Source organism: Anastrepha ludens, chromosome 6 (assembly GCF_028408465.1).
Source record: "Anastrepha ludens isolate Willacy chromosome 6, idAnaLude1.1, whole genome shotgun sequence".
NCBI classification, from domain to species: Eukaryota; Metazoa; Arthropoda; class Insecta; order Diptera; family Tephritidae; genus Anastrepha; species Anastrepha ludens.
Genome location: NC_071502.1, coordinates 120892331 through 121030957, shown reverse-complemented (window position 1 = coordinate 121030957; position 138627 = coordinate 120892331). Strand labels below are relative to the sequence as shown.

The 138627-nt window shown below is 36.1% G+C and overlaps 8 protein-coding genes across 25 annotated transcripts; 4 read left to right on the top strand and 4 right to left on the bottom strand.

The window, feature by feature from the left end:
* Nucleotides 1–10960: 10960 nt before the first annotated feature.
* On the top strand, nucleotides 10961–15997 carry LOC128867618 (senecionine N-oxygenase-like). The gene is made up of 6 exons (XM_054109028.1): nucleotides 10961–11130; nucleotides 11257–11465; nucleotides 11544–11733; nucleotides 14763–14934; nucleotides 15021–15556; nucleotides 15651–15997. The coding sequence occupies exons 1-6, from the start codon at nucleotides 10996–10998 to the stop codon at nucleotides 15828–15830; spliced, it is 1422 nt and encodes a 473-aa protein (XP_053965003.1). The 5' UTR covers nucleotides 10961–10995; the 3' UTR covers nucleotides 15831–15997.
* A 5217-nt stretch (nucleotides 15998–21214) lies between these two features.
* Nucleotides 21215–29948, top strand: LOC128867479 (senecionine N-oxygenase-like). 11 transcript variants are annotated; one of them, XM_054108705.1, is made up of 6 exons: nucleotides 21215–21280; nucleotides 22402–22799; nucleotides 22923–23112; nucleotides 27250–27421; nucleotides 28977–29524; nucleotides 29599–29948. In XM_054108705.1, the coding sequence occupies exons 2-6, from the start codon at nucleotides 22597–22599 to the stop codon at nucleotides 29791–29793; spliced, it is 1308 nt and encodes a 435-aa protein (XP_053964680.1). In that variant the 5' UTR covers nucleotides 21215–21280; nucleotides 22402–22596; the 3' UTR covers nucleotides 29794–29948. The 11 variants fall into 11 exon arrangements, with proteins under 11 accessions (XP_053964680.1, XP_053964679.1, XP_053964677.1 ...); XM_054108704.1 differs by having other exon boundaries at nucleotides 21221–21300; XM_054108702.1 differs by having other exon boundaries at nucleotides 21228–21459.
* A 3348-nt stretch (nucleotides 29949–33296) lies between these two features.
* Nucleotides 33297–48232, top strand: LOC128867272 (uncharacterized). Its single transcript, XM_054108382.1, has 10 exons — nucleotides 33297–33654; nucleotides 33736–33925; nucleotides 34001–34172; nucleotides 36862–37400; nucleotides 37469–37645; nucleotides 45455–45681; nucleotides 45763–45952; nucleotides 46199–46370; nucleotides 46447–46982; nucleotides 47459–48232. Exons 1-10 carry the CDS (start codon nucleotides 33452–33454, stop codon nucleotides 47624–47626), a joined length of 2574 nt encoding a protein of 857 aa, XP_053964357.1. The 5' UTR covers nucleotides 33297–33451; the 3' UTR covers nucleotides 47627–48232.
* Nucleotides 48233–57477: 9245 nt separating this feature from the next.
* LOC128868111 (V-type proton ATPase 16 kDa proteolipid subunit c) lies at nucleotides 57478–69440 on the bottom strand. 4 transcript variants are annotated; one of them, XM_054109864.1, is made up of 4 exons: nucleotides 69313–69440; nucleotides 67958–68084; nucleotides 58946–59135; nucleotides 57478–58846 (listed from the first exon to the last, which is right to left on the bottom strand). In XM_054109864.1, the coding sequence occupies exons 2-4, from the start codon at nucleotides 68037–68039 to the stop codon at nucleotides 58642–58644; spliced, it is 477 nt and encodes a 158-aa protein (XP_053965839.1). In that variant the 5' UTR covers nucleotides 68040–68084; nucleotides 69313–69440; the 3' UTR covers nucleotides 57478–58641. The 4 variants fall into 4 exon arrangements, with proteins under 4 accessions (XP_053965839.1, XP_053965838.1, XP_053965840.1 ...); XM_054109863.1 differs by having other exon boundaries at nucleotides 69304–69439; XM_054109865.1 differs by lacking the exon at nucleotides 69313–69440 and adding an exon at nucleotides 68336–68434.
* Nucleotides 69441–71375: 1935 nt separating this feature from the next.
* Nucleotides 71376–72812, bottom strand: LOC128868110 (equilibrative nucleoside transporter 1-like). The gene has a single exon (XM_054109862.1). It carries the CDS (start codon nucleotides 72686–72688, stop codon nucleotides 71459–71461), a length of 1230 nt encoding a protein of 409 aa, XP_053965837.1. The 5' UTR covers nucleotides 72689–72812; the 3' UTR covers nucleotides 71376–71458.
* A 406-nt stretch (nucleotides 72813–73218) lies between these two features.
* LOC128868109 (heat shock protein 75 kDa, mitochondrial) lies at nucleotides 73219–76108 on the bottom strand. The gene is made up of 8 exons (XM_054109861.1): nucleotides 75832–76108; nucleotides 75423–75769; nucleotides 75010–75361; nucleotides 74765–74946; nucleotides 74534–74702; nucleotides 74398–74467; nucleotides 73636–74328; nucleotides 73219–73558 (listed from the first exon to the last, which is right to left on the bottom strand). The coding sequence occupies exons 1-8, from the start codon at nucleotides 75959–75961 to the stop codon at nucleotides 73384–73386; spliced, it is 2118 nt and encodes a 705-aa protein (XP_053965836.1). The 5' UTR covers nucleotides 75962–76108; the 3' UTR covers nucleotides 73219–73383.
* A 17593-nt stretch (nucleotides 76109–93701) lies between these two features.
* On the bottom strand, nucleotides 93702–117596 carry LOC128868655 (zinc finger protein jing). Of its 5 annotated transcripts, none has more exons than XM_054110978.1 (8): nucleotides 117442–117596; nucleotides 111344–111588; nucleotides 101882–106054; nucleotides 101005–101806; nucleotides 100784–100928; nucleotides 98407–98584; nucleotides 98117–98331; nucleotides 93703–98026 (listed from the first exon to the last, which is right to left on the bottom strand). In XM_054110978.1, exons 3-8 carry the CDS (start codon nucleotides 105889–105891, stop codon nucleotides 97872–97874), a joined length of 5505 nt encoding a protein of 1834 aa, XP_053966953.1. In that variant the 5' UTR covers nucleotides 105892–106054; nucleotides 111344–111588; nucleotides 117442–117596; the 3' UTR covers nucleotides 93703–97871. The 5 variants fall into 5 exon arrangements, with proteins under 5 accessions (XP_053966950.1, XP_053966953.1, XP_053966951.1 ...); XM_054110976.1 differs by having other exon boundaries at nucleotides 117446–117596; XM_054110979.1 differs by having other exon boundaries at nucleotides 117528–117575.
* A 2015-nt stretch (nucleotides 117597–119611) lies between these two features.
* On the top strand, nucleotides 119612–120392 carry LOC128867271 (jerky protein homolog-like). The gene is made up of 2 exons (XM_054108381.1): nucleotides 119612–120018; nucleotides 120087–120392. The coding sequence occupies exons 1-2, from the start codon at nucleotides 119653–119655 to the stop codon at nucleotides 120390–120392; spliced, it is 672 nt and encodes a 223-aa protein (XP_053964356.1). The 5' UTR covers nucleotides 119612–119652.
* The last annotated feature ends 18235 nt before the right edge of the window (nucleotides 120393–138627 follow it).

Here is a 138627-nt window from a genome sequence, read left to right as displayed (position 1 = left end):
CTTACAGGCATAAAAAGCTAGGTTCGCTTTCCTGACTCTTTCTAAAGTGTTTGACTACCAAGTCAGTTTCCTATCTATGTTTAGTTCCAAGTACTTGGTTTCTTCCGAAATCACAAGAGCTTCCCCCTTGAGCATAATTGGACTTAGCTGAGGGATTCTGTGTTTCCTAGTGAACAATATGAGTTGTGTTTTGTCTGGGTTGACTCCTAGACCACAGAAGAAAGAGATTTTGGTCTTAAGTTTTTTGGATGGGTATGTGAGTTTCTACCAGCTTTTGGAATGAAAACAATTTAGACTTGTCTCCACTTAAGAGGTATATGACCGTAAAGAAAGCAACCTTTGAAGATTGCTAGTAGCCAGTGTGCTTGATATCCGGCGTTCTTTTGCAGTTCCACTGGGTAAATACCATCTGGACCCGGTGATTTAAAAATTTTGAAACTTTCAATCGCCCATAAGAGCCAATCCTCAGATATAGCGTCTATTCTGACTACACGACAGTGTACTGTATCTTCCATGTCATGCCCAGTAATGTCTGAGCAGCCTGGAAAATGAGTGTCGAGTAAAAGTTCCAAAGACTCTTTACTGGTTATAGGGAAAGTACCATCACTTTTCTGTAGCAGTTCCCAATACTGAGGACTACCCGCGAAAATCTTAGAAGTCTGGAGGTCTCAGTTGCCCCCTCAACCTCTTCACAAAAGGATTTCCAAGATTGCCTTTGGGCATTTCTGATTTCCTTCTGCGAGACATTTTTCTTTGCCTCATTAAAAGCGCTTCTGCTTGTTTTTTGAAGCTTGCTTAGTTCAACCGTCCACCACTTAGGCTTGGGTTTACCCCTCAGTCTTCTTATGGGACAGGCTTCCGCTAAGGCAGCATTCATGTTGTAGGTAATCTTGTCAACGAGATTTTCTAGTCCTTCTATGCTTCCTAGGGTAACTCCGATACAATCTACATACTTTTCCCAGTCTGTTTTCCTGATATTTCTACCAGTTTTCAAACGAGATATATCTATGATCAGAGAAGGAATGTTCTTCCGAAACTTTCAGTTCCTTATTCTGTTAATAACGGAGTCAAAAGCAAAAGTAGCGTCTAACACTTCCTGTCTATTACTAATGACAAAAGTAGGTTTATTACCTTTATTGCAAATCTGTAGTTTAGTTCCTATCAGATATTCAAAGAGACACTCACCTCTAGCGTTTGTATCAGTACTGCCCCATATCTCGTGATGCGCATTTATATCCGCACCAATAATTAGCTTTGCGCCAAGCTTCTGCGCCTGCGCTACCAGATCTTTGAATATTAATCTCGGTAGCCCCTCATGGTCATGTGCGTGGTAACAGCAAGATAGCATTATTACTAACGATATGAAGAAAATACAAGGAGAAGAAATAGCTAATTTAATTGCGGAGGAAATCCGTATGCGACGTTTACTGAGGTTGCAAAAAATTATGGCAGCAATGCGCAAGGGATATTTAATATTACATTTTATAATAAGTAATAAGAGGACAAAACGTTCATGGACACACGCTTTTTTCTGTAAAATGAATCCCTACTTAACAATTCTTTTTTTTAAATGTTCCTTAAAGTCCAAGGATAGTTTTTACGGCGAGAAAAATTCGAATAATTTCCGGGAAACCAGTAAAACAGCCCTTTTCTTTTCCCCATATTAATATTGCAGGCGCGTGTGTGTGCGTGTTCGCGTTAGAGGATCTAATGCGTTCACACAAAAATGATAACGAAAGATAAACATATTTTACAAGATCTACGGAGCAATCATAACCCATTTGGTGGTGCAATGATTTTATTAGCAGGAGATTTTCGTCAAACGTTGCCAGTGATTTCACGATCAACGCCAGCTGATGAACTCAATGCATTTTTAAAGTCCTCCAATTTGTGGAAACATGTCAAGGTATTACGCTTAAGCAAGAATATGCGTGTCGACTTGCAAAATGACCAATATGGAGACATACATATTCTCTAAACAACTCATTGACATTGGTAAGGGCGAATTTTCTATAGACACCTTGACTGGTTGCATTAACTTTCCTCAAAGTTTTTGTCACTTAACTCGATCAAAAGATGAACTTATTCAAAAGATGTTTCCAGATGTTGCTCAAAATTACAGAAACCATGATGGGTTGAGCGAACGGACTATATATATATAGGTATATAATTGGCGGCGTACACCCTTATTGGGTGTTGGGCCGAGCTCCTCCTCCTATTAGTGGTGTGCGTCTTGATGTTGTTCCACAATGGAGGGACCTGCAGTTTCAAGCCGATTCCGAACGGCAGATATTTTTTATGAGGAGCTTTTTCATGGCAGAAATACACTCGGAGGTTTGTCATTGCCTGCCGAGGGGCGACCGCTATTAGAAAAATGTTTTTCTTAATTTTGATGTTTCACAGAGATTCGAACCTACGTTCTCTCTGCGAATTCCGAATGGTAGTCACGCACCAACCCATTCGGCTACGGCGGCCGCCGGCGAACGAACTATATTGGCTGCAAAAAACATAGATGTAAATGAATTAAGTTTCAAAATTCAGGACCAAATTACAGGCGAATTGAGGATATATAAATCAGTTGATTCGGCTACAAACCAAGATGATGTCGTCAATTATCCGCCTGAATGTTTAAACTCGCTGGATTTACCAGGATTGCCACCTCGCAATCTTCAATTAAAGGTTGGATCGGTAGTTATAATGTTGAGAAATATCAGCCAACTGCACACGGTTAGCGATAAAAAAATTATTGAACAACGTGATAGAAGCAACTATATTGAAAGGAAAGTATAAAGGAGAAGACGCTTAGATAGCACGCATCCCAATGATTCCGACTAATGTGCCATTTGAATTTAAACGACTACAGTTTCCAGTGCGGCTTGCTTTTGCTATGACCATAAATAAGTCCCAGGGGCAATCATTAGGTGTTTGTGATATTAATCTAGAAAACCCATGTTTCTCACATGGTCAATTGTATGTTGCCTGTTCCCGTGTTGGAAAACCATCAGATTTGTTTGTATATTTACCAGATTTTTTTAATAACTATGATTCACTTGATTTACAATAAACCGATTACTGAAAATACTTATGTATATACGTTTTATTTCATTATTCTTTATTATATCGGTTATTAACCCTATGTTAATAATAATAATAATAAATAATTAATTATCTCTATGTTTTGTCATTGAAGCACCCACTTTATAAATATTTGTCACCTTTAGGTTCCCACTATCCTTTTAGATTACTTTTCAATCAGGTTTGAACCTTTAGTTCCGCTCTAAGTTTGAAGCCCTCTGGCAAACATCCCAGTCGGGGTTTTTAGTGGGTCCCAAAAGGCCAAAATTCGTGGAAGCGAAAATACTTAAGTCACCCGAGCTGACCCTTTTCTTTAATTATCCTGAACAGAACCGTCACCATGATGATAGGGCGGTGTGTGAGGGTCAGCAGAGTAAAAGCGTATTAAGGTCGAAATATAAACTGCCACATTCAAAATTTATTTGACAGAACGAAGTCTGTCGGGTCCGCTAGTTAATAATATTTAACAAAAATTTTATTAGAATAAAACAGGTCTGCTGCTTTCTTTGCCGGTATTATTTTGAATAATAATAATTATCGATAGCACAGAAAACACAGGGTTGTATGTCGAAAAGTATCGTTATTATCTAGGATTATTTTATATTCTCAGATTTTGGGAGGGAAATATTGTATGGAAAATCGCGCTTTTTAATTGCGCATTTTGAGTTAAGCACGAAAAAGTAGATCATCTACTTACATATATGTATGTGAACGTATTATAAGCGTTTATTTTTGGCGAACTTTTGCACTTTGAGTGATATGAGGGCAGTAATTGATACTGGCATTGCAACAGCTCATAAAGCATAGATCATTTATAAACATGCATCTATGTATGCAATCAAATACACACACACATATGTACATTCATATATGGTGTATGCATGCACATATGCAGAGATGTACGCGTAGAGGTAAAAATGTAATTGCAGCTGTTGAAATCAAATCCTTATTGGCATAGTTGTGCCAAACGAGTTTTGCTTAATTTTTGTTACAGTTACTTATTTGCACGTGATTTTGAAGTGATTGAGCTGACTGGCAAGTTTATGACCACTTCCACGGTTGAGAGAATGCAGAGGGTAGTGCATATCGCGGCATCTCAGCGATTTTAATGGAATCAGCTGTAATGTACAATTTTGTTTAAATATTTTTGCTTGTTTACAAACAACTCTTTTTCATTTTTTCGTTTCATCATCTTCCTTGTTTACATTAATCTCATCTAAATTTTCATTTTTGTTTACAATGTCGGCACTCTCTTTTTAGTTCTCTCACATGCATACATACATATGTATGTACTTCATCTACAATACGTCCAGGGGGAAAATCACGCTCACTTTTCCACTTCAATCTGGGCCTATTTCCACTAAAACGATGGTGAAAGGAATTGGCAATGCGAAAACGATAAAAGAAGTACTCGTATACATAGTTAGAGTATATGTATGTAGTTAGTGATGGGATTTCGTGTTCAATAGTGATCTGGGCATGATTCTTACAAATTATTTAGTATTATTGGGACGTTGAAGGGGATCTAACGAATACAGCACCAGTTCTGGAAAGCGGCTAAGTGTAAAGAGTTTTTCGAAACTGACGCCTAAATATCAATCGTGTTAATTCCCTGATGCTACCTATTTTTTTGTCATCTTTGGCATTTGTCAAGCAGACAGGTGCACAATTTTAGCCCTGGATACTTACGAGTACACGATAGCATAACGAATTAAAATTATTGAAACGTATTATGAAAATAGTCGACCTTTAAGGTTTGTAAGAAGTGAAGTTTGGTAATAAAAAATTTTGAAAAAATGATCTTGCCAGGTTTTCAAAATATAAAAAAAAAAACAATTTTAAGTTAAATTAATCGCATTAACGATATTTATCACAAAATGTATTACAATACAAAATCAATGCAAAAAATACTACAGAATTGATAGGGCTGCCATCTATCGGCAAAATATGGCAAAAAGCGTCTTTAAATATACCAATGCCTACAACATATAAAACCACTACCTTCAAACGGAATATGTTTGAAAAAAATATATACCATACTTATATGTAGGGTTGCCACCTATCAAGAAACTAATAACAGCCAAATAAATCGCCTTCTGTCATAGAATTTTTAAATTAAAATATTGGATGATTCGCAAATTTTTCATTTTTGAGCAAAGCTTTGACAAAAGAAAACGTCTACATTTTTGTACAAGGAGGCGCAAAATTAATCATCCGCTTTTTTTTAATAATTTTTTTACGAAATAAAAAAAATGATTTCAAGTGATGGAAATCTTTATTTTGAACTTTACGCGCTTCACTGCTTTTATTTTGTTACACTGCAGCGGCCTTTTTTGACAAGTGTCAAATGTGATTTGCAAAAATTATAAATCTTCCGATAGGGTGATTGACTTAGCGCCTATTTGTAACAATTGCATTTTTCCTCTTTCCCTCTCAGCTCTTTCTCGTAGTGACAAAGTTACCAGAAATATTCCATTTTGAATTGCGTATTTTTGCTCTGTTCACTTTTTTCCTGTAAAAATTAGACAGTAACCAAATTTCACAAAAATTGTAGAATACAAGATTGCGCCCTTCGAGAGAGTATTTCTAGCTGTGCGGTAACAATAGAATAACCAAGGTAGAGAACAGCGTTGGAGGGGAAATTCGCTCGTGTACAGCAATAAGAATGAAAAACAATGCAACAACAACATCTGATTCTGTCAAATTCACTCCGAGCGGCGGTTCGCGGGTGTCCAAATCTTCTCTCCCCTGTGAAAATGTCTGAAAAATTTTACAGCCTCTGCACTCAAAGGCAAAAAAAAATTCCCAAAAGGATAAACAAAAACCATACAATCAAGGAAACTTGCAAAACTTGCAATTCAAAATATTAAAAGAAAGTGGAAAAATGCTATTTATGCACATTTTTCATTACAGGTCTCTTAAAATTCAGCTTTTTATTTGTTTATTGTGTGAGCATTTGCTTGTTAACCGCTTATCTAAAGAAAAAATGTATGCAGTTAATGCTTGCCGTTTTCCCCTCAAAATGAAATGTCACTCTGCGCTCTCAATTACCCCCTTTTGTTAAGTTCTTTGGGTCCGAAAATTCCAAAACGTGATAGTTTGTTAGAATTTGTGTATGTATAGCACACAGGTATTCCGAAAATTCCACGCTTCAAAATCTAAACATTTGGCAGTGAACACTGAATGTATGTACTTAAATACTACAACGTATACATATGTATGTGTGTATGTATGTATACGAAACGAGGTCAAATATAAAATGTGGGTTAACCCTGCTATCACCAAGTTTATGTAGGTACATATAAATTTGAAATATTTGAGTCGAAAGCACGATTTTGAGGTAGGGAAAGGTACTGAGCAAAAAAGGTTTTCCAAGGTAATTGGCGAAATCACATTAACTGCGAATTAAAAAATTATTACAAAGTGAATATATTATATGTTTGTATTTATAAGTGCATTTGTAGGTAAAAAAAAATAATCCTGAGTTTTATTATGGAAATGTCTTCAACATAAAAAAACAAAGATGAGATGAAAGTTGAAATCATTCGAATCTTACATAAGTATGTAGTATGTAACTGTAAATTGATTTATTTATCATTACTATTATTATTTATTATTATTTCGGCATACTGAGAACTGTTTTACAGACAGTTTAAACAAAATTAGTTAAATTTTACAAAAAGACTAAGTTTAAGTTCGTTAATATTAACATTAAAATCTATCACATTGGGTAATTATTACACAATCGGGCACACCGCATGACAGGTTCATTCACTGACATTTTTTTCATAATTTTTTGTTAGTTGAATGAACAAGCAAGCGATTATTTCTAAGATTATGGGGCGACAAAGTCATAAGACATTGCAGTTAATGTCGTCATTGATAACATTGTAAACAAAAATTAATGGGAAGTAAATTCTTCCATCAGCTAATGACTGTAGGCCTAATAATTTCCGGAGTTTCCGACGAATCAATATTTTCCAAAGCCAATTTAGTAAACATTTTTGTGCTCTTTCGGTTTTTTTTGGAATGGACTTTGTAGTTTGGATGCAATATTAACACATGTAAGTATTAGTAGGCATATATGTACATACATGTATTTGTATATACATATGTGCATTATTAAATATTTTTAAAACGCTCCCCTTTTGAGTATTAGAACCCACTTTCCTAATGGTACTCAAACATCTCCGCGAAGAAGGACTCACTTCCCTTACGTGCATATATAATTGTATTACATTATCTGGTTTCGTTACCCCTCAATGGAAAGTAGCTCAAGTAAAAATGATCATCAAACCAGGAAGAAGACCTTAACAGGTCGAATCATATCGGCCCATCAGCCTATTGTCTATTTTTTTTGTGGAAGAGGTAGGGTTCAAAATGCCTTCGCATTTGCAGCGACCATCGTCTATTGTGTCGTGTGGTGTGGCCACTAAAACGATCCCTCTTCTCCTTCTGGGGAGACACCCTTCCCGGAACTGCTTTCTATATTACTTCGGGAGGGCCCAGAACGGCATCCATATAGGACCAATTCTATTCACCCACGTCTGAGTCCAGCATATTTGTAGCCAGCCTTCATACTATAGGCTCGTCTTCTTGTGTCTCTATCTGTGCGGCTTCGTTTTGTTGCACTATGTCTAGGTCAATATTTTTGTTCCGTAGTACGTTCTCGATGTTCCAGCTGTCCTCACGTTCGAGCATTTTGCCGATTATATTGCTCGGCACGATGTCGCCAATCGGCTTCCTGAGAGCATTTCTTTCTGTAAGCCATCTGTTATAACGAAAAAACGTATGTTCAGCGTCATCGCTTAGCACTTCGCAGTATATGCACTTGGAATCGGTTACCTTGCCCATGCGGTATAGGTATCTCCGGAAATATCCGTGGCCCGAGAGGAACTGAGTTAAGAAGTAGTTCACTTCCCCGAAGCTCCTTTGGACCCATTTGTGAATTGATGGAATAAGTTTCGCCGTCCATCTGCCACTCGGCTCACTGTCCCATCGGTTTTGCCACCGCAGCATGGTTTGGTATCTCCGTTCTGAAAAGCTGGTGATGACGTGTTTATTCTTGGAGTCCCACGCATCCATTCGTTCCCGGACCATGACGTTGACGGGTATCTGCCCGCTGATCACGAAAATTGCTGCACCTGAGACAGTGTGGTAGGCTGAGGCAACTCTGAGAGCCGCTGTACAGCCTCCAGAGCTTGGCGCTTGGCTTTGCAGTTGCATGCTGACCTCGCCTATTTGTATGCTGACCTCGAATGGCATGTGACCTCGTGTCATAAGGATGACTTTGGTTTTATGTTTGGCGAGTTCCAGGTCGTGCTCCTCAAGCCATATTTGCGTCCTTATCGTGACTTGGTTCAGCTTCCTTGTAGCGTCCTTAGTGTCCCGAGATGGTATGACCGCCACTATATCGTCCGCGTATCCCACGAGAAATGTCCTTCTGGCATTTCTATGCTCAACATCTCGCCGTAGCTCAGATTCCAGAAATCGGGGCCGAGAATAGATCCTGGAGCTGCGCCAGACGTTATCGCTTTTGTTTTCTGCCCATCTGGTGTGTCGTACAACAGTTCACGCTCACTCAGGTAACTCTGGAGAATCCTTAGCAGGTATGCAGGTATTCGAAACCTTTCTCGTAGTGCCTTTATAATTTCTATCCATCGCAGGCTGTTAAAGGCGTTGCCAGGACGGTGATGCGGTTCAGTAGTGGCGTCTGCGTTGAGCGCTGCTTACCACCTTCTCTATTGCGCCAAGTGTCGATTTTCCGTATCGGAAACCGTATTACCTTGCTGACAATCCTCCTGCACTCTCAACAGACTCAGCAAGCTTGCGCTGCATGCGTTTCTCAAACAATTTTCCGGCGCTGTCCAGCATGCAAGCGGACTCCAGGCTGACGGTAGCGCTGGGTCGCCCTTACCCTTACTCATTAGCGTCAGTTTCTGTATTTTCCACAGCTTGGGGAAGATGCTTTGAGCAATGCATGCGTTGTAAACGTCAAGCATCACATCTGGCCGGCTTTCAGCCACAAGTTTGAGAGCTTCAGCTGAGATACCATCTGGGCCCGGAGCTTTGTTGCTTTTGAGGCTTCTTACCGCGGTTTTAAGCTCTTCCTCAGTGAAGAGTGGGAGCATCTAGTGACCTTGGGGGTCTCGGCCCCCACACAGCATAAGAGAAAGGACTCACTTTTTCTAAAAGAAAAGTGCTTATAGTTGAAGACCGAAATATAATCCCAAATCACCAATTCGAATTCAGGAAAAATCACAGTACCATCGAACAAGTACATAGACTCATAAACAGCTACACAAAGCATTTGAACAAAAAAATTTTGCACGCGGCTTCTCTCGATAAATCTCAAGCCTTTATCCGCTTATTCTGCTTATATAAAATGAAAAACATTCTACCAATAAATGAGCACATATTTATCAAGTCCTACCTCGAAAATCGGTATTTCTTTGACAAACAAGGCGAAAAACAGTCTGAACTATGTGAAGGTTGAGGTAGTGTACCCCTAGGCAGTATTATGGGCCACACCCTATACTTGCTACACAAATACCGATGGTCTAGAAATTTCAAAAATTAGATTTTTTGTTTTTTCGGGAGGGTCAACTTCAGCACCATTTTTTAAATTATTAAAATTAAATTTTTTTTTCATTTTTGTATGTAAAAGAAGTTAAATAAAAAGCCTAACAAATTTAAATATCGTTTTTCATTTTTTTTTTTTTTATTGAAAACAAACAATCCTGAAAATACCCTAAATTTTCGAGCTCAAGACCACCGGGACCCCTTAAGCTTAATAACATAATTCCCCAAATTAAAGTCACAAAATATCTCGGCATGATCTTGATAGCAAGCTCATATGGAAAACCAATATTTTCACCAAACGGAAGGCTCTAGGTACAAATTTAGAAGCCTATATTGGTTACTACATTGAAGTTCTCATGTTTCTCTCGAAAGTAAGCTGTCACTCTACTCAGCTCCCTTGAAATGGCATTCCACTGTGGGGGACTGCAGCTAACTCCAACATCGAAGTACTTCAAAGATTCCATTCGCAAACCTTCATTGTGATCTCAAACGCCCTTAATATATCACGAATGATATCAAAGTAGCCACAATAATTAAAGAAATGTGTGAAAGTATGCCGCATCTCGCAACACACAACTCCGAATCGTACCCGAGCCCTCTGTCGCAGAAATAATTGCAAATCCCATAAGCTTCCCCAGGATCAAGAGAAAGTCTACGAAAGACCGCATGTGACAATAAATTAGTCTAAACTATTATTTATCAGTAAATATGAGTAAATGGTTGCACCACTGGGTGCATTCCATGAATGTTTTTACCTTAAATGATTAAATAGCTTTAAGTAAAATTATTGCTTAATGTTTGAAAAAACCGATCGCAAAAAAGGGGCTTAAAAAATGGATTCAAGCCATTACTAACCTGCATCGATATTCTACGCGGTGAAGCACAAGCAGCTGATCAAGCATCAAATTGAGGTAAAGTAATACTGGTTGATCACAAAACACCTGCAGACAAATTGACTAATCATCCAACTACTCGCAACTGCCCGGTATACATACATACACACATACACACACATTCATCCATAGGCACAGCAATCCTCGACAATTCGCCACCGCCAACTATTGACTAACCGCCTGATTGTTTGACACATTTACTATTTTATTTATGATAGCATTCGTTTGCGCGGCCAGATACCCACCCATGCCGTAATTTATTGTTAAATAACCGAAAGCGGCTTGAGCATATAAAACAGACACAATTATGATGCACCCATACATGCGAGTATGCATTGATTTACAACAACACACAATAACCAATTTGATCGTGGGCATCTACGACGGCAGCGAATTACTCGGTTCTCTGCCGTTGGCTAAGACGTAGACAGCGGAAACGTTGGTGATGTTGGCGCTGACGGCATGTAGTCGAACACAGTATTTTCCTGGTGATCCAACAAAACGGACGTATAAATTGGAGAGCACGCTGAATCGTATACATATTTATATAGAGAGTACTTGTGACTACAAAACTTTTACGGTAAATGTTATTTAATGTTAAATGCGAAAAGTGAAACGTGAAAATTGGTGAAGGAAATCAAAATAATAAAATTTATTTAAAACCAGAAGATTCCATAAAAAAAATAATAAAAGAATTTCTATAAAGCCGCAGAAGTCCTTCTTCACAATGACTACCAATGGCAAACGTGTATGTGTAATTGGCGCTGGCACAGCAGGCCTTTGCGCGCTGAAAAATTCGCTGCAACAGGGAATGGACGTGGTCGCTTATGAGCAATGCAGCGAAATTGGTGGCACCTGGGTGTATGAGAAAGCAGGCGAGGATAATGTGCACAGCAGCATGTATGAGGGCTTGCGGTAGGTGCACAAGTAGTAACAGCGGAAAACTGGTACTAATCAATTTTTTTCATATCTTTCAAATAAAACAAAAAACAGCACAAATCTCCCTAAAGAGATTATGGGTTATCCTGACTACCCATACCCCAAGGATATCGAAGAATCTTTTGTGCCCTCCGCCGAAGTGTTGAAATTCTTGCAGTCATATGCCCAACATTTTGACTTATCAGAATATATTAAGCTGCAGCACGAGATAATACGTGTGCGACCATTGAACGACAAATGGGAGGTGAGTCTGAAAAAATATGGACTCCAAGCCATTGGAATAAGAAATAGATTAGCAAGTGAAAATTGCATATGCATGCATTAGGGTCACCCTGGTTACATGCAATGGGGTGGTCCGAAAAAATTGAAGGGGTGTCGTACCTTCATTTTTGTTCTAGTGAGGAAAAACATAACATTTTTTTTAATCCGTTCAATTTTCCCATGTTGTTTTTTTTTTTTGTGTATAAAGAGAAAGGATCTACCTTTGATATCTTGATAAATATTTATTAAAAATATATATTTTTTATTATTTTTTTTTTACATGAGACCGTATCTGTAAGATTTTTTAGTTTCTCATAATCATAATCTGAGTAAAAGTTACAAAATTCAAAATGAATTATTTTTATACATTGCAAACTTAAAACTAACAATTTTAAAATTTTTATAGAAATTTTAAATATTAAAATTAAAATAAACTTAGAGATGAATATAGGAATAGACAGACACATAAATTGAAACAGAAGAAGAGGATTAATAGTAGAAATTAGTGAGACAGAGAAATGGTAATAGTAACACAACAGCGTTCATTATACAGCACTAAAGTAATCGCGGAATACCCCTTTGTACTTAATCCTATCGATCACAGCCTTGACAGAGTCAGGAATTGAATTGCAGAGCCTCACAGCATTAATAAAGAACAGCCTTCATGAAGACAAGTCAATATTTGGCCACAAGCACACCGCATATTAACCATTTTTTACAGATCCCCATAGTAAGGCAGTAGATGATCTTATATATGTATTTATATAATTGGCGCGTACACCCTTTTTGGGTGTTTGGCAGAGTTCCTCCTCCTATTTGTGGTGTGCGTCTTGATGTTGTTCCACAAATGGAGGGACCTACAGTTTCAAGCCGACTCCGAACGGCAGATATTTTATGTGGAGCTTTTTCATGGCAGAAATATGCTCGGAGGTTTGCCATTGCCTGCCGAAGGGCGACCGCTATTAGAAAAAAACTTTTTCTTAATTTCTCCGAGATTCGATTCTACGTCCTCTCTCTGAATTCCGAATGGTAGTCACGCACAAACCCATTCGGCTACGGCGGCCGCCTGGTAGATGGTCTCAGTTTCATTAAATAAGATTAAGATTTCATTGTGTGCCTATTTCCGAAAACAAGTACCCTTTGCCCATTTTATACACTAGATGTCATAATTCTACACTCCTCCTATTTTTAAGTACTGTTTGACAATGCAGTTCTAACGGTAAGCTCAATACAAATTCAAATTCATCAACTTCGTTGTTTACTCTCCGTGGCTAATAAACTTAAAGAAGTATTGAAACGTTTTGGGTACCAAAGAAGCTACTAAAGCTAGGTCAGGTATATATGGCAATTCTGAATAGATCTCGCATAGACCGCAGAGATCCGTAGTGTTACCAATGTTGTTGGAGTCGTGTTGAACATAGTTTTGTCAACAATATCCTTCAGAGCTGAAAAGTATACCGATCGCAGGTAGTTGTAACAAGTTCTGCTTAGAGCAGGACAGTGGCAAAAGAGGTGTTCTAACGTCGCCCTTTCTTCTTAGCATAAGTTACACGCGTCGTTCTGGACCGCTCCCATTTTAGCTGGGCGATATGGAGTGAACCAATATGGAGTACTGACGGGACACACAAATCAATATTTTACATTCCTTCCTTGAGACGGATAAAATAAAGTTGATTGTTTTCGTGTTACAAGCTCGTAGAAGTATTTTGGCAATCCTGTGGGAGGTCGAGGCTTCCCATATGGATTGTGCTTCTAAAGTTAGTTCCTCGTCTAGTTTCGTCTTCAAAACTGATACGTTCGGGGTGCGTGCCTAACTTAGCAAGGTCGCCAACTCTCTCATTTAGCTTTATTTCCTTGTGCCCTGATACCCAGTAAATTGTAACCTGTCTATTCTCACAGAGCTCGGCTATTTTGGATATACAGTGTAACAAGCTACTAAAGCCGTGCATATTTTTTCAGAGTTTTTAAATATTTTAAATATTTTTATAAATGAGAGTAGACTTTTGCAGTTTATTCTTTTAGTGTTTCAAAGAAAATCTATTATGTATTTGTTAAATGGTCGTGATCTATTAGAAAAACTTTTTCTATCATTTGATATTTCATGCCCAAATGCGGGCAGTGCCAAATGGTAATCAACCCATTCGTTTACCCCAGCTGCCGCTTACCCATTGAAAGCCTTTAACTTTTGGAGACTTCATACCGAGTTTGAGAAAAAACACAAATTGTGTGCCATATAAAATACCTGAGAAGCTTCATGGGCCTTGCGGTGCCATTAAATATCAAACAATTTTAAAATAATAGTGGTTTTCCAATATAGAACATTATGACGGTGTCCCAATAAACATTTAGTACTTCGGCTTTTCATCGGCCACCCTAATACGCAAGCAAAACAGCTATTGATCAATAAATAAATTTAAAAAAGTAGACCTGAATACAAAAAGAAATATTTTAATTTTTTTTTAATAGTCAAAACTGGTCAAAAATATTGATGTACTATCGTTTATCGTTTGTTGCGGGCTGTAGGTATGTGCTTATATAAGTTAAATCACTTTCAAAAGCATATCTTCCTATTTCCAATAAATTCGGTACCCATAAAACAGCTTTTGATTGATTCAATACAAAAGTCAGCAGATTTTTCGCTGCTCGCAGTCGCCATCGATAGTGCCAGTTTTATGCCTCAAAGGCCTGATTCGCATATATAATATTTGAAACTGTTAGATAAAAATCTGTTTGACACAATCTGTTTGACACCGCACCGGGCAATCGAAAAATTAGCCAGCCTGTTGAATTTAGATTTGTTTTGCGAAATTAAGCGAGGTTGTGCGAAGTATGCATAATCAGATTTTAAGGCAACCCAATTTCTTGCTTGCAGAATTAGCCTTCAATTTCCTTATCAATTAAATATTTCACGCTTTGTATGAAATATGATATATCGCCTAAGAGTGCGCAGTTAAAAAAAAATTTATTTATTACTTATATATATATTTAAGCACTTCAATGCTTCCATTCCAGATCTATGTGCGCGATATCAAACATGACGAATTCTCCAAGGAAATTTTCGATTTCGTTTTTGTCTGCAATGGGCATTACAGCATGCCGCTGATGCCGGCAATTGTGGGCATAGAGGAGTATAAAGGCAAAAAATTACACAGTCATTGGTACCGGAAACCGGATACTTTTGAAGGTAAGTAGATTCGCAACGGCAATATGAATATTAAAAATGTCAAACAGTAACCACAAATCTCTGCCATCGCACCCGATCTATCTTAGGCGCCACTGTGCTCGTGATCGGCGCCGGCCCCAGTGGCATGGATATCACCAATCACATCAGCAAATTTACCAAACGCGTATTCCTTAGCCACAATTTGGATCCAGCCCCATGTACCGATTTCATGCAGAACGTCACTCAGAAGACCGTCGTACAACGTTTCACCGCAGATGGTGCCATATTCAAGGATGGCACCATCGAAACCTTCGATCACATTATCTTCTGCACCGGCTACAAATACACCTTCCCCTTCCTCAGTATGGACGTTTCGTTGCGTGTCGACGATAATTTCGTGCATCCTCTCTACAAGCATTGCATTAATATTCATTACCCAACAATGGCGCTGATTGGCTTGCCTTTCTACGTTTGCCCCTCGCAATCGTTCGATTTACAAGTACGATTTGCACTCACATACTTCACTAAGAAACGAGAATTCCCGAGCCGCGAGGAAATGTTCGCCGATCTGGAGAAGGAAATAGAGCAACGCCGCAAAAAGGGGTTAACCAATCGTCAGGCGCACGCAATGGGTGATAAACAGGTGAGCTACCAACAATGAATAATAAAGAATGTAGGAATATAGGAATTCTAGAATATATTTAACTATAAATTGTTGTGTATTATTTTCTTTTCAGTATGACTACTATCAAGACCTCGCTGAAACGGCTGGCATTGAAAATATAAAGCCTGTAATTAATAAGATCATGGACGATTGTAGGCTCAAATACATCTATGAGCTGGCCACATACCGCAACCAATGCTTCAAGGTGCTCGACGATGAGACTTTTGTGAAATTTCCCATGACTACTACATAAAACTTTGAAGCTTTTGTTCTGCCTATTCATGCTGCTTGGGTGCTTTTGAGTGGTAATGGGTGCTACGTGCTTACTTTATAAATTATTATCATTAATATCTTTAACTTTAGTTGCTGTAAATAAATCACAATAAACTTTTTTATCCAAGCTTCATATACACAATAAAATTCGTTTGTAAAAATGCAACAAAGAACGTAAAATATTCACTGATTAACGGAGAGAATTCGAATGAACAAGCAACTTACAGAGGTAAAGTTTTTAAAGCATACGCTTTTTTATAAGCATGTGTGCGTTAGTGCGGACTTACCGATTCGATCCCTATTGTGGATATTAAGCATTCGTATTTTTCAAACAACAGTCGCACGCGCCAGCAAATGAGACGCCTCTTTGCGTATTTCTGCCATGAAACAGGTTCTCATACATGTCAGTTTACATACCATTAGAGGTCGGTATGAAACTTAAAGAATATCCGGTAATATGCGAAACACCATATTAAATATGTGAAATATGTGTATGTCGGTTTGGGCACCTTCCAATACATGAAAATATTCTTATCTCATGTCGAAGTGATGTGAATTGGCGTCCAAGATCATGCAATTCGGCGTGCTTGCATTTTATCTTCGGGATTTTTCGAAAGGCATGATGATCACCCCACACAAAAAAAATTCTTAGAAAGAAAGACGAGAGTCGAGTCAACATATGACAACTTTGCATAAAAAATGTTTATTTATTTATTCGATTTATCGGATATTGCATTCTATATACACCCCCCTAAACTATTATAAACGCACCATACATTGACAAGCTTAGACTATTTAATTATTTACTTTTTAATTGCAATTATCTTTTTATAAAAAATATAGTTTATTCTATAACAAAGACCAAATAAAGTTGTAAACTTTGTATTTCCACATCTTTAACCAGAAAAAGATCTCGTGCGACGTTATAGTATGAACCACAACCACAATTTATACGATCCGTATGAAAATAAGATTTGCAATGAACTAGAAGAGAGGAACACTCTTGAACACCTTGCCTGTTCTTGCCCTGCATTAGCTAGAGCCGGAATGAAATATTTAGGAGCTTACCTTATGAGAGGTTAGAATGTCTCTCGGGGTTAGAGCTTCAGAGCTTACTTAGATTCGCGAAAGACGCAGCCTTATTACAAGAAACCTACTACAAGGAAACGTAAGGGGCAAGCTCCATCTCGTACCACTGAGGACCAATAGGTCTATGTGATGGCTTTCAGCCAGCCAGGTCAACATAAGCTAACCTTATCCTATTAAAATAAGAAGGTAAAAAATTCAAATTTACGATTTTTTTCTTCAAGTTTAAAAATAAGCGGCGTGAATGGAACACCCTTTATTATATATTATTACTTATATGTTATTTTTGTTTATAAAAAAACTGCTTTTCTTTTTTTTCTACTTGCATTTTGCTATAAAAAACTCGGAAAAGAATTTCTCTTTGCAACGGAGATAGTACTTCGATATTGCAAGGACGGAAGAAATAATAAATTATCTCAAAATAACAAAATTATAAAAAAAAATATAGATTATAAATCAGAGCAAAATTGAGGGAGTTACAGCGATTTTTCCGAGGAGATTTCACAGTTTTGTTATTTGTCGCCGATTTTCATGATTTTTGCAATTACATGTCGAAATTTCAGGCCGATCAGATATGTTAAAGAAATTGAAAACATTGTAATCTACTCAGCTTAAGCAGCCATAGCACTTACCTAGGCTATAATTTAAAAATTATTAAGCTTAGGTTTAAAATTTAAACTAAATTAAATAGTTAGTACTTCGGTAACCATATACCAGTAAAAGTGAGGTCGATCTTTCCGATCACCACACCTTATACGAACGCTAAATTCCACAATATCTTACTGAACGATCAGCGAGTGAAGGCGCCAGAACTTAAAAAACCTGCAGGCTCATTACTTAGCTCAATGGTTTCAGTTTGATAATATTAGAGCACGAATAAGTTATCCCTAAGAGGCTCAATTGGCAAAACACCCAAATAACCTTCAGTAAATGGATCGTTAATAAGATATTTGCGCGTATGATCAATAAAACAAGCGCCTATTTGAGTGCTTCGAGAAATCGTATCATTTAAAGAGATGTTTGCAAAAGTAGACTAACTAGACGACTTCTGTTTTCTTTCTAATTTTCTCTAATTTGCTTGAAATTTTGACACAGCATTCAGGATGTATTAAGATTTCGAAGATAGTAGAAAACAGAAACCATTTAAAAAAAAACATTAATTTAAAATTTCCTATGTTACAAGTTCCCCTAATCAGACTACTTCGCTTAAAGCCACATATCTCCATAAATTTGTATCAGATTTCATTGAAATTTTAATGCAATATTCAAGAAGCGTTAAGCTTTCGAAGAAAGTAGAAAACCGAATTCCATATTAAAACAAATCATAAAATTCATTTAAAATTTCCCAAGTTTCAAGTTCACCTAACCAGACAACTTCGCTCAAAGTCACATATCCCCGTAAGTTTTTCTAATAGCAAATGTTTGATGGAGTGTATGGTTAAAAAAGAAAAGAGTCATTTTACCGAAATGTTTTTTTTTTTGTAATCTTCAATGACTTATTAGCACACTCTCGTACAATTTAAATCCATTTTAGACAGAGTTCGTGGAATTTTACTTTGCAGTTATTAAGACGTTTAAAGAAACAGAACATTTCGAAAGTCAAAACATTAATACCGGCGCGATTTTCAGTGTTGCATTCCAACGAAACGGATAATCATTAAATTTGAATTAAAAATACTCGATGCCTAAAATATGGATATCGAATTCCCATTTGTCTCAATCTCTAATAAAGAATTGAACATTTGCACGCCAAAATAAGCAAATGTCTGCACATACATTCTGTCAAAAAAATATCGGGAATTGTTCATTTAAAAAGTGTCTACATTTTTTTTTGCTTATGTTGGTACAACTGTCCTCTATAGTTTCGCAGATTTTGAGCGTGATCTGTCCATTAGCTTGTTTTTGGCATTTAATTATATCAGTCAACCGCAGGTGTACTCTGCGATTTTCACTATGGATAAAAATATCGAACAAAGAATTTGTCTTAAATTTTGTGTTTGGAACGGCATTTCGTATGCCGAATCATTGAAAATGTTGCAGAAAGCCTATGGCGAGTGTGCTTTATCAAAAACACGGGTCTACGAGTGGTATAGATTTGCAGTGGGCCAAAAATTCGTAAAATATTTGCCCGTATCTGGCCGCCCATCAACGTCTTCAACGGATGAAAATGTCGACAACAAGGAAATGTTGCTGGAAAACCATCATTTAAGTTTGAGGGAGGTAGCCCGTGACTTTAACGTGTCTCACGAATCAATTTGCAACATTTTACACCATCAATTGAGCATGAGATGCGTGGCTGCTCGACTCGTTCCAAGAGAGTTGATTTTCTTTTAAAAAATTCATCGGAGGAAGGCGGCTGAAAACATGCTTGAGTAAGTGAATTCGGACCCAACGTTTGTCCAGCGCAATAAAAAAACCACGTGGAAGTCATGCCATACTTTCTCTTTGATTATCATGGTGTTGTGCACTCGGAATTCATTCCAAATGGTTATATGGTAAATAAAGAATATTTTTTGGACGCAACGTTTGAGAGAGAATGTGCGTAGGAAATGGTCCAATTTGAGGAAAAAAAACGTATGGCTCTTGCACCATGATAACGCACCATCTCACATGGCTCATATTGGGAACACTTTTTTGACCAAAAACTCGACAAATCGAATCATCGAACAACCACCGTATTCACCGGATTTAGCTTCCTGAGACTTTTTCCCTTTCCCAAAACATAAATTACCACTTTGACTCGATAGAGGTCATTAAGGAGAATTCGCTGAAGGAGCTGAAGAAGATCTCTTCAAATGCGTTTAAAAGGTGCTTTGATGACTGAACTAATCATTGACGGATGTGTATTGCTTCGAATGGAGCCTATTTTGAAGTGTTGATGGTTAAACAATTATTTTGCTTTTTATTGAACAATTCCCGGTACTTTTTGACAGAATGTATAAAGGTTAGTGACCTGGCTTACTACACCGAAGTCGGGGATTCAAATCTCCACAATGTAACCTAACACCTAACAGTCCAACACAAACTATTTTCGAATGTTAGATTTTCTATGTTTCCAACGGGTTTTTAATGATTATAAGAAACATTTTGTTCTATCGCTAGCTATTCCGACACTCCCTTTTTGGTTCCCCACTTGCCTTATCAACGAATACGTCACTTCAATCTGCGCTATCTTGTATTCTATCAATCTTAGCATAGAGATAGTGATTACAATTAAGAAAAATTAGAACATAGGTACAGGGTGTTGCGTATTATGTTCCAGGTCAACCAGCTTTTAAATGGAATAGAGTTCCGTGATTTATATTTTAACAGCAAAATTAAAAACCAAAAAACATACATTTGCTAAATTTTTTTTTCTGTATTTCAAATTCTTGTATATAACGTCGAAGATATTTATATTCAGCCAACTCTCCATTGGGGAATACATTTTTTTCTATTGGGGGCTAGACTTTACTTTATATATCTTTACTTGGTATGTTTGACTTGCTCATCACGTAATTAACATTTGAGTGTGTGTTAATTCACATAATGAATAATTTGCAGCAACCAAAAAAGACAGGAAAGCAGCATAGCAAATTGGATCACCTATCATTTTGCCCCCCTAAACGACATAGTGCATTGACGTTTTCCTAATTTGGTCTCAAATTGAACTAAATTATTTGAAAGAAGTAAAACTACATTTACCATTAATAATGTCTCTAAGAGGTTGTAATAAAATTTAATGGCGCATATTTTTGTGGAACAGTTTATTCTGATATTTCTTACCCGAGTGGGTCATTTGATCTTCATTTGAAAATAAATGGGAAATTTTAAGTATGTAGCGTCGATGGAGCGTTAAAATGTTCTACAAGTATATTCCCCAGATAATTTCAGTTGGGGTCTTCACAGACGAAAATCATGTCGGATAACGGGCAAAAGTACAGGATTAATTTGTTTCTAACACTATTTCAGTAGGGGTCTTCACAGACGAAAATCATGTCGGATAACGGGCAAAAGTACAGGATTAATTTGTTTCTAACACTATTCAATTATAATATGCGCATACATCTGTAAAAAACAGCCTCCTATTTTGTAGCGCAGTGTTATCAATCACTCTCTATCACTGCCAGATACCAACTAACAAATGTTACCCAAACCAAAATGGCCGGCAATAAAATGGACCTCGAAAATAAAAGCACCCTGTGGCAGCAAATTTGTATGCAAGTCCAGATAGCGTCATTGATTGTAAAGGGCGCGCTTACCAGCTATAAATGCAATGCTATATAGATTTTCTAGTAGTTAATGGCGGTGCGCGAATAGAGCAACTTGCATTAGTATCCGAGATGCATCACTAAAATATTTTCGGTTTAGTAATTAAAGGAGCAGTAATATTGCAATTTTTACAGAGTGCTTCACTACTTGCAAACATACAGAGCTGCAATATATTATATTAAAAAAAATTAAACCCTGTAACGAGTGTATTAGCGAAATAGAGTGTGCAAGGAATAAAACACACGACCGTCTCGTTTTAAGCAAATTTAATTGTGTGAAAAATATAATATTTTCCAATGGCAATATGCAATGGGAATGCTTAGAGAGAATGTTTGAAAAGTAGCTAAGTAATTTTGTAGTTGAGTTGTAGTACAGAAAACTAAGTGATTATGTTCTAACAGAGTGACCTGTTTTAGTTTTAAGAGGGCAGATACCTGTAAACGGCCATATTTTCCCTGATTTTCATTAAAATTATTTAAAATTAGGAAGTCAATATATTTTTTTCAAAATTGGCATACAGTTTATTTATACATTAAAATAATATACAATTTTTTTTTTAATTTAATCATTTAAAACGGCGGATGTACACTAAATTCTTCCAGGAAGGTCGCAACGGGGCTTCTCAATCGGCGGGCGCTGTAGCATCGGCGTCAGTGACCTGAATACAAAAAACATTTGTTTTGTTTATTAATGTCATAATTTCGATATGAATTAAACAAAAATGGAAAAAAATTCGCGGAATTAAATGCTTAAAAAAAAATTTAATTTTGGGGCGAATTTTCTTACTATTTTTGCTTCGAAAAAATTATTTTTTCGCAAAATTTTCGAATTGTAAATTCATATAGAAATTGTAAATTCAAAATCAACACCGGCCCTTGAAATTTAACCACTCTTTATTACTGTAATGAGCGCCTTGCTCTAGATTTAAGAGCGACACCAAGTTTTAATACTTTATATGAATTCATTTTGGCACAACTCTCAAACTATTAATGTTCATTTTTAAAGCCTATAAAAGGAAATGTACAATAGAGTAGATCATCATTTGGCGGTCGTAAAACGTAACGGTAAAAAGTACAGGGTGAGAATAGCTTAACACTGCATTGCTTTTTGGACGACGCTAAGTCGGACGCATGCATTGTAACGGTAGTTTCTATAGGACTTTGTTGTACATACCTTTCAATCGCTAATATTGATACATATCTTCCATTTTTTAGATTTAAACACTAAAACTGTGCCTGTAACGGTGCTGTAACTGTGTTGTGCGAACGGTGCTTAATCATTGTACGGTATCACATTATACGTAGCATTTACTGGCTATAATTTTATTTATACAAATAAAATAAGCGAATCCACTACAACTCTAATTAAATTTGATTATTAGATTTGAATTTGAATTTAATTTGATAAAAATGAACTCATGCCGCAAGATGCGTATTTGCGTAGTGGGTGCAGGTACCGCCGGTCTGGCAGCAGTGAAGCATTCACTAGCGCAAGATTTCGATGTGGTGTGCTATGATAAAGGCAACGCTATTGGTGGGCAATGGGTCTACACAGACCCAGCTGGAATAAAATGTGAACAGAATGTGCATAGCAGTATTTATGAGGAATTACGGTGAGTGAAAAAAAATTTTTTAAAATTTCATACATTCCTTTCTAGTATGTATGCTTGATACATAAATATTTATGATATGACTTCTATGAATGAAAAAAAAAAAAAACGCTTCCTCTTTTACAGCACAAATGTACCCAAAGAAATGATGGCATATCCCGACTTCGAGTATCCAAGTAGTTTGAAGCAGTCCTTTATTAGCGCAACGGATGTGTTAAAGTATCACCAGTCGTACGCGAAACATTTTCAATTAGAGTCACATATCAATTTAAATCTTGAAGTGTTACGCATACGACCGAGCAATGGACGATGGCAGGTAATTGTGCCCAAACATATAAATGATGCAACATGACATTTGTAAATATATATGAATATACCCTACAAGACAGTGCTGAGCACTTTCGACAAAAATTCCAACACAATTACAAGTATTTTATTAGTCTCTAATACATACGTATTATCAGAATAGCATGCGCATATACAACATTTTTTAATGGGGAATCAAATATTTCATTTGATATTCTTTTCCCCTGTTCGGTGTGAATTCCATCTCTCATTTACCAATAGCAATTTCACATAAGTGAAAAATATATCTACTGTACTTTAAACGGCAAGGCAGCTCATTTATATGCTTATTATGTGGATGCCCTAAAATAAGTTCTAGTGCGAAATTTGGCTGTGGTCGCCATTTGTTGTAGGGTCGCCATAGCCGAATGAGTAGATGTTTGGCTAAGACTTGAAAATTCGTGAGTTCGGACCTCCGTAAAATAAAGGTTTTATAATTTCTAAATAAAACATTTTAACGAAACTCTTCATTCTGATTACTTTTTAACGAAAATGAGGAGTTATTGTCATCAGTGTTGAATAATTTTAACGAAATAAAGTGGTGCTCTGAAAAAAGTACTAGTGTGAAATTTAGCTGCCTTTAATGTATAGTCGCCATAGCCGAATGAGTAGATGTTTGGCCAAGACTTGAAAATTTGTGAGTTCGAATCTCCGTGGGTGAAACACCGAATTGGTGTGTAAAAGTTTTTTAATGAAAATAAAAGAAATATTGAAAGTTCGCGAGTTCGAATCTCAATGAAGACACAAATATAAATTTTATAATTTCTAAATAAAACAATTTAACGAAACTCCTCAGTCTGATTACTTTTTAACGAAAATGAGGAGTTATTGAGGAGTTTGTGATGATTACTTTTTGATGACGAAAATGAGTAGTTTAGAGCATAGTAGATATATTTTTCAGTTATAAGAAATTGCTATTGGTAAAAGAGAGATAGAATATCACACCGCCAAGGGGAAACTATCAGAACTTTCCCATGGCTAGAACAAAAATGTGTAGTTGGATGAGGATAGTGATGATGATGATAATATGAGTGCTTATATGATAGTCAGCTGTCTTGTAGGGTACATATATGTAGATTAACCCGTTTAGATACATATGTGTCTATCAGTATGGGTTTCGTAAAGGTTAGGGTACGGTGGTTCTTCCTCTGCATAACAGTGCCGATCGGGCCCATTTAGGTCGGGAGACGCATTGTTCCATTCGTAAGGGTTAACATATTATAGAATTTCACAACGATTGCTTACGCTATACGCTTACATTAAACATAAGTGCGCACATATACATATGTATGTAAGTATGTACATAAAAACATATATAGTATGTTATTGTGAAGAAATAGTGAAGGCAAAGCAATACTCATATAATTTAAACATGTACATATGTGTGCTGGGGAACTAAGTTGAACGGTTTAAGTAGTAGTAAATTAAAGCAGTATTCTCCTTTAATTTATTGTTGAGTAGCAGAGTGCCAACGAATACTGTTAGGATGAATGTTGCTCTCAAAAAGTAAAATGGCAGAAGGTAACAGTTTTTTAGGTAATAAGCTTTTAGTTTATATGTACATACAGAATTTGGTCTGGAGTTGGTATCGATTAATATAGAGGTGTTTTTTATTAGTAGCGAGTAGTTTTAACAGCGACTAGCTCTAATTTTGTTATTTAGCGTGCAATGTTTTTGACTGATAACGTGTTATAATTCGATTTGGCCGGCTGCGCGCACGAAAAAATACGTAGTTATCTTGCTTATTCGTCGTTATCTTGCTCAAGCATCGTTACCTTGCTTGAACTGCAAACGAGGGCGCGGAACGAACGACAAAGAGGCACAATCGGCCCCCGCGTTCGACAACGTTCGACATCTGGCTCTCTCCTACTTGAGTGGGCATATATATGTATGTATATGCGCATATGTATATAAATTCACATATTTGTATTTGTGTGAATGGTAATGAACCATTTCTCTGTTGAGAATAGGACGATGATAGGAAAAGTAGAAAATGAAAGTGGGTGTTTCGAGTGTAATGTGTCTTGAAAAAGGCAAATCGATGATGTTGCCTCTTAGTGTTGTTGACTTATTAACGTCTAATGCACAATCGAAATTGAGCATATCTTTCATGAATTTGATAAATGTTTCGTCATTTTTCACGTTTGTGTAAATGTAACTTGACCTATTCCATTGCGTTCGATTTACCTCCTTCTCTATATCCATACAAAATATCTATTAAACAAATAAAATTAAAATTTTGCTTTGAATATTGAAACCACTACATCAATATTTTCTTATGACGTTGTCACGTTAAACTATCGTCAGTAAACCGACTTTACAGACAACCTCTTTTTTGAAAACAATTAAAAATTAAGAAAAATGCTCACCAAAATTGGAACTACTTATAGCAGAGTGTTCCGATCTTTTAAGAGCTCTCAGCTTCGCCCACTTAAAAAGAAAAAAAAAACAAAAAAATTCCAAATGTTCCCAACCTTCAATATTGAAAAAATACTACAAGAAAATTAAAAGAGGAGATTAAAGCGTATGGATCTGAAACATTGTACACCAAATTTACGAAAATGTACATTTATCCCATAATACAATGCTAATTTTCAAAACTTTGCTGAATAAATATTGCATAAAAAATAAATATGAAATATTACACAAAAAATAATGTAAATCACCAATCCACTCGAAATTTATAAGGCTGTGAAAATTTAAAATATAAAAGTTTCGTATTGAAATTGTACAGCTTTAAATTGTAATGGCTGATAAATTTTGAAATTGATTGCTGAACCCAGGCATGAGTGCATATTTTTTGGGCATAAAACAAATTTTGGAGGCATCATCAAGCAAAAAATGGTTGGTGGTCATCCTAATCTATACATAAGTACCATAAACTAGGAAATACCCGGCGCCTTATGCTCTGCCATTAAGGCAAATTAGACTTGTGCTTACATAATTAAGTCACTTTATCTTTTTACAATATTCGTAATACTTTTCATGCAAAATTTTTTTGAATTTTTTTTTTAATTAGTTCATTGTATAACAAAAATGCATTAAATCAAAAATCTTATAAAATTGTACAAAATTCACAAAAATTTAACAAATTTAAAAAAATTGTCATCAAAATTTTATTTTTTTCTACTACGAAGAATTCTAGACTTGCAGTTTTAAGCCCATTCATTTTTAGCATCAAATAATGAAGTACAAGTTTGAAGTCGCTCAGAAATAGCGTGGATTTTCGGCAATATTTTGGCATACGATGTTGAGACTTTTCTTCTATATAAAGAACTTCCAAGCTTTGTGTCATTTTATGGATTCGAAAACTCTCTCCTTCACGCAGTCCCCGCACTCTGCATGGGTTTGGCAAGACCTAGAGATTTCCCCTTATAACAAAGCAACAGATGGTGAAGTTTGGCGTACAGAGAAACAACAACTTAAAAAAAGTTCCTTTTGTTTCTAAAACTTTTGTAATAGAAAATAATTGATAAATTTCCTTCATGCGGAGTAATAGTAAACATTTCAAGATTTTATAGCGAAACAACAGTGCACCAGCCGGTTGAGTAATTTTTGATTTATTGCAGTTTGAATAGTAATTTTACAATCTTGTACTATATGTTGGCTTAGAGAAACGCCCCTTTGTAAATGTATGCAGTTACTGTTAAATGGAAAATCTTTCAGTAGAAATTAGCTTCAAAATGCAAAAACGCCCATGCAAATCGGTTAATTCTGTGCATAGTTATTAATTTGCATACATACATATTCTATGACTTCATTTTATAAGATGTAGCAATACCTTTCGGCCTCCTATGACTACTTTAGTGCTAATAATGAAACTTACTTTTACATTGTGACTTAAAAAGTTTAAGTTATCATTAACTGTTAACCTAAAACAAATGGAGGAAACATCAAAAATAGCTGTTATTTGTGATAAGAAATAATTGTCTAATATTTTTTTCTTGTAGATAATAAAACCCGTAACTAACCCTTTCCCATTTAAATTTCATTACTAATTAACTAATATACTTTGCTTATTTTTTTCTTACATCTTTTACAATAACCGGGAATAGGTTTCCTTTTCTTCCTTTCTTCTAAAATGCAATTTTTTCTGCTTAAATTCAAGGTACATGTGCTAAATACAGCCACTAAAGAGTTGGATGTACAAGAGTTCGATTTCGTATTTATTTGCAATGGGCGTTTTGTCACACCATTTTACGCGTCCATTAAGGACTGGGAGCAGTATCAGGGCAAGCGCTTGCATAGTCATACGTATAGAAAAGCGGAGGATTTCAAAGGTAAAAATATCGAGTGATTTTTAAGAGCTTGAGAACTTAAAATAATAATAGAAATATTGTTGGAATGGATTTTTCTTATATTATAATCTGGTAGATAATTGCATGGTATTCATTTTTTGTATATGATATCCGGCATATGTTCGCCGCGGCTACGAATTTTATGGTCCATTCGATGAGTCCAATTTTTGACTACTTTTTCCAATAAATCTGGCCGTATAGCGTCAATAGTGCCTGGTTTGTCGACATAAATCAATGACTTAACATAGTCCCATAAAATGTAATCCAGAGGCGGTAAATCGCACGAAAGAGGAGACCAGTAAACAGGACCGCTTCTGGAAAGAAAGTTGTCACCAAATTGAACCAAATGTCGATGTTTAGCTGATTCATTTTTGGAAACAGAAATTCAGTCAGCGATAGCGCGCGCCATTCACCATATCGGTAGCTTCTTTCTAACTTCGAAAGGAATAAAGACCGATTATATCGCCAGTGCGCTGTAAACTTCATTTATTAATTTGTGTTTAAGTAAATTTTCACAATTATGTATGTGTTATAAATATATGTATGTATGTATTTATATAAATATTTTCAAATAATTTTTAGCTGAAAAATATGTAGCTAACCCAAAAAATAGTTCAAAAGAATTAAACGCAAGAACGAACTATAGACGGTTTAATTGGCGCATAAGGTCTTTCTACAACTAAAAAGTAACAGATGGGCAAAATGACACAAGTATACTTATTGTATCGTTTCAAAATGGCATCTTTTGTGGTAATGGAGTTCGGACTGTGTCACTCAGATGACACCTCCTCCACTTATTGTAGAATCGGCAATATGAAAGATTGTGTTAAAAATTTATCGAAATCTTTCCGAGATTCCATTATATCAGCATTTCAACAACAGTATTCACAAATAAATCACTTTTTATATTTAACTGTTTATTTTTTATTTTGATTTTTCAATTGTTCGAGTAGTGAAAATTATCACAAACTATTTGACGTATCCAAAAAATGCAATGAAGAGTAAAGAGCAAAATGGCATTTCGTTTTTAAAAGCAACTGCTGATTTTTGTTGAGAATTTTTCAGCACCAGCAAGAAAAACAGCTGATTGTATTGTAGTTTAGATAAATTAGCTAATTCACTTTATGAATTTTAAAGTTTGACAAAAATTATAATTGCACAAAGTAAAATATCTCTTTTGTAAAGTTTCCTCAGTAATTTGCCAAGAATGCCCATTTTTTTAATTGTTTTTCTCTTTTCCACTTTTGGATGTAAACAAGTAGTCAATCAGCTGTTTGGCAAGTTTTTGCAAATTTTGCATTCGCGTGTTATTTTGTATATTTGTTTGCTCTTAGAGTGCGAGCAGTTGAAAAATTACGAAAATTTTGTCGCTGCATATGTTTTGCTCATAAATTTTGTATTTACTGACAGCTCTCGCAGCTTGTATTAAATTTCAGCCACATTTTCCCACATGTACATATTCATGTACGTTTACATGTACATATGTACGAGTACATACATATATACTTATATTTATATAAGGATTTTTTTTTATTAGACGAAACCGTACTGATTATCGGCGCTGGCCGCAGTGGCATGGATTTAACCAATCATATAAGGAAAACTGCCAAACACGTTTACCTCAGCCATCACGTGATGCCGCCACCACGCACTGACTTCATGCCGAACGTAACGCAGAAACCGATCGTGCAGCATTTCACAGCCTCAGGCGCTGTTTTCAGCGACGGCAGTGCGCACGATTTTAGCGTCGTAATTTACTGCACTGGTTTCATCTACTCAGCACCCTTTCTCAGCGCTGACTGTGGCCTGTACGTGAACGAAAATGCAGTATATCCACTTTACAAACACTGCATCAACATCAACCACCCAACAATGGCTTTTATAGGCCTACCAATGTATATTTTCTCTGGTCTATCAGACCTACAGGTACGCTTCGCACTCGAATACTTTAGCGGGCGTAAGACGCTGCCTAGTCGAGAAGAAATGCTGACCGAAATAGATGCCGAATTAGCTGAACGAAAAGCCAATGGGGAAAGGAAGTGGTTAACGCACGAAATACATAATCCAAAGTTGAATAATGTGAATGTAAGTGCATAACCGTTATATACATATGTATGCATATATTTATATATATAGTTAAATTTATTTATTTATTTCAGTACGATTATAACCAGGATTTGGCGGATACGGCCGATATCGCACCAATTAAACCGGTTATATTCAAAGTCATGGAAAACACCTTCAACAAATACTTATACGAATTGGATACATTTCGCGAAACGGTATATGAATTTGTTGATAATGAAAATTTCATAATTCACCCCAATGTGGATGCGCTGAAATGTAAGATCTAAAATGCTGAATTTATCAAAGGTGTACTATCCTATTTATAAATTTATGTATCATAACAAAAATGTGAGCAATAATTAATAAAAAAAATATCAATTCCTAAGGTCAATCATTATGAAAATAACCTATGGCTGTATTTTTGACTTAAATAAATAAATATATATTAGGTGCGCAACTAAGTTTTCGCTTTTTTTTTATGAAAATACAACTTTATTTTTGAAAAAAATTGTGACAAGTGAATCATTGAAAGTATTGCCCTTTGCAGGCTACTACTTTTCCCCATCTTTTGAGGCTATCCACGGATCAAGCTATTTTTTTTATCTGTCTATGTTTTTTTTATTTTATATGTCTTCATATGAATGGAACTGCTGGTCAGCTAGACCATGTGCCATCGATCGGAACAAGTGATAATCGGACGGCGCATTATCTGGAGAATATGGCGCGTGGGGTAGGATTTCCCATTTCAGTGTTACCAGCTAGGTTTTAAAGGGTTTGGCAACATGAGGCCCAGCGTTGTCATGCTGTAGAATCACTTTTTCATGCCTCTCCGCGTATTGCGGCCGCTTCTAGCGTAGTGCTCGACTCAGTCGCATCAATTGAAGTCGATACCGATCCTCAATGACGATTACGCTTGGTTTTAACAGTTCATAACAAATAACACCAACTTGGTCCCACCAAATACATAGCGTAACCTTCGCAGCGTGAATATTCGGCCGAGGCGACGACTTAGGTTTTTGGCCTTCCTTCACGCGGACGGTCGTCAACATTAAAATCACCGTCTTTGAAGCGACAGAACCAATCTCGGCACGTTGTTTCACTTAAAACAGCAGCCACCGTTTTTTTCGAATGAAAGAGAAAAATCAACACTTCCCGCAAATGACGATCATTCGGCACAAAATCAGACATTTTCACAAAACCAAAAGTATATGATGCCAAAACAAAATCACTAATGTGTCGTAGCAGTTTGTGTACCATAGTCTAAGCTTAATTTATGACGTTTAGGTTTTATAAAAAATAACGATATTTTTTATACAGATTTTGCACTACAAAAGCAGGCGCCAATTGATGTAATTTTGAGTCAAGCATTTCAGCTTTTAGCCACGTTTCTTTTGTAAGTTTATGCAATTTATGTTGTAAAGAGTTCCTAAGAGAGGTTGGCTTCAAAATATAAAGGATCCTAGACAAATCGCATCATTTTGTGCATAGTTATTAGTTTACATATGTAAATGTTATGGGCCTTTATTTTATGAGACGAGCGAAGGCCTTAGTAGCCAGCGCTCTTGTTAAATTTTAGTGTATTGGTTATTTGTAATTATTACTCCTGCAAATAATAAATAAAAATATATATATCTTTATAAAATATACCATAGTTGCTGCTCAGTAAAATTGACTTGATAGTGAACTAAATGACTTCGACCGCCAAAGCCCGAAATATGCTCTATACTCGTGCATACGCATTTTAAGGCAGGCTAATTTTCAATTTTTATATCGTTCCTAGCAGATTCGAATTCTACATACATAAAATTATGATAAAAAATCGATTAACGCATAGCTCTAAAATCAATTTTGAGATCCCCCCAAATTTCAAAAGTGGTTTTTGTTAAAACGAAGTAAATGCGAAGATAAATATTTACTTAAGTATTGTGAATATTATTTTAAATATGTTCGCGAAGTTCATGGAGCGCTGGCGGCATCACCGGTCCTTATTTATTTCGAGCGCTATTGAACCACGCTTACATAATTTTTGTTTCAAAAAATTAATCAGCTAAACATTGACGACACTGTTCACTATCCCTCTCTTTCGAGCGATTTAACGCCTCTGGATTACTCTTTATGTGACTATGTTAAATCATTGGTTTATGTCAACGAAACCACCATTGACGCCATACGGCCAGATTTATTGGAGAAAGTAGTAAAAAGTTGGACTGATCGAATAGGCCATGTAACTCGTAGGCGCGGTGGGCATATGCCGGATATCATATAGGTACAAAAAATAAATACAATGCAATTATCTACCAGATTATAATATAAGAAAAAGTACTTCCAACAATATTTCTGGTTTATAAAGGGGTTTCCAATAAGAGGTGTTATTTTGATATTCAAAGAATGGTTTCGTTACTTGTGTGGCACTGTGCGCCGTCTTGTTGGAAATATACGTTGTCCAGATCAATACTATCCAATTCCGGCCATAAAAAATCGTTAATCATCTCTCGATAGCGCAATTCATTCACCGTAAATGTTGCTACAGCTTCATATTCGAAAAAGTAAGACCCAATGACTTCGCCGGACCATAAACCGCACAAAACAGTCACACGTTGAGGATAGAGAGGCTTTTCAACAATAACTCTAGGGTTTTCTGAGCCCCACATCCGACAATTTTTTTTGATGACAAGGCCACCGAGGTGGAAATGGACCTCACTATTCAAGATGATTTTTCGATGGAAATACGGATCATTTTCATGCATTTCAACGACCCAATCAGCAAAGACTCGACGTTGTTTATGATCGGCCGGTTTGAGTTCTTGTGTTAACTGGACTTTATAGGCCTTAAGACACAAATCTTTATGCAAAATACTGTGTAATGAGGTTGTGGAATGCCTGATTCCAAAGAACGACGAGGAATGGACAAACCTGGGTTTTCTTCAACACTTTAGGCTACAACAGCAATATTTTCGGCTGTTTTTGAGCGACGTGCACAAGTTTTATTCTTCACATAACTAACTTGTCCCAACAGCTCGAATTTTTTCACCAATTTTTGTATTGCGGTCCGACAAGGAAGATGTTTCACAAAGACCCAAAAATGTTCGAGTTTTACGAACCGTCTCTGCCAAATTTTCACCATTTTTATTGTAAATTTTAATAATTTCAATACGTTGCTTAAGCGTGTATCGTTCCATTTTTATTAATGGCGTAGTTTCTACTTGTCAAAAAATAAAAAATGCCAGCTTCAAAAGTGACATCTACCGAAATAGCGGGCTATTCAAAATAACTCCTGTTATTGGAAAACCCTTTATTATCAGATCTCAGGCTCTTAAAAAAATATCCGACCCTTTTTGCGTCTCTATTTTTGTATTCATTCAAGACAGCTTCTTTGAAAATTTGGGGCGCTCAAAATTGACTGAGCTTAAAGTCGAGTTTTTTCCTTAGAATTCCATATCAAAAAAATCGTTCTACACAAATTGGCCCCCTAATGTGTCCATATTGTATGTATGTGTTTATGCTTTCATAGATTTGTAACTATCAATTGTACGAGCACTAGTATGTAAATAGTTTGCCTTACCGTCACCTTAAAGACCACTTGTTGTTGTAGCCAATGCATATGCTTTCATTTGTACGCTCATGTGCGTGCACATACACATATGCACGAGTGCATGTTTACATTTGCAATCGGTACTTGACGAATCACGAGCATTTTCATATCAAAGTCAAATGTTTCGTATGAGCAGCTTTGGGTGTCGCGCTGATTAGCCACAAGTGCTATCAACGCATCACAGAAATAAAACTGTAAACGATCTCGTGCAGCTGTTCAGTTGTAACGTAAACAAACAACGAAGCGGAGCTTGGATCAGGGCTTTGTATGAATATTAATGAAATAGTTGTGTGCTTAATAAATGTGTAGATACGTTTTATTCCACTAAAAACTTCAAAGAAAAACACTAAACGATGGCCACGAAAAGTCGTTGCTGCGTAGTTGGTGCCGGTGCGGCGGGCCTCTGCGCGCTCAAATACGCACGGGAATATGGCATGGAAGCGGTGGCCTATGAGAAATGTAATGAAATCGGCGGTACCTGGGTGTACACTGAACATGCCCTTGATGGGTGTGCAACGGCGGAGGAGGTGCACAGCAGCATGTATGAAGGGTTGCGGTAAGAATACAAAAATCGAATGCCTTCATGTATCAGTAGGTGAAATATTTATTTACTTTCAAAAACAATTATCGAATGCAGTACCAACTTGCCAAAGGAAGTGATGGATTTTCCCGATTTTAAATTTCCCGCGAATTTGCGCGAATCCTACATTCTGGCTAGTGATGTTTTGAAATACTTTCAAGCATACGCGCAACACTTCCAACTACTGCCACATATTAAATTGCAACAAGAGGTAATACGCGTGCGGCCATTGCATGGCAAATGGGAGGTGGGTTGAGATTTGATTTTAATAATTAAACTTTTTTATTAAATCGTGCTGATTTTACGTTGCTTATCAAGTTAGGTTTTAACGCTTGATTTGCTCAGCGACATCTATAAAACGGAGCAATTCGATTATATTTTCATATGCAATGGCCGTTATGCTACACCCTCTTATCCGAGTACTGAGGGCATCGATCTCTATAAAGGCAATAAAATGCACAGCCATGTTTTTCGCAAAGCTGAGACATTCAAAGGTGAGTTCCAATGTATGTGGAGTGTATATGTATATATATATATGTATGTATGAGTGTATAATATACTTATATATACATACATATGTATATGGGATTTTGTTATATTTCATGCTATTAAAATATAGGGTTTTCCAAACAGAGGTGTTATTTTGATATTCAAAGAAAAATGCTATTTTTTAATATAAATCATCGGATATTTATTTCATTATAAAGAGGAAGATATGCCGTTAATAGTGGAAAATAACATCAGGCAAATGACCACCACGACCACGCTTACAGGACAATATCCTTTGCATGAAATTTTCCCATAACCGAATTGCAAAGTGGCTGCCCTATGTTCTCGATAGCCTCACGGATTCCATCTTTGAGGCCTTGAATCGACTCTGGGCTGTTGGCGTAGACCTTCTCTTTCACGTGGCCCCAAAGAAAAAAGTCACAAGCTGTTAAATCACAAGATCTCGGTGGCCAATTGTGATCACCTCTTCGAGAGATAACACGGTCCGGAAACTTTTCCCGTAAAAGATCAATGGTTTCGTTGCTTGTGTGGCACGTAGTGCCGTCTTGTTGAAAATAAACGTTGTTCAGATCAATACCATCCAATCCGGCCATAAAAAATAGTTAATCATCTCTAGATATCGCAATCCATTCACCAATAACACCTGCTATTGGAAAACCCTATACTTTAATAATATGGCTGCCACCGCAGCCGAATGAATTGGCGCGCGACTACCCAAAAAGGGAGTGAGCCCCAATAGTAAATATATTTATATATGCATTATAGGTTTATATAAATACTTTAATTGTTTTGTTTTCCATCAAATTCAATAATGCTAGACAACATTAAGCAGCATCGAAGCGGGTAAAGATCCGGAATGCTTATCACTTGGTCGAAGCTATAAAGTGTTAATTAAATAAAAATAGAGTAAATGAGGACAAGCTCACATGTTTATAAAAATAAATGTATAAATAAAAATATGTGCAGCAATCACATGCCCGACGATAAGGGATGTGGGACCTTAAATGACTGATTAAAAAGAAAACAATATAAGAAATCTAAAATATAGAGATATTTTGTTACAAAACAGAAACTAATAGCAACCATTAACGGTTTTGGATTTTTTAAAAACATTCGAAATGAAGTATTTATTTAACAAAACTGATAGAATGCAATAATTTTATTCATGAAATTGGAAAGAAATATTTTGTTCCAGTGTTTTGGTATCCAAAAATGTTCAAGAAAAGAGAGAAAGCAAAGTAATATTTTGAGCGAACGTTGCAAGTTTTTACTAGATAAATGTTTACTTGCAACAAACTTCTTCTTCTTCTTCTTAATTGGTGCGATAACCGCTTACGCGATTTTGGCCGAGTTCAACTAAGCGCGCCAGTCGTTTCTTTCTCAAGCTAACCGGCGTCAATTGGACAGACCAAGTGAAGCCAAGTCCTTCTCCACCTGATCTTTCCAACGCAGAGGAGGGCTTCCTCTTCCTTCATCGAACACTTTCAGAGCCGGAGCGTTTGTATCCATTCGGACGACATGACCCAGCCAACGTAGCCGCTGGATCGAGAAAGGACTTTACTATTCAATTGCCTACTTAGTCCAAAGTAGCACTTGTTGGCAAGAGAGATTCTGCGTTGGATTTCAAGGCTGACATTGTTATCGGTGTTAATGCTGGTTCCCAAGTATACGAAGTCCTTTATATATATAAAGTAATTGGCGAGTACACCCTTTTTGGGTGTTTGGCCGTGCACCTCCTCCTATTTGTGGTGTGCGTATTGATGTTGTTCTACAAATGGAGGGACCTAAAGTTTCAAGCCGACTCCGAACGGCAGATATTTTTATGAGGAGCTTTTTCATGGCAGAAATACACTCGGAGGTTTGTCATTGCCTGCCGAGGGGCGACCGCTATTAGAAAAACTTTTTTCTATCATTTAGTGTTCCATACACAGAGATTCGAGCCTGTGCACTTCCGAATGGTACTCACGCACCAATCCATTTGGCTACGGTGGCCGCCCTTAAATGTATATAGAATTAATTGCTCGGCAGTCCCTTTCACACAATTTTAGCATAAATTAGTTGTCGAGGTTTTGGGTGAAAGCTATAAAGCTTGCAAATACTTTGACGAAGAAGCAGGCTGAATGTTTCACAGTCATTTAAGCCAATTATTTGGGACTCATATTTGCATCAGTGTGATATTTACATAACTGTGACTTAATCTCAGCTATAGACCAGGCCAATAATTTCATAACTGAGCTTTCTATGCGTAGGGTTCGTAAATTGTGATCCAGTCCTTTTATGTTTTTTATTCGACAAATCCCGTTCGGATGGTGTTTACAGGCACCTTAACTACTTTCTGCGCCATTTTTACCCTACCTGACCTTGGAAGCATTCTAGGATTTCTATCATAACGCCTCAGTATATATTAATAGATGTCTTCCGATATTTACACTGTCGTAGTCTGTGGATACCGCTGTCGACCACATTTCAGTGCGTCTTGCAGCCAGTTCGAGTTTCACTTTAGCACTTTTAGGGTGCCTAACCAAAAGCAAACTTTCGAACGTTTTTTAAACGCGACTTCAGGCAATAAACATTGATATTCAGCCATTCCATAAGCCTTAGACAATCATAAAAGGAATTCAGAATTAATTATTTCTTATTGATTTGCTTTTCTTATATATATTTTACCCATAGATGCCACGGTCCTCATGGTAGGTGCCGGCCGCAGCGGCATGGACATCACTCATCATATTTACCCGTATGCCAAACGCATCTACCTCAGTCACCACCTCCAACAGAAGCCACCAATCACAGACTTTATGCCGAATGTTGTACAAAAGCCGCTTGTGCAGCGCTACACGGAAAGTGGCGCCGTTTTCAAGGATGGCACTCAAGCCAACTTCACTCACATTATATTCTGTACTGGTTACAATTTAACAATTCCCTTCCTCAGCGTCGATTGCAATCTACAAGTGCATGACAATTTCGTATTTCCACTCTACAAGCATTGCATCAACATCTATCATCCGACGATGTGCTTCATAGGATTACCAATTTATGCCTACCCGATACAACTCTTCGACATACAGATGCGCTTTGTGATGCAATACTACAGCGGAAAATTGCAATTGTCCAGTACAGAAGACATGCTAGCGGACACGGAACGCGATTTGGCAGAGCGTAGAGAGCGTGGATTACCGCGCAGAAAGTCGCATGTGGTAGGCGAGCGACAAGTGAGTGGAGAGGAAATGCAATTTAATAAAAATATGTATTTTCCAACAATTTTCTTAATTGTTTTCAGTTCGATTACTATGATGAACTGGTGGCATTGACGGGCATCGACAATATCAGGCCAGTCATCAAGAAACTTTCAAAAAGTTGTGGCGGCAAATTTCTCTATGATTTACAAAATTATCGCAAAACAGCTTTTAAAGTAATTGACGATGAACATTTTGTGCAATTTAAACTGGGCGAAGTGTAAGGCAAGCAAACAAAAGCAAAAAAAAAACAAAAACAGTTGACGGTTGACATTTGTGTATTAAATTTATTTAGCCACTGGGTAATTTAAACAAAATAAGTTTAAATTTATTAATTAATTGCTTTTCTGCAAGTTTTAAGCTTAGTTTTATAATGAAACGTATAATAATTCCAATAAACTATAATAGAAAAAAAATCTCTGCACGCGCATGCGTTGGCGGAAGGTTCACAAGTCAAATCTACTAATTTCTTCAAAAACCGCTTAATGTACTTCAGAATAGTTAATTTCGCTTCAGAAAGTATTAAATAATCTTCGCAGTTATCAATTGTACTTCAGAATCCCTTAGATTTGTACTCGTACACCCCACAGAGCATCTGACGTTTGTACTTCAGAAGGCGTGAAATGTGCGCCAAAAGATATCAAAAATATTTCGATAATACTCTACTCAGCTCTGTCGTTAAAAAAAGAGTAGTGAGCAACGCAATAACAAATAGACAGACATAAAAATCATACCACCTTGATCAAAAAGGTCCCGTATCAACAGCCAGGTGACGCCAACAGCCAAGGCGCATTCATTAAAAGTGGTGGCACTAAACCAACCACACTGTTCTGTACGCTTGATTGTCAAAGCAAATAATGAATTCGCCTTGTTTCATTCTGAGCTGACAGCCAAATGGACACGGCGAAATAAAAAAAACTACTCAGCTGATTTACTTTTAATAGATTCGCCTTGATTGGATTTTTTTTGTTAGACTGCCACATCTATGATTAACATTCCTTCCAAAATTTTAACGCCATTGCTTGGCATTTGTAAAAGTTACGCCGCCTTGAGTAAATCCCCCTCTGCGCATGTTTTTGGTTTTTTACCGTTTCAAAGTGGATCTGAATTTGCAACGACGAGTTTGTAGTAAACCTGGCGTAAAAATAGAAATGTTGGGAAACTATTTCGGTAATGATAATCTAAAGAATGAAAGACTATTTACGGGTATACGCTTCAGAAGAGATCGTGAGTCCAGCGAGAATGACGAACGTAGTGGCAGAGGTATTGACCGTCTATTGCTGCTACAACAACAACATAGGCCGGCCGTCGACATCAAAAACTTATGAAAATATCAATAAGAGGAAGGAAAAGTTGATAACCATCTAGAAGCTTGGTCCCAAAGGACCTTGCAAAAAAGGAACCGAGTTGATATCACTTGATTTCCAAGGCTAAATCCGACCCAACATTCATCGGACGCATCATTACTGGAGACGAGACATGGATTTATGAGTACGACGTGCAATCCAGACATCAGGCAAGTAAGTGTAGAGTAAAACCACGTCGTTTTAAGTCAAAAAAAGTAATGCCCACGGTTTTATGGGTTATATCACGTTTTCAATGGTATTATACGCCACAAATTTTAGGCTAAAAGCCTAACTGTGTGACGGACAATTAATACGGACTAATACGAGACGGCTCAAACGGCTTAAACTGGAAGCAGGTGAAGGCATTAGCCAGTAATCGGATGAGATGGCGCGTAGGTGTTGTTGGTGCCCTATGTCCCGCTAGAGATTTAAGGAAACAATGATGGTGATGATTATATGGGCGTTATGCGACGTTTCGGTGAAGCAATTCGTCAAAAAGGAAAGGATTTGTGGGGAAACAACTCGTCGATTTTGCGCCATGATAACGCACCGTCGCACACTGGCATCATTATTCGTGAAACTTTGAGCTGTTATAATAATAGATGACGTGTTAAATATATTGTAGATATATAAGTTTACACTATAGAACAACGCTTTAAAATTATTAAAACTTATTATGAAAAAGTTATCTTTAAGATCTCAAGATTCGTGATTTTTTGGGTGGAGATTATCGTACGATTGAGTCGACAATTCAAAGGTTGGTGAAATAATTTCAAGAAACTGGTTCTGTAGAAAAACGCAGACCAAAAACTGGACCTTCTGTTGAGAATATTGCTGCTGTACCGCAAAGGGTTGCTGAACAAGCCTCAACACCGTTATCTCGACCTGAAGTGAAACAAGAAGGAATATACATTTTTACATATATTATTGTATATTATCTACAGCGGCCGCCGTAGCCGAATGGGTTGGTGCGTGATTACCATTCGGATTTCAGAAAGAGAACGTTGGTTCGAATCTCGGTGAAAGACCAAAATGCGTGAAAATTTTTTTGTAATAGCGGTCGTCCCTCGGCAGGCAATGACAAACCTCCGAGTGTATTTCTGCCATGAAAAAGCTCCTCATAAAAAATATCAGCCGTTCGGAATCGGCTTGAAACTGCAGGTCCCTCCATTGTGGAACAACATCAAGACGCACACCACTAATAGGAGGAGGAGCTCGGCCCAACACCCAATAAGGGTGTACGCCGCCAATTATATATGTATATTATCTACGCGCTTCTTTTACATACAAATCATCGATGATTGCTGCATTGTTGTTTTTAAAAATAAAAAACGAATGTTTCCAGCAGCTACAAAAAACGCAAATAGTATTTTTTGTATGGTAAAAAGTTCTGCGTACGATTATCATAAAAAATGTCGAACTTTACTATGGGAATATCAAATTTCATAAATTCATACTGGCGTTGTTATATCCCGAACTTAAATAGGAACCCACGCACTCCAATTTCGCAGAAATTTCATATCGTTTGATGTTTAGTCAGTTTTAGTCAGATAACTCAGAGATAAGCTCTTAAGAAACATGTGTGCATTTGTTTTGTTTGAATCAGGGTTATCTGTGACAGTCATGACTGCAAATGTTATTTGTTTCAACTAAGTATTTGCGATAAGATTGGCGATAAGCGAGCAGCAGCCATGTGCACTTGAACAAGCCGTATCGAATGAGGATCTCGAGTGTGGTATTTGCTGCTTTTTGATGTCACTTATATTTATAAATTTATAAAAAATGTTAACATTAAGTTGAGCTCATTGTGAAAAGTTATATAAAACACAGAATTTTATACTGTTTCATTCTTTTTTTTGGAGTCCGTCTGAATCCATCTTCGAGATCTTATGGATATGCCTCATCGACCAGATATGAACAACTGACACTTAGTTATATTTATAAGAGTTCGTAATAACAGCAGTGCGGCATTTTGCAAAGCTTTCACTATTTATTTATTTTTTCTTTAATTTTTTTAATAAAATTTGTTTTTAAATCTTGTTAAATTTTTTAAATTTTTTTTTTTTAATTTAATTTAAGAGGGAACACCACTGTGAACGCGTGGAAATTAAGTGATTTTCATAATTTTTTTTTTATAAGTAGGGATGATTATTTGAGGATCGGACAGATTATAATTTATTTAACATATATTCAACTATACTGACACGAATTTTTATTAAAAAATATTAAAAATTACAATTGTTATTAATATTAAGCCAATGACGTCATAAAAAACTGATGCACCCTGGTGGCCACGATACAGCGGTGAAAAATCATCTGAAAGCAAAAAACCAAAAAATTCTTAATCTATACATGAATGGCTATCGACGTACGAGGCGTTTTTTTTTTAATTTTTTTTTTTTTTTTGGAGAAAATGGTGCAGGTTTGAAAAATGAGTTTGTGTTTTTACCCTTTTTTTGTTTTCGAAAGGCATGAAAAAATATTAATTTTTGGAATTTTTAAAAACGGCTATGTACGACTGTAGCCAATACAAATACAAAAATTAAAAAAAAATTAAAATCGGTTCATAAGTCTTCGAGAAATCGAGGCCACCGTGTTCAGAAAAGTCGTTTTGGGAAAAACGGGTTTAAAGTTTTCATTGGCCGTTGTAACTCACTACCTGCACTTATTGTATTGGGTATAACTTCGTCAAATGGCGGCCGCCGTAGCCAAATGGGTTCGTGCGTGACTGTGATTCGGAATTCACAGAGAGAACGTAGGTTCGAATTTCGGCGAAACACCACAATTAAGAAAAACATTTTTCTAATAGCAATCGCCCCTCGGCAGTCAATGGCAAACCTCCGAGTGTATTTCTGCCATGAAAAAGCTCTTCATAAAAATATCTGCCGTTCAGAGTCGTCTTGAAACTGTAGGTTCCTCCATTTGTGGGACAACATCAAGACGCACACCACACATAGGAGGAGGAGCTCTGCCAAACACCCAAAAAGGGTGTACGCGCCAATTTTATATATGTATATAACGGGTGGGCCATATAGCGTTTGCTTTTTGAACCACCTATTTTTTCGTGAATGGTAACACAAATGACATGTCAAATGTGATCATAATTTATTTAAAGGTTTGACATTTACGAAATGGGACGTTATACGCTTGAACAAAATTGGGAAATATTGAAAACCTATTTCCAAAGTGGTGCGTCTTCTTCTTCTTCCGCGGTTACAGTAAATGGCGAGCGTTACCGTGACATGCTCAACGAGTTTTTGTTTCCAAAAATTGAAGAGGTTGACATGGACGTCATTTGATTTCAACAAGACGGTGCAACTTGTCACACTGCCAAAGTTACACTCGAACTTTTGTCTACCGTTTTTGAAAACCGAATAATCAGCCGAAATTCCGATATCAATTGGCCGCCTCGGAGCTGTGATTTAAGATCGTTGGACTATTTTTTGTGGGGAGCCGTTAAGGACAAATGCTATGCGAACCATCCAGAGACGATTGATGCTTTAAAACACGAAATCGAACTAGCCATTCATGAAATTGGAGCCCAAACAATAGAAAATGTGCTTAAAAATTGGGTTGATCGAATGGCCTACTGTAAAGCCAGTCGTGGCAGTTATTTGAACGATATTATTTTTTATTCATAAATGACAATGTTCAATCTTCAAAATAAAAACAAAAGTTTGAAAAAATATTGATTAGTTTTTTTTTATAGCCGATTCAAAAAGCAAATTTTACATGGCCCACCCTATATATGTATATATCTTCGTCAATTTTCAAGATTTTAAGTTAAATTTTTTTACATATTTTTGAATAAATCTACTTTAAGAAAATGCAAAAAAATCGATTGTTTTGAAAAATCACAGTGGTGTTCCCCCTTAATTAAATTTTTTTTAATCTTTTAAAAATTTTTTATTTATTTTTTATCAAAAAAATATAGTTCTTCCAACCACAAAAACCATATATGCAACTCAAAGTTCCAAACTTTTTCCAAAACTAAAAAAAAATCCAACAAATATTTATCAAACTTTCAAACTTTTTAGTTAGAATGCTTGACATTTTTTTTTAAATGGAGAAAATTTACAAGACCGCCAGCAAGAAAAATAGTCAAAAATCAACGAGACTGCAAAGTACTACCAAATTCAGTGTGTTATAAAAGTAAACACTCGAAATTATTCTAAAAACTCTGATTAAAAGGTTACATATTGTATAAAACTTCCTTAAATGTTTTTATTTTTTTGAAGTTTAAAATTTTGAGTCATATGAGTTTTGCTGTAGTATGAACTATATTCCTTGTAAAACAATAAAAAATTAATTAAAAAATAAATGATCAAACATTTTGAAAAAGTGGTGCTGCTCTTATTGTGAACACAAATGTGCATATGGGGTAAAAACCCACTAAAAACATAAAAATATAAAAAATAATCAATTAAAAACACATTAAATTGAAGTACAACTCAATCTTCGGCATCATTTCCTAACGTAATAATTTCAGCTTTCTGAAAAAGAAAACTTCGCTTTTGAGTCAAAAACATATATACGTTTTTGAGTGCAGATTATTGTAGTACTCCACGGTGTTGTTGTTGTGACTTCCACTCCGAATTCATATAATATTTCACTTGTAGGTGTAGTTGTCAGTACGACTGCAAGAAAATTTAATACAAAATGTTCATAACTTAAACAGACGATTCTCCATTTGTTTGCTTACAGCGTCGCAAAGTTGTGGAAGGCAGACTAAGATTATAATAAAATATTTGTTTAGTCAAAGACTACATATTTTTAACTTAATCACTTGGATCATTCCTGTAAGCACATACATACTAATACAAAAGTACACAAATATAATAGCATCACATTTAATAACGCAGACTCGAAGAGAGCAAATATATTGAAGAGAATTTCCCTGTACATACGTCTGTGCTGATACTTCTGTGCATGAGTATGTATGTATGGGTATGTACGTACTATAGACAGCTTATCGCCAGTTATCGCACGAACCAGCGACGGCAGCGATCATCGACCAAATAAAATAAAAATAAAAAAACAACACAACTTGACAAATGTATGAAGTTCTACCACAAGTCACAGGTGTGGTGGATCTGTCATATACACATATGTATGTATATATTTGCTTTAACTTAAAAGACATGATAGACTACCACACAAGCTTTGTAATTTATTTTAGCTTTTTCACGATTTTACCTTTGCTAAAAACAGTTCCCTAGTTAGGGGCAGCGGCCCGCCACCCCCCTCTGGGGTTCACGAAAAAATATAGAAAAATTAAATTATGGAATAATCTCTAACCTCGTATAGGCGGAACCTTTGTAAGTATGTATGTATTGTATATGAAAATATTTAAATACATTACATGTAATCGATCGACCAGACACAATCAAAAGTTCTTGAAAATGGCTTCGAATTGGGCTCGTAATACCGGCAACCAAATAATAATAATTTAATTTGTAGCGTAAAATGTAATCACGTAAATTGAAACTTGTATTGTATTATTGTATATTATTTAATTGTATATTATTTCGTTTATTTTAATTTTATCGTTTATTTAAATATTTAGAGGGCTCTTAAAAAAGTTTCAATCACGATATTCTAAATGTGAAAATGAAATTTCTGTTAATGTAAAGTACAGTATATAATATTTCATAGTATTCCAATATCCAAGCTGCTTTTGAGCTTCACAAGAGTCTTGCCACGTTAAAGAAATTCAAAGAATTGCGCATTGGCGGAACTGCTGAACGCATAACACTTTTATGTAACATCAAACAAAGTTCATTTTCCAAAATTCCAAATTCAAGAGAAATAGACAATCTGATTTCCAGCCATGTCTATATGCGAAATTCTCTAAGCCGATGTACCGGTGGCTTACTTGAGAGAAGTTTCTCATAATGTCATCCGCATAATTTTATAATTGTACGACTAATTTTGGAAAGTCCCTGCAAAAATAAAAACTACTGAATTGTTTGGGGTAAAACTTTTTTTATTTTCCAACATAGTCTCCTTTTAGGCATATACACTTCTTCCAAAGCTTTTTTAGTTCCTGAAATGTCTGAAAACTAGCCATTCGTTTCTGCAAACCCCTCATCGTTTGAATAAAATCCTTATCCCGCCAGCCATCCTTATGACTTCTATGAAAATGCCGCGTAAGATGGGAATAACAGCAGACAGAGGCATAAATAAATACTCGTAGAAAATCCCATCAAATGGAACTCATTCTTAAAGATTTATAATATACCATCCTGCTGAAAATAAGAAGAGTTTTCAGTGTAATTTTGTAAGTGGAATGTGTCTTTCATTGACTAAATTTTAATTGTTTGTTTGTCGAAAAAGGAAAAAAAAATCTGTTGCATGTAGAGCGTTTTTTTTGTAGTTTGACTTGAATTTAATAAAATAGTTATACATTTTTTTTATTATTCAGTCATATGTAAGTAAATTCCTGTTTTATTTAACGAATGGAAAGACCTACCATAAAAAATCCACCACTTTCTTTTCGTCAATTCTACCACATTACAACAAATAAATTGCACGCTGAGCGTGATGAACAATTGATCAGTCGTTCATAGACGGCAAAAGTTGACGCTCATTAGCGAAGAAAGTGGATTGATAAATATGTACATAAATATCTACACATTCGTAGTGGGAAGACGCGCACCTTAATATCGAAATTATTAAAATTTTATTAATACAAAAACCAAATATTGGACGAAAATGACCACCAAACGGCGTGTGTGTATTATAGGGGCTGGAATGGCTGGGCTCACGGCGCTGAAGAATTCATTGGCGCACGATTTGGAGGCAGTCGCATACGAACGTCACTCAGGCGTGGGTGGCACTTGGATTTATATGGAACGTAAGGAGGATGAAAATGAGGAGGATGTGCACAGCAGCATGTATTGTGGTTTGCAGTAAGTAGTTGGAAGTAGCGAAGCCGTTTGTTCAATATCTAAAACGAGTACTATTATCTTCTTCAACTGGGTTTTTTTCAGCACCAATTTGCCCAAGGAAGTAATGGGTTTTCCAGATTATGATTTCGATACAAATATTGAAGAGTCGTTTATCAAATCTGAGTTGGTATTAGAGTATCTGCAAAATTATTCAAAGCATTTTAAACTATCACCATTTATCAAGTTGGAACACGAGATAGTACGGGTGCGACCACTTAACGATGGTTGGGAGGTGAGAGAGGCAATTTTGGGGCAAGCATTGCAGCGGCATTTTAGTAGCCAACCAATATTTCACTTTACTTTTGAAGAGGCCTGTATGTAATATAATGCAAGTCATGCGATTGTATAACTTCTAACTAGGAAGAATTGCTTGTAAATCTAAAGGCGTTAAGTGCTGCATAGTTTTTACCGAAAATGTGAACGATCTGAGCTATTTTCATTTAACTCTTCCTTTGTCTTAACACCGCTCTTCTAACAGGTTACCGTACACGACCTCAGAAACGACAGATATTTTGTGGAGTATTTTGATTTTGTGTTTGTCTGTAATGGACACTTCACGACGCCTATGTACCCCGAAACCAAAGATCTGGACAAATATCGAGGCAACCGTCTACACAGTCATTTATATAGAACTCCGGACATTTTGAAAGGTAACAGTGGATTTTACTGCATTTCTAAATATATTTCTAACGAATGTTTTGCTCTCCCTCTCTTGCCACCCAATAGGCCATACTGTTCTAGTAGTTGGTGGCGGTCCGAGTGCCGTTGATATTGTCCACCACATATACCTACATGCCGCGCACATCTATCTCAGCCATCACTTAGAAACTGCACCACGTACAGAATTTATGCCGAACGTGACACAGAAGCCAGATATTCAGCGTTTCACTGAAGATGGCGCCATTTTCACGGATGGCAGCAGCACAACCTTTTCCTATGTGATTTTTTGCACTGGTTATAAATACACCTTCCCCTTTCTGAGCGTCGATTGTGGCCTGAGCGTGGATGTCAATTGGGTGCATCCACTCTACAAACACTGTTTAAATATTAATAAGCCTTCTATGGCCATCATTGGTTTGCCTCATCAAATCTGTCCGGCTCAACTTTTCGATTTGCAAGTGCGTTTTGCGCTTGCCTTTTTTACGGAGCATAAGCAGCTGCCTAGTCGCACCGATATGATGGCAGAAATGGAGGCCGATATGGAGGAGCGTTGGGCGAACGGGGTATCGAAACGTGTGGCGCATAAAATGGGACCAAAGCAGGTGAATTTTTACAAACAAATACATTTACGGTTGCGTAAATTGGTGCTATCAAATAGCTTTACGTTTTCTCTACACTATTTTCCACGACAAAAAAAAAAAAAAATAATAAAAAATTATCAGGGGCAAGTGGAGTTAAAATTAACTAGTAGGAAATTGAAGCAAAACAAAAAATATATTCTTGACTAAGATAAATAATTATTTCAGAAAAACTTGTTTCAGCCTCCTTTTCTCAAAAATTTAACTATCTTCATAGACATAAAAATTTAAGTTCTTCATTTCTATTTCAAAAATGCCTTATAAACCATTGTTTTGGAATATTTATTTTATTATTATTTATCTACTCTATATTAATATTATACATTAATATTTATTTTCGAAAGTAGTATTAGGGGCTTGGAGTTTCACCAAAATCCCCCTCCAAAATATTTTACATCTTAATATGGACTATATTATTTGTTTTTGCATTTTCATTGCAGTTTGACTACTATGATGACTTAGCTGCTACAGCGGGCATTACAAAACTTAAGCCCGTAGTGGGCAAAATGATGAAAGCGTGCTCCAAGAGATATATTTTTGAGTTGGATACATATCGGCAAAGTCGTTTCAAAGTTGTTGATGATGAGAACTTTGTACGAATTGCTTAGTTATAATTCCAGTTTGTAAAAAACTATACCATTTTTTAATATGAGGGTCGTTTGAAAAGTCTGTTGCAAAGTGTGAGATATGGCACTACTGGCGCGTATTGAGGCTACGTTTAGTTAGTAGCATCTCTTGGAAGAACGCACACCAAGTCTCAGCCAAACTGGTATATTTCTTTGTGTTGGTTTTTGTTTGAATCTAGAAGTCAAGTGATCGCAAAATATAGTTCCAACTCATTTCACATTCCCCATATGGTCCAGACTTGGCTACCTCAGATCCTTCGGACTACTATTTGTTCCCCAATTTGAAAAAATGGCTGGCGGGAGATGGGGGTTTTATTCAAACGACGCGGGGTTTGCAGAAACGAAATTCTATTTTTCGGAAAGGAAATAAAATAGCTATGGACGAAGTGTATACGCCTAAAAGGCGACTATGTTGAAAAATACAAACGGTTTGCCCCAAACAATTAAGTAGTTTTTATTTTTGCACGGACTTTTCAAACGACCCTCGTATATCAAAGATTTGTTGTTTTTATTAAATTGTTTATTTAGTATATTACAATATTTATAAAAAAAAGTATTAAAAAACTATGATTTACACAATACAAGGCTGTAGTTGTTGTTGTGCAATTGAAAAATACAAAAAATCCTAAACGAAATTAAAGTCAATCATGCAGCGTAACTCCGTCCCCTATAGAAATTTCAAAAAATCGATTTAGGGTTTGCTTAAAAAATGTTCTAATATCTTAAAACTTAAATACTCAAAGTAATGGGGTGAAAACATTTCTAAATACTGCTATTTTGCATTTGAGCCCAACACCTCTACGTACGATGTCGAAAACTTTAAACTCGACTTTCTCGAAACTACATTTTTCAAGTCAAGCGGGCTCAGAACTCGAGCAAATTATGATTAATTGATTTAAAATTTTAGCTAGGAATTCTCAATTACATTCTGTATTAAAGTATGGATGATTTTATTCATTTAGGTTAGGTTCGCCTGGTTGGCAACAAGCCATGCATAGATATTTTGGTCCCTAGCGATACCAGATGGAGACCGATCTCTATGAATACCGAAAGTAGACATCATGCAGGATGTCAGCGCTTTTGGCGAATATAAGTAGAGCTGGGAACTCCGCTTTTGAGACGTCCTCCAGACCCTCAAACAGTGGGGCTCCCAGGCATTTTAGTCGCGTTTTTAATAATGCCAGACAAACGCACAGGAGGTGTTCTAAAGTTTCCTCAACATCCTCTCTGCATTTACTGCATTTGTCAGTGTTAGCATTTGTCTTGTGCGCATGTGCAGCCAATAGATTATGACCTGTTAGCATACCTATGATAGTTCTGCAGTCCTTTCGAGAGTCCTTTCGTAAGTACGAATTGAGTCAGTTTTTTGTCGTTAGTTCAACACATGCCTTTGGCTGTTTTGCATGTGATCAGATTGGTCCACCTAGCTTCCACTCGCCTTATCATGTAGTCGCCCATTTCATTGTATATTGTATTTAGCGGTTTTGGTATGTCGTTCTCTTGCTCAAAAGGTAGTCTAACAGCATCTCTCATCTACTATTTCGTTCCCCATAATGCCTTTATGACCAGGCACCCAGTAGATATGCAGCCTACTGTTTGCGGCTAGCCTTTCTATGGCCTCCCTGCTCCGTCGAACATTTTTGGACTTAATACAATATGAGCTTATTGCCTTTATTCCGGCTTGACGGTCCACGTATATATTAATTGTTGAGTTCTTTCTTGTTCTAGTGTAGGCTAGCTCCGCGGCTTTCACCACAGCAAAAACTTACGCTTGGAAAATACTGCTGTGGTCTGGCAGCTTGATAGGCTTCCTTATCCCTGGTTTTGAGTAGTAAATACCCGCTTCCACTCTGTCTAAAGTCTTAGAGCCAGGTTTCATGTCTTTGTGCCATCCCTCCTCTTCAATTGCAGTGCGCAACCTTTTCTCCCAACTAAAGTACGGAGTCATGTAGTCTGAGCAACCTGAGCTCCACTTTCCTATTGAGCTGTGACCGCAGTTTCTGCAGGTGAATGCTCCATTATTATTCATTTATTTTTATTTTTTTATTTTTTTTTTTTTAACACACCGGTTTTGCCAAAAAATTTGGATCAAAAACTTTTACGCACGCGTAATAGAAAAAAAAAAGTTTGTTCACCATAAACTCAAAATTGCAAATGGAACTTGTCCAACTCCGCTCCGTCGAAGAAAAACGTTTTCTTTTCTATTACTTTGAGAAAAATTAACTTATGAAATGTACACTAAATGGGCTCTGTCAGATTCTGATTCATTTGTTCATTTCATTCTCTTTCATTGTCCAGCTGAAAAAGTTGCGAGAATAAAACTACTTTCTCAGCCGCTACAGTGGACTAACCTCTTAACCCTAGAACACACACCCGGGTACAAATGTATCCACTTTCAACTTTGAAGTGTTGTAACTTTTGAACCGCTATACCTCTATACCGCTAACTTCGGATTTAGGAAGATTATTTAGTTTTGAGTTCAAATTCAAAATTTGAACCAGATCGGACCATTGGTTCAGGAGCTACAGCCTTCCAAACATATTATATACGTAAACACACACCCGGTATACGTTTGTACCCCAATAGTAAAAATCCTCATAATAATCAAAAAAAAACATTTTTTATATTATTTTTTTATTTGAAAAATTAAAAATATTCATTTCACACATTATATTATTGACTTTTATTATAAAAATGCATCTTATATCTAAGGAAAATCGTGGCAAATAGAGCAATTTGTTGATGTGATCGAATGTTCAAGACACATTGGCTTCTTACATTTGGCGCACAGCTTTCTGGTTTTTCTACGGCGTTTTTCCTCTTGTGCGTAACATAAATAGCAAGATCCGGACACAGGTTTTGGCGTGCGCGCTGCGGCAGATGTTGATGCTGCTGTTGACACCATTGATTCCAGCGGTCGGTTGAAATATGCTTCAATAGCAATTTTAGTCGAAAAATTTCGCGTCACTTGACGATTTATGGCTCTGGCTTCAATAATGGGCATACACAATGCTTCAGCCAAGCTGCGCAGGATCTGCTTACGCTTGTTGTTTGTTCTCCAAGGCAACATAGGGTTATTCAAATCGTAGACAATGTAGGCTGCAAGAGCTGTAATGTCCAACAAGTTGAAGAACATCGCTAGTGGCCATCGTTTTGTTTGTCTTTGTGTTGGATATTCCGCAAACATTTGATCCATTCGATCAACACCACCTTTGGTACGATTATAATATTCAATTATTTCAGGTTTCCCCCTGTCAGCTATTTCAGCATCATTGTGCATGGTCGAAAGCAAAATTACTGCTTTATTTTTTTTGGGAACATAAGAGCACATTGTCACATTATTTTTGAAGCCAAATGTCGTTGAACCAATTGTCCTGTTTTTGTTCTGCTTCATTTCTTGAGCAATATATGATTTGTTTTTGCGCAAAGTTCCAACGATCGTGAGTTCCCAGGTGAGAAGCAGTTCTGCAACTGGCAAGGTCGTAAAAAAATTGTCCATTGTAATGTTTCGGCCACTTCCTTGGTATTTGGCAGACAAATCCTTCACCACTCGTTCTCCTTGGTTCGTTTCCCTACCAGTTTCTGCTTGGCCAGTATATATTTGTCCATGCAGTGGATATGCATTAGTGGCATCGCAAATCCACCAAACCTTGACACCATATTTAGCAGGTTTTGACGGTATGTAATGCGTAAACCGTGTGCATCCACGGTAAGGAAATAATTGTTCATCAATCGTCAAGCATGAGCTGGGCTTGTAATGTGCAGCAAGATTATTGTTCATCATCGTCCACAACTCACTGATCGGTGCTGCTTTATCAGTTAGTAAGCGTGTTGCACGAGTGTTTTTATCGTCAAATCTTAGGAGCCGCAATATCGAATAGAAACGATTGACTCCCATTGTGGCGCGATATAAAGGATAGTTTTTGACGCTCCATAAATCTCGAACATGTTCTCCATTGCTATGGTTCGCACCAGTCATAATAAGTATGCCAAAAAATGCATACAGCTCTGTTATTGACACAGGCGTCCATGACTTAGGAGTTGTGTTTGGATGCGCATTGTTGTAAGCATTATAAGTTTCTTTTGCTAACTTATTTGTGTGGCGCATAATTATATCAGCCATTACAACGTTCATGAAACATTTGAATGTTTGCTATATTGACAACATTTCAGTGCATCTAGCTGGTCCAGAACGTTCTCTTATAATATTTTGTCTGAGTACCTGACGACTTACATTTGGTTCTTTCATCCACTCAGTACCATCACGTGCAACAAATTTTTCGCCACTAGCAGGTAATTCATTATTTTCTTCTACTTCTTCTTCTTCATCGTCTTCTTCATCATCCTCATAGTCCGCATAATCAGGTAATACTTCTGCGGCACTTTGCGAAACTTCAGCATCGTCATCAGCAATTTCAATGTCATTGAATTGAATTTCTTCTTCATCTTCTGAGACAAAGTCATAGGGAGCGTCATTGTCACAAATTTCATCAAATAAAGATTGTATATATGATTCTCGCTATTCCTCAGTTAGCCTGCATAATAAAAAAAATTAGTATATGTTTACATTGTTGCTTATTTTACATTTTTTACCTTCTATATGCTGCACTTGATAAATATTCGTTTCTTCTTGAAGTCATTTCGTATCCAGTTATTTATAGTTTCAGTTATATTTATTTTCACTTCTTACACTTTTGAGCACCAAAACAATAATGAAAATATCAACAGGCAGCATTTATAACAACACCTCGTGTGGAAACAACGCTTGCAGCTGCATATAAAATACAAAAACCAGTTATACCAGTGTATTTGCTACCTACGTACCCATACCTTGCGCGATCTTTTTGCACATATCTTTTGAACCAAGTAGAATATTTCAATGAAATAAAAACCAAAATGTGTATTCGTTGTTACTCTACAAGTATATTATTATAAATTATATTATTTTGTTTTGCATTTATCAGGACAACAACAAAAACAAAAATCCACTATTGCATGTCCTGACTTTATTTGCCCATATCGCTGGAACCAGTAGGAATATTCGAATGAAACAAAAGACAAAATATTTGTTATATATTAAAATATACATTTCAAAAAAATCATAGAAATCGGTTGAATAAGCAAAAAAACCGCAAAATAAGGTCCCGGGTACAAACGTATCCCGGGTGTGTGTTTACGTGGTATTTTCTGGGTGTGTGTTCTAGGGTTAATCCAATAGACACGGAAACTGTCTAAATGCGAGTAACACGTTGCAGATACAAGTATCGGGAAACTTTGTTGCTAAGCTTAATGCTAAAGAACATGCAAATAGCATGTGGCCAGCAACATGTAAATGGCAGCATTGTTGCAAGTATGTATTTCTAACGATATTAGTTTGAAAAGTAGTGCTGCACTCAATACACGGGTATGAGGCGGGTCTGGGAAGCGTCCAGCAGGACTTGAGAAAATCAAGAATAAACTTTTGTGACACATTATTCACAATGCAAATAGATCACTAGAGTCAAATCACGTTCACAGAATTAACCCACAAAGCGGTGTTCTCCATACAAATACAGGCAATCTATTCAGCAGCCAGTCAAATGATACCTGGGTACCTATGTAGCTTGGCGCAACAATGTGTACGGGATTCAAACACGGTGAAAAGACTTTTAGAGGTGTGCCCTTAAGCAGACCACTATTCGGATCTGAGCGAATTTGCCAGAATCAGCTGATGGACTGACGTGTTCACAAAAAAACCGAGATTATGTTGTTAATATACGAAAAAAATCAACAAATGACACTTCGTTGCCATCTGGACAACGACGGATTGGGCGAGTGTGTGAATATGTGTGAAATGATTGAGCAAATTTCGGCTGGCAATGAGATTGTGTTAGTTATGTACGAAAAAAATCAACCAAGTATTCGCTCAAGGCGAATTGGGTACTCTTGAGTAGTTCATCATCCTTGGTATTCGCTCATGTCGATTCGTTGCCATCTGAACAACGACAGATTGGACGAGTGTGTGAAATGATTGTGCAGAATTTAGCTGGATCTCCCAAGTGACGTGGCAGCCGAAGTTCACCTCACAATTTTCCTGTTCACCATAGTTAAAAAGCAAACCTGGTAAATCGATCATCCTTGAGATTCAAACAAAGTGTTGCCAATGGGATAATTCCAGTAAACACCCGAAGCCGAGTCAAAGCTCTCCTCAACAAGTAAAGTTTCAAATTTTAACCATATTAAATGCGGTTTCCGGAAAGCTTATCAAAATGCGCGCTCTCGCCAAACTTTTAAACTACTTTTAATAACTAACTTCAGAAAAGCAAAGACAATCAAGAAGCTACAATTAGCTAGTGACAACTCTCAGACTTGGGCCGTTCTCACAACTAACCTCTAACATATTTTCGTTCTCTCAAACCCATATTAAGCCCTCGAGCCGACACATTTAGATACCAGTTGCTATTCGCTTTAAAATGTTGTAGGTAAGTTCAAATTGTAATATTCAAATAAATCAGTCAGGATTGCTGAGAAAACGAAATCATTCTGACGGTGAAATGGGAAAACGGTCCCTAACAGTGCATTTAGTTCCAACTACAGTCGTATCTACGTTACCGGAACTACCTGGATTTACTCGTACATATACTATATTCATTAAAAAAACACTGTCGTCCAGTAGTAAAAAAACTGTGCGCACTTCTCACAATGTGGAGAAAAATTACACGACACCAAGTAGCTATGGCTGCTGAAACTGTAAACGTTTTTCCTTAACCCTATGTAAACAGATGCAACAGAAGTAAATTGTATATGCCAGCGATGGCCAAGCTACTTGATAGCCCGAACCATTTTTCAAAATTTGAAATTTGTCACGAGCCGCTGTCCCCTTAAAGTGGAATAAAATCATTCACATACGTACTTTGCTTCGAATATTGAAATAATTCGACAATCAGCCATTTTTCATTCAGGATTCAGTAATCGACGTTGACTTATATTTAAATTGCAGAGCTTGATCATCTTGCATCTCTATTAATTATAATTCTCCAGATGTTTTTTGGGTCATAGCTATATGGAAAATGGAAAGCTCGATACAAAATATTTCAAGCCTTGAAATCTATTTTAGAATTCCGTCAATATTCCTTCTACCTTTTTTATATAAGTACGCGTTGAGTTTTTTATTTTTTAATATTGGAACTCGGGTACAATTAACGGGATCCACAAATAATACTTCTAAAAGCCACAGGTTGGCCCCCCTGTTATATGCTAAAAATGCATTATGCATCATAACAATAACTATCCCATTCTACAAATGACATGAGTTGCTACTTCCCAAACCACTGGGATTGAAAGCACACTTTTTTGTTGGAAATTAGAAATTACACTTTATTCATTCTCTCAAGTTGTTGTTTGTTTGTTGGTTGATTTGTGATGGTAATTTGTTTATGTTTATCGATCGTCGTAATACAAGTACAATACAAAAAGTCGTTTTTTTTTTTTCAAAATAATAAAAATAATCTGCCGCTCTGCTGCTACCGCTACTGCCGCCTTCCTCTTCTTTTTTCGCTCTGCTGCGACTGCCATTGTTAGCAAGTCTTCTAATTCGCAGATCTCCAACAAAGCAACACAACGAACGAAAAGCCAGACGCGCTAATATTAATATGACTTAAACTAACTAATAACGAAATGTAATGACAATATTTCTATACGAAAAATGTATATGTGTATGTAATTTGTGCAACAGATGTTTTGTTGTTACTATACAAATACAATTTGTTATTGTTTATGTGAATATTAGTACGCTAATTCTTGTTGTTGTTGTTTGAAGAAGCCCTACAGTGCAGTAGCCGCCCGCACGCACGCATGGGACAAGCTACTATGCCAAAGACAGCGCAGCCACACATCGCTGGTATACTCTTGACATCTGTCAGCGCTCTGTGGAACACTTCATACGTTTGCGCTTTGCACATACACCACCACCGCCATACAAGCAATGGCTGCTCACAGGTTGCACACCTCCACGCTCTCAGCATCACAAACGTATCGGCATGCAAGGGGAGCGCCACTGGCAGCGTTGTGGTTGGCAAGTGTATATGTTGGATGCGCACGCGTCTGCACGCCACTGCAACTGGCCAGCAAATGCTCAAGGTACACCACTGTTGTGTGCTGGTGGCTTTTACATAGTTACTCGCTTTTATTACTTACAAATCAGATTGCTTAGTACTGTATACGAAATTTCTAATTTTTATGTTGGGGATTTTGCTATTTTTTTGGTTGATTTTTTCATATTTTTTTAGATTTTTGTTACTTCTTCAATTCATTTTTTCTACTACGTCTTCGACTTTCAACGCTATAGCGCCTACTTTTCGACTTCGACTACTGCTTATTCAACATTTTATATTCTTCAGCGAAATTTCACTAAATACGACACATGGTTGTTATTTTCATATATGTAATAATCATATTTTACATAATATTTTTGTTTGCATTTTTAATTTCATATATATATAATTATTTGCATTTCTATACATAACAGAGGAAATATGTATATGTGGGTGTGTAGTGTATTGCACAAAGAACTGTTTTTTACCAATTTTTGAAAAATATAATTATTCGTTCTCCAGCAACAGGGGAAATTGTCTTTGTGCAATTGGCATCAATAGGTGAGTGAATGAGAAGTGATTTAAGAGTTTGTGTGCAAGTATGCTACTGCGAACACAGTGATTCGGCTATTTTCAACGCGCACACATACTTGATTCTTATTGTATCAACTTCAGTCGCAACTTCAACTCCAACTGCTGCTATTTTTTCTAGGTTTGCTTAAACGCTACTCCACATACACTTTTTCATTTTAATTTTCGCTTTTTTTGCAGTTCTATAAATTACTTGTTTTTGTAACAACTTCAGCGCCTTTGCACCTCCATTTTGTTTAAATATGTATAGTATGTATAATTATTATTAATAATTATATATATATATATATTGTATTATGTATTTATGTATATTAAGTATTTATAGATATAATAATACATTTATAAATACCATTAATTTAGTTTAGTTTTTACGTTTTCGCTTCAAAATTTCAAATGTTTCATAATCAACTTCCATTTAAGCTTATCACAAAAAAAAGAAATATAATATAATTATTATTAATAATAGTTCTTACAAATTGAACAATAATTAAAAATAAAAACACATATATAGGGACTTAGTTACAGTGTGTGTGTGTGTTGGCGTGTGTTTTGATGTTTTTGGGTATATCGATGTTGTTTCAATTATTCCTTTATTTTGCATAGATGTGTGTGTTTCCTTTTTAGATGGCTGTTGGTTGTAAAAGTTCGTCCTTTTGTTATTTTTATAGTTTTATAGTTATTTTGCGTTAATTTTGACGAGCAGTTGTTCGTTCTCAACAATGTGGTCTTCCCTTCAATCAATGCAACAAAAAGATATCATGCGAACCGCAAATGAAGTGGAGTGTAGAGTATATTCATAAGAAAAATTTTACCGCCTAAAAGTAGGCTTGAAGTGGTGGTTACAAATTTTTGGGCCGCATATAGTTGCTGCTAAACAACCTTCTCTTCGATGTGTGTGTGTGTGTTGTTTATAATGCGATGTACGCAACCGCCCCGTTGAGAAGTGTGTGAATATACCAATAGAAAATCAATAAATTTTACGGTTCAATGTACTTTTTGTCATGATCACGCCCCACTTTTTCCAGCATCCAAATTGCAGTCGCCTCAGTTTTCAGTTAAGCGTTCTCATTTTGTTGTTTATGGTGGTGGTGGTTTTATTCATTTAATGGTTGTCTTTGTTGTTGCTTTGTTGGTGGTTTCTCACTAATTATTTAATATTTTTTAACTATATACTGTTTCTTTGTTTGCTTTATTTAAGTTTAATTAATTTTAATATTAATTTTAAATTTAAATTTACATGTACATTTTATTTAATAAGTTTGTTGGTTGGTTGATTCCATTCCCATTTGCTTTTTAAACTTTTACTGCTTTTGGTTGTAGTGTTTTTGCTTTCTTTCTACTTTGAATACGCAAGTTTTTCTTTAAATAACAACAATAAACGTTGTTGAAAATATTTATAATTATAATTACACAAAAAACAAAAAAAGAAATATCAGAAAAAACATTAACAAAAAAGAAAATCGTTGTTAATATAAACGCAAAAAACTCGAAAAGAGAAAGTTTTTTCAAATCTTACAGCAGAAAACGTTTTTTTTTCTTTTTGTTTTTTTTTTTTAACAAAATACGGAAAATTAACAAAAAAACAATTGGCAGCGTCGATTGTTGCGATCTAACACGCTTTGAGGTAACCTACTAGCGTTGTTATTTGTAACGATTTATGTGTTGAAATATTAATAACATTTACGTGGATACTTTGCTTCCTTGCTTTCATCGCGGCGAAAAAATAGACCCAATCTTTCTTTTTAGTTTAACACTTGGTTACTTTATGTATATACAAATATAAATTGTTGAGTTTTTGTTGTTGTCGATAATGGTCTTAGCTCCCCGAAAATAAATTAAAATCACAAAGTAACGTAACATAAATAGAATCAAGCTGGGTAATGGTAATATAGACATACATAGAGACGAAACAGTTTTTTGGCTCGACGCATATCCCGCTGCATAATATCGAATGTTGCACATTTTGTAATTCAATATTTGTGCAACGATTCATCTCCTCCCTTATTCGATGTTATGAATATTTCAATACTAAACCAGCCATTCATTTGTAGAATTTTTTCTTTGGCTCTGTGCAACCGATTCTTTCAGCTTTGGGAGATCAGCTACTGCTGTTTTCATCTTTGCTTGACAGCTGCTTTTTCTGTAAATCTTGTTGGTGATCTTTCTCGCTTCCACTTTGTTTTTGGTTGTTGCTGCGTTTATATTATTACAAATTTCTTTGATGATGTTGCTTGTTGCATTTTAATGATTGTTTGGTTGGTTGATTTGTTTGCATTTTGTTGCTTTATTTGATGTGGATGTTGGATTTGTTTTTGTTGTAATTGTTGAATTGATTTATTTTGTGTACAAGTAAATGGCAACAATAAGACCGTACAGACCCAATACTTCAGCGAAAATAAGAATCAAAATCATACCGACGAACAGACGCGGCTGTTGTGCTGTACCTCTTACACCAGCATCACCAACAATACCGATCGCAAAACCGGCCGCTAAACCAGAGAAACCTACCGATAGACCGGCACCCAAATGAATGAAACCCCTGGAGGACATTGAAGAAAGAGAAATAAAAATAATAACATAAGTATGCCGGAATAAACGGTCTGTAGAGTTGAGCAAGTTAAAGCGCACTATATCTTACTTGAACAGTGAGTAATCTGAAGGTTGTTCCAAAGCACCAGCAATAAGGACAGCTACGACCAAACCGTAAATGGCAATAATACCAGCCATGACAACGGGAATGATGGATTTCATGATCAATTCTGGTCGCATCACTGACATGGCAGCGATACCAGTTCCTGATTTGGCGGTACCATAGGCGGCTCCCAGAGCTACAAAAAATACGAAGGATAGAAATAGTTTAAAAGCTCTATTATACTCGTATATACATAAATTCAAGAATTATTACAGTCAAAGGCACTTTTTTAAGACTTGAGAAAGTACGCAAACGGGAAGAAAGCATCGAATACAAATTGTCTAAAATAATACGTATGATTTTGAGTTGGACCTACCTTCAAGTATTCGTTGGCAAACGCATACCTTTTTTTTAATTCAGGTACTTTAGTTTTTGGAAAAAAAAAACAACAACTTGAAACAGAGTTATAGCATTCGTACCTCTAAAGGCCCACTACTATGAGGCCCTCTGTTCGATACAGAAATGAAAAGATCAATTATATACAATTTGAAGTGACCGTAAATGTGAATCCGGGTCGTTCTGTTACTGTAAAACCGACTGCCGTGGGAAACGGCTAGTGAAGGTTGGCTAAATAAAGTTTACCCTAGAAAGCCCTACATATTTAGGTCACATTTTTCACCAGTTTTCATCATTTGACACTAAAACGGAAATGGGTGTATTAGTTATCCCATCCACACTTCCCTTTGGCATGCTTTAAAGTTGTGCAAATGATTTGTTTGAGGAAGGTTCCCCTTGGATTAAATAAATGTTTTGTAAAACAAAAAAAACCTTGAAATTATTTTTAAAAAAATTTGCTTTAGAACGCATCATAAAGCTTGTTGTGGTTAAAAGCAAAAACTTAATTGGCCAAAATGCCGAATCAATAATTCTTAATGAATCAGGTATTAGGTACTGAGGTATTTATTTGTCGGCATTATACAACTTCTTCCAATTACAGAATTCATATTGGTCACATGGCATGTATACAATTAAAGAAAAAGCTTGCGCAATCATTAAGCAACTCCTAAAACAAACAGAAGTGACAAATGAAATAGTAAAATAAAAACTTGAGGTAATGGTAACTATTTATGTATAAGTAAGTAGTGCAAATACAAACACAGTTATCATACTAATAAAGCAGATACGAGTGTACTTGTTTGAATAGAGATAAGGCCGCCTCAATTTGTTAAAAAAAAAAAAGCAGAACCGAAGTGGCTTCTGAGAAATGGCAGAAACGCTGTTAAAAAAAATCCCAAAGAAATGCCTGAAATTTGAAATGTCTGTGCCTCTGCCTCTGCAAGAGCGCATGATTCAATAATGAGAGAGTTGGAGACCAGAGTAAACGATACTGAAGTGCAGATTTACCTTGCAAACCATGATAAGAATGCAATGTTTTTGATAAGCATTCACTTCTAGAAAATTATAAAGCAGTAAAATTAAGAATGAGGGACTTCCAGAACAAAGCCACAGCAAAATTGTTCTCATAAAAAATAAGGAATATTTTGTATTTAAAATAAACGAATGAATCATCGATTTTATTCGGGTAATTTTTCTGCGACCAGATAATAAATGCTTACTTACGAGCATACCAATGAATTCAGAAATTCTAATTAAGAATACGCGACCGCATATATCGGATATATGTATATATACATATCGTATATGTATATAAAAATCTTATAAAAAATGAGAAATAACCGGTTACAGCCAATAGCGAGAAAACACAACAAATTAATTAACGTTGCACAAACCAGCCGTTGAGCGAACGTCAGTAGACATTCAAAGCTTGAAATATAGCTGGCAGCCGAACAAAAATACGCGTAAAATGGAGTTGAATATTATTTACACAGATAAATAAATGTATATACATATATGTATATGTACATTCAGCAAATATCGAGTGCTTATGTATTTACAATATATAATATATAAAACGACATTAATATGTACTGCTAACAAAATTAACTCAGCTTGAAGGACATTTTCCCCAATTGGAACATAGCATCGAACAAATATATACACACATACATATTTACATATTGACAATGATCAAAAAACCGACATTTGATTTGCTTATGCCTCTCTCCTTTCGCCTCTCGAACATACACACGCATTCACACTACCACTTAAAAGCGGAACGATCGCAGTATTTACGTGTGGCGTATCGCTAGTTGCCAACAACGCAGGGTGAAGTTGGGAGTAAAAGCGACAATAACAGTCAGGTAATCATGAAATATAACGACCGTCATGTGATTTCATGCTAATTATTAACACAAGCCGTGATAATATAATAGCAATTACGTGCGTACTTTTTGCTAGCTGTCAAAATTTTACGGAAAAGCATCGAAACTTATTGCTAGATATTGAGGGGTGGGAAAGAAAAAGCTTTGCACTTGACTGTTCCATTTTTGCTATGTACCTTGAGATACCAAATGTGAGGCACACACAATATTGTGTTAACACAATTTCAAACTATGTACCTATATTTCCTTTTTTTGGAATAAGCTCTTATCGCGCGATCAAATCTAAAATGAAACGAAGCCATCAATTATTCACAGAGAGAAAATAATTCAACTACTTCGAGAACTTCACCATTTTATCTAGTGCATTGTACAAAGAAATAAGTACCTATACCTATGTGTATTTTTCATGCATATTTTTGTTGGAGGAATGCCACAATTGCAAATAATTGAACTGATCTTCATACATAAGCAAACACTGAGTACAAGTACAGCCCAACAAAAGCTGTCAATAATAAGCTGTACTGAAATGAATTGAATTATTGCATTGGGACTTCGATGCGCGTTTTTGCAACAGCCAGCCCAGTCTCTGTTTTTTGCTTACCGCCTCTACCATCGCTAAATCACTTGTGCTAATACTACTAGAATCGCCGGTTTGTCTTTAAAAAATCGCACATTATCGTACATGTATACATACATATACATACTATACATACGTGTTTGTTAGTTAGTAATATTCGTTTTTTGAATAATGAAATTTGAAAGTAAAATTAGTATGTCAGTGGCACTTGGGTTTGGCCGTCGTACGAAACGACGAATAGCCTCGAAAAGCCAAGTTTTCATAACGATTGCACGACAGAAGCTTAGCTTTTATTGGGTAGCGCAATGACTTTACTAATTGCGCGATTTATTGGGTTCTCTTATTCGAATAATAAGTTTCAAGTTGCCAATACCACTTTTTTCTTTTAATGAATATAATGTTTCAGGTCATATTTGTGCACACATACAAACAGCAGAGTTATAAATTAAGCAACACTGCACGTGAAACCCGTTTGACTGGGTACAACCATTGACGCGTTCAAATTATATGAATTTTGCCGATGGATTTTGATAAATTTCTACTTATGAAGGTAGCTTTAATTATCCCGGCTGGAAAAGGTACGAATTCACTTTACGTGCATTTAGCAAATTTCACTTTAATTCCACTCAATTGCCTCTTAACAAATTGATGACAAGATCAGCGCAATGGGTATTTAAACCACATTGTTTGATTGTAAATAAATATAGTATAAGAACCACTTTTCGGAAGAATTGAAAAATGTTTATTAATATTTAGGATGTTATTTAGTAGAAGAAAAACATTCAGTAGAGCATGCGAATGCTATAGCGTCACTGCCAATCATGTTAGAATGTATCGACCAGTACTACGACCATTATATAAAATAGTGTAATTAAGTAGTTATGTGTTACTGACAATAAAATATTTTTTGTTTATAGCTTTTGGGACACCATGAACAAGAAATGCAATATGGCATATATTTTTTCCAATTCAAAAGTGGTTTTAGATTATTAGTGCTGAATGAATGAATGTACACACATTCATCTAAATGACCTCCAATGTTATAAAAGTTTATTTGAGCTTCGTTTCATTCTTGCTTTGAATGCTTCTATGTGTGAATTCATATTTCCTTTAAGTAAGTGCATATTTAAAAATTAATTAGTGACTTCGAACTGGAAATGGCTTCACATTCCACAGCTCTGGTCAAGATATATTACAAATGTCCAAATAGCGCATAAGGCTTAATGAACTGATGAACTAATATTAATTAGTTGGAAGTCAAAGCAAATTATGTGATATGTTATAAGAAATCAAAATAGAGCATTAAAAACATGTTAATGTATTACAAAACAAACTGCAATACTATAACAACAAAGCTGCATTGAAACAGCCAGTGCATGTGAAACAAAAACAGGCTAGCGCACAACGGCAAAGGAAAAAATCGGTGCCAATAAAACAACAATGAAACATACTTTTCTTTTTTGCGATTTGTTTTAATAGAATTCATATTTAAAAACATTTTACGTCACAGTTGAGCACAAAAGCGTACAGACGTACTAACGTAGCTTTTCGTATACCCAATGTAGAGAGCATAGTTAAAAACAGCAGACACAATAAAACAAACAAAAAAGTATGAAATGGAGGAGCACCGACAAGAAGCAAAAATCGTGCAAGAGAAAAGTAAATGAAAATACTACAAGAATTTCAGCAAACGCGAGAGCTAATCTTATCAACACAGGAATAGTAAAATATTTAATATGCAAATTAACTGAGAGCCCACCAAGCTGAAGAAAAGAATGCAAGCATGAAATCGATAAACTAAAAAATAAAAATTTGCAAATGCGCATCATAATAAAAACCATAGATATATGTATGAATCTCATGAACAATTTAGAAGCAGGTGGTAGGTGGTACTTTTCATTTGGGATTCTTGCACATTTATGCTGTCACTATTTCAGTATATGAATTTGCACACGTTAAGTATAGCAAACATGGCGATGCTACAAGCGAATACACTTTTTGGACACTATAAAAGTTATGCCAAAGTTATTCATAAAAGTTTGATTAAAAACCTTAGGGTAATTAAAACTGAACGAGAACATGAATTATGCAGTACATATGTATGTATTTGCACATGTTTATACATAATATTTATATGAATCGATTGGAATAAAAAGACGAATCGATTCTCCGACTTTAAATACGAGTCAAATATTTTTAAAGCACGCTGGCATTGAATTCAGAAAAAACACACATTCTTATTGGTACACACATGATAAATGAATTAAACAGCAATTATGTGTGTATGTATATGCGTGTACGTACATAAATACATTTGAGCGATCATGTATGCCCGGCAATAAATTAAATAAAGTTGTGTAAAAGTGCCAGTGCAACGTGCGTAAGCATAGCAGACCTTTTCGTTTTCCCCTAAATGAAATATGTACGCTCTATTTCTATTGACTATATCTCGAATGATGACGTTTTTCTCTAACACAGTGTACACGGATGCAACTGTATCCAACAATCCGAGAGAATGTGTCCAGAGCGATGAGCGTCCGGAGGTCATTGTTATGCTATTCTGTACGTGCCTCAGTGGCAATTTATTGCGAATTTCTCTGTTCTTCGAACACAAACCGGAGGCTATGAAACTTTGTGGTCGACATACCTCCACACTTACATACGACTAAGATGAATGCTACTATACAAAAATAATGAAGATGAACACACGAGTTGCTCCCAAATTACGAGGAACGTATACAAAATTAAAAAGAGCGATCAACGCGTAAGCGTCTAGACATGCTGGCACAATATATATAACCCAAACATTTTCGTGGGCGTTGCGGTTTTTAAGCCAAAAAGAGTTGATTCTATAACTGCTCACGTATCACGTGCCAACTACTTAACAGTGGTGATACCAGTCGAATTAAATGAATAACTTTAATTTATAAAAAAACTTCAAAAGTACTGCAAACAAAACGCATATTGTAATTCTCATTGATGGTTCGAAAAGGGCGTTCGCTCGCGCTTTAAGCGATAAGAAAGTAAATAATATGAGACACAACTATAAAGCAAACCAGATGGCATGGCATATATAAATACATACGTAAAAATGAAGCCTTTCAAAATTATGAACACATAATATAACTCCTCTACAGATGAAATAACAACAGTATTAATGAAATAGATTTGCTAGGATAATTGAGAAAACTACATCCCTTTATACGGAGGTAATATTAAATTTTAGAGCATCATGCAAATAAGCATTGAAGATCTCCCATATGGTCAAGCGGCAGGATTAACCTCGTTTTTATCGTTTAAAAAACTTGATCCTCAATTATACATATGTACAATATATTTTTCATCACTTTTCTTCAGTTTTCACGATACTAAAAATAATTAGAAGTACTTATGAAGACTCGAGATAATAAGCTGAATTGAGGAAACAAAACGCTTATTATAATATATTCATTAAGAATAACAAAAACAAAAAAAAATCATGTGCTCAACGATTACATCCGAAGCAGCTTTTGTTTGCATGTTTATGCATTGTTTCTCTTTTTTAACTTCGGTAATAGCGTGTGCATGTGAATGACTCAATTGCAGGGAATATTGAACGACAAAGCAAAAAGGAATGATAGTAAACGAAGTAAGAAACAAAGCAAAATTCTAGTAAACGAGTGTGTGGGAAATTATAGTAACCTACGATAACAGTTACTCATGTGACACGATACATCTTTATAACCTACCGAGACCAAGCAATACAAAATCGTTTTACGTGAAGCACGAGGAGACATGTTGCTTTTCTCATAATTCGATATCTACGAGTATTTTGCAACTTTAAAAAGCATTTCAAAAAATTTAATTATAAAAAGAATCTAATGTGATATTAGCATAAGGTTGTTAGCCAATGATCTATTACTGAAACGCCCATCTTGAAAGATATGAGTGCATGTAATGACTTCTAGTAGTAATGACTTTTAATATTCAATTAATTTTAGTAATTTTTCTATTACGTAAATGCAACTTAAAGAAGCATAACAAAATATAAATCTTGAGTCGGTCAACAAACGCCTACAAAGTAAATTAACTTTTTAAGAAAGATGGGCAGGCGAAAGATGAAAAATGAGGACAAATGTGCATGCAATGCCAACTACAACACAGTATCTTTATCAAACATGGTTATCAGTTGAATTTGTTAAAATAAAGATTTGGTCATGTGATATTTGTGGAATTAAGGGTAGAAATAAGACAAGCAAGAAAACGAACGAGGATAGGCCGGTTCGATTACGCAAACGAGGGTCTCGTGACCAAATTGGTTATTTTTAATACCAACGGTTAATTTTATATAAAAATAAAAACCTTTTTGAATACTATATTTGAGGTACTGATATTTAACTGGCAGCGTATATTTAAAAAATTTATTAACACAGTTCGGTTTAAACCATTCCAAGCTTAAAAAATAGCCCAATTTTACTTGAATTTGCACATTTGTATGCAACGTTTGCTTTCTTATCGAGGGCCTTATGAAATGGCTGTGATATCAAGCATCAACACGTGACTGCTATAATAGGTAATGAAACATACTTTAAAATCTGTTTTACAATAATTAAAAAAATGGTTTATTTGTTTTTTACACAAGTAAACCCATATTTATGCTCAAGGAATTGTACGCAATGGCAACGTTGCCCAAGGCAAAGAAACATGAGCGTGTCTCATGACTTTTCAGAATTGAACGGCATTGCATATGGTTGTGTGGGTGAGCACTTTGCCGTACGCAATTCATGCTTAACCTCAAATTTTGCACCACCCTCCACATCCCACGGAACAAATCCACTAGCACAATTCCAACTGGTTTTCTATCAGACGTTTTATTTATTGGTTAGTTGAGCTCCCCTTGGCGCTTATTCTACTGACTCATTACTTCCCAAGAAAAATGCTCTTTTCTCTATCTTACTCTCCTGCTTGTCGTTTTCATTCAAATATCTGACAATTGGTTTTCTCTTTTTAACTTGTACGAGAGCGCTTGCAAATGGCCATTTAGAGAGCACTGTTGTACATGCAAGCATGCAATGGAAGGGGATGCATATGACTAAATCTTAATAACGTCTTTCATTTTTCATTTTACTCCGCTCGATTCACAAAAGCTAAATCGAAATTTTGCTAAGTGAATATTAAATTTTTTGTATACCAATACGACTGGAATACTTGGCAGCCGAAAAAACTGTTATGTTATATGGATATAAAAGTCATGCGTGAAGGGGTCTCACTTAAAGCTTTCTCTTATATACACATTACATTACTGTGTACAAATACCCCATGCAGCTCACTTTACGTTTTACATCTCATGCCAAGGATCCGCAACATTTTGCGTAAAAAAATATGATTCCACTTCTCCCTTCATTTTAAACTTCCGCAGTAGCCTTTCCCGTAAAGGTCAATGAGTGTGATATTGGAGCAATCATTCAACCACTATTTCCGTACGAATTCAATGAGAGAGAAACTTTCAACACGCAACCTAATTTCTTTCATCATACAGCATACCCTCAGCTCCGCCTCTACTTTCCTGATATCGTCCCACTATTAAAACCATTCTCATTTATGTGTATACATACGTATATATAAATTCTTTCGTCCTACCTCCCTGCCATTTCACTAACTAACTATATACATATGTACATGCCTTACAAATTTCCTTCATTTTCCTTTCATCTATCTTTCTTTATCCATCTGCCAAAATTTGCTATTTTTTTATACTTTTCACATATATGTAATGAAAAGAAATCTTTGATTCAAATTTAGACATACCATATGCAATGTTTACCCGAGTTCCCTATTGTTCAAAGCCTTTTTAGTTTTGTTGACGTATTCCCTTTTTGCTATGTATACAGCTGCCACGGGATGCCTGCTACTAAAGCTCATCACGGCCATTGTCACCCAACTAAGGAACAGAAAAACTATGTTGGCTGATGGCATTAATGGCCAAATGGTTCAATGCCTGTTGTAGGAAGGTAACTGTGCTGATACTACGTCTGACTGTTAAAGCCAGTCAGTCAACCTTCGTACTACATCTGTCTACCTAGTGCATTTGCCATCTCCCCGAATGCGTTTCACTGCTTCGTCGTCATATGATATACAAATGTGTGCCTGTATTAAATTTTTGCTTTCAAAGTTACTTACCACTGAAAATAATGGCTGAGGCTGCTCCCATAACTCCGAAGAAGGGTCCGTAGATGGGGTTATCGCTCTGTGAATCAGACATGATTTCTGTTTTGTGGTGTATGTGCGGGGTGTTTTATAAGTTTTTCTACGAAAAAGAAAATTTATTTGATTTTTACGATAGGGCTTGCACTCGTTTTTTACAATTTTTTTTATTTCTTTTTATATTCAATTCGGTTCTTTTGTGTGTGTGCTGAAGGGAGTTTCTGCTGTACTATTATTGCGAATTTATACGCAAATTTTCTTTCTTTAATATTAGTTTATTTTCTTTTTATATGTATATAATTTTCTTGCTTTTGTAATCAAAGAAGGAATTTATAAATTTATTTGCGTTTTTACTTGATAGCACTTTTCAAATTTCAGAGCTCTTCACTGTGACTGCTGCTTGTCGACTACTGTTTTTGCCGTTTTCTCTTCAATTGTTTCGCTTCGTTACGTCTCGTTTTTTATTCTGTCTCGTCATTAACGTCGGCAACGTTGTCGTCACCTTCTGTCGTCGGCGTGTTCGTGCTAAAAGTACTATTTTTCGTACTTTTTCGTAGTTGTTGCTGCCTCTGTTTGTGTACCGCTGTATTTTACACTTTATCGAATTTTTATTCGTTACTACACTTGCCGATTTATCTTCGATTATGACTGCTGTCGCCTTATGGCCTGCAGGCCTGACTCTCAACTCAACAGAGTTCCTTTTATAAAACCAGCGGCACAATTAAATAGCAAATTTACGAATAGAAAGTAACAGCTTTAAAGAGAGTATGTTTATCTGTTTTGCCAATATTCTGGAAGACAGATACAAAGAGAAATTGCAATACAGCAAGCCGAAAGGTTGTTGAAAAAATAATTTCCCAAATATAGTAACAGCAACAGTAAAAACCCAGTAGATATCAGTCGAAATTGATGCTGGTCGCTAGTGGTTATTTATTTTTACCACATTCGCATCGAGTCATTACTCTTTGAGTTCACTCCTGTTCAAAGCAACGGCGCTCCTTTTTGCCACTTTCTTTTTGTATTGCCTTTCAACAAATGTCGTGGCAATTTTTGACGCCTCTCCTTGCTTGCGTATTCTTTCTAATTTCCCCTGCCAATCTTCAAAGTGAATCGACACTATCGTCTACTCTGAGCATACCATGTGGGCATACAAAGCACTTTTCAGCAAACATTACAAACTAAATTCAATAATCAACACCCTTCACTTTACTTTATTTCATTTTTTTTTTTTTGAACTTTTCGACTTCAACACACTACGCAGACCGTAAATAGTGTAATTTTTTTTTAGTTCTTCACAAATTACACATTTTTCCATCACTCACTTGACTAACTTGTGGTTAGTTTTAGGCCTTTCTTGGGTCTTGACTGGTAACTGCTGCTAAAGCGTAGGAGTTCAAATAAGAACTGGTCGGTTCGGTCGCTGGCAACACTGTGAGTGATTTTTGATTTCTAATTTCAGTTCCTGCACTGAACGGAACGTCAAACTCTGTCCTTCTGTTCTTCTACCCGTTTTGTAGCGTAGAGTTGTCAACTCCCAATACACATCAGCTGTCGCACTTAACAAACACAATTTTTATATGACTATGCTCTTCACACCCATTTTATTGCCGCTTACAAATGGATATAGTTGTTACATTCACATGATTACAAATTTGGTCATATGACTTGAGAATTTAGAAGCAACACTGGGTTGGGGTAAGGGAACGCTGAGCAGGAGAAAATGTCACACGCGCATCATACTTAATGCATACGGGTGTGTGTATGTTTGTATACGAACAAAAATTCTCCCATCGAACTGCGCGTGACCACTAAAATTTTAATTTCTCAACGAATATCAACAAAGCATGAGCAATAACAAATTCGATATTCAAACTGCAGTTTTTCAAAAGGAATGTTTGTTGTAACATTAGAAAATTGGCTCAAATTTATGCAATTTGCCACAATTCAAAGAAAAAATTTAATTGGTTGGAGGAACAAGTAAGAGGGGCATTGAGTACATTCACATGAAAGTAGTAAAGAGCGCTCAAAGTAGCGAAGCACGTGAGAGCCATTTCCTACATTTTTCTCTTTCTATCCAAAACAAGTGCGCGGTATGTATCTGTTTCATTTAGAATGTTATATGCTCAATCAATTTTGACAGCTCACGTGAAGCTGGGTTGCATTTTCTAATAGTTTTTCGTACCCAAACAAATGTTGGCTATTTTTCCAGTAAATATCTGGTCAGTCCATAAGTTCGCGCGTATTTTACCCATAATTTCACTTTGGCACGATTTTTGCATACAAAAAATTATTCTCAGTATTGAGAGGCATGGGTCAGCTCGGGTGACCTAAGTATCTTCGCTTCCACGAACTTTGGCCACTCTTTTGGGACCCACAAAAAACCCCACTGGGATGTTTGCCAGAGGGCTTCAAACTAAGAGGAGAACTTAAGGTCCAAACCTGATTGAAAAATAATCTAAAGGGATAGTAGGAACCTAAAGGTGTCAAACATTTATAAAGTGGGTGCTTCAATGACAAAACATAGAGATAATTAATTATTTATTATTATTATTATTAACATAGGGTTAATAACCGATATAATAAAGAATAATGAAATAAAACGTATATAAGTATTTTCAGTAATCGCTTTATTGTAAACCAAGTGAATCATAATTATTAACAAAACTGTTTTATTTTTATTGTAGTGCTTTATGATACTCAATGGTTTTTATTTGATTACCTGGTGAATATACAAACAAATCTGATGGTTTTCCAACACGGGAATAGGCAACATACAATTGACCATGTGAGAAACGTGGGTTTTCTAGATTAATTAAGGCTTGTGTTTTGTTATTCTTAACATATGTTTATATTCTGTTCTTAAAATATGTTTGTCTTCTGTTCTTCTTAAAATATGTTTGGATTTGTTCAGCCCTGAATGATTATTCTTAGAATTTACTTAACTATTTTTATTTATTATTTGTGAATGAAGTCATTCTTTAATTCATTCTGAAACTAAAACAAAAGAAAGAATATTGCGAGGCCAATCAAATCTATAGCTCTTACATTTTTTTTACTTTTCAATTTGGTCGGGTTCTCGATATTATCACTTCCAACGCGAACACGCACACACACAAAAGCGCAATATTTGTATGGCTGTTTTAGGGGTTTCCCGGAAATCATTCGAATTTTTCTCGCCGTAAAAACCATCCTTGGGCTTCAAGGAACATTAAAAAAAAAAATTGTTAAGATTGGTCCATGCGATGTTGAGTTATGCGCTTACAAACACATTTTGCAATTCATTTTTATATTATAGATTCTCAAGTCATTGGGTCTATTTGGATGATTCCCCAATTGTTTAATTATTGCTGCAAATAAATTAGCTCAATTTGAACTAAATTGTTTAATATTTCAATCTAAAAGTTTGTCAAAATAGTATTTATTTGTAAAACCGTATACATACATTTTCACTTAGGATTTTCATACAAATGTTATATTTTAAACTAAGTAGGGAGTCAAGAATGAAAATAAAATACCGCAGAATATTCCACTTATGAGCATTGCCCCAGCAAACATTCCAGCTTTGACTTGGTATTTTGGCTCAACAGTCTGTGGTGCATACATCATCGCCAAAGCACTGAAATAACCAGAGGTATAAGACATTATGACGGCGATTATCCAGTAAACCCAATCATTGCCTATAAGAACTGGCAGGTGCCTCTCAACATTGAGGGGCAAATAATTACAGAACAGGAATAGCGGTAAAAACACCAAGCGTGAAGAAACAGCTATGATCAAATATTTTGGTCCAGGCCATTGAATCCAATACGATGTCAAACTTCCAAGCATTGCAAATAGGTTAAAAGTTAAAAAACACGTATACTGAATAAACATAATAGGGTCATTTATGAAGAAGTCCGGCGATGAGACCTTGATATCGGAATGCACAGCAGGAAAAACTGCTAATGTTACGAAGAAAAGCATGAAAACATTGTACAGCTGTATGGATGCTGTTTTAAAGATAGTCCAATATGGTATTTCCGAGTTTTTTACACCTTCATCGTCGTCTTTTTTTCTTGAAAGTTGGTTGTATATAAAGAATTTGTTTAGTGGCAATGCAAAAAACGTGTCGAAGCACAGCAGTAAAACCACCATCGCTGTTATGAAGTAATAGATTGCTGCTGTCCTTATTGTAGAAAATATGTAATTGCTCGCAATGCTTATTAAAGATACGAAGAGGCCGCATATATTGCACCCCAATATAACGCCGCCAGTGTATCGAAAGGGGAACGTTGCAACCATTCCGTATATGGTATTCTGATAAACAGCCGCAGCAATATTTAAGACAACCACACTAGCCATTGTAATCCAAAAGAAGCCTCCCGGCCAGCTTGAGGAGTCGATCATGGCCATAACAACCGTTATCACGAATAATACCAACTCCACCAGAATGCTAATCCCCATTCGTATCGACAAATTTCCACCCAAGTTGAGGAAAACATTTAGCCAGTTAAATACCACATTCGGAATTTGCGCTGCGAAGCCCATGTATTGGAGGAAATTCGCTGCATAATTTGAAGCACTCGTTGAGTTTGAATCATTTTCTAGCTTGTAGTCAACAAAATAGCTTTTAGCGGTAATGAACATATTCCATGGCATTAACGTCCCAATACCGTGTACAATAAATATTAATAGCACCAAATTCCATTTGTCTTTAGGTGGCTCCATTTTTATGAAAAGCAGGAATTTTTTGATAACCAGCAAAAGTCTTCGGAAGAAAAGCCAACAAAATAATTTTATTCAATTGTTTGAAATGTTTTGAAGAACTTCAAATCGGGCTCGCACACAGAAATCTAAGAATTAGCTTACTTGATGATGTGCAAGAATAAAATTTATTGTTCAAATAAATAAAAAAAAAATTCAGAAATTATAAAAATCGAATAGTGGCACGTTGCTTTTGTAGCAGCGTGATTTTCCCACAATTTTGAATCCTGGATGGTAATCTTTGCTTGTTATAAATCTGTGTGAGTGAAAAAAAAATTTACTTGAAATATTTTCGTTAAACCCCATTTAGTGGTTCAAAAATATATGCTGTATCCATTCCAAAAAAATCTGAAAATAGTTTAAACTTAGTGAGAAATACATATATACATTTACATCCTCCGGAATAAAGCTCGTTTAATCATTTGATCCCCATTCAAGTTACATTTTACCAATCAACAAACATTACTCCCCCTACAGATATTAAATAACATATGCACAATTCTAAATATTAAATTTATTCTGATTTATTTTATTTTGTACATCCACTATATTAAATGTTCGATCTTTTGTTTTATTTTCGTACGTACCAAAAACAAGAATTTTTTTTCAATAAAAAAGTATGGCTAATATATTCTATTCACACACGTAAGCTACATTTACTAATGCTTTTCTAAAGCTTTTGTCAATAAATTATTCATGGTGACCAGAAGCGTACGCGGATCTTCAGCTAATCCAGCGCCGACCATAGCATTTGCGAAAAGCTGTTGAGTAACCAATTCCGCAAGCTCAGGATCACTTGTACGTAATTTATTCAGCTTTTTAATGATTTCGTGTCTATTAAGGAAAGGAAATATGGTAATATTACTGTAAAAATTTAGTTTCTATAAGAAAGACTTGTTTTGTATCATTACTTGGGATTTATTTCTAATTGTGGTTGCAGTAGGGCAAAGCGATTTTCTTCAGGCAACTGATGACTTTGGGTACGGATAAAATGTCGTGCTGCAGCCATTTCTTCGACTGTAATAACACAGGGATGCGTGTCTAGGCGTGTTGTCACTTTTACATTCGCCACTTTACCCTTCAACTGCTCTTGAATCCAAGGCAAGAGTTCATCTATCTGTGAATGCAACAAACTACCTTCCCCATAGTCGGTAATCTTTTCGGCTGTGCCATCCTCACGCATTTCTTTTTCAACAGATACTAGTTTTTTGCTTTGGAACGTACCCAATTGCATAAGAACCAGCTCATCGTAGGGCTCGTAACAGAACAGCACTTCCACGCCACGTTTTTTCAAGCTTTCATAATAAGGAGACGATTCAGCGAGAATGCGATTTGGTGCAGCTAGATAAAATATATCTTTTTGTTCACCAACATTAGTACAATAGTCTACAAGGGATATACGATTGCCATCGGCATTCTTAGATGATTCAAACCGCAAAAGTTTAGCAATGTTTTCCTTTTCATTGTGATCATTTGATGTAACAATTCCTTCTTTGAGAAATAGACCGTAATCCTTGTAGAATGCAGCATATTCTTCAGGTTGCTTATTGGCACGTTCCTGCAGAAAGCGCAATACACGACTTGCCAGCACGTTGGAAAGTTTTCTATAAAAATTATATACAATTTATTTTCGAGAGAGAAAATGAGAGTAACAGTTAATAAGCTTCACTCACTTGATCAACGCGCTATTCTGTAGCAGTTCACGACTTAGATTCAGAGGAATATCTTCGGAATCAACGACACCTGCAAAAAGTTAAAGGAGTAAATCAAGGTTCATGTTGATTGTAACATAAATATGTATTAATTAACCTTTTATGAATCGTAGCCATTTAGGTACCAGATTGTCGGTTTTCGATTGGATTAAAACTTTACGAGTGTAAAGTGCTACTCCCACATTGGCATCACGCGTCAAATCGAATAAACCTGGTTTGCCTTCAGGGAAGTATAACAAAGCGCGTATACTAAGTGGTACATCAGTCTGAGTGTAATTGTAAAATTAGCTAATTTAGTTACATTTCAACTTGAACTGCTTTAAAATACCTTATAATGCAGCACAAAACGCGGCGTGTCAAAGGTATTACCAATGAATCGGTAGAATTCATTATGCTGCTCTTGCGATACATCTTTCGGTTCCATCAGCCACAATGGCTGAATATCGTTGGCGCGCTGACCGTTTAGGAAAATCGGTGATCCGACAAAATTACTATACTTTTTGATCACCGCTAAATTTTTAGGTAATTATCGCTTAATTTTTTTTAAACAATGGTTTAATATATTATATTAACCTCTAATGCGATCTTCATCGGCATATTCTCTGCACTCGGGTTTTAAATGTATGACAATTTTAGTACCATGTGACACACCATCAGCCTCTTGAATTTCGTATGATCCAGAACCATCGGATGCCCAACGCAATCCCTGTGAATTCACTTTCGAAGAGCGCGTAAATACTTCCACTTTATCTGCCACCATGAAAGCGGAATAGAAGCCAACTCCGAATTGACCAATAATATTTGATGGGTTTTCTGCGCCGCCACCTTCCTCTTTTATTTGCTCTAGAAATTTTTTAGAACCGCTACGAGCTATCATACCTAGATTATTAATAAGCTCCTCGCGCGTCATGCCAATACCGGTATCCTGAGAAAGTATTTTTGTTGAATCTCTTTCGTAATATATGAATATATTTACAACGTTTTACCTGAATCGTTAATTGCATCGACTGTTTTTCAGTAGCAATATGGATCTCCAATGGACGATCGGTAGCTTCGTAATTTTTCTCATTTTCTCCCGCTGTGTGAACGGTGTAACGAAATTTTTCCAACGCATCGCTGGCGTTTGAAATTAATTCACGCACAAAGACTTCGTTTTCCGAATACAATGAGCGAGCTACAATATCCAAAAGCATACGTGTTTCTGCTTGGAATTCATGCTTATCAACTTCGCCTACCGGCTTTTCTGTTTGTCTGATTATTGTGTGAAAACGTGATTTTTCATCTACTGTCGCAGATGCCGATTCCGAGCTCACACATCGCGCGAATTGAAGACCTGCAAAATGGTGGTACTTAGAGAATTCAGATTTTCAAAGTTATCAAGGACAAATGGCTTACTATTTCTTCCCAAGTGTTGGTTCCACCGAAATGACCACCCCGTCTGCGGGCTACCGAGAGCACGCGTTGCATAACGTTGCACGTGCGCGGATGAATTGATAACACGACAGAGACGTGACGTAAATGACATCCTCCTTAAAATTTACGCTAATATTTACAATTTTTTTGTTGACAACTTTTATCCAAATATGAAAATCAAGTCCAGAATCCTCATCCAATTCACATGTGAAATTTTCTTTTGACAGCACTGTGTCGTCGTTTTACAAAATCAAATGTTTGAGGGAAATTCACAATAGACACACATAGACGGTGTTTTTTTTTTTAATAAGGGCTCCGATTTCAGCGGACTGAAGTACATTTTAAGTAGCTATTCATAAAATTTATTGATTATAATCCCACATCTATACCTTCTACTAAATGTGTCTTCACATCTGGCCAATTTCTGTTGGCTTTGTCCCGTTTTCTCATGTGTGCAACCTGCTGTCTTAGCATTTCATTTTCAAAAGCGCATCAAGTTAATCCAAGGATAAGAGATTACCAAGTTTGCTGTTGTTGTTGTTGTTGTAGCAGCATTAACATTCCCCATATTTACATACGGGGAATGCTGCTGGAGTGACAGTCCTTGGCCGGATATAAATCCGGGTCGTTTCGGTAACGTAGAACCGACTGTCGTGTTGCTATTTAGCTGTGGTGAAAAAGAAAATTGTCGCTTGAGGATTCGGCAGCCGATCATTTCAAACAATCAGTCGTTGTTCAATAGCAACGAAGCAATATGAGCGAATACCAAGGATGATGAACTACTCAAGAGTACTCAATTCGCCTTGAGAGAATACTTGATTGATTTTTTCGTGTATAACTAACATAATCATATCGCCAGCCGAAGTTTGACTAATCATTTCACATATTCACACACTCGTCCAATCAGTCGTTGTTCGCACGGCAACGATGTGTCCTTGGTTGATTTTTTTCGTACATCACCAGCACGATCTCAGCTTTTTTGTAAGCGCACCCCAAGTGCACATCAGCTGATTCTGTCAAGTTTGCTCAGATGCGAATAACGGTCTGCTAAAGAGCTAACCTTTAAATATTCTCACCATGAAGTGAATCGGATCGTTGTATTCGCGGATGAAAATGGCACAAAATGAAACTTATGTTTTAACAGAAGTTTTTTCACAAAATCTGTAGGAGATGTATATGTGCGTTAAAAATTAAAAAAAAAAAATTAGAGATAATTCAGACAGAAATGGATACAAAAATTGTGTATAGATAAAACTAAAAATTTTTTAAAAGGCACAAGGAATAGTTGCCGCTTGGAGAAAAATACATTTTCCATCGTTCACCCATCATTTGAGCCTTACGAGCGAACGGTCCAGGTAGCATTACACTTGTTGGACGTCCATCATATTTGACACTTGTCAACTAGACAGCTGGAGTATATGAACAGACAAGAAATGGAGCGCGTAAAGATCAAAATACAGATTTCCATGATTTAAAATTTTTTTTTTTTCTAGTGAAAAAGTTATTTAAAAAAAAATTGAATCATTAGTTTTGCGTCACCTTGTATTTTGTAGAATTTACGAACTACTGAAAAGCTTCTAAAATATTGTAGGAAGTCTGATTATGTGGTCTGACTGATTTGTTGATGATTACTTTTGCACCACCTTGTAATTAGAAAGTCTTGAGAACTCTACCCTTCTACCAGGGTCTAAGAGACAGCCTGCGAATTATTTTAGTGGCAGCAATCATGAATATCGTTTATTGTCAAGATTTCCAAACCGATAAGTATTAAAACAGGAGAAGCTTCCTGGTTTGTTGTTCCACTAAGTATTATCACCATATATTTTAAAAATTCCCTTCCATATGCTCATAACTGCTATGCTTCCTTGAAGGAGTTGATGCTAGTAAAAATAGCCCACAATGTGCTGTAAAGAAATTTACATTTCGTTTTAATACGAGGTACCCTCCTGGCGGGTGTATGAATATGTGGACATTTTTTTTGTAAAGAATGCAAATAAGAAGTTCTCAGGTCTGAGAAACATTTCACATGTATGTATGTCCACATCTATTTATACTACGATGTATAGACAATTTGTTTGCTCCGCAAAGGCTTTAAATTGCAGTGAGGCATACAATTTTTTTGATTATTTTAATTTAACCATAACCATAAAAGCTGGTATTATCAAATCACGCGTACTTCGTAAAAACAATGTATGTAGCTGTTTGGGCATACATTTGTATTGATAGTGAATACGGGTTATCGAATTTGATTACAATTAAATTCTAGAGCAGCTAACAATATTCGTTCAATTTGGCAGGAAACGATAACACAAATAATATTATAGCCAAATATTCTCCCCGGCAAAAAGTTAGCAGTTTTATGATAAGACAATGTTTACCTTTGTATGTATGTATTTTTTAGCTGCATGGTGTTAATTTTGAACTACGGGTTTGCACAGTGAATTTAGTCACGCAATCACGCCAAAGCCAAATTCATATAAACAAGTACACATCTATGTGCATATGTATCTACGTGTGTATGTATATTTGCTTAAGCATTTTCGTCATATGAGTGATCATATCAAAAGTTTCAGGAATGGCATTGATATCTAATCGCACATTAAAACCTGTTAATACCATACATACATACATATGTGTAATGTGAGTACCCAGTTGGAAACAGACACCTAACACTATGCAAGCTGCATGCATGACTTGGAAAATCGTCGGCGACCTCCGCTGATTTTTCCAATGACTTTGTAAATTAACTGTCACGTTTGTGTGACCTCCTTCTGTATGCAGGACCCTCAGCCCGATACGCCACTCATTACGCCATTCACACTAAGTTGCTCTCTACAGAATTCTTATTCTATTCTGACTCAACACTTGAAGTTACATATCTTCTTGCTTCTTTCGATGACTTGTCACGCATGGCATAACCGTTAGACTATCATGAGACAAATTATGATGCTATCGTCTTTAAGCATTTACATAAATAAATAAATAAGTTGTTACTGCTTTCGCTTTAATTTTTTCCGCAAACTAATTTTCGGTATCTGTTTTTCAATGTGCTGGTTTTACTCGCTTGGCAAATTTACGTAATAACTTTAAAATTGCAAAGCGTATCAGACCGATTGACGATTACTTTCACTGATTTTTACTTCTGGAGTTCCCCGAACTTGACGGCGCTTTCACTGACAGGATGAATTATTTTTGACCAGGTTATAGGTTTTTGTTTCCTGGAAATATTAAATATCTACGGCTCATATTCAGGACATGTTCGTCAGATAAAAACATACTCTGGGAATGTTTGTTTTAAACGAACCGCGCACGTGAGAACCGGCCCATATTTTTTTCTTATGTTGGTAGGACTGTAAGACACACATCTGTCACTTTTTAGCGCCATCAGATCATTTGTGAAATGCTGTACGTCGTAAACGGCCGGAAACGTGGGCAAACAATTCTTGGATTTTGCATGATGATAACGCGCCATCGCACCGAGCCCAAATTGTGCTGGATTATTTGACCAAACACCTAATATGACTCCGTGGACTCTTTTTGTTTTCCAAGTTGGAGTTACCACTTCGTGGAAGGAGATTTCAGCCGATAGAGGCGTTCAAAGAGAATGCGACGAAGGAGCTAAAGGCTTACCAGGGGTGCATGGAGGACTGGGTTAAACGTTGGCACATGTGTGTTGATTCAGACGGGTCATATTTGGAAGGAGATAAAATCAATTTGGCTGAAATTTAACTCTTCTTTGCGTTATTATTTAAACATTCCCGGTACTCTCTAATCATAGGTTATACTTTTCCAAAAACATTGGCCCGCTAGATGACGATGTTATTCAGATATTTCGAAAAATCGTATTTTTATCCATTTTAGTGCAAATACAGATTGGATGTTACTTACACAGAATGGCTTACCTCTACTAAATTTTAACTCTTAGATATTGCGAAAGTTTGTGTGTTCAAAATACGAATGTGAATTAAAAGATTACTGGCAATTTATATTGAAAAACATTGGGAGCAGACTGAATCAGAATGAAACTGTTTTTTTTTTGAGAACTTCCGTAGGGTAGTCACGCACCAATCCATTCGGTTACGGCGATTCCACGCCACTCGGTTCTACGTTACCAAAACGACCCGGATATATATCCGGCCAAAGACTGTCACTCCAGCAGCATTCCCCTTATGTAAGTAACAACAACAACAGCTACGGCGGCACCCATTTATATTAATTCACTCTTAGATCACATCGTTGACTGCTGGAGTGACATTCCTTCGCCGGATATAAATCCGGGTCGTTCCGGTAACGTAGATCCGGCCGCAGTGGGAACTCACGTCGTTGAATTATTTGATAGCACTGTTATCGATGAGCTATTTTCCAACTGGTTATGTTATTTATGCACATACAAGCGCATTTTTGAATTCTCTTTAAGTGGGAGGCACGTGCTCCCCTAGCTAAAGTCAGCTGTTCACCGGTTCGTCGCTTGTTTGCCTGCAATTTACCCAGTATTAAGTAATTTCTTTTATCACACTACACATTTGTCTTGGCTGGAACAAATCTATTTACCTACCTACCCCTCTTCGATACACGCAATCCATTGCGCGCACATAGAAACTAAACAATTTTCGAGTAACTTACCCAAACAGATAGACTTGAAATTAGTTAGTAGCCTTAGTAACGAGAAAAGTGCGAAAGTTAATTAACAGTTTGGCGGAAGGGCACTCTGATGTTAATTCGTTAAAATCAACAAAAATTGTTTGGAGATTATGTTTGTACATACAAAGTTTATTTGTGAGATTTCTAACTTTCCGGAAAGTCAGCAACTTGATCAGCTGATTTTGTTGTCACAAGGCATTTGGAAAAACTTACCTTGCGAGGCTCAGCAAATTCATATGAATTTAAAGAAACACCAGAATTTTATACAATCAATTTACAATTCTATATATTTTTTTAATAATAATATTACTCGTACAATACGTAGTTTTATGTGTATATGTATGGGTGTGTAATTACATTAGAGATTCTTGTTGATTAATAATTACAATGCTATAACTATTGATAAATATGTATGTATGTATGTATGCATGGTTGCTTCGTTTAAGCTTACGCAATACCAGATATATGTATGTATGAATGTTTGCATGTACGCATGTATGTATGTAGGTATATAGTAAGTACCATACCGAAATCTCATTTTTTCACTGCCATACTGTAATGGCTGTAATTGATTAAACAACTGTGAGATTAACGAATAACTAAGTCAAATAATGAATTGTTATAAAGAAATGCGCATATGTATGTATATATGTATATTTCCATGGTTCACGCCCATAAACATGCATATTTAATTATAATATAAAAGGTGGTATGTTTTAAAACATTTGCGCTCTTAAATTTCAATACAGTGGGGTGTTTTTTTTTTAATATAATAATTTTTTATTTTTTTATTTTCCGTTAATACATAAAATTTTCGCATGTGAAATTTTAGCAGTTGTTTACTAAACTATTTACCTTGCATGTTTCATAAAAAACAAAATTAATTGGAAAATATGTCATTACACGACGCACAATGTGTGCATCCACTACATGGAAAGGCTCTATTTACAATATAAAATACACGTATTTTTACTTGCACGACACATAAAAGCGAAATATGTTTGTATATAAGTACATATGCATGTACATATGTATGATGTTTAAAATTTAATTTTTTTAATACGTTATTCTCGTAAATGAAAAGGTTACCGGGAGACTGTGTTTTCGGTAGATTGCTTCTTTTACTTATTACCACATAAATGTTTCAAGTCTTCGCAAAATTAGATCTTTCGCTAGATTAATAATGATGGCGGATCAATTATGCAATTACTCAAAATATATTTAAACCATAGGAATTTAGTCAATCAGAATAATGCAGAATGAGGAGGACATGCTTGAGCGCATGATAAAATAAGTAGTAAGGTACAACAACAGCTTTCTGATTCCTGCGAGCCGCAGATATTTTACTACTGCATGCCAAATGGCGCCCGCCATCGGAAAACGATTGCTTCTACCATTTCATGTTTAATGTCTATAGTGGGCATTGAATTTGACCCAACCAAATGGTAGTTACGCTCAAATTCACGGCCGACGTAAGAATAGTCTGCGCGGAATTTTCCTTAATGTGCATGTTGGCACAAAATTAATCATCCTATCGGTAGATTTATAATTTTTGACGCTTGTGAACTGCAGTGAACAGTTGTGGTATACAAATAGGCAGGCAATGGAGCGCTGGAAGTCCAAATAAAGATTTCCATCACTCAAAATCATTTATTTTATTTAGTAAGAAAATTAAAATATTTCAAAACAGAATTGGACTAATTTTGCGCCACCTTTTATTTTGTAAAATTCTCGAACTACTGGGAAGCTTCCAAAATATTGTATGTAGGAACTCTGACTATACGATCCTACCTTGGTAACTTACATATGTCGATACTAATAAGCCAATAAACCTACATTAGTTCTATATTTTATACTGATGCGGATAAATCTAATTACGCAGGCTCCTAATTGAATTTACATTGAATTCATTAGACAAACACAAGCATCAAATCAATCCTTCTGTGCGGCGCAGAGACATGGAAAGTCACTGAGGCGGTCTACAATAATTTATTTGTTTTTATTAACAAATGCCTACAAATAATCTGCCGAGCTTTCTAGCCAAACACCACTTTAAATGAAGACCTCTGTGCGCTCACGAACAGTATGCCCAGCAGCTCGGAAATCAAAAGCAAAAAATGGAGCTGGTGGCGCTTCGAAAAGACAATACCGATATTGCGAAAATGGCGTTCGAGTGAAGTCCACAAGGGGAGAGAGCGCGTAGTCGGCCGAAGATGATGTGGGTGCGAGTGGTGCATATTTAAAGCGAAAGGTTTGGTTCCTGGAGTCAAATAAGACGTTGAAAGGGGCTAGTCTCCGCCCTATGCTCTGACTGAGAGTGGAACATTTTTAAATTGTGTCCTTTATTTAAATTTGAATTGCATCTTGTAATTAATTATTGAATGTATTAAATTGAATTGCTCCAAGGAATAAATAAATAAATAAACAAAAATACGCGCTTTGATTTTCCGCTTGGCCGATTAGGCTTTAGAAATGCCTTACTGTCTTATTTTAGGTAAACCAAATTTAAAAATTGATGCCTAGTCAAATCATAAGACTCGAACAAATTCGAACACAAATATTCTATGTAAATGTGCTATTGAAAAAAGTTATATGAGCACGAAAGCAAGAGAAGGAATTTTTTCGATGTTCGAAAAGTTCGTTCGCTCAAATATTGGCCTAAATTAAAAGCCATTAAAACGTAGTTTAATTGCCGCTAAGGGTGTAAACTCAACTGATTTATTTTGCTATATTTATGGACGCGATTGGCTCCAATAGGAGTTAAAGGAAAAAATATGATAAACTATACTATAAAGGTGAATGTCTGTACGTTGTCCGCGCATCACTACGAAACGACAACACCAAATGACATAAAAATTTATATACATTAATATTTTCACCCAATGAAGGTTATAGGTAGGTATGTTTTTATGATGGAACTCCCTTCCCACAGCCCCTAGGCCGCGCCACCACTCTCATTCGTCACTAATAATCGAATATTTGCTTAAATTTAATCTAAAAAATCTTAGTTTTTCCTATTTCCCACTATTTATAGCACACTCTAGACTTCATAATCCGCATAAGCTGTTCAACTATGACCCAAATGCAAAGTTCAAAAACGGTTTGAGATAGAAAATTAATAAAAATAATTTTGCTTTATATTTTTCTGATTCGTTGTTTTGATTTTATTCAACGAGACATAGCAACGGATGCCGGGTTATGGTTATTAATAAAAAATTATTTTCTATGAAATTATTATTTGTAATTCTTTTATATACATACATATCCCAAATCCCTCAAAACTACTCCTACGCGAGCGGGGCCGCGGGTTAAAGCTAGTATATACATATAAATGAATATTCGGCTCATGTGTAAAGGCAGTATTGTTGTACGGAAGCGAAACATGGCTGGTCTCTAACAGCATCACACGGAGGCTACAATCCTTCATCAACAAATGCCTCCGCATCATGTGCAGAAATTCTGGCCAAACACCATCAGTAGCGACGCACTGTGGAGATTAATGAACGAGGATCCCATTCTTCGGCAAATCAAACGCAGAAAGTGGCGATGGATAGGTCATACACTGAGAAAACCACCAGATAGCATCACGAGGACGGCACTTGACTGGAACCCCCTGTGTAACTTGGCGAGCCCCTAAGCTCCCGAGAGGAGTGAACAAGGAAAAAAAAAATAAATAAAATATACGGATGCATAGGCGTTTTACGAAGAATACCGCAACAGCTCCTGGTTGAAAGAAAACAGAAGATTGCGCGACGCGCAGTGAATTTGACGTAGTTTTGTATGAATTTTTTTTACTATTGTACAAATAACTTTTTCTTTCCGTTCTCTGCTTTATTAAATTCTTTGCTTACATTAGCCCTTTGCAACTATTTATTTTTACAAAAACTGACTATTTTGACACATCTCATCTACAAGGACGTCACTTCAATTTTTCACTGCGCAATTTTTTATTCCATCACATTTGGCAGCAACTTTCCCTTTAATACCCAGTGCTCTTGGAACTCCAAAACTGTAGTCCCGCTAGCTCTCAGCAGCTGTACCTTACTACCCTTTCCATCATATACTCGTAGAAATACAAGGTGTCGCAAAATTAATCACCCTATCAGAAGATTTATAATTTTCACAAATGGTGTCGTAGTCATATTTGACACTTGTGAGCTAGACAGCTGCAGTATATAAACAGACAAGCAGTGGAGCGCGTAAAGATCTAAATAAAGATTTCCATCACTCAAAATCATTTTTTTGATTTAGTAAAAAAGTTATTAAAACAAAATGGGACGATTAATTTTGCGCCACCTTCTATTTTTCGTCTTCTTTCTGCTGGGCGCAATAGCCGCTTTTGCGATTTTGGACGATTTTACCTACCCAAAATTTAAGCCAAAATTAATCCTTTAATTTAAAATAGAGCAAACTGTGTTTTTCACTCAAATGTAACTGAGCAAAATAAAAATGAAAAACATTTTTTAAATTTTTTGAAAAATTTAACATTCAGAATAAACGAACTTCCGCGATTTCTCTTTGTGACTAAAACTGCTAAGCCATTTGTTCCTTATGCCAAGATTTACATCAATTTGCGAATTTTTGCTTTCTGTTGCATTGTAAAAAAGTTAAATTTATTTCCCTTTTCTTTTTTGGTATTTTTTGTTTTTGTCAGTTGTCCTGTGTCTGTGCACTGTCTTTAATGTTTAATGTTTTGTATTTGTTTTTGTTCTTCATACTTTAATTGTAATTTTTTCAACTTTCAGTTTTCCCATGCAAAATTTGAGGTAGTTCTCTACGCTTTGTCTAGCTGTCAGTTTTAATTGAAAATATTTGTGTATGTATGTATGTATCTATGTATGTTTTGTTTTTCAATTGATGCTTTTGTGAGTTTTTAAAATTTCCCAAGTTTTGAATTAGTTCATTACAAGTACTTTATTTTAGTCGTTTTCGTAGTACACATTTTTTGCGGTTTTTATTTTTATTTTCGACTGCTATAACTTATAATATGTAAGTTTTGTATTTTTATGATCGAGTTTTAAAAATTTGAAGGCAAATTTTGTGCGTTTGGTTTAATTTGATTTTTTACCATTTTACCATCTTACTATTGTAGACATTGAAATAAGTTTATAAAATATGTCGCTTTTTCACTTCGACTCTCTCGAACGTCTTATTTGGAATTTTCAAAATTATCAATAGGTTCGATTTTCCAAAGACAAAAGTAGCATATGATGAAATATTTATAGATGAGGTAGTTGTATTTACACTGAGCTCGGTAATCTTTAAATTTGTTAATTCAAATTTTTTACGTTTTTTCGTTTATATTTTTTACAAAGTTCTGTTTAGAAAAAATAGCTTTAGAAATCAAAACTAACAAATCATCAGACTAACAAATTCGGCGTAAGTGCAGCTAGTAATTCGCTTATGTGAAGACTTTCTAAGTAAAAGTGGTTTGCTTAACTAAAGGAACGGTACACTCATAACTCACCGCTGCTGTTAATTTTCTATAATTAAAAAAATTATCATTTTTGGTGCCGGTTTAAAAGCCGGTCGCTATATTATGAAAGCGGTTTACAAGCTCCAGATTATTTGACCGCTTTAAGTCTAAAATTAGTAAATAGATATTTTTTCGAAATATGAATTTATTTTATGTATTAGCTGATTGTTTTCAAATTATTGCTTTGTGTTACGCCAACGATTGAATTTTACTGTTGAGGTCGAGGCGCATTGAACAGGTAGTGGGAGTGGAGCAGCTGATTTGAGATTTCGCATTTTATTTGGTCTCTCGCAAAGAGATGCCTGAGGTGCTCTAATAGGGGTTAAAGGAAAAAAATATTTATAGATTAATAGATAAAAATATTTAGTATCTCTGTTGTCAAATTTTGTTTGTAGAGTTTGACACTCTAGGGATTAAAAAAATATAAAATACATTGCTTTTGTTCTTTGCTGTTGCTGAAAAGAACTCTCTTTACTCTCTTCACGTGGAACGAGCTGCGCTATATGTATAGCTCAAAACCGTGTACGTTGGCAAAGAGGCGTGGCTGACGGCTTATGCTCCACTAGGTGTTAAAGGAAAAAAGTAATATAAATTTAGTTGTTTTTGCTCTACTGCTTATACCTGTTCAATGCACTTGGATTGATATCATAATAAAAAATAAAAATAGAAGGTAGTTCCATTTCAAATTTTTTAGAAGGATTCAGGCATGATTTGCACACATTTGAAGCGGTGTTGCCACGTTGGCAGTAATAAATACAAGTTATGGTATGAGAGATGCGAGCTTCTAATATTATTAATGGGGGTTTTCATTCGAAATTACCCATAATTGTAATATTTTCTTATACAAGATGGCACTAAATTAATCACCCTATGGGAGGATGTTAAAATGTTTGTAAATGCTGTCGTACGTCAACCATATTTGACATTTGAGCATAAGACAGCTGCAGTATACAAAGAGACAAGGAGCGCGTAAAGGTAGAAATAAAGATTTCCATCCTTCAAAATAATGTTTTTTTAATTAGTAAAATAATTTTTTTTTACTAAAATAACTTTTTTTTGTTGAAATAATTAAAAATTTTATTTTATTTATTTTTTATTATTTTTTATTTTATAAAATAATTTTGCGCCACTTTGTATATTACTCTAAAATGCCAATTTTTTATACTTTTTTGACATTTTATAGTGCAAAACCAACAACGAAATACACACCGTGTGATGTTTTTGCTCGGCGGCTGTTACCTGTTTCATGTGCCTTGGGTCTTAGTCCTTGTAGACGATGGCAGACAGAATAGTTCACTGAACAATTTTCACGGACACTGATTTTTTCTTTTTTTATTTTTTGATTGCAATATTTTAAACAACAATGGAAAAATACATAATTTATTTATTTGAGCTGATAGCTTGATTTTTATGGAGTGCCATAATGCCACCAAAATCAAATGGCGACGCGACCAAAATAATTGTCTGGAACTACCCTCTTTTTTTTTATCGTGTTTATGATTGTTGATATGATAACGAAATTAATCCAGCAAAGAATTAAGAAAAAACCACCTAAATAAAGTTAAACGAAAAATCATTAAAATAAATAAAAATGTAAATAATATAAAAATGATGCGTATAAAAAATTAAAGTCTATTAAAGAAAGAGGGAAATGAGATAAAAAATTAAAGAATGGGAAGGGTAAAATAAAGAAATGGTGAATTGATAAAATAATTAAATAAACATAAAACAGAAATTATTTAAATAAAATGAAATTAAATATGAGAGTAATAAAAAAAAGATAAATAAAGAAATAAAAAAATAGTTGCCATTTTTTTTGCAATTTGATAACTTAAATGAATTAGCAAATAACATGAATTCATTAAAGTAAAAAATATGAATTTAATCATATTATTAATAATTAGTAATATAAAGCAATGTAATTGAAAAATTACAAAAAAAAAAATAGTAATAAAAATACAATGTAAAAAGAAGACAAATTGAATTTGAATGATATAAAAAATAATTAAAACAAAATTCTTTTAATGCCGGAAATAAAATTTTTATTATTATTATTTTTAGATCCAGCGTTGGGAACTTTGTAAAGTTAATTTAACAATAAATTTAATATTATATTGTAAAAAATAAACTGCCTCAAAATAAACTGCTTTATTTTACATTTAACTTATTTTTGAAAAATAATAAGTAAAAAAATTTATTTCATTTTAATTTAGCAAAGAACGAAATTATGTCAAATGAAATTAATTATAAATTCTGCATAATATAAGACAAATCTACGTAAAGGGAATTTAAAAAGATTAAAAAGGAAATTAAAAACAACAAAAAATGTTTCATTTGATAAAATTAATCAAATAAAATTTTAAAATTAATATAAAAAAACTAAAAATATAAATAATATAAAACCAAAATTTTTACGAATACCAATATTTTATCATTAATCCATAAGTAATAAAAAAAAATGTTGCATTAAACCTAAGGTATTGAATTTTGGTTAAAAAAAACTATTAAAATACTTATTGGTAAACAATAATTTTATTAATTTTATTTATTAAATTTTATTAATTAAATAAATTTTTAATTTTATTAATCAAGTTAATTTGCAAGGGGTTAGGGGTAGTCAGAGGCCAGAAAAAATGATGATTTTCAATCATTTCTTTTTTCTAGTCAATCGCTTTATTTTACAAAAACAAAAACATAGCACCAATACATCATGTTTCGACTTGACTTAAGCAAAATTTCAACAAAAAAGTGCGTGTAGAGTAGTACACATAACAGAAGTGAAACTTTCAAGGGAGACAAAGAAAGAGAGAGAGACCCGAGAGAGAATGAGTGAGAGAGAGAGAGAAAGAATATATATCTAAATAAATTCACAATATTTGCAGAGAATACACATAGACAAAATTTACAAAAAACGGAGAAGGGTCGACCGGTGTAGGTAAACGCTGGACACAAATCGTGGCAACAACGCGCACTACTCCGAGCGTTTATCACCCCCACAAACGCAGCGATTCCAGGACCGCAGCAACGGCACAAATTACCGCAAGGCAATATCGATAAATGCGACGCCGGAATGGATGGCACTTTGTAGTACGCACAAGCACTAGCCAGGAAACGTAAATAAGCGCCAAAAAGTATGCACCAAAAAAAAACCCCAAAAAATTGGGACAAAAAAACCCCAAACAGTAGGCACCAAAAATATATTTCCTACAAGTTTGCACCAACAAACAAGCGCCAAAAAGTAGGCAGTGTTATTTCTCACTAGAAATTAGCAACCCCAAGGAAAAACTCAGGACAAATAGCCTAAAGTGTATCTAAGATATATATAAGGTATAGTTCTCTCTCTCCTTTTCCTCTACGTTATATCTTTTTCTCTCTCGCGGATCGAAAATGCCCAAAACGTAAATTTTACTCTCCATTCTCGCTCGTTCATCGACACCTAAGAAGTTTCACTTCAAAAATTGATTAGAAAAAATTAGCTATATGAAAACTGAAGTACAGAAATTTTGTAATCTAAACCACTGAAGTAATGAATTAATAAATAATGAATCGTAAACAAAAACAAGAATGAAAAAATTATAAGTTTTATGAACGCTGAAGTAGAGAAATTTAAAAATCTAGTTACATGCAAAAAAAAACAACAAATTATATTGTATGAAAACTGAAGTAGTGAATTTTTGTAATCAAATAAAAGAAAAAAAAAACGGGAATAAAAAAATGTTTGTATATGAAAACTGAAATTATAAATTTTTTGTAATAAAAAAGTTATATGAAAACTGAAGAAACGAATTTTTGTAACCAAAAAACCAAAAAAAGGAATAAAAAAATTAGTTAAGTGAAAACTTAAGTAATGAATTTTTGCAATAAAATGAGTGAAAAAATGGGTTAAAAAAATGTGTATCAAACAACGTAATCAAGAACAAACAAAAATTCGTTATATTAATGACAACAAAAAAAAAAAATGTATAATGTATGAAAAATATCGCCTGAAATAAAGCAAAATAAAAGAAATTTTTATCGAAATCTTAAAGTTCGTTTGCTATTAATGAAGAAGTTATGATGAAACAAAAAATAATTATTTTTAAATATTTTATATGGTTGTGTAATTGCTTTTCAAACATTTTAGGGCCGAATGTTAGATCTCTCATTAATTCTTTTAAGTTATTATTACTATTTTTATTATTTTTCGTGTTGCTTACCCTATTAAAGCCACATTGGCTTGTGTTACTGATTAACATACATAAGTAATATTCTTCTTATATTTCCTTTCTTGTAATTGTCATACTAATTTTTTTTTTATATTTTTTGTTTGTTTTTTAGCTTTTCAGATTTTCACACATACACTTACTCGTAAATTGTTATGCACATAACTATTTTAATGATTTAAGTGAATAGTTCACTACTTTTTATTAAGCATTACTCATAATTATAGTTGCAACATCAATATCTGAGTGTGTGTGTTAGTACATACATTCTAGTATTTATTTTATTTTTAATTTGTCACGACACATTTACATACACATATACCGTCTGATTACTTTGCAAAAAAATATTATACTTTACTCACTTACACTATTTATTTAGGCTCTACTCGACAACATTTATGATTATATTTATTGTTGCTTGCTTACACATACACATATGTACATATTATATGGTGTCAATATGTATGCGAATTCTACGCTCAAATCGACTTTGATTTGCTTTTATAATTCCCCTTGTCTCAATTACTTTGAAGTTTTTGTCTGCACTCACAATTTTTAAACTAAAGTTATCAGTCAGTTTCTTTAATTTGGCAGTGATGATATATATTACTTTTTATTATTGAGTTTTATTTTAAAACTACCCTTTTTGAGTTTTATTTTAAAACTACGCTTTTTTTAATTTTTACATACTTTTTCTTGCAGTCCTACTGGGTTTTCTCTTTTTTCTACATCTTATTTACAGATTCAATTTTTTCTTTGCTTAATATTTTTTATGCATTAAATACAATATTTATTTAGAGTATTCAACAAAAGAGTGACCGGTTTTAAGTTTCTAATTGGAAGAGGCCGTTTATCTCAACGAAATCTGGAAGCAATTTTAGTATGCATGTGAATGTGAAACTATTTCTTTTTATAAAAATAACTGAAAATACATATTTCTGATATTTTCTCGCAGTAGTTTGCAGAATATTATGCATTGTGTGTATGTATGTATTTTTATATGTACACAAGGCGGCGCAAAATTAATCACCCTAACGGATCAATCATATTTGACACTTGCGAACTCAAGTGAACAGCTGCGGTATAGGCGTACAAGCAGACAAGCAGTGGAGCGCGGAAAGGTCAAAAAAAGATTTCCATCACAGAATCGTTTTTTTTTTAATTAGTAAAAAAGTTGTTGAAAAATAAAATTGGATAGTTAATCTTGCGCCACCTTGTACTTATGTATGTATGTACATGTTTAAGAAAATTTAATGAAGTATGTAAGTTTGTATGTGGCATAGAAATGATAGCTCCTTACTTTGAAACTTTTTGCTTTGTTCATAAATTTAAATATGTAAATTTCTCAATAAATTTTATTTGATCCATACATTTTTGCTTCGCATGCGCCATTTATAATGGTAAATAATTTAAGTTTTTAATTTTTTTTTAAATTTATGTTTTTATAAAAATAAAAAAAAACTATCAATACTCCAGCTTCAGATATTTATAGAATTTTATTTTTTCTTTGGAATTCTCAAAATTTTTTAATTTTTATTTTATTTTTTTTCATTATTTATTTTTTTAATTATTATTTTTTCATTATTAAAAAAGTCTCAGTAGCTCTGCAACAGAAACTTTTTACTGGAGTTATCACTTTCGTGCCTGTCTTCATGAAAATTGTATAAAATCAATTAGTTGTTTACTTTTCTTTCAAATGAAATTTCAACTAAATATTTATCTAGTCTTGTTGTTGAAAATATTTACAATTGATTTCACAAAATGGAACGCAATGGCTGTTAATGACCAGTAATCAACCAGTAATTACGTGTCATCAATCAATTAAATTACATTCATGCATTATTGCTAGCGTTGTCAAAATCGTATAAGCAGTTATGTATGTGTGTATGTACGTACATGACAAAGTAAAATACAGTAAAACTTGTGTAATTAGCTCAGAAAATTAGACTTTGATTTAGCTTTCAAAATGGGGGAATTCAAAAATTACTGCCTGTGCCAATAATATTATGAACTGCAGCGCTATGTGAGAATGGTTGAATTTCATAAAATTCATATTCACTTATTTTTCTTTACGCTTCTGCCATACGATTTTTCAATAAAAAAATTCCCACTCTCATATGATATCAAATCAATTCAAAGAACAAACAGCATCCCGCTAAGTTGATGCCAAAGCATGTTGCGCAACATTTGTTGTTGAAACATTCACATGGCCGCAACGCCGTGTTGCTCACCACTTGCTGGGCATCTTTACGCGCCTGCACATAGATGAGCAAACAAAAAAGCAGCAAACTTTTTCAACGAAATTGGTTAGCATGAGAAGTTGTGACCATTGTCACAGGGTTGCGTTGCGTGCTTAACCTGTTAAGCGATTAGTTTTTCTTAGACAGGTCGATTTACTGTGCTGAATTAATTTCAAGCGAAGACTACCGATACGAAACCGGTTTTCAGCCAAATATTGGATTCACCGTGCGCGTTGGCTGAATGATTATGATAACGATTATCAGGAAATTCAGTGTTCATGCTTACTTTATAATGTCAAAATAACAGGGAAATTTTTGTTTTTTGCTTAACTTTGAATTTCGTAGGAAATGCAATTTCCTTTTTCGGCATGACGCACATATACGACATTAACTAAAAAATGATCTTTTGAAATTGACGCTTATATACGACATAATCACTTAACAGGTTAAAGATTGAAACCTACAAACTCGAATTGCATATACATATATGCAGTATTGAACTAATTATCGCGGAAAGCCTCATATTTTGTAGCTATAAAATAAATATTTCAAGTAAAAAGTGCTAGAAAAAATGGTGCGAAGCTTGAACTAAGGAAACAAATTATATATAAATATATATATAATTGCCGCGTACAACACTCTTTTTGGGTGTTTGGCCGAGCTCCTTCTCCTATTTGTGGTGTGCGTCTTGATGTTGTTCCACAAATGGAGGGACCTACAATTTCAAGCCGACTCCGAACGGCAGATATTTTTATGAGGACCTTTTTTTATAGCAGAAATACACTCGGAGGTTTGCCATTGCCTGCCGAGGGGCGACCGCTATTAGAAAAATGGTTTTCTTAATATTGGTGTTTCACCGAGATTCGAACCTACGTTCTCTCTGTGAATTCCGAATGGTAATCACGCACCAACCCATTCGGCTATGGCGGCCGCAAATTATTTATGTAAAAAGTGCTAGAAAAAATGCTGCGAAGCTAGAAATGAATATTTCATGTAAAAAGTGCTACGAAGCTAGAACTCAAATTCTGACTCTGGAGCACAAAAACAAATTCTAAACCAGCTCCAAAAGCAATATAATAACTTGGTCACCCTGTACTAACAAACATTTCGTGGGTAAAATTTCTTTGGCGAATGAAATTAACAACTATAGCATACTTTTAGGCGTAAAATGTAAAATGCTGATAAGGTTGTATGGACCATTGTAAACGTACGAGATTGTATAGAACAAATTAAAATAAACGAAATTTTGCAAATAAAACGATTTTGTGTAAATAAAAAATGCAGTGTTTTTTTATTAAAAAATTATTTTTCATATATTTCGCAATAATGGAAAAAATGCTTGTAGGTATGCAAAATATTGTGTGTACGCGTATAATAGCTTATACCTGCACGATTTTTATGTATATACAAATTATAGCATTAAAATATTTGTATAATGGTAAGGTAATGAAAATGCATAAGATGTATGTATTTATGTGTGAATGTAGTATGTTGCGAACACACACGCATATGCAGCTAATATACGTTAGTACCAAACGGTTTATGTATCTATGCTTAAAGTATATATGTAAATGTTTTTTTTTTTGTTTTTATTATTTTATTATATGAATATGTGTAATTTACTAGCAGCTATAAAAATTAAAAAAAAATTCAAACGACAATTACTTAAAAAATTGCAAAAAAGTGAATATTAACCCGCGTAAAATTTGAGTTGTTTTTGTTTATGTTCCAGTTTCATTTTCTGCCGGATAGCAGTAAAACTTGCGAATACTTAAAACCGAAACGCGTTGATTTCCTACAATACAAAGAAAATTCGTTTTCCTTAACAAAAAAAAAAAAAAAATTAGATATTTGTTAAATTTGTTTGCTGTTCATAGTAGCATAGTAAATCGGTATATGAGCAGAGAAATATAGTCACTATTATACAGTGCGTGTAATACTAAGTGTGTGGAAAAGCAAAAATAACATTTTTATAATTCGTAACTTTTCAACTAACGACTAATTCGTGAAAGAAGCGTGACGGCGCTGAAATACGCATTTCAATAGATGCATATTAATTAAGCTTAAATAAACTAGACATACCTACGCGTAAGTATGTATGTATTACTTGGCAAACGTACGTTTTAGAGTGGCTGTGTCGTCGCACGGGTAAAAACTTAGTTACAATAAGTCGGACCTTTGCTTCTTCTTTAAATAGTACAAGTCTTGTTGCATATATGATTTGCCTACGCACAGGCTGGTGCACATAGGCACTGGCATGTGTCAAAAAAAAAAAAAACAATAATAATAATAAGAAATAAAAAAAAACGCTCTAAACACACTAAACTAAACTTAAATGCTATTGATCTCAATTTTACTTTGTGATTTTGACTAAATGATTTGCTTGCTGAGTAGCTGAGTAGCTGACATTACGTTTTTACAATTTATATATAAAATAGCTTTCATCGTATTTTACGCTGTTTTACAAATAAGAATTTATTTAGTAGCGAATGTCTATGCGCATGTAATAATAGGCAGGCGTGTGGAGTCTCTAGATTTACAAAGGTGTTGAGCCCCTTCTAGCCTGCTCGCTGCAGTGCTTGAAACTTGTTGTCGTTTTTTATTTACAAAATAAATAACTAATTGCATTACGAATTAAGTGTTACATAGGTACGAAAATAATTTTATAAAAATTATAATTATTTAATTGTAATTCCAGTTTATAGGTAGGTTCTTATACGAACGTTTGCTCTGTTTCAAACCAGTCACATGGTGTTGTTGTATTTTTTCATATATATCTTTATATGCTAAATGTATAATAATTTTACTAGCAAGCATTGCTGACATTTATTACATTAACCTACACTACTAACTACGGCACATTTGCGTACTGTTATAAACCTATCAATGTACACTTTCTCTCTCTCTCTCTGAATGCGGCTTGTACTCGAGATACAAAATACTTAAATACATACGTTTGTATCAATTAAATAGCAGTTTCAAAAAGTCTTCTTGTATTTGCTTTGCATTGCATGACATTTGTTAGCGTTCAGATCTACGCAACTAAGTGGCTCTTTTTATATAAAAAAAAAATTAAAACCATGTCTAAAAAATATAAACATTAACAAAAACTATGCATATAAACATATTTATTTACAAATAAAAAATATGAAATTTGTTCATTTGTTTTCTCTTTGCAACTTCCTTAACGGGTGGGCTAGTGGACACTTGTGCCCTATGCTGTTGGCTGGTTGGCGCGTTTTTTGATAAGGTTCTGTCTTATAAAGTGCTTTGAGATAGCGTTTGTAAGTGATTTCTTCAAAGGGCGCTAAAAGTGTTTGTCATGATAGCAACGAGCGGAGTTTGTAGAATTCGTTTTATTTTTTAACAATCGATTGGCGCGAAATTTCGCAAATTTAAATTACTTTGTTGAAATTCTGTTTTAATACTCCTTTTATATTCAAAAAAAAAAAACTAAGGAATTCAGACCGTTTTCATAACTCAGCATTCAGTTTATTAACACGCACTTCGTTTCGTATATTTTCTTCATTATAAAAAGAAAATGCATATTAGTAGTTACTGAATAACGTCAAAAATATTAAATCAAGCTTGACTTCTGTTTTAAGGGGGAATACCACTGTGATTTTTCAAAATAAAATCGATTTTTTTTGCATTTTCTTAAAGTAGATATATTCAAAAATATGTAAAAAAAAAATTTACTTAAAATCTTGAAAATTGACGAAGTTATACCCAATACAATAAGTGCAGGTAGTGAGTTACAACGGCCAATGAAAACTTTAAACGCGTTTTTCTCAAAACGACTTTTCTGAACACGGTGGCCTCGATTTCTCGAAGACTTATGAACCGATTTTAATTTTTTTTTTAATTTTTGTGCATGTATTGGCTATAGTCGTACACAGCCGTTTTCAAAAATTCCGAAAATTAATATTTTTTCAAGCCTTTCGAAAAAAAGGTTAAAAACACAAACTCAATTTTCAAATCTGCACCATTTTCTAAAAAAAAAAAAGATAATAATAATATATACCTATAAACCGCCACGTACGACGATAGCCATTGGCAGCCGGTTCTACGTTACCGGAATGACTCGGGTTTTTCCCGACCAAGGGCTGCCGCCCCAGTAAGCTAGCCCTGTCTAGTGTACCGTATCCCATAGCCATTGATGTATAGATTAAGCATTTTTTTGGGTTTCTGCTTTCAGATGATTTTTCACCGCTATATCGTGGCCACCAGGGTGCATCAGTTTTTTATGACGTCATTGGCTTAATATTAATAACAATTGTAATTTCTAATATTTTTAATTAAAAATTCGTGTCAGTATAGTTGAATATATGTTAAATAAATTTTAATTTGTCCGATCTTCAAATGATCATCCCTACTTATAAAAAAAAAAATTCATGAAAATCACTTAATTTTCACGCGTTCTGCGTGGCGTTCCCCCTTAACTCATTTCTGTTATGTGCATTTTTTTAACTATAAATCACGACAAATAAGTTTGATAAAATTTACAAAAACAAAAAAAAAAAAAAATCAACTAAGGTATCACATGGCATTTAGCTAAACTTTTTTTTATGAAACTCTGTTGCTAATAACAATGGAATTGAATTGAATTGCATTATTGAAGTCACTTACAGCACTCTGAAGCACCTTACAGTACTACTCTATATTACAACAATTATGTGCTATGAGACATTTACATATTAACGGCTGGTAAATGCTTGATATTCCAAAGTATAAGAATGGATAACTTTAAACTATTACTCAAATATTAAAAATAATAATTAAGCTTACTAAAACAAATAAAAACATTTTGCTAAAGCAGACAAAATCAACTAAAAACGCATATAAATTAATAAATATAAATTAATCAATTAGAACTTCACACACTTTTTCTTGTTTTTCTGTTACGCGATTTAAAAGTGGCTTACTTGTTATTGGTAAAAACACAAAAACCAAAAAACAAAACATCTTTATATGTATGCTAATTGTCTTATTGTAACTGCTAAATATAATTTCTACGTTTTGCTCTACAATAATTTGTTATGTTAAATTTTTAATACATTTATAAAAAATAAAATTAATCGAAAATATATATCTGAACTTAGGTGCGATTACAATTTACATTTGTTTGCATGTTCAATTCAATATTCAGAATAATTCTAAAGAAAAAATACTAAAAACTTATCTATGTTGTATAGTTGACCTGCAGTTTTCATACTAAACTCGTCTAAATCCGTTGCGTAGTAGTGTGCGCTGCTGATATACGAAAATGAAACTGTTTCAAATTAACCAATTAACCACTAAATTAGATTGCCTCCAAAGCATCGATATATTTTTCGGCTTGTTACAATCACACAAGGATAGACGTCGCAACTTAGCGCTGCATTTCTTGCATCTTTTGCTATTCTCAGTAGGAGATCATTGAGCCGTTGTAGTGTATATTCCACTATAACTTTCTTCAATTTTTTAAACATTTAATGGCGTTTCTATATGCACACGTTTCATCGGCTTACGCGGATGTTTGCGGCGCTGCTGCATTTGCAATCGGGAAATAGCAATTACACTTTGCTGTTGTGAGCTGCGCACCGTTTCTACTAAAGTAGCTAATTCTTCTTCGTCATCTAAAGCAGAACAAGAAAGTCGTTTGTTAAAGATCACATCAATATTTTTTTACTACTCTGCTAATATACTGATATTGCTTGCATACTCACTATTTTCATCATCTTCGTCCTCATAATCGGAACCTTCCTCTTCATCCTCCTCATCTTCGTCGTCGACATCATCGAAGAGGTTAGGCGAATATGGTAATTTGTAAGCAGTGGCAAGTAGACCCTCAACCTTAATCTTCTCTGCAGGACGCATTTGTCTGATGTTAACTGTCTTTGTGTATGGTCCCTCGCAAGTTGGGACCCACTCATCGGATATGCTATAGCAAAAAAGAATCGTTTCATATTTCACCTTTCACAATCAATAAAAAATTGGTTGTTGAAGGTTTACTTACATTTCACGAGGCGTCCAAGAAACGAAACTTTCGTAAGTACCTTGCCGTGTGCGGCGCTGCATCATGCATTGACCATGAAATGTTATCGCGCTACAGCCATCAGAAAGCACGCTAATCTGACGCAGACGATGCTGAAGACCTTCCATTATTCCGGCATCAAAGAAGTCGAACATTCGCGCTGCAGCAAATTAGAATAAATAAATAAATAAATTAATGATTTAAACATAAAAAAATTTATCGGGTGTTTTTTTAGCTGCATGAGCACTATCGATATCGATAACTACGGTATGACTGCTGAGAATGCCAAACTTTGTTAACATTTCTGTTCGGTAAGGTTTGGCAAGTCATCATGAAGCATTTAACGCCAGAGAACAACGTTTCCAAATTGTGAAAATTTACTTAAAAAAAATTAATAAATAAATATTTTCGCGAAGTTTACAGCGCCCTGGTGATATAGTCGGTCTTTTCGAAATTAGAAAGAAGCTACCATTACGGCGAATGGTGGCGCTATCGAGCCATGCTGACTGAATTTTGTTTCCAAAAATTAATCAGCTAACCATCGACGACATTCGGCTCCATCAAGACGGCGCAACTTGTATGGCGCACTTAACGATCGATTTATTGCCCTTTCGCACGAAAGTCGGTTCTACGTAACCGGATAAGGACTGTCACTTCAGCAGCATTCCGCAAACAGGTATGCGAAATGTTTATGCTACTACAACAATGGATTTATTGCAATATTCAAGCCTCCATTGACGTTATACGGCCAGATTTATTGAAAAAAAAAATTGGACTGGACCGTGCTAACTTGTAGCCGCGGCGAACATAAAACGGTTCATATTAAAAAAAAAAAAAAAAATACAAAAAAAAAATAAATAAAAAAAATAAAATAAATAAATAAAAAATTAAAAGGAAAAAAAAAATAAAATAGAACAAAAAATAAATAATAATAAAAAAAAAAGATTTAATAAATAAACAAAATAAAACGAAAAAAATATAATTAAGCAAAATAAATAAAATAAAATTTAAAAAATTTAAAAAATTAAAAAAAAAAAAAAATCATTCCAACAATATTTCTGTTTTGTATTATCATTTTAAGTTCTCAAGCTCTTAAAAAATGCCAGATATAAATTGGCAGATAGTAACTTGAAGTTTGTGGACAAAGCGCGTTTCATAATTATAGCACAAATTGATCAGTTTTTAAGTTTTGCAAACTTGCCTTTCCTATTTAATTTTATTTATTTATGAAAATAAAATTCATTCCACTGGTATATACAATCATCATACAGAAGTTATATAAATTCCAATTTCAAATTTTGTGGAAATTAAAAAAGAAAAAATCACCAAAATTCCAAGCGTTTAATCAGGAAAAATTCTACTATGTGGTTTTATAGCCCATTGAATTTTGGAAGGATAAAGTGCAAGTTTGAAGTGCCTCGAAAATTGTGTTGTTTTTGACAATTTTTGAAGTGGAACTTTTTAGGCGTCGATGGACGAGCGAGAATGGAGAGTACAATTTCAAGGCCATGCAACGTTTTGGGCATTTTCGTTCCGCGGGAGAGAAAAAAGATATAACCTAGAGAAAAAGGAGAGAGAGCTATACCTTATATATATCTTAGATACACTTTAGCCTATTTTTCCCGAGTTTTTACTTGTGGTTGCTCATTTCTAGTGAGACATTACTCTGCCTACTTTTTGGCGCTTGTTTGTTGGTGCAAACTTGTAGGAAATATATTTTTGGTGCCTACTTTTTGGAGTTATATTTCCTTGGTGCCTACTGTTTGGGGCGTTTTTTTGGTCCCATTTTTTTGGTGCCTACTTTTTGGCGCTTACTTCCGTTTCCTAGCTAGTGCTTGTGCGTACTATAAAGTGCCATCCATTCCGGCGTCGGATTCATTGGTATTGCCTTGCGGTAATTTGTGCCATTGCTGCGGTCCTGGAATCGCTGCATTTGTGCGGGTGATAAACGCTCGGAGTAGTGCGCGTTGTTGCCACGGTTTGTGTCACCGGTCGACCCTTCTCCGTTTTTTGTAAATTTTGTCTATTTGAATTCTCTGCAAATGTTGTGAATTTATTTCGATATATATTCTTTCTCTCTCTCCCTCTCATTCTCGGGTCTTGAAAGTTTCACTTCTATTATGTGTACTACGCTGCACGCACTTTTTTTGTGGGCGGTTTTGTGCATTTTTTTTCATATAACAAAATGCTCGAAATTTTTATATGGAAGAAAACGCCCAACATCGTCAGCAAAAAAAAAAAAAACAAAAAAAAACATTGTCAAAAATGCACGCGATTTTTCGTATAAATTGTCAAAACTTATAAGCCCCTGATCCTTATTTATGAAATGCACTTTCGACTTGGCACAGAAAATAATTACCTGAGAATGGTTGACGTCGATAGCGCAACTTTTTGCCATTCTTTCGCAATTGTTTGGGCACTGGTGGATCTGAGGTACGTTTGTTCGAGCTCTCCTTATTTTCGGTAGCCGTAAAATGATTATTAATATGTTTTTGCAGAGCCAGCTTTATATGAAAGTAGATTGTAATATTTAAATAATTAATTGAGAAATTAAGAAAATTCTTTATGCCGCGTTTTTACCTGTGATCCAAAACGAAGTCCGCATCCTTCGACAATGCACTTGAACTGTTTGGAACCTCCATGAGACAGTACATGCCGTTCCAACCAGCGGCGCGAACACGATTCCTTGTTATATACCTTGCAACCGACCCAGAGGCATGAGAATGGACCGGTTTGTGTGTTCACATGTTGTGTCTGCATATGATCCAGTAATTTGGAGCAGCTGTCATGCTTCTTATTGCATTTATCCCAGTAACATACGCCATCATGACGTTTAGCACCTTTTGGACCATAGCGAAAACCGCCTGCTTCTGCAGGGAAACGTATAGTTTTCGGCTGAGAGAGTATTGGCGAGATAGCGCATTTAGGCAGTGATTCACTGTTGGACTCAGCGAGTTTGGTGTCGATGAGTGTAGGTGTAGAGTTGAAGCAATTGCTGCTACTGGACGTTGACTGCGGATCGCCGCTGATGCTGCTACTACTACTGCTGGTGCAGCTGTTCGAATTGCTATTGTCAATGCTGTTAGGCAAATTGGATGCAATAGGCACGGCACTGTTGGAGGTAGAACTTGTTGTTGTTTCCGATAAAGAAGCGCCACTACTTAAATCAGCGCTGAAAGTCGTAGGTGGTGAGATCGGTGATGGTACATTGCTGTTGATTGAATTGTTATCGCTGGAGGTGGAACGCAAGCAGCTGATACTGCGGCTTGCGCTATCTGCACTGCTGGCGCTAATGCCGGACAGTGGAGTGGGTGGCGGCGAATTGGAGTCAATCGAATTGATGATGTTAGCTATTACTTCAGCTTTACTGCTATTATTGGAGCTAATAAAAAATATGAAAAACATAAAAAGTGATTAACTTCTTTTTTTATAGATTTAAAGCATAATGAAAACTTACATTGAGCTGACGATGGATTCGCTGCTTTCGCTAGCTGTCAAACTGCCTCCAATGCCAGACTCCGGTGTGGGTAAATCGCGTTTTTCGCCGATTTCCTCATCCACATTGGCATCCTTTTCTATATCTTCGAATCCGGCGGTAAGCACCTTCTGATTCGCCGTTGTGCCATCTACCGAGTTCGACACATCCGACGTAAGATTGGATGATATGCATGAAGATGTTACCATTTCGCTAAGCATATCTCTGCCCGTACCTGCAGTGACACATGATGCGGATGATTCTGAGCTAAGAGATGCAGAATTTGATTCACATGATTGTGTTGGCGGCAGTGGAGGCGGGGAATTGCGCGGTGACGCACCCACCGACGAAGAAGGTGCTGGGGATGGTGCAGAGGAACAGGAGGCGGATAGCGAAGAGAGCGACGGTGGGGTAGAGGCTTCAAGCGAGAGATCAGCTGCCGAAGACACGGAATTCGAGTGTGAGCTAAACGAGTACGATGAATATTCATTCGCTTGCGTGATGCCTTTGACGATGCTGGCCGAAGTACCGGTGCTAGTTGAGGGGTACATTTCAGTTGTGTCTTCCATTAGTTCGACCTTAATATCCCCCAATAGCATTTGATTATGCGTTGATGCAGTAAAGCTTTCCAATTTAATACCGCTATCGGATGTGTTAGCAGACGGGACAGCGGCAACTTCATCCAGAGGCTCCTCTTTGATCTTAGAGCAGAAACTATCGCTCGATGTGGTGTTGGAAGTGGAGCAAAGAGAAGGCGAGGACGCGGATGAATACGACGACAGCGATGAGTTGCAGAATGAAGGCAGTAGCGAAGTACACTTGTTAAATACGTTATTGTTGCTACTGTTGCTGTTACTGCTTGTGAGGGGTGCAGCTATTGTGACGGCGCCATTCGAATTTTTAACCAAGTCGAAGAGATCAGGAGTGGAAGTTGTGTTTGTGGTTGAAGTAACAGTAGTGCTGGCAATGATTACTTTTGCTGTTGGTGGCGCTGGGGAAGGTATGGTGGTTGTTATTGGTGTTGGTGTTATGCTTATTTTCGGAGCAAGCGGCGGTAATGGTGACAATTTAATGGCACTTGGAATTACTGTTGCATTGACACCGCCTGCCGCGGTAGTTGTTGTTGTATTCGTAGCCGGTGCGGGTGCGATGCTTATGAGTGCAGGCGTAGGCAGTCCAGCAGCAGGTAGCAATTGCTTCGTCATTGGGGCAGTACGACTGGTGGGTGACGACGCAACGTTTCCACAATTGCTAGAGTTGCTACTCAACGCTGGCACTAATGGAGGCGGCGTAGTAGGCGTGGCAATGATTTTACAATTGGTAGAGATCTTCGCTTTGGCACTTGCTAGTGAAGGTTTGCTTGGTGCGGGCGCTACTGGTACCGGAGTTGGCGCGACTTTTGGCATTCGCTTCTGATACGGTTTTGCAAGTGCTGCTGGTTTGTTTGCCGATGCGCTAGTGTTCACAGGAGTGCTGTTAACAGTTGCCGGCGCTACTGCCGCGGCGCGTGTTTTGCCATGTGAAATAGTGACCAATGGCGGCGGCTGCGAATTCAGTGCTGTAAATTGTTGTGGAGCTGTAGAGGCAGTGTTTGCTTTTACTATAGCCAATTTGGCAGTGTTCACGTTATTGACAGGGGTGACGGTTGTGGTTGCGTTAACTGGCAGTGGCGTTAATGTTCCTGCCGAAGATGCACTTGGCGCCGAGGTCACATTTACAGCCGAGAGGGGTGGTGGCTGAGTTGCTGTTATAAATTGTGGTTGTTGCTGTTGTTGTTGTTGTTGGAAAAATGCTAAAAGTTGTTGCTGCTGTTGCTGGAAGTCAGTGTGGTGCTCATGCGTGGTACCAGCTTGCTGCTGTTGTTGCTGAGCTGCACCAGCGAATATGGAACTTAAAGCAGGTAGCGCACTTGGCTGTATCGGTTGAAGGGCAGGCAGTTGCTGTGGATGCTGCATTTGAATTTGCTTTTGTTGTTGTTGCTGTTGGCTGTTGTTCACAGCTAGCGCAGCAGCCGCTTGTGCCAGCATGGCTGGTAGTGAGGCCGCGTTTAGCAGCAGGCCCGCTGGAGTGGCCATAAATACCGGTTGTGCAGCCGCTGCTCCCAAGCGTTGTAGCTGTTGAAATTGCTGCTGTTGTTGTTGTTGCTGCTGCTGCTGATTCGCCGCAATAGCCGCAGCGATTTGTTGCTGGAAGATCTCCTGGAAACTTGAGTTTGTAGCCGAAGCGGCTGCAGCGGCAGCAACGGCCGCAGCTTTCTGTTGTTGCTGTAATTGTAGTTGTTGTTGTTGTTGAAGCTGTTGTTGCTGCTTAATGAGTATATCTTGTAGGTCTGCGGCAGTCATCAAGTTGAATGGGTTGGCAGTGGCAGCGGCACTAGCGGCAGCCACCGCTGAAGTTGCTGTTGTTGTAGTTGCAGTAGTGAATTGCTGCAGTTTAAACACAGTACCATTAAGAAAATATTGGGCGGCTGCTGCCTGTGCAGCTTGTGCTGACGTTGCTGCGGCGGCTGCAGCGGCCGCTGTTGTATTGGCGTTTTTCGCTGCTGTTGCAACATTGTTCAACTGCATTATATTTGCGCCATTGGTGGCAGCTAATAGCTGAGGCAGTTGGACTAGATTCGGCAGTTGTACGGCGGGAAGTTGATAAAGCGTCTGACCAGTTGCAGGTGCGGCAGTTGTTGTTGTCGCAGTGGCTGTTGCAACCGGCGCTAACTTCGGAGGAGCTACTGCTGACTTCAGCTGTGTGGCCGTTGCTGGCGTAGACGCATTAGTTGTTTGTGCAGGCAAACGTATGGCAGTAAGCAGTACTGCTGGTGGGTTTGCCGTCACCTGAGTGGCTGTTTGAGGCTGTTGTGTAGCTGATGTGGCCGCCTGTTTTGCAGCAGCTGCTTCAGCTTTCGCTGCGGCTTGTTGTTGCTGTTGCTGCATTTGTTGTTGTTTCATTTCAGGCGTACGCGGCGCTATGGCTACATGCTTTTTTGCAGGTGATTTACCGGTCCCATTTGTATAGTTTCCCGAAGTTGAAGGGGTTTTTCGCAAATTAGGCGCGACCTGAGCAATTTTGGTAGGCTTACTCCGTTCGATCTTTTTCAAAGCAGGCACCGGCATGGTCGGCATCGCAGTGGCTGCGGTAAGTGCAATCACACCACCTGCGGACGAACCCGATGTGACAGATGTTGATGGTGTGGCAGAGTTTGAAGTCGGCGCCGATGGAGCTGCTGCAATTATGTTACTATTTAAAGACGTAGATGATGAAATTAGAGCTGGTTTGGGTATAGAGTTACTGTTGCTACTACCGCCACTGTTATTGAGGTTGCTATTCTCCTTCAACTGCGCTAATATGTTGAAGTATTTGTTTAGTGAGGCAGTAGTGGCAGGTGCACTCATTGTAAGCGAAGTTGTACTCATACCAGTGCCCGACGAACTACAGGCCGCGATCAGCACAGATTCCATATTGCGTTTAGTGATATTATTTTGATGGATTTGCGATTTCATTTGAGACTTAAAGTAACCGGTGATTTTCGTCTGCGACTCCTCTAATGCCGCCGCTTTCAGTCTTTTTGCAGCGCTAATTCCACTTGCGCTGGAGGACGTGCTCGCGGAAGAACAATTTGTCGCGCTATCAGCACCAGCGTTCCTTGCTTTTTTACCTGAGTTATTGTCTGGAGACATTACACTAACAGCACTACGCTTTTTACTTTGTTGCGCAGACCCTGGCGAGTTAGTTGGATGTGCGGTACTACTACTTGACGCAGTATTCCAGGGCCATTGAAGTGTAGGTAGTCCATTACGTGTGGTGGCAGTGTTGTTTTTTTGTTGTTGCTGTTGTATTTGTTTCAATTTGGCAGTGTTATTGTTACTATTGCTATTTGTTCCAGTGACAGTGTGTGCATGGACGTTTGAGCCACTAGTGGAAGCATTCGAGCTAACATTTGTCGCTTGTCCACTGTTGGCGTTGCCTTTCGCCGGAGCCAATTTTGTTTGTGTTGGCATGATTCTATGGCTTTCGGAGCCACTTTTACTAGCCTTGGCGGGCGAATTGCTCTGTTGCTCGTCGCCTATTATTGAGTGTTGGCTAAATGGTGAGCCCGGTTCCGATGCATCTTCACTCGAGCCTGTATTGGAGTCTGTGCTGCTCAGTGATATCACAACGCCACTGTAATAAAAACAAAAAAAAAAATTAGAGAATTTTTTTAACTTGGTACAATTTTATAAGGGTTAGCTACGCCCGTTCGCCTCACACTCACACACCTATCACTCATAGTGGAATGAACCGAATGCACACTTATCAAGACATATTTTCTATATTTGGTTTTCCTAATTGACTTTTATTACGTTTTCATTAACAATTTCGTTTTGTTTTGCTAAAGAAAACGCGCTTTTAAACAAATGGTTTTTTGTTCTTTTTTATTGCTTTTCCCCAAGCCATTTATCCGCGAGTGTTTACAAACAGCTGATGGTGTGCTTGTATTCACGAGACGGCAGATGGCGCAGGCAAAAACATCCACTAGGTGCCGCGCTTATTTCTATGTATCGGAAATCGATATTTTAACGAATACATAAAAACTATGGCAATTATTATTATAATAATTATTATATAAAATATTTTGATAATAATATATTTGGTGTCTGCACTAAGGGTAAGGATTAATTAAAATACTCTTGAATTTTTTTAGAAAGTTTAGAAAAATTCTTTTACCTTGTTGGCCTTACATTGGCCTTAAAACTGTTACATCATGAATAATTTCTTTTAGGGTGCCTCTTCAATAATTAAAATAACGCAAATGGAATTATTATACATATTTCGATACGAATAACTTTTAATTAAAATTAAAACTCTAATTAAAGAGCTGAACAAACCAAACAAAAAATTGTATTAAGTGGGGTTGAGGTTCAGAAGAGCATACAAATTTCTTGAAGGTAGATAAAATTGTCCAACAGATAGGCGAGGTGACAACAAAGTTTAAGAAATGATACAAGGATAAAATACATACATTTATATTCCACGTATAGAGGGCAATTGGTAGACTTGGCGGAAATTGAGCGGAAGCACCATAGAGGCCGTGAAGTCGAGTGAGAGTGAACAGAGAAGTGAGATATTATGGAGAAGCTAACAGCGACAGTCGAAACGCTGTAAACATTGGCATGTTAATGAAAGAGATGATAATGACGAAAATAGAGCGGCCTGGCAGCGGCAGCTGCATGCAGTGGTTGAGGTACCGAAAGGACGAAAATAAACGGGAATTCGATGTGAACGAAAAAAAGTTATAAATAAAAATCGTTTACCTACACACAACCACACATAAATATACTTACATATATGTATGTATGTGTTCACTTATGCATATGGACGAATGAACTCTAAGAGGTGTATGGGGTCCTTTTGAGAAATAAATGTTTTTGCAGTTACCAGTGTAGATTGTAGTAAGTGCAACATTAGTAGCGTTGTTGCAGACAGTGGTGGTGGTACACAAGCAATATCCACGCCAACAACAATAATGATAAGAAAAAGTAAAATGATGTAAAATAGAGCTCTTGTTGGCCGTTGGAAGTCGGTCGATAAACGTCGACGTGAACGTGAGAGACGACGCGCAGCCGATGGTCACACGAGCAACCAACCGTCTAACGAACGACAATGTGACGATGATGACAACGGTTTTGGGGATGGTGGCGGTGACCGCTTAAGCTTACGAGCTTACTACATAAAAAGTAGCAGCAGAAAGAAAAGAGTAAAAATTAGTACAAAAATAAAAATAAAAAACAACTAACGACAAGAAATTAAGAGTGAGGAAAAGTGAATAAAAAATGCTGGTACAGCAAATGCATACAATTTAGTATAAAATTGCTGAGATTGAAGAAGTGATGGACGTTTATAAGGCAACAATATGTGACAGGTATGAAAACACCAACAACGTTAACCAAACCAGTGCAAGCAGTGGAATTAGAAGCCGCCGCTTGTAGATGGTGTATGTAGTTGATAGGACGGCCGTCTGCCGCCATAGAGACGACATCGGTTAGGGTCTCCAGCAAATAAAAAAATCGCTAAGCATCAACTTCTAATGCGGCATAAAATGTTTAGCCGACAAAAGCCGATGCGTGTGAGCTGCGGCTGCTTGACTGTCAGGTATTTAAAGCGGAGCTGCTCGAATTAGAGTGAAGCTCATAGCGCAAGCGACCGACGATTGGTACACCGCAGGCAGTCGCAATGAAAGTGGTGCGAGAGATGTGCGTACGTTTGGGTGCATATGCACATACATACATACATACATATGTATATTGTTTAATAGCAATTGCCGCTTATTCTGCATCTAAAGATCAACTACGAATCGACAACTACATATGTATGTATGTACGTACTATGAACTGAAGCACCGTTGAGGTTTGTGCTGTTGTTGTAAATACTTTAATTTGTATTGCTTTTGTTATTGTATTTGGAGCCGTTTTTCGCTTAGCTGCGATCTTACAGCTCAAACATTCATGCAAGCAAACATACATGCATACATATTTATCCATTTGCTGTTGCTTATACTTTTTCATTATAATATATATAAGCATAAGTATATAAGTATATGCATATGTATGCGCGATTATGTGTTTAGGTGGGGATGGCTGGTCTCTAAATTATTTTTTCTATGCCCCATGACCATCTAAGCGCATACCCTTACTCACTTGTTTCTTTCTGTGCTCCTTTTTTGTTAACTGCACATTTTCATCTTTGTTGGCTTCAATGGTTTTTATAATCCGCAGAAGCAAGCGAATGGGGTAAAAATATCTAAGTGTGTGCGCGAGGGTAATGAAAGGTGTGACTGCTGGGAAGAGGGTTATAGGGAAATGTGTATGCCTTAGAACAGCGGGGGCGCCTTAACGATTTGTTTCCTACTCAATTCAAAAAGAAAAAATGAAAACGACCGTACCCCGAAGAATTTTAATACACATTATATGACTGCTTTGTAGATACCATTTCTTTTTCTACTAAATATTTTCTGTTTATGAAATTCTTCCTTTTCTTCTTTTTTTTTTAATTTTTCTTTTACATTTTTTTTTTTTAATTTAACTTTTTATTGCTGATCTTTTGATTAGCGCTTTTTATCCTGACAATTTGTGTAGACTTTTGATTTCATCCTTATTATTATTTCTTAAATATACATTCAATGGCGGCCACAAATTTAGACACCTATGCCATAGAGAGAATGCTGTCTAATTCATTGTTCGTGGGATTTATTTCAGAATTGCCTAATTAGTCTAATTTAGTACTTTGGGTTCGAGGTTGTTTTAGGGATCATTACTTTGGCAATAACGAAAAATATCCCATGGACATGGATTAGTACAATTCGAGGCTAAGTTAGTTGACCTTTAGCCTTCAAAATGTGCTCTAAATTTGATTTAAAACGCTTACGATTAGCCAATTCTTCGCTTCTTAGGGAAAAATTTGTATGGGAAAGCTATACGAAATTAAGCAAGCAGAAAAGATCTTAAATGAAGTAAGCGAAATGGCGTCCACACGACAGTCGGTTCAACGTTACCGGAAGGATTCGGATTTATATCGGGTCAAGTACTGTCACGCCAGCAGTATTTCCCAAACCTTTATGAGGAATGTTTATGCTGCTATAACAACAACCACCTCAAACGAAATTTTTTATAACTGCATTAGTCATAAGGAACTTGCTTAAAGCAGTGCTGTCAAGTATTTAGACGAATATTATATTAGTAACAAATTCATCGATTATTTTATATATTTATATTTTCTGTATATATAATATATCGCCGGCCGCCGTAGTCGAATGGGTTGGTGCGTGATTACCATTCGGAATGCACGTTCTCTCTGTGCGAATCTCGGTGAAACACCAAAATTAAGAAAAACATTTTTCTAAGGGCGGTCGTCCCTCGGCAGGCAATGGCGAACCTCCGAGTGTATTCCTGCCATGAAAAAAGCTCCTCATAAAAATATCTGCCGTTCGGAGTCGGCTTAAAACTGTAGGTCCCTCCATTTGTGGAACAACATCAAGACGCACACCACAAATAGGAGGAGGAGCTCGGCCAAACACCCAAAAAGGGTGTATGCGTCGTCAATTGTTCTTGCCAATCTTTGTTTGTCCATCACTTTGTTTTGTTAATTGTGTTCAGTTTTGTTAATAGTGTTTAGTGCTGCTAAATTCATAGAAATGCATGCGACCTATTCAGATGCCCTATCAAACCTACTCACTTAATACCACACTCCCTCTGGACCTAAGCTGTCGCAGCAGCACATTTTCTGAGTCTACCGTTAGATGAATTAGACGAAGACGATCGGTGACTACACCGCACTCACAGGGCTTAGTAAGCTTCTACAACAACGATCTGTTGTTTGTTTTATTCGCAAGTCGCCAAGTGGTTGGCCAATCGAAAGCAGATAAAATTGTTATTGAGTCTCTCTCATTAATCTATACTATAAAGGTGAATGTCTGTACGTTGTCCGCGCATCATTACGAAACGACAACACCAAATGACGTAAAAATTTGTATACCTTCATATTTTCACCCAATGAAGGTTATAGGCATGTTTTTATGATGGAACTCCCTTCCCACAGCCCCTAGGCCGCGCCACCACTCTCATTCGTCACTAATAATCGAATATTTGCTTAAATTTAATCTAAAAAATCTTAGTTTTTCCTATTTCCCACTATTTATAGCACACTCTAGACTCCATAATCCGCATAAGCTGTTCAACTATGACCCAAATGCAAAGTTCAAAAACGGTTTGAGATAGAAAATTAATAAAAATAATTTTGCTTTATATTATTCTGATTCGTTGTTTTGATTTTATTCAACGAGACATAGCAACGGATGCCGGGCATTGTAATATTATGGTTATTAATAAAAAAATATTTTCTATGAAATTATTGTTTGTAATTCTTTTATATATGTATGTACATATCCCAAATCCCTCAAAACTACTCCTACACGAGCGGGGCCGCGGGTTAAAGCTAGTATATGTATATAATAAAGCATGCCTCATCTTTTTTCAATTACATGTAACCTAGTTGTTTATAGGCAATGCGAGTACTATCAAAAAGGACATTTGGAGCGTTCAATACATTAAAATATTACGCCTTTTCTGTTCGCCACTTCTCTACTCGCAATCTCTCTTGAGAAAAATTTACAAGCGAAAGCAACGGCAAATTTCTCGGCAATTGAGCGAGGTCAGAGAGGTAGCGAACAGAGAAGTGGCGAATAGAAGAGGCCTATTGTTTAATTTTTATGCTAGCTGTTTCAGTAAACAATCTAAAAATTGTTTTTGCCCATAATTTTTCCCTTTGAAAAATAGAAAATTAAAAAATTCGTCTTTTATGGCACACTACCACAGATTTGTATTAATGAGTGCATGTTGCTATGGAATTCTTACGTTTGCTCTCAATTTTTTCTAGTGCTAATTAAACTAGTTTTATAAAATTTGTGTAGTATTTTACCTTTCAGCCTTTTTTCGTGCTTCCCTTGCTCCTTTTGAGAAATAGTGATGCGAGTTTTATGCCTTGACTATTTTCAATATTACAAAGTCATTTTTGTTGTAGTTTTCAATTAATCAAATAGTATGAGATTATCACTGTTTCGATTTATTTAGTTATTTTTTGTGCGTTTTGCTTTTTGTGTTTTGTTTTATTTGTTTGTTAGAAAGTCCCGTCAGTGCATATTTTTCCCTTCACATCAAATGTTTCTAAATTAGAAGAGATTGGATATTTAAAAATATTGAAAATTAAATTTTTTTGTTTTTTTGGCGTAAAACCTTGGTTTTAGAAATTTTTCGATAATTTTAAACACACGGAGTCTAGTTGCTTGGTTATTGTTTTATACCAATTAACCTCAGTTATGCACTATTTTTTGTTGTTGTTGCGGTTGGCTTTGCGTGGGAAACTTTTTTTACTAACTATTAGAAAATCGAGTGGCCGTTTGTTCTAGTTATTAGCTATGCAGTTCGCGTTATAGTTGCGGTTGTCTGTCGAAGCTTTTTTATTATTCCCATTACACTATATTTTTATTTTATAGTTGCCATTCAGCTTACGCATTAAATTTAAATATTCTACTAATAAGTATTTTTTCACATTGTCACGCCATTTGCGCACCACTTTATATTTTTCTAATGCTCAATTTAATTATTTTTATTCACATATTATTTACATATACGTATACATTCATACATATGTATGTATATACGTTTGTATTCTTGTTGCTTTTTCTTCACGTTTAAACATGGAATTAATTTGAAGTGGCTGTGCGATTTATTGCGGTGTTGCGCTGCGCTTTATTACTTATTATTAGCATTTAAATTCGTTGCCGTTGTTCTTGTTGTTGGTGCTGGTGCTGGCGACGTGTTGCACACATGGAATCAAGATGCATAAATTATGCAACCGGCGCATGCACTCATATATAGATTTTTACATACAAATGCAAACATACCGAAGTGCGGGCACTATTTGTAGCCACTGTAAAAAGAGCGACGGAAGCGGAAGTCGTTAAGTTCTTTAGCACTCGGCTTTTATTAACATATTTATTGGATTTTAGTTGCCTTTCGTTTTTTTATGCTTTTTACATATCAATTTTAGTGCTTCATATTGAAGACTTCTTCCCAAAAGTTTTTTTCATGCATAAGCATTTTACAAAAGAAGTGCGAGTACGTTTTTAATTTTTTTATGCGCTCCGTGATAAATTTATTGTAAAAAACGCTTCGAAAATTCATTTACCCAAAAAAAAGAAGAAAAATTATTTTTTGACTAGAAAAAATAATAAAAGGAAGCCTTTTAAGTTTAAATAATTGGCGCTTACACCCTTTTCAGGTGTTTGGCCGAGCTCCTCCTCCTATTTGTGGTGTGCGTCTTGATGTTGTTCCACAAGTGAAGGGACCTACAATTTTACGCCACCTCCGAAGGGCAGATATTTTTTATGAGGATCTTTTTCATGGCAGAGAGGCGACCGCTATTAGAAAAAACTTTTACCCGAGATTCGAAGCTACGTTCTCTTCGAATTCCAAATGGTAGTATACAAGTACAATTTATAAAAAAGTATAATTTAAAAAAATTAAACTCTGTTACATCTGCTGTATCCCGTACCTTCGTTGGAATTTGTATTTATCAATTCAAGTGACCTCAGATGAAAATTCAAAACATTTTAACGAATTTATACTCATATATGTAAATGAATCATCTTTCAAAAATGACGCCTAGTTGTCAATAGTGAATAATTCCTAGACGGTACCATTTTTTATGCCATCTTTAACATTTTTTAAGTAGACAAATGTTCAAATTTACATGATAGAACAACGCGTTAAAACTACTGAAATTTATTATGAAAATCGACGACCTTTAAGAAGAACGAATCGGAAAATTCGTGATTTATTTGCTGGAAATAATCTTCCCAATGAGTTGACACATCAAAAGGAATCCATTATTTTTGTGTAAAACTTTGCGTAAATGGTTTAAAACTGTTTTACTGTCTTTAGCTCCTGGGCGATGCTACGAGGACTACACATAAGATGCCAGTCAACCTCGATTATTTCTGTGATTTAATGACATTTTTGACGACGGGCCTGCCTGCACGGCATAAAATTATATTGCTTTTCAAAGGTAAAGCTATTTTTTTTATGAAAGCCCAAAAATTATGAGTTAATATTACATTCAAAACTATTAATTTTCAAGTTAAAAAGTATTCTCTAATAGCGCAATGCTTCTCGGCAGACAATGGAAAACAGCCAGCCTATGCATGAAAATTGCTTCTCATAGAAAAAGATCTGCAGTTGGTGGCGACATAAGGTAACGAACCATAGCTGTAAGTCTACGAACAATTCTTTGAAAAATAGCTTAGTTAATTTCCATTACGTTTTATAAGAAAATCGTGTGCCTCTTAAAAATTTTGAGATGCTAAATAATTTATGCAGAAAGCATAAAAGTTCTCGTTCCACTTAAACACATACATAACTACATCAAAGCGAATGCATATATTTATTTTTTTAATTTAATTCATGTATGTCTATAAGTGTTTTAAGCAATCACGGTGCATACTTCAAGGCGCATCAAATGAAACACAAACCACTACGTTTGTACAATGTGTTGCTAATTTGCCGTCGCGTAATCCACTTTCTTGTGATGTCAGCTGGTTTTGGTAGTTCACTGCCTTTAAAGTATTTTACTTAAACACTCGCAGACACTTTGACTTCGGCAACACGCCACGCCATCCAACTTCCTGCATTTGTATACCAATTTATTTTACTGTTCTTATTGTTGCCTTAGTTGTATTAATTAAGCGCACACGGCGTTCATGCTTCATATGTTCATATTATATATACATATATGCCTACACATGTTCCCATGCCTGCATGTATGCACGTATGTAAATATGTATGCTTGTCTGCATGAGCTGCAACTCTGCCGCTTGATATTCGCTTAGTGACACAAAGCAAAAACAAAAAAGCATCATCAACACCGCGTAAAAACAATTTCACTAATAATAATAATCAAAATGCAACAACAAAAACAATAACAACACAGCCGTCGCCCTAACCACAGCGACACACTAATAATGAAGAATAACAAATCAAATGTGTCTGCGCTGCTGTCTCGGCCTGGGCCGTTCAGATGCGCGTCGTCGCCCCCAGCACCCTAATCGGCCTATGACTTTGGCCGACCGAACGGTCGTGACCGATTGCTTTCGTGTCCGACCATGCGTCCATGCGGCCGACTGTAGCGCGGCAAGGCAGCAAGGTTCGTCGTTTTTCGTGCCGTTGAGTGCATTGAACGCTTAACAAAATAGAAACCACGCACCGCATACTACTACACCGCCGCGTTGCTTCTACTGCTACCTTCTTTCACTCATTGCTCAAACGGTGGTGGCGATGGTGGTGGTAGTGGTGTGCTGCGCTGCACACTGCTGCACGGATGGCTTTATGCCGCAACTTCAGTTATTACTGTTCTGTATGGCGCTGCTGCTCACCACTTCCTCCCCTTCGTTAAGCTACACGTACATAATTGCATACGAACACAAAACCAGCATATGTTTGTTTGTATGAATGTGCATAGTAGTTCTTCTGCTTTTTTGTTATTCACTATTTTTATGAGGTTTTCTTCTTTTACTTTTTGTAGTTTACACATTTCTTGTTCTTGTTCTTGGTTGTGTTTTTGTTTTCATTTTGTATTAGAAATTTTATTTTTATTATTGCCTCGGTCGTCACTGCTGCTGCAATGACTCTGGCCTCTTCCTGTTATTTCCATTGCATAGCACATTTTTTATAGTTTTTTATTATTATAGTTTTAAGTTTTTGACGGTTTTTAAACTGTGCTTTTTCGACGAGCATGAAAATACATACACACATACGACTATGTCGGTATAATCATGGAAATTTATACACCAACATAATTTTTATGCTTTTACATGAATATGGATGCAAGTGCAACAACATGCATGATAAGAGCAACAAAACTAAAAAAAAAAAAAAGATTTAGAAATTATTTCACAAGTGTTCATACAATAACACAACAGTTGTTTACACGAAGACGGTCTGGAGTTGTAGTACCTTGTATAGGCGCATATTTTATTTTAAATTAAAGTTGTAGGAGCCGATTTTTATCTCAGCATCAAGCGAATGAAAGTTTACTACTAAAGTACTAATTTTTTAACTTTCCCCTGTACTCTCTTTTTTCTCTTTTATCACTTTTCCCCTCGCAATATTATCACAGTGGATGATTTTGATTTAACGTCCAAGTAGGGCCTCTCCTAATAACCTCTAACCTAACCTAACTGGATTTTCAATTATTTTCTTTACTCAGCAACCTAATAGAATTCTGTAAAGGTATGTGCACATGTATATAAATCTTTTTAATTACATACTTTGTAATGACTACTTCAAAACTCAAACTAGCAAATTAATTGATGATCTCATTGAGTCGTTAAGCATTAATGTTCTATAGGTAAATAGAAACAACTGACAAATTTAAGCCAAGTAAAAAACTTAAAAAATTAAGTTATTCATGTTTTAAGACAAAAATTTAATAGAAAGTAAAATCCAATTTATCTCAAATAATTTTATTATCCTAAAGGCGTTCTACAGTTGCAGTTATAAAAAGGGAAATCAACTTATTTGTCATTTAATATAATAATATAATTTTATTATCCTAAAGGCGTTCTACAGTTGCATTTATAAAAAAGGAAATCAACTTATTTGTCATTTAAGTGATAACATCATTAAAAAGTAAGCTCTGGTTTAAAGAAAAATTTTATTTGGAAGCAGCAAATGTTTTAATTCCGTTTCAGTTTATTTCCGTTAATAAATCACTTGTTAAGTCTAGTTTGCAAAAAAAGCCTCAGAAATAGTTTAGTAATAGCAAATATTAATAAGCATAACATGACGGAGTTAGAGAATTGGTTTTCTGTCGCTTAAGTGATATATTAAAACGGAAGTATAAGTCACAATGTTCTAAGAAATTCTGTCATTATATGCATCACTATTTTTCTAATTGAAGGTTACGAAGTTTCCCTGAACTAAAAAAACACCAAAAATTGTCATTGCTAAAACAAACATTCTCTTTTAAATTGAGTTCTCAAAATATTAGCTTTCTTTTATAAGACGTAGGTACGAGTAACTTTTCAAGTTGATAACATTTAGCTGCTAAACTATCTATTGGTAATATCCCAATACACATCCACGTATACATACAGAGGTGCTTCATTTAAGTTTTGAGTTGTTTTTTATTTAATTGTTTACCGAGCATAATTACTTAAAATGATTCATCTTGTTCTTGCACCTCACTTTTTTATTCATAATTTATATCAACGTTTTTTTCTTTGTTTTTGTCATGCTTATTAATTATTTAATCAATTTTTTGGTTGTAAACAATATTTTCTCCATTGCAGTCTCTTCATCTTTTATTTCGTATTTATTCACTTCTTCATATTTCCTTAATCTTTCATTTTTCCTTAGCACATCGATGCAATAAACTCATTTGTTGTTGCTCCAGAGGGTTTTAACACAAATTTTTATCTCACTTCCTATCGCCTTTGGTCTTTCATTTTTCAATAAGTTCTAATTTTTCGTCAAGCTCCAATTTGTTGTTGTTCATTTGTATTTGTAGCACTTGGAATAGTCGCAGTGGGGAGTAACACAAGGGGATGGGGATGGATATAAATTGCGGGGGGCGTGCGCGCCCCAAGTCACTTCAAATAAAACAAGCAAAAAAAAAAATACGCCCGTACACAATCAAACGCTCACCGACGGAGGCAGAAACCGAACGAACGTGCCCTAAAGGCAGCTGCCGCATTGCCCGCCTAGATGGATGAATAGTTGATCAGCGGATGGATACATGGGCAACCAGCCAAGGCAGTAAGCTAGAACGACCGACAGCCAGACAGGCAAATGAAGCGCCAAGTGCATAGCGCGTACTTGTACGTATGTATGCGTGTATCACATAAACCGACAACCAAACAAACAAATATTTTTCAAAGCCAACACACAACGCAACAGACTATGCACATAGAGACTTCTACATTTGTATATATATTGTAAAAACACACAAACACTAAATACCAACTATTTATGCTTGCACTCTTTGTATGCATGTTAGTTTGTTTGTATATTCTTATAAAGTGTATCCAAATCGTCAAACAACTAACATAATACAGTTTTTCCGTATCAGTTTAACTTTAACGTCCGCACCGTTTTAGGGAAAATGTCTGACTGATTTATAGAATCCAGCCAAGTGACAGTGCAAGTCCCAAAAATTTCGTTTCTTCTCATCCGCACACTCAAAATACTCGTACATACATACATACATATTCTCCCATAAAAAAAGTCAGTAAAACAGCCAGCCTTGTGTCGCGTCGCCTTGCAGCACAGCACAGCCAAGAGTCAGTCAGTGTGCTGAGTGTTGAGTCGAGTCGCATAGAAGCGCGTCCGCGTTGCGCTGCTGCTCTTAGCTGCTGGCTGATTGCCTGCCTGTATGCTGGTACGTGAGTGCGTGCGATTGCAAGCAGGCAGGCAACAGTGAGGCAAATACTATATGTATGCAAGTAGGTATGTACGGATGCCTATAAGCGCGAGGGCCAAACAATCACACAAGCCCATGCATATGTGCTTGCAGCGGAGTGCTGTGCTGTGTAGAGACACATTCAAACGGGAATCAACCATTCATCCAACCAACCATTCGAAGGCTCGCCTGTCCGTCCGTCCAGCCGAATGGAAACGGGATGATTTCCCAGTTTTTCAAACAAACCTATACGTAAACATAAAAACAAACAAACTAATTTTCTCCTATTATTCTGTTGCTGCTACTGCGGCTACTAATACGGCCGACGAAGTTGCTGCTCTCATGCACTTGGCAGCATTGCAGAGAACCATTATGTTTTTTCTGTTCTCGCTGCACATAAAAACGGCAAATTGAGTGCCGCAACGAAGAAGGGCCATTGAGAATGCGGAGAGCGCATATTGAATGAGGGAACAATAGAGAGTCGGCGCAAACTCCACACGCATTGCCCATGCATACACCTACTACCACAAGAACATATGTACACACATCCATACATATATGCGGTGAACTCAAAAACAAACAGGATTAGAAGACTTCGAAGAGCCCATTATACGGGAGGACTAGAGGCCCTTATCATAAAAGGGCAGAAATAGCAGTGCCTAGATTGCAAATGATAAGTATATACATATATACATACGTATGTACAGGCATGTAAGTACACGTGTAAGTATGATATACCATACAAATGTATGCTTATATGAGTAGCTGCAAAAAACAAGTAAAAATCTAACAACACTCCACATAGGACGCTAACTTATAAAGATTTTAAAGCTTTGAAATGAGCAGTCAATTAGATATTCTAAAACTATTTCCACCTTGCGATGTGCCATTGGTGTTGAGATTTAAGTTTACAGCGCGCTTTTAGCCACAAAAACAATTTAGGTTATCCGTTTAAGCCTGGCAGTAAGTATTTATTAGATACATCAAGAAAAAGATGTGAAATTCTATATGACATGTAAAAAAACATGCCCCATTTCAATGCTAGCGCTGCGGCTGCTAGTATTCGTATATTATATGTATGTACAGTGGAGTCTGGGTATAAGGAACCCCCGGTATAATGAACACCTCGATATAGTGAACACCTAGAAATTTACATTGAGTACTCTAAATAGTGAACTATCGACAACTCGAAATAGTGAACAAAGCTTTAAACGCAACGGCAAGCATAAACTGTTAAAAAAAAAACTCAGAAACATTATTTACGAATTGAAGCTTTGCGAGGACCAAGTATATAACGCAGACGAGACCGGCTTGTTTTGGAAAATGCTTCCTGATAGAACGTATGTCAGCCAAACAGAAAAAACAGCTCCGGGGAGAAAAGCAGAAAAGGCCAGAATTACTTTTCTTGCATGTACAAATGCAACTGGTCAGCATAAAGTCAAACCGTTAATAATTGGGCATGCCAAGAAGCCGCGCTCCTTTAAGGCTTATGGCATCCCGGTAGACTATCGGAACTCTAAGAATGCATGGATGACCGCCAACATTTTCAGAGAATGGTTTCACCATTGCTTCGTCCCTCAGGTACATACATTTATAATGCAACTCTTGACATTTTTGCAGAGTATTTATTCGTTTTTAATTTATATTAGGTTCAAAAGTATTTACTACAGAAAGGATTACCAGCCAAAGCTATCCTTTTGCTTGATAACGCCCCTTGCCATCCATCAGAAGATGAACTTAAAACTGCTGATGGATCCATATTCGTGATTTATATGCCTCCAAATGTAACGCCTTTAATTCAGCCTATGGATCAAAATGTGATTCGCTTAACTAAGTTGTATTACAAAAAGCATCTCCTGCTTTTAGCTGTAGGAAAGGATGACATCACACAATTTCTTAAACATTTAACTTTAAAGGAAGCTGTATCATTTTTAATGCTTGCTTGGAATCAGCTGCAGGCAAATGTAATAGTAAAATGTTGGAAGCCTTTATTAGAATGCTTAAATACTACAGAAGCAAATGAAAGCGAGGATGAAGACGATGATATTCCATTGAGCTTACTTCGTGAAAAAATATTGCAGGAAAAATGTGAAGAAGTTCATGATATACAGGGTCTGCTGCAAATTGTATTACCGGAGGTAATTTTATTCACCCTCTTGACAAGAACCTGTTAATTAAGCTTGTATGTGAACATTATTTGTTTTAGGAAACCTACACTGAACAAGATATTGAGAAGTGGAATTCAATCCAAGTTGACGAAGAAATTGATTTAGATAATTATGCCATGGATACTGAAGAATCTGGTAGTGACAGCCAAGGCGAAGGACAGATCGGAAATTCAATAAAAGCTACTGAAGCCATTAAAAGCTTCGATATAGCTATCGCATGGGCTGAAGCTAACACCACTGACTATGCTGGCATACTAGTACTGAAAAGTCTACGCGAAAAAGCGGTCCAAAAGTCAATTTCCGAACACAAACAGCAAACATCTATTCGTAAATTCTTTCAATAGTATGTATGTATTTTTCCAAATATTACTTTATACAAATAATCTGTTTTGTTTATATAAAAAACCTGAATTTAAAGCTAATAAACCAAGTTAAAACAAAAAAAAATGTCAACCTTAATATAGTGAACAACCTGGATACTGTGAACAGGCCTTGGAGAAATTAGTTCACTATATCCAGACTCCACTGTATATATATATTTGCTCGCATACATATGTATGCATGGAGTAGCGTATATTCACTTTACTCAAAGTAAACATTACCATATTTACATGCATACGTAGGTAGATATGTTTATGAACCACACCGAAAAGTTGCCTACAATCGCGTACAACAACAAAAATATTTGTTGTCAGCTATCAATATCATCATCAACAGGAGAGCCAACATTGCCATCATCGTCATCATTATCATCGTCACTTTTATCATTATTGGCTGAGTGAAGCGCGCTCTTCTCATAATTCCACAGCTGTTCTGTGTTGCTTGCTCAAACTCATATTATATATGGTAAATTTCTTCTCTCACTCCCCACCTAAGTAAAGTTGCTCATTTTTCTATAATGCACACTTTTCCCTACTTTTTATCACTCCCCTACTCTGTGCTCTTTGTTTTCCGCTTTGATGACTTTCTTCTTGCGTTCTCTGTATATTATTTGTATGTGAATTTCGAACTCCAATTCATCTTCAAAATATTAACCACCACTTGTTTGTGTGAATCTTTTTTGTATATGTGCGCATTTGAAAATCATATTTGTTTATCTCTTTGCTCTCGGATTACAGTCACGTAGACACTGTTCGTTTGAAATACCTTTTTTTTCGTAGGAGTGTAAGCTTTAAATATCCTGAACCTTGAATATACATATAAAACAAAGGCAAACTGATATACTTATATAAGTAATAGAGGTCTACAACAAGCCTACTAAAAACTTTCAACTAAAGCCCACGAAGATCAAATATGGGGGAAGAGTAGAGAAAATTCTTGTGGTTTTCAATTGTTAGGGAATGCCGCGGGATCGACAATACTCAGTAGCATGGAAATGTAGAACCGACAGCCGTGGAGCGAGGAGTAGAAGATTTTGGTATTGGTTAATTGCAAATATGCCATCACTGGATAGATTTCTTATTGAGCAATTGTGCGGCTTGAGAATGTTCGGCTCTCAGAATTACTTTTTTTCTTTTACTTACGGAATGCATATTTTCTTTTAATTTTTGTTTTCTTCTAATTAAAAATAATGAAACCATCGGTGGTAATTTGGAATTTCTCCATTTGGATTATATGACCTAGGTGGACACTTCTCATTTGTATGTTTAGCGCTATGTGCTAAGCAAATGTGGTTGATGATCGGTCAGTCCTAGGGGCGTTAAGTGTTAGGTCTTAAAGCTTATCTATTCTGTATATGTACATATATATGTATGTACATATATAGTAGCACCTACAGGTATAGGTTGGTAGCTGCCCTAGGTAAAACCTAGGGACCGAATTTCCTTGCGTATGCCTCCATGTCCTGTGCGGTTTTTGTAAACCTTTTTATATTTGATATTTAATGCTCATTGTGGGCTTCGAATTCGAATTCTCATGCGCAAATTCAGTCGGCTACGACGGCTGCTCGTACCTTCGAACCTACCATAAAATTTAATACATTTCAGGTTATTACCTAATCTAAAAAGCCAACGGAATAGGTACACAAATTTCAAGCAATGCACCTAAACCGAAACAAATGTTTGTCAACATTGTTTCTGAAAATTTCCCACTTTTTCAGCACTTATTGCATGATTTTATCTCACTTGAATAAATTACAAGGATGTGTAAATTTGTAAGTAAGAAAACCATATGCAGTAGGTTTTATTTCAACTTCTCATACTTTTTTAAAATTAAAAATTGGAACTGTAAAGTACAACAACATTTTCTTGGAATTAAAATCTAAAAAATCCTACGAGATTCATCGAAATTCCACATAAGCCAAATAAGTTTGTTTGTTTGTGAGCCACCATCTTTTATACGTTTAGCACTCACTAGTAGATGACCAAGTGGAAAAGGGTAGTTTGTTTAGCTGAAGCTCAAATAACGCTCAAAGGATGTAGCAAACAAGCATAACATAAGATATGTTAAAATGTATTCTCGCGTATGCAGTGAGCGCATAGAAAATAATGGGATAATTCTCGAGTATTTTAGTCGCGGTTCTCAGAGAAGATCTACCAACCAAGGCATTATTTTTCTTCAGTTTGGGGTTGCTCCTACTTAATGAAACTCAGTAAATATGGTATGCATGCCTCTTTGTAAGTCTGTACGACTGCAGACGAATGTTTACGAGCATGAACGAGCAGCGGTTATCTAACCCCTGCGAAGAGAACGAGGATGACTGCGAGGTTAACGCTGATTCGGAAGAGTCTCCTACAATTTTAATGTACGCTAGAACCTCGGACTGTGTTACACTTAGCGTAGCTATGTATGTACATACCTATTTATGTGGTATACATGTATGTGTATATGGGTATGTACCGCGTGTGTATTTTTGTTGTCGCGCTATAAAAATTACATTCAGTATTTTGTTATTTTTACTATTGAATTGTCTTGTCGGCAATATTCTTGTTGCTGTGTCTTTATTGCCAACTGCTGCCACTGCTCTTGGCTGCTGCTTTAACTGATACAAAAAGCTTTTGCTATTTTTGTTATTGTTAGTACTTTAGTTGTTGATGTGCTTTTGCTTGTCTTAGCTAAATGTAAACAATTATTTGATGGCTTACCAGTATGTATGTAATAGGCAGTAAGGACGAGACAGGAAACAAGCAGGCAAGCCGGCAAGCAGTTGGGAGCAGCTGGTACGGCGCTCATAAAAATAAATGAATTAAATGTGCGGCACAGCAGTTCACTTTACTTCATCTATAATTATTTTTAAATAAATAATTTTTGGTTATTCTTTGGATTGCATTTTGAATTTTTTCCCTTAAATGCCGTTTTAAGCGTTGTTGTAAACAGGCAGTGAGAATAAGAGTAATAAGAAAATTGTGAGGCATATTCATATGAACACATGCTGGCGGCATTTATGTTTGTGAACGCACTGAAGCGGCAACTTTGAGTGCATCAGCTTCGTGATATCAACGATGACACGATAACAAATGCTGCGCGGCTCAAGAGGCGCTGCCGTTTATTGACGCTGTGGCATTGCTAGAGTGATTGGGATGGGGAGTACATATGTATTCATATGTATGTATGTAAGTAGGTGAATGCGGAGCCAAATATAGGCTGCCCTTTGTGACTCGCGCGATGCGGCGGTTGTGAGCAGCAATGGAAGGAGTTGATTGGGCGGGGGAGTGAGTTGTAAATGGTGTATGCACTTACATACATACATATGTACGAGGTGTGTTCAAAAAGTATCGCGAATTTTGAATTTTCACAGGTTACGTATATTTGAAATTCGATTTCGAATGACGATATGTTGGTACTCATGTGTCTCACTCATGCCGACGAGTTCGGCCATTTTGAATGTTCAGTTAATTGTTGACAGCTGCTTTGCCTGCACGTGTTTCGGCTCGTCTTCGATTTTTACCTATTCAAAAAGATGGAGCAAAGAACCTGTATCAAATTTTGTGTGAAAAACGAAATTTAGTGCGCGGATGCATTCCGAATGTTGTCTGCGTCATACGGGGAAGCTACTTTGGACCAAAGCAACGTTTATCGGTGGTACAAAATGTTCTCAGAAAGCCGAGAAGATGTAAACGACGAAAAGCGTGCCGGACGCCCTTCAACACTTCAACAACAGTCGAAAATATTGATGAAGTGAAGAAAATGGTATTGACCAATCGTCGAATCACCGTTAGAAATGTTGCTGAGGACCTAGGCATCTCGATTGGCTCGTGTCATTCGATTTTTTTCAATGATTTGAGCATGGGACGGGTCGCCGCGAGATTCGTACCAAAACTGCTCAATTTCGACCAAACGCAGCATCGCATGAACATTGCTAATGAGATGTTGGTATCTGAACTCTGTCCGCGACGGCTCAAATTTGCTCCAGAGGATCAGGACTGGTGACGAATAGCGGGTTTATGGTTATGACGTGGAAATCGAAGCTCAATCAATCAGCTCAATGAAAGCTGGCGCACGAACCAAGACCGAAAAAAGCGCGCCAAGATCGGTCGAATGTAAAAGTTTTGCTTACCGTTTTCTTCGATTGCAGGGGCGTTGTGCATCATGAGTTCTTGCCACAGGGTAAATCGGTCAATAAAAATATCACCTGCAAGTTATGCGCAATTTGCGCGAAGCAATCCGCCAGAAACGCCCGGATGTGTGGAAGAACAAAAATTGGTTCTTCCATCACGATAACGCCCCTGCTCACACATCGTTGTTTATGCGCGACTCTTTGGCCAAAAACCACACACTAATGATGCCACAGCCACCATGTTCCCCAGATCTGGCCCCCTGTGACTTTTTCGTGTTCCTGAAACTGAAGAGGCCCATGAAAGGACGACGCTACGCTACGATTGACGAGATAAAGACGGCATCGAAGGAGGAGCTGAACAAGAAAAAAAAAATGATTTTTTGAAGTGCTTCGAAGATTGGAAAAAACGTTGGCGCAAGTGCATAATATCTCATGGGGATTACTTTGAAGGGGACAAAACAGATATTAATGCATAAATAAATAGTTTTTGAAAAAAAACAAAATTCGCGATACTTTTTGAATACACCTCGTATGTATATTTAGGCAGCTTTTACATACCCAAAGTACTTGATATATTAGTAACCATCCTTTTTCCGTTTTTCCAACACTTTTATGCAGATGTTTTTTTTATTGCCGCTGGTGGCTTTATAAGGCACTGTGCTCAGACTGCTTGTTGGATTATGCATTAGGGTGTTAGGGAACTTTGCTTACATAACGGTTGTTTGAAGCAGTCTAAAGTGGCATAGAGATAGATTTATGCATGTGCGTATGCAGATGTAGGAATTTATATACATAAGTATGCCCGTCCTTCGGCTCGTCGTTCTTGAATGATACTGAATACCTTAGGAAATATATGCAAGTGTCAGCCAGATCAATGGGTTTGTATTTAAAACCAAATGGTTCAACAAGGAGTATCAGGTAAACTGCTACTGTGGTATCACAATGGATCGGCAACGGTCTAAGTGAGTTCGTGTGTGGCGAATGCAATGAATAATTCAGTTAAAAATTTAGTTATCTCAATGAAACTCGCTAAACATCTCACCATTAGTGTAGGTATTGCAAATTGGGCACTAAATCTGACAACAATCGGATTTATCTTGTTTGATCGAATCCTAATCTGACTTCACTATACACCAGCACGTCACGTTTTCGAAAAAGTTTGAGTGAAAGTTCGAAAAATCCTGAATGTGGGAAATTTGAGGTTATTAAGAGGTTATGTAACATTCTAAGATTTTTTTTAACAGAGAGTAATGGTTAGAAGGGGGAGGGTTGTACTTCGAGTTACTGCTACGGCCTTGAAACAGAAATATGCACCTCACATAATGTGGTATTACATAACCTCAAATACAGCCAAAACATTAGTTAGCATTTTAGGCGGGACTATCTGGAAAACCTGAAGCACCGAAGGTATTGAGAGTTCAGATTCGAATTAAGTAGGTTAAAAGGCTTTGGTAAAGTATAGTCAAAATCGCGCTACCGAACTTATTTCGAGCCTGGCATTTGTGAATTATGATCTTAACTACGGACCAAAAAGAATTGTTTTGTAAAAAGGTTAAACTAAGACATTATTGAGAAAAAGCTGTCGCACCCATATAAAACAATGTTTAATTGTTTTTTCAAATTCGGGTTGAATTTAATTTTATGAGTAAAAAAATATTTGTTTTTTACTTTTATAGCAAAAAAAGTTAGAAAATAATAATTTGAAGATGGTTTTTATGGAAAAGAGTCGAAAAAGTTACGGTTCGTGATTTTAACGCCAATGAAATGGAATGGCAAAACTACACTCACCCACATAAGATTATTTTGATTTCTGTCCTTTCGCCTTCCGAGTAAACCATTCGAATCTTTAAGTTAAAAATATGATCCTTAGACAACTATGACACTGCATTAAAAAATCGCTCCGGGTATTTCAGTTTGATTTTGATCTAGCATAGGCCTAAGTTTATTCCTATTTTTTTTGCATAAATGTCTTCCAAACTATCCAAGAAAGTGTCCTCAAAATTTCAAAAGCAAATTCAAAATATTTTCGGAGTTACAGAAGAAATTGTGAGCAAGCGTCGAACAGGTATACGAGCGGCCGGATCGCTCGAAGTGCGATTTCTCGGTTTTTTATTTTTACGATTTTTCCTAATTGGTTTTGATTTTCCTAATTTTCCAATCTAAAGTGAATTTGTTTTTCCAAAAAAAATGAATTTTGTTTTAATTAGCGAAAAATTGTTGAACTTCTCACTTTTTGTTTAATTTTCTTGGTTTAACTAGAAGCTATACTATACTAAAATAAATTTTTTTTGGGTTTTTGGTTTCTGATGAAAATTGCGACCTGCATCTTTCCCGCCGCACGACACATGCACACTCGAGGCGCCTCGGCAAAATGCTTGTACCAGGCATAATATGACATATATGTATTTTAATGAAAAAAATTGAGAAGACTGTTGAAATATATAACAATAAAACCTGAAAGTTTCGTTTAAATCGAATATTTCTTTCCTTTCCAAAAAAAATCGATTTTTTGAAGCCTCTACAGCAGGCTCCCCCCTTCAATAGTACTTATTGTCCCGCTCGTATATTTCTTATTTTTTTAGACTGCCTAGGCATTCCATCAAATGAGCGAAAAAGCGCGCTGTGCGTGCACAAAGCCTAGGTGGTCAGTCACGCTGCATTTGTTGAGGCTTCTACGCAACCGTCCGTAGTTTGATGATTTGATTAACCAAAAAATAATCCACTCATTTTAATTGCTTTAAAATAATGCTTTAAACATTCACGCTTTTGTTGCAGTAATTTCGATAATTTTAAAATTATCGCTAAAGTATATCAAAAAGAGAAGTTGCCTTTAAAAATTCAACGACCGCATTTTTGTTGGCCTTTCGGGAGTGCAAGAGTCATCCCGCTTTTTAGTTTTCTTAATTTTTCAAATTCTTTGGCACAGCGGGTGGGGCAATAATTCAAAAAATTATTATTATAATCCCAGCAGCAATTCGGTATGCCACACACTGCCCTAAGCTTAAGATTGTTCTAGCGCGCACCTTTAGTGGCCCTCACAAGCTGGCTGCTGACTACTACATGAAAATTGGCCTGCCTCGATATGTAACACAAGTGTCATACATAAATCTGAGATGCTGCCAAAGTGAAATGTGGAGAATAAAATAACGAAACCGAAAAAATAAGTAAAAAACGGAGGAAAAAAGTGAATAACTAAAAGCGATGCGATTACGATACAAATAAATAAGCAAATCAACAGAGATTTTGACAGCCAATAAGCAGCGCAGGAGATTTAGGAAAGCTTGGATGGGGAGAGTCAGTGAAATGTAGAACGAAGTATGTTGAAGGGTTGTAGAGAGTGCACGAATAAGTACCAGTGGAATGAGCGAGCTGCTACCGCTCAATGTGCCAACAATGTTTTTTATATTGCCAGAATTTTAGAAGAAGTCGAAGAAAGGCAATCTCAAAAAGGTGATATGAGTGTGTTTGCAAGAGCTTTGTAAGTGCACGTTGACACTTTTAAAAATAAAAATAAAAAATTAAAAAATAAAAAATTTAAAAAATATATAAAAATGAATAAGAGAAGAGTAAAGTGTAAAAGCAAGGCACATTAGAATATATTGTATTTAATTCTTGCTCACACGCATGCTGGTGATTTACTACAATACGCTTTATTAAATGTATGCATGAATCTTCTGTCAAATGCAGCAGCAAACAGCAACACTTTAGCGTCAACAACATTTCCGGTGGCTGTCATTGCATACAAATTATCGATAGACAGCCAGACAGACAGACAAAAAGGCAGGCCAACTACTCACATTCTTCAATTTACATATGCACAAATGGTTACATGCTCATATTACACTAACAAAAAATTACGTATGTGCGCCAGCATTGGCGCCCGGTGTAAGTAAGGCCTTCTTTTCTCTGTAGTGTTTGAAGGGCGGAAATCGATACATCACATGCGATTTGTTGGGCATATAAAATAACTAAACAAATGAAGGCATTTTGGAGGAGTTTTCAATATATCATGCTTAAGTGTGTCAATGTGGCAAGTGAGCGCAAAAATTTTTATAATGAGTGTGAAGGGATTTTTCGATGAAATATTCGATTACTTGTTTTTGTATTTCAAAAGGATTTTTTTATTTTTTTTTTTATTTGTAATAAGGATTTTCGGCATTAAAAAAAATCCCATACTTGCAAATACTAAAACAAGTAGGCTTTGAGATCCAACTTTTGGCCCCTTGTGGAATTGGTGGATGTTGATGGCTTGAAATAATAAATTTCAGGGCGAAATCGTAACAAATCTTCAAGTAATTAGCTTTTTGTGAAAATTTTTATTTTACTTTATTAATATTTTTATTTTATATATTATTTAGCTTCACGAATCTCCGGTTTTCTTCTAATTTTTAAAATTAACCCTAAAATATGGATTAAATTTTTTATACAGTCTGTCTAGTGGAAATGTGACCAGAAAAAATTCAAACTTTTATTTTTATTATTTCCTATGGTTCCAGGGAGGAAGAAAGGGAGTTTGGTATCAAACTTTGACTTCCGTTATTAAAAAATTTAAATGCTGCTAAATAAGCGTATTTTTCGCAATACGCGATCTGCAATTTGTTAGTTTTGAGAAAAATTTAGAAAATGAGTTCCGCATATGAAAAATGATTTGAAGCAGCGTTCCTATTCAAACACCCTTAAGGCCCAAAAATGTCAAGTGCAACTGCAGCAAAATATTTGAAGAAGTCGAGGACGTTCATAAATAAATGAGTGCAATGGTATAACGAAATTAAAAACGCTGACGAAGAGGCAAATCACAAAAAATAAACTCCTCTCCAAAGCAAGATCAGAAACGCATTGACTTGGTTATGAGAAAGTCCAACGTACTGTAATGTGAAGCTGAAGCAGTTTTAAAAAAAAGTGGAGTTATCGTATCCCAAGACACGATTCGAGGAAGTTTACCCGCAGGGGACCTCAATTTCCGGAGCACATTGAAAAAATGCATTGATGCTAAGTCTTGCATGGACTAAAGCAAATTATTGTAAGAACTGAATATTCATAGGTCTTTCTTTTGAGCTAATACTTGCATACGTCGGTGCTGGTATACTGCTGATAATCGATAATTTCGAAAAGCTGTTAATCATCCAGTTAAAGTGTATGTTTGGGACTACTTTTCTGAAAAAGGATTTGGGCGTTTATTTGTGTTTAACACCAGTTACTGTAGAATGCATTTTTGATAAATAAAATTTGCAAGTATGGACTGTCAAGCAGCGATCAAAGCTAATTACGTTGATTTGAAGCCTATTACCTCCTCCTCTATTGCGCAGAAATTTTCAGCTTAATGGCTACGTCGATATGCAAAATTGCCATATTTGGGCTGAAGAGCAGCTCGAAGTCATTCAAAAACAGTAACTACATCTATTGAAAACAACTGTTTGATGCGGCTATGGGCTGGAGGAATCATCGGTCCATATTTCTTCAAAGACGAAGCTAGCGCCAATATAACAGTGAATGGCAAATGCTATCGCCTCATGATAAAGGACTTTTTGATGCCGAAAATTGGGGTCCGTGATCTCAATAACTTTTGCTTCCAACAAAACTGCGCTACTTGCCAAACAGACCCTGAAACAATGTATTTACTGCATCGTCGTTTCGGTGACCAATTTATCTCTTATCTCCGATAAAGTCTAAATGCTTTGTAGATAAACCGGCTTCAATTAGGGCATTGGAATCCAATGTTGTTCACGAGATACCGACCGAAGTCTTCCAGCGAGTCATTCAAAATTGGTGTTTACGGATGGCCGAATTACGGCGGAGTTGCGGCTAACATTTGAAAGGGTTTACTTATCTTTAAAAAATAAATGCCATGAACGGGTTTACACAAAAATAATAAAGATTGCCCAATCAATTTGAATTTTCTTTGTTTTATTTCAATTTAAAATCCGATACCTCTAAATTGATCAACCTTTAGTAGCAGTAAATCAGCTGATTTGATTTTTGTCTTCTTATTTGAACGCTAAATTGTCAAATTTTATTGAAATTATACTAATTTATCAATTTTGGTTTATAGATTTCGATATTCTGGGGATCAAAAGCAAAAACTGCTACCACCTTTTCAAAGTGCCTTTATTCAGCTAAAATAGTTTTTCTCCCGTAATTTTCGGCATGAGATTCTCAAAAACTTTCTGGTCTAATTTTGATATCTGAAAAGGCATACTTGTTTTGACCTTAACAACAACTTTGATCTGATAGGGAAGCCATATAGGAAGCCTTATGAAGCTACATAATTATACGATGCAAAATGCAAGCAAGTAAACAAAGAAAATCTATGGCAATTCTGGAAAACCTTTTGTAACCACTTCGTTTACTCCAACTCCTCAAAAAAAAAAAAAAGTGAAATATGGAAGCGCAGACCGTAGTTACGTCCTTTAACGCAAAGAAGGTAAGTGTTCATATGTATGTATGTATGCTTGTCTGTGCCCCACAATTACCTTGTTAGTGGCCTATTGATATTTTCAATTACAAAATTATGCCTATTATGCAATTGATGCAACTAAACAACAAACAACAATAACAGAGAATTCTAAATTCATGAAAGAATGCTTTTTTGTTTTTTCATAAAACCGAATTCCCCGTACGGAATTCGAAAGCCAGCGCAAAGTTAGGCAAGTGTGAGTAACCTCGGCACGCATAGGGGAGTGCTATTGGCCTTACCGCATTTGCCCTTTGATGCTGGCCTGAAGCACTTTTTCCGCTAACGATAGACAAAATATGCCGGCTGGCATTGAAAGACGATTGTTTGATTGGATATATGTATGTACGTACACATGGATGTATGTGCGCATGCATGCATTTGTTTATTTTTATGTAAATACTTAACAAGGTGCTGATGTTTCTGTTGCTCGCGCTATGCTTTTGCCTGTAATTATGTATGTATGTATCTATGTGTAGATATAAATGAATGTGTAAGAATGCGTATTTGTTCCGAACAAATAGCAGAGCAAAACACTTGGTTGGTGCAACATTTACAAATACTCAAAAGAAGAGGCGGCTAGTCAAAAAGTGCCTGATAGATGGCGCGAATGCTTGATGAGTGATGGTGATGCTGATGATGGGCAGCTCCAGTGATGGTATGAGAATGGCTGTTGCAGGAAATTGACAATATGTCGCTATCATAGCCACCAAACAAAAACAGCAACAGCGAAAGCACCAACACAAATATTATCAACAACATTCAGCCATTATCGACGTTTACCCAGCCCATTTTATGCATACTAACATACATACATATGCATACTAATATACATATGTACGTTGTAACTTGCAAGTAATCTTCCACGTCTACACCATCAGCATCCTTATCAAATGTGGAGGGCAATTTTAGGTACTGCATAGGGTGACAAGCAGGTTGGCGATGCCAAACGAAGCCTTTATGTTGCAAGATAAACATTTACTTATGCCGTATTCATGACATAGCAAGCATATTGCATGCACATATGTTTGTATGTATATATGTATGTATGTGACTAAAGCCTGTAATAAAGGAAAATATGTACACACATACATACGTACTTCTTCATTCATTCGCCTTTCCGCTGAATAGTCATAATCAAATAGACAAATATTAACAATTGGTGATATTTTTATAAGCGAATGAAAGAATTTAAACGCACACATGCACATCTATGCATGCATGTGAAGATCAAGCATTTGAAATCGTATGCGTGACTGCAGGCTGGCTGATCCTTTGTATGGCTCATGGGCATATCCTGCTTTGAAGCATACAAATATTTGGCACCCTTTTTAGCAGCCAACAAACACTTATGTATGTTGTGTATGTATGTGTATATAAATGAGCACAAATGCGCAAGCACATTTAAAGGGTGCCTCAAAGTAATAGTGTTAATTTAGTTTTGTTTTTTTGGAGTATTAAGCGAGGTCGAGGTTTTGTTTTATAGTTAAAAAAACAGTAACGAGATTCACTTGATTAGAAAGGAGTTTTCTGATAACTAAAGTTAATGCTGGGACCTACAAAGCCCAAATATAAAACTAAAGGAAGATATTATAGTTTTTGGAATTGACATACGACAATCATATTTGACATTTGTTTAGACAGCTGCAGTGTACAAGAAGACAAGCAACGGAGCGGTGGAAGTCCAAATAAAGATTTCCATCACTTAAAATAGTTTTGATTATTTGGCAAAAAAGTAATTTTTTTTATTTAGTAAAAAAGCTCCTCAAAAACAATTGGATGATTAATTTTGTAAAGGGTTTTTTTTTGTTGTTTGAGAACTTAAAATGATAATACAAAACAGAAATATTGTTGCAATGAATTTTTTTTATTATAATCTGGTGATAATTTCATGGCAATACTTCTTGAATAAATTTTTGATATCCGATTGGCTATGGCTACGATTTACATGGTCCATTCGATCAGTCCATGTTTTTACTACTTTTTCTAATAAATCTGAATGAGACTAATCAAAAAAAAAAAAAAATTTGACGCAAAAGACGGTCATTTAGCTTGAATTCTTCCACGAGCTGTATTTTATAGGCACGTAAGCCAAGGAGGCCGCCGTAGCCCAATGGGTTGGTGCGTGACTACCATTCGGAATTCAGAGAGAATGTAGGTTCGAATCTCGGTGAAACACCAAAATGAAGAAAAAGTTTTTCTAATAATGGCAATGGTAAACCTCCGAGTGTATTTCTGCCATGAAAAAGCTCCTCATAAAAAATATCTGCCGTTCGGAGTCGGTTTGAAACTGTAGTCCCCTCCATTTGTGGAACAACATCAAGACGCAAGCCACAAATAGGAGGAGGAGCTCGGCCAAATACCCAAAAGATCCTTACGTAAAGTTGTCCAAGTAGTCGAAAGGCAAAAGCCAACAAGTCGAGAACGACGACTTCTTCAACACTTCGCGCCATGAACTTCGCGAACAAATTTATTTATTTATTAACTTTTATTTTAAAGTAAATTTCCGTAATAGGGATGCGTTATTCTGGCGTTAAACGATTCATGATGACTTGTCAAACCTCTCTGAACAGAAATGTCAACACATTTTGGCATTTTGAGCTGTCAAACCATAGTTATCGGTATCGATAGTTGTCATGCAACTAAAAAAACAATCGATATAAGCTACTAAAATCTAAAAAAGCTACAAATGGAGAGACCTAACATTTTATGCTGACAGCGAATGCAGATAATACTGCAAGCACTGCAGCATTTTTTGAGGCGTGGCATTGTCGGCCGAGGAGGGATATGCAGTCACGCACAATCTCTCTTACCTACGACGGCGGCCTTTTTAGTCTGTTTTAGAAAGTCCAAAAAAATAAAAATATTATTAAAGCACAACTAGGTATTCGCACACCCTGTATAACTGTCGGTGCTTTCACACCATGTGTTTCTTGCTTTTTGATTTCATTCTTTTATCTGAGCTAAGCAAGTATGTTTTCCTATTTTTAAATTAATGGATTTATATGTGCGGGTAATTTTATTGACATACTCACAAACACATACATATTTACATGAGCACTGCGCTTTCCACACCACGCATTTCATGGACCAAATGCTCGTATTATGAGTCTTGTTTGCAGCTATTGTCCATATTTGTTTGTAGTATTTTCATTGCCGTGGCGATAATCCTGAAGCATAATGCTTATGTTTTTTTTTTCTTTGAAAAAAAGTCTGCACCTTCATTAGTTTCCAGCGAGGGAACAGAAGTGCACGGGTACAAAGTGCGTTAGATGTGCAGGGAGCTCGGATAGTTGCCAACACTACCCAGATTACATACACACCACAACCATACACACATACATATGTACTATATGTATGTATGTACATCACGCATTGAACGACCGGGGCATTATAATTCTCCTGCGTCCCTTGCGACTGATATGCGACGGCTTGCCAACCAGTCAACCATGCGATCAAGCAACGAGCAGCGCCGCAATTGGCCGCCGGCGGGTTTAAGTGCATTCGCCTGGAAGACCCCCTACGCCAGAAACGCCCTTGTAAGTATGTGAACAGTTTTTCATTACTCCTTGCAGTTTTCTTTGATTTATTTTAGTCCTTAATGAAACAATAATACAACTAAAAGTAGAAAATAATCAAAAAACAAAAAAAATGTATGAAAGTACGGAAAGCTGATAAGTAGCAGGTTTCCATGCACTTAATAATAATTGTCTTCCTTGTAATTTTCGATATGTGTCTGTGTGTGCGCATTGAGCCTGTGAACGCGTAATTGACGAGGCTTAAGCCTTGGCAGGTGATTGATGTAATTACGGATAGCTGACTGGAGATTTGGTTTCTGCGTTTCAATATTTATTTAGAGACAGACAGGCGGATTTATTTTCGAACAAAGAAACAGGGGAACTGTGTTTTTCACAATAAATGGCCGGATTAGATGCACCTTTCAGACGAGTTGAAGGGACGAATTTAGGGATAGTAATTTTTAAGCCGAGTTAACAATGGCGGCTTATTACATTTTCAAAAATAATTCATTTCGATAATTGATTTATTAAATAACTAGTAATCGCTTGTGAGAAAAACTCAAAATACCATTTGGATATTAAAAAATACCTAATGTTTAAGCTGATTCTTGACAAATAGAATTAACAGAATTTTATAAAATTTGTGACTTAACTTGTGATATTTTCACCACATACAGCGTTTTGCAAAGAAATGAATTCACATCCGATCTGTTGTACTGATTGAATTCTAAGGCTTTGTGTATCTCGGGCGCTGCGATTGTTGCGCCTAAGCAGGGCACTTTGGTTTCATGACAAAAGGGATCGAGGCACCTGATGTTTTACAACTCAAATACTCGAGTTTAAATGTAATGGCGCTTAGCCTTTACCTTAGAGCTCACATTTTTGTTACGTTGAAAATAAGGATACCCATGCATAAAATTCCTAACACGGCCTTTTAGTCGGTCCACTGGTCCACTGGGTGGATCAGATCAGAGGATACTGAGAAATTGAAAAATTTCTGTTTTATTTACTTTTCGGTCGTAGTTCGGCATTTGGGCAAGGGTTTTCTGAACCTATGAGTAACGTTCTCTGATGTTTTCTGTGACTGAAAAGAAGTGTTAAGAACAGGAGAGAAACTTAAGCTGGTACTGAATTTATAAATCATCAGTAATCCGCTAAATTAATAATATGGCTTCCCGGCCACAACCTATACCTATAACTTCCCGATCTCTTCCTCTTCCTTTTTCTCTTTCTTCTCCCCTTCCTCTTCTTTTTCTTCTTCCTCTTCTCAAATACTCATTGAAGACGATCACCATCAGTAAGTAACAAAGTGACAGCTTATGCAACAGAGAATAGTTTCTCTAAAACCAATAACTTTCTCTCAACTCTAGGCTTAAGATTTATTTGTGACCTAAGTTTCTCCAGAAATTAGATGACGACTTCTTCAAAAACTTGCTTTTATCGCCAAATATTGAGCCATTTGCCTATCTGAGTACCTTAGAATAATACAGGTGGCGCAGAATTAATCACCCTATCGAAGATTTATAATTTTTGCAAATGGCGTCGTTCGTCAAAATCATATTTGACACTTGTGAACTAAAGAGCTGCAGTGTACAAACAGGCAAGCAAGGGGGCGCGTAAAGATCTAAATAAAGATGCCCATCACTTTAAAGTAAAAAGTTATTCAAGAACAAAATTGGATCATTAAATTTTCGCCACATTTAGATGGGCGGCAGTACATCCATAGCACATGAGAACTATGTTATCACTTTATGAGCCAGCTAAGCACAGACCCACCGAGATTGTTTCCCCGCGTAATGAGAAAATTGGTGTTCCCTTGAAAACCTATGGTCTACTACAGAAAAGGTCGGTTTTGCATTGACGCAGTGAGCGCTGGGGAGTACACCAACTTGCAAAGTCGAGTGATCTTTCTGGAAAAGGATAGAAGGAACTTCGAAGGCTAACAAAGCCAAGGCTCTCAAATTTTCTCGGGTTTTCGGACATTGTCTGTTAGGCATCAACGCGATGAAACTTGGTATTAGGACTTCGAACCCTTGCTACAGCAACTGTCTGGAGGGTGAGAAGGATTTAATTCAATACCTTCTCCTCTCTGCCTGCGCGCTTATAGTAGCGTGCTCGCGGGTAATAGCAGGTTTAGATATCCAATACCTGATAAATTTCATCGGTTTCATTACAAGTGAAGCGGTAGTCATCGGGTTTAAAACCTCGGCTAACCATCCTTTGATCGAAAAAGTGCGCTCTAATATTGGTCGGCCCTCGGCAAGCAATAGCATACCTTCGAATGTTTTTCTGTCTTGGAAAAGCGCCTCTGCCGTTTGGAAGCGGTATAAAACTTAAAAACACCTTGGAAAAACGTCAAAACGCACACCACAAATTCGAAGAGGAACTCGGACCATACCTCAACAAAAGGTGTAAGCGCCACTTATATATGCCGTTCGGTCTTTTCCATAACCCCTCTTCTCTATCCTTTCTTTCTCGAAGAATTTTTCAGCTGCCATATAGCTTAGTCACATATATAAGTAGATTTTTTTGTGTTGTAGTATAGCGCAAACATTAAGCCTTTTTCCATAAGCCATTTATAAGTCTTTGAATTACAGTCTGCCATCAATATTGGCTGCATTTCTTCTGTTTTCTTAAATAAAAGCCGTTACTCTTTTGAACCAAACTCAAAAATCCGTGAGTGCATTCTTCTCTTCAGTCATCTATCCTTCACGCACTGCAACACTTACATAAATGTTAAGTAAGCACGCATTCATTAATTTTCACAACTTCTTGAGTGCTTCTTGTTGTGTGTTTTTGTTTTTGTGTAGGCTGCGAGCCTTTTGGTATGCATTTCTGATTCAATAATAATTCGCAGAAATGTTAAAAAATTAACGAAATTATTGCAGCATTGATGATTTTGCCGGAATTCAAGGGATCTTACAATAAAGCGTATTATCTCAAATGAGAAGGATGACTTCAATAAAATGCTGGAATGACTGCGCCTTCACCTTCGCCTTCACCTTCGGTGTAGCCATTGCATTTCACTGGAAAAAGGTGAAGTTTAATAAGAGAAAAAAGTGATGCAAATAAGTCAAGAATTGATTGCAGAAATCGAGCGATTGCACGAAAATGCGCGAAATGCATGACTGGGCTCCGTTGCGCCGCCTAAGACAGATGGGGCAATTGAAGACACGCTTGGGTCGTGTTGATTATGATTGATGGCTTAACACCCACAATGGCGTCAGCAAAAGCAGCAGGCTCACCTACTACATGTGCCAAGGGTCAGAGGAATGAGGCAATTGAATTGAAATTATTATCATTAGTAAGCGCAGGCAGGTCGATTTGAGTTGTGTGTTTCCAAGGAAGTCGGCAGAGCAAACAAAAAAACAATTGAAATAAATAAATAAAAATAAAAATACGGCCTTCTTCACTGTATTATTTGTGCTGGTGGCAGAGATGAAAGGCGAGCGTCTTCCTACAATGGCTCTATTCTATGCGAGCGCGCCTTTATGTACCTTTTCAATTAAACAAGTTGCTATGAAGATAATTTGCGAAAGTTGGTTGTTTGCTCAAATAAAAATAGAGAAAAACGAGTGCTTCTTTTCAAATTTTCTTTTTTATTATCAAATTTTTTGTTCTGATTAATCCGGGCACGTTTCATGCATTTAAATTTTTCATTAAATTTTCCTCTGCCATTCTTTAGTTTTTTTTTACACACAAATGCTTTTTCTATTCTTAACTTCATTTAATTTTTTTACAATTTTTTTTTGCGTTCAAATGTGCATTTATTTCCTGTTTTTACGTAATTTACAACATCAACAAAGCGTGTCGCGTCTACTAATGTAAATGACAACGAAAAACACAAGCAGCAAAAAAATTATTGTCCACCCACCTTGCAGCACCTCCCCCAACACCAACAACAACAATGCATATGTATGTGTGAATGTAAATAGCTCTGTATGTTCTCATACACTCGCCCATCCATTCAACTGACCGGTTGGTTGTCTGACTGCCGCTTTGGCTGGCATTCATTACTGACGCGTCGTCGACGTCGTTGCCATTATCGTTGTTGCTGCTGTTGTTGTCGCACTCATTTGGCATTCCAAGTTCATGCGATTCGTAATTATTCAATA

Bases quoted from the DNA above. Each gene is read 5' to 3' on its own strand.
- LOC128867618 (XM_054109028.1), top strand. From the start codon at position 10,996: ATGTTGGCGCTGACGGCATGTAGTCGAACACAGTATTTTCCTGGTGAT. The intron at 11,466-11,543 runs GTAGGTGCACAA...AACAAAAAACAG, and splicing joins AGCATGTATGAGGGCTTGCG to CACAAATCTCCCTAAAGAGA. The intron at 15,557-15,650 runs GTGAGCTACCAA...TTTTCTTTTCAG, and splicing joins ACGCAATGGGTGATAAACAG to TATGACTACTATCAAGACCT.
- LOC128867479 (XM_054108697.1), top strand. From the start codon at position 21,492: ATGCAATGGGAATGCTTAGAGAGAATGTTTGAAAA. The intron at 22,800-22,922 runs GTGAGTGAAAAA...CCTCTTTTACAG, and splicing joins AGTATTTATGAGGAATTACG to CACAAATGTACCCAAAGAAA. The intron at 27,422-28,976 runs GTAAAAATATCG...TTTTTTTATTAG, and splicing joins AAAAGCGGAGGATTTCAAAG to ACGAAACCGTACTGATTATC.
- LOC128867272 (XM_054108382.1), top strand. From the start codon at position 33,452: ATGGCCACGAAAAGTCGTTGCTGCGTAGTTGGTGCCGGTGCGGCGGGC. The intron at 34,173-36,861 runs GTGAGTTCCAAT...TTTTACCCATAG, and splicing joins CAAAGCTGAGACATTCAAAG to ATGCCACGGTCCTCATGGTA. The intron at 45,953-46,198 runs GTGAGAGAGGCA...CTCTTCTAACAG, and splicing joins CACTTAACGATGGTTGGGAG to GTTACCGTACACGACCTCAG.
- LOC128868111 (XM_054109864.1), bottom strand. From the start codon at position 68,039: ATGTCTGATTCACAGAGCGATAACCCCATCTACGGACCCTTCTTCGGA. The intron at 59,136-67,957 runs GTAAGTAACTTT...TATTTTTTGTAG, and splicing joins CTCAGCCATTATTTTCAGTG to CTCTGGGAGCCGCCTATGGT. The intron at 58,847-58,945 runs GTAAGATATAGT...AATGTCCTCCAG, and splicing joins TCAGATTACTCACTGTTCAA to GGGTTTCATTCATTTGGGTG.
- LOC128868110 (XM_054109862.1), bottom strand. From the start codon at position 72,688: ATGGAGCCACCTAAAGACAAATGGAATTTGGTGCTATTAATATTTATT.
- LOC128868109 (XM_054109861.1), bottom strand. From the start codon at position 75,961: ATGTCATTTACGTCACGTCTCTGTCGTGTTATCAATTCATCCGCGCAC. The intron at 75,770-75,831 runs GTAAGCCATTTG...ACCATTTTGCAG, and splicing joins CCAACACTTGGGAAGAAATA to GTCTTCAATTCGCGCGATGT. The intron at 75,362-75,422 runs GTAAAACGTTGT...ATACTTTCTCAG, and splicing joins CGATGCAATTAACGATTCAG to GATACCGGTATTGGCATGAC.
- LOC128868655 (XM_054110974.1), bottom strand. The intron at 98,585-100,783 runs GTAATTATTTTC...AATTTGCTGCAG, and splicing joins TCGACGTCAACCATTCTCAG to CGCGAATGTTCGACTTCTTT. The intron at 98,332-98,406 runs GTAAGTAAACCT...TTTTTGCTATAG, and splicing joins TCTTGGACGCCTCGTGAAAT to CATATCCGATGAGTGGGTCC.
- LOC128867271 (XM_054108381.1), top strand. From the start codon at position 119,653: ATGCCTCCAAATGTAACGCCTTTAATTCAGCCTATGGATCAAAATGTG. The intron at 120,019-120,086 runs GTAATTTTATTC...TATTTGTTTTAG, and splicing joins TGCAAATTGTATTACCGGAG to GAAACCTACACTGAACAAGA.